This window comes from Photinus pyralis, unplaced genomic scaffold, assembly GCF_008802855.1.
Source record: "Photinus pyralis isolate 1611_PpyrPB1 unplaced genomic scaffold, Ppyr1.3 Ppyr1.4_LG5, whole genome shotgun sequence".
Classification (NCBI taxonomy): Eukaryota; Metazoa; Arthropoda; class Insecta; order Coleoptera; family Lampyridae; genus Photinus; species Photinus pyralis.
The window spans coordinates 20,851,926-20,973,821 of NW_022170596.1; the positions used below are offsets into that span (position 1 = coordinate 20,851,926).

Genomic DNA, 121,896 nt, shown 5'->3' on the forward strand with positions numbered 1-121,896 from the left:
GACACAATATGAAAGCAATTTAGCAGTCGATAAATCATATAAAATGGCAAAATAAGCTATAATAAATCGTTTTTAAGTTACGGGTTTCAAGAGAAAAATTACGGTTTCGACAAACTTTGAGCCTGAATAATATGATCGAGGCCCGATTAAGCATTTCGCTCTTTGCCCATTTTCATAATGCGGGTTTCATACAAATTTAAAGTCTTCTGAATGGAAGTGTAAATAAAGGACGTAATGCGGTTTAGCGCCAGAGATGTGTAGTGCATATTTTTAAAAAGAAGAGAATCTTTTGGCAACGCATCTTGTCTATTCTTTTGCATTTTTGCCAATAACTATTTGCTTCAACTGAACCAGAATTTTAAAAATGTAGGACATACTTAACGGGCGTCGTGCCAAGTCGTACAAATACTAATAAATTATTAAGATATTATGGAAATATCCTCCATGCTTCGTATATGCGGAAGAACAAAATCTGTTCAAAAAGGATAATACTAAAGTGCGGAAAAATTGAAAATCTACCCTATAAGAAAATCGCGTGTGCTTAAGAGCTTTCGTGGCATAAGAAAGATATAAAAACACGTAGGGGTATATACGTCATAAAAGGTAAACATGTCAATAAACGTTTGGGAAAGTAGAAATATAAGGGGCGCTGCGAACAGATTTAGAACGAGTATATGCAAATAGAAGAACGCAATATTTTATACTCATCGTCAGCGCGTCGATATAAAAACTTTGGATTACCTTTTCGACAAATGTTGCGAAACATAGCTCCCTTTAATAAGATCGTAGAACCTCACGTTTGAAAGAGATAGCGGTACGGTATGTAAACTTTCGGTAGAAGGGTAATGAAAGAGTCTATCTTAAATAAAACGCTTCCAAAACTTTTACAGTTCAAGGCAGACTTTTGTACACATTTTATTAATGAACTTATAAACCACAATAATACTAAACAATTTAATAATAATAAACAATTAATACTAAAGAATTGCTATAGGTAACTCATGCACATTTGTGGAAATGATCTTGTAACTTTTTGAAATGAGTTGAAACCGCTATGTGTGGCGCAGAAATATTGGAAGCCATTAATAATATTTACATGGGGATCCTAAGTGAAATCATTGAGAAATGCCTGATGTTTTTTCTGTGGGATAAGTTTAGATCAGTAGACTCAAATGTGCCTTTCACAAACACTCAGAAGAAAAATTCGAAACCTAAGACAGAACTAGAGCACAATTTAGGAATGTAATTTGCATTGACGATTTGGGGCTTTATTTGCCTTAAAACTCACTGTTCAGAAATTTCCACTCTTTTATTCTAATTGATAAACGATATGCCCAATCTCTTGGATTACATCAAGACATCTTGTAATATTGTTTACTTTTTAGCCACGATTTATATTCGAATATTCTTCAGAAATTGAACAAACCCGCGAACAGCAGAAACAGGTCCTGAAATCTAAAATATTTTGGAAACTTGTGTAACTGTAATTTTGCGATACCAAAAGCTACGTATTTTTTGAAAGTCCTTAAAATACTCTAAATCTTGCAGAAGCTCATATACGCGGCTGTCTGAAATGGCTTGAAACTTTCGGACATTTTCTGCATCCTCTAGGTTTTTCTGAACAGTAAAACTCTTTCCGAAACGTTTTGATCCTTTTCCGAAACCTATTGAAATCATGCTCTATAGAGTTCTCCGAAACTCTGCGAAACTGTTTAATGATTTCTGAAACTCTAAATTTTACAAAATTCGCTAGTAGCTTCATACTTTCCGACATGCCATAAAGGTTTCTAAAACCATCAAAAATTGTTTGAAACATTTTGAACAACATTATGTATTTTTGGGGAAAAAGAATGACGATTTTTAATCTTAATTTGACAGTTTTCAGTGTGAAAATGTTACCCTCCTTTAGCTCCTCTAAATTATAAGCATCCTCTCGAAAATTTATTAAAATGAGGGTTGTGTGGCACCTTGTCCGAAAGGGATCATAATTGAGAAAATTAATTTAAAAGATTTTGATAGTCTCTATTACAAAAGTCTCTTTTCATGAGCCACACGAGCCCCTCCTTGTAAACCCCCACCCGCACGTTAGTAAGGGAGGTATTGTATTGGAGTAAAAAATGACCCCCCACTTTTTTTACGGAAATACAGGTTTTGAGGCACCGGGAATCCGATTGAAATCAAATTTGGTACACTTATTCTTAAATATAAAAACGTAGAATCGCGCATGCGCAAATGTGCGAGTGGTATCTGTGCTAGCCACAGCAAATTGTTTACCGAAGTACGCACGTTTTGAAGCACCAGGAATTTAGTAATTCAGTAGTAATTTATTTCCTATAACTTCCTGTTTCCGTAATAAAGATGTTTGAGTTTTCGGAATAGAAAGACTTGTTAGCTTATGAGGTGTTTGCTGAGATGTTTCTGTACAAAAAGTGTTTTTTCTGATAATTCCGAGATTTTCTCTTGGAATTCCGAGATGTTCTTTCAGTGCAAATATCTGCAGAACATAATGTCGGAGGAAGGTACTCTCAAAAGACGATTGGAACGTCTAGACGAGACATATCTACTGCCGATGTAGAGACTTTAATGTGAATATCTCGAAAATGGAATGTCAGAGTGTCGGCTTAATTTTTCTGGCATTATAGCGTAAATTTTGAATGTGTACCAGGCGGTCTTTAAATGTTTATGTGTAAGGAGCCTTCTCCCCATTAATCCCAAGAAGCTAAACATCGATAAGTATAGCACTTTATAACTCTTTGAACAATACTCAGCAAATTAATCAAGACCGAAGCATTATATGAAGTTTTTATAACATGAAAACCTGCCAAATTCATTTTAAAACGCTCAATTGGTAAATTGAAAGAGATAAATGAAGACCTGAAAGGATAGGCCCAATAAATTAGTTAAATCACTAAAAATTGGCGAAGTTTCAATCTTTTTTTTACGTCTGTACGGGGAATTCCAACAATGATCACCAGAATAATGAGTTCCGTCAAGTTTAACGGAAAAAAAAGAGTATTTTCGGACGATTACAAAAATCTAATTTCGGTACTGCGTCCTCAATTTCTCCTTCCGTCGAAAGAATGCTTAGAAGTAACAGCTTGATAAGAACAAAATTGAAAACAATATTAGAATTTCCGTCAGGTATACCTAGCAATAAATACACGAGACATAATAAATAAATTCCCGAGTCTCCACAGAATGCAATTTAGGAAAACAAAGCTACAACCCCCGCCCTTCGCGTAATCGTCGCTGAAAATAATTACAATTCCGACGTCATTAATTTACGTGAATGGAAAACTATAAATCTGTGATTCCCGAAACTGAATAAGAATTTTAATGAGATTACTTGCATTGTAAGTTTGCCTTAAGAGGAATTTGACGTTAATTTTAACGATCCCGTGTGTGCACATTGCTCTAGCGCCCGTATCCGGGATAATAGAGTTCGGCGGGGCTTTCATCAAATATGCTATTTTCGGAATCAATGGTGCGTAACCAAATAAGGTGGTGCGTTTTCAATTACTAGGTACACCGGATGACCTGGTTTAAGTTTTGAAAAGTGGAGGAGTTAATTATTAACAATTATTGATTTTGTCTGCAGGTTCAGTATTGGTATTAAGGATTATACGCTCAGACACTTCCATTACTTAACAATGAAGAAGACGCTGCGGGATGACGGCTAAATCCGAATTCAAATTAAACTGGTATTATGTCTAGAGAATAGTGTGACTCGTAAGAAAGCTGGCAAAATGAAGGCTAAAATTTCGTCTCTTTCAAAGTGTACCAATGACTTTTCTTAACGAATTAGTTCATAATCTTTTGTACCATGTCAATCTAAAATATTCAATCTTGATAAATAACCCTTGTCATGGATGTAGGTGTCCATTAAAATTTTAATCGATTTGAAACCAAGCTAAATAAACAGAGGATGAAACGGGTGGAAACTGATACGGTTTCGGTTTCATTATAACTCCGCGAACTGGATAAATTGCTTTCACTTTCTTGTAAAAATTCAGGAATTCGATCTATAACAAATCCTTTTGTGCCTGCTTGGTAAAACATTTAGGTTAATCGTCGTCTGATTTTCCTACCAAAGAGTTTACTAGCGGAAGCCGTCACATTTTACGTTTAATCAACGACACTGCTTCAAATCGCAGGAGCAGTTCATACACTACCGTGTGACACCATACTAGAAATTGCCACATTAAAATTTCCCTTGAATTTCCCCACAGTTTACACTTGTCCCGAAATTCTGTTAAAATTTTCATAGAACCATTTTCGAAATAATCGCCTGAAAATTCTTATTAAAGTTCTGGTGATAGTCTCCTTAAAGTTTTCAGAAAAGTGTCTCAAAAATCTAATGAATTACTGCAACTATATTCTCTTGAAGCTCTCCTGTTTCAAAATTTCAAAATTCTTCTAAAAGCCCCCTTGAAATGCTCCCGACATGTTATTAAATTATTCTGAAAATTCCCATAAAGTATTCCAAAAGTGTCTCAAAACCACTTTGAAGATTCCTTGAAGCGTTTCTAAGATTGTTTGAAAATTCCTTAAATTCAAATTGTACCGAAACTTTACCAGTATTTCAACATTCTGTAACTATTCCGAAATTCTACTGACAGTCCCCTGATATTCCTTATTTAAACACGTTATATGTATTATATATTAGACCTAAATATGAACGAAATATTAATTAAGATGAATAATTACTAAATATGTCATTGTGCAGTTACCGAAGAATTGAAGGGTTAAATGACAGATGCTGGAAAATTAGAATTTTATTTAAATTAAGGGTGCACGATCTTTATTCAAATATGCAAATGAAGATGTGTAGATAACGATCAAATTAGACGTAATCCAAATTCCGTTACCTAATTTATTGTGGTAAAAGTAATTATATAAAGGCTACATTATTCTTACAATGTACGGCCCTTTCAAATGAGGTGTCACTCGACTAGTATTCTCTTTTGAAATTTTTCAGATGTGTCCCTCTGAAAACTAAAGTTGACGTCTCAATATTAAATGACTCATGCCTCATTTTAACTATAATATATATTTATATTCCATTCAAAGTTGTATAATTAAGCTTCGCTACTAAGAAAAAACTAAGTTAAGTAGTGAATTTATCAGTTTTACAACCGTTCCGTTAGGAATATTTAAATTGCTTTACAGCTGTCGATAGTTCTCTTGCCTGAGAAAATGAAGCGAATTAATATTTTAAGATTTCAGAGCCGTTAATTAATTATTAACCACTTTAGTTTCCAATAATAAGTGAAAACCAGGATATTAAACCAATTCCAAATCGAGGTTTTTACACGTTATCAGTCTGGCAGCGTGCATGTGGATAGATAATGACAACAGTCGTTGTGCCGGGAAAATTCCAATTAGGCCTAGGTGTTAAATGGATTAATGAATATGAAGTTTAGACGCGTAAGGTATTCAGATCATTTTTGCATTTTTGCCTATTACTTTTTGGTAAATACAGTAATAATCTCTAGCAATGACATAAATTCACTTTGCATCCGTACTTGTATAGTGGGAGTAAGATATTCGAATTCCTGCAGAGCCATTATTCTTCCAGAAGATAACTGTTTTTAAGTCTACAAGAACCTCCAAAAGTCCCATCATCGAGATACCGAAGGTTCAGTTTTGATAATAGGGTGGATTGCCAAATTACATACCGTATAAAAATGGTATCATAACCCTTCCAGACAGCACGAAATTACATGAATTAGTTATTAGGGATAGTAATTGCTGTTCAGTTTTCGCAACAGAATATGTGTTGGGGTCTTACACCACCAATTCCAGCAGCTGAACTATTTGGGAAAGACGTGAACAGTGAGCCAATGTAGTCGGACGCAATAAACATTGTTGTGTAAATTACGCCATGCGGACGTTATATTTGGTATCGGCGTCTAAAATAACGATGGGTCTCCCTGTATGTTGAATTTCAATACACGTAAATGCGGTTGTTAATTTGAGATTGAACACAATTTCGATCGTATCATTTGAATTTGAAATTATTGTTGATTTTATTCAGAATTATTTATTTAATGATGCGTAATTTTGTTGTTTTATTATTCAGATGAATTTGCGCGTAATGTTTGGAAAAGTTTATCTCTTGGTATTCCCGGTCGTTGCAATAAGAAGTTTAGTTATCGCCGCGTAAAAGTCAATTAAGTGTAGATTAGCAGATGTGTTCGCCGTAAGTTAACACATGTGTGCAGTTTATCGTGCGACGATACTTTACTTTGTTAAGGAAGGAAGAAGGAAAGAAAAAAAAAGAAATGGTTTTAAATAGTAAAGGAAGATGTTCATCGTGAATTTTTTTGTGTTCGCAGGCAGCGGTATTTGAGCATATTTTGTTACGAGACAGCGGTTTTGTCAGTTGTACATTTTTTTTAGAAGAAAGTTACTTGAGTTCTCTTAGAGATTTTTATTACGCCGTTTAAAGTGAATGTCGAATTAAAGAAGTAAAGTTTACGAAGAAATCAGTCGGAATGTTGTCGGTCGAGCGGTTTACGCTTATGTGAAGCATTTCTTTAAGGTTAAGGTTCTTTAAGAGAGTTATTTCACCACCAAAGATCCAATATTACATCTGTAATTCAAACGAACCCAGTGTCACCTAAATCGAGATTCAAGTGCAAGTAAAGAACTGAAGTTTGGTTGAGACTGCAGTGTATCTCAGCTGTTTTTAAAGATAGACTTGCGGTTCTCGTGACCCTGTGCCACTCTTTTGTGAAACTTTTGATACCACAGTCCACAAACAGAATTTAGCCACGTTTGTTTCTGAGATACAGGGCGAATACGAAAAGTTTGACTTTTTGGGATGTTATCATAATCTTACTGCCCATGTAGAGGTAAAGGTAAAAACTGTTTATTTTAGATATTTTTACGTAGAATTCAGTGGCGTGTTAAAAAAATTTGCCCACCGTTTCTGAGATTTGATCCAAAGTTGGCAATTTTTAAATGCAACACCCTATATATCTTAACGTAAATGTTTGCATTATTTTTCCAGAGTACATACATTGATAGAGTACAACCTAATTTTTTTTATTTCTAGCCATGAACCAAAACTAAAAACCTTATTTTTACGGTTTTTAAATAGTAGGTCATAGATTTATTTTTTTATTGTATCTATAGTAGCCGATATCTATCAATCAAAAAGGCTGACGGTAGAAATATGCAATTTCAAAATTTTGAAAAATATGATATAATGTAGGTATAATTATGTATACAAAAAAATGTAGCTTGTGATACATAAATGTAATCAGGAAAACGAATGCCAATAATTGGCAATTGGTATTGCATTTAAAAAATAACAATATTGGGCCAAATCTCAGAAATGGTTTCCCAACATTTTTTTTAAGTACGCCTACATAAAAATATCTAAAATAAACAGTTTCTACCTTTTTTGTATCTTTCATGAATAGTAAGATATGTTTATCTTTAAAAACAACTGAGATACACTGCAGTCTCAACCAGAGGTTTTGCTTTAAAGCGATATTTATTGTTTGTTAAGATTTAATGTGTGCAAATTTGTATAACATGTTCTATACAGAGTGTTCCACTGGAACTTGAATTATTGCTAACCTTCTTGTTATAGTAGTCAGTTAATTTGGCAAATGAGAAAAATTTTTCCTCGGAATTACTGATTACTTGTTATGTTGAAATTGGAAAAAACAATTGGGTGTCATCTTATCGAGATATTTAACAAAATAAAATTTTGTATTGAGTTTTTAAGATTAAAAAAAAGGGAAATTTCATTCCTTTTATACAGGTTTAACATATTTTACCTAGATTGGACAGATTTGAACCAGATTTTAGAAATTTTTGTCGATGTGTGGCGAAAGAAAAATGAAAACCAAACCTTTAGGTATCAATTTTGACCTACAACGAATTTATAAATAACGAACCTACCGGATCGAATCTTCTGTAAAGCGTTATCTTAAAAGTTAAAGGGATTTTCTTTTACCATTTGTACAGAATATAATGTCCTATAGCTATGATTTAATGGACACTTGACGCAAGCAAAACCAAAAATATGGGGGTGTTTGTGAGTATGCCGCCCATAAAGCGCGTTAATACGAACACTATTTTTAATTGTCTGCAATCTTAGAAAGAGAAATAGTGCCACCGAGTTAATGTAGAGCAAGCCAAGGTAAATTTTTAGATATTCACGTTAAAAATAGAATGCAACGTACAGTAGGTTATATGTTTACCTAATAATAAACTATGCTGTCAGCATTAAAAATAGGGCCACCTGAATATTTTGGGGTTACGAGTTTAATTAAACAGAAACGCCCATCTGTGTTTACGAAGAAAAATTCCACCCTTGAATTAAAACCAAGGATTACATTAAATAACGGCAACTGAGACGGGCGAATATTTTTACATCTCCCTTTAAATGCAATTTTAAAGTCGCAAAGGGAAATATCGCTCTCTATGTGAACTTAATTGCCTTTTTAGTCCTTTGAAAATGCTACCTGAATATAAAGCCGCTCCACTACGTAAAATACGCACTAAAAATTTCTAATGAAAAAATTCTTTCTTACCAAATAACAGGGTAGAAATCGAGCGTTACCCACCCTCATCTATGAAGCTTATTTAAAACGTCAATTGTCAGCTTTGTCGTCGAGCACAACTGGTTAAAAACACGCGCACGCTCATTTAAAAGTTAAGAATTATGCACACAGAAGTTGTACAAAAACAAACAACCGAAGTAAAATAAAAAGCGCGACAATCACAAACGTAGCGTACGATAACTAAAATACGATATCAGTCAGACAGATGAGTAAGCTGGCGAGCTTTCGTTTGATATCAGAATCCACCCACGGTTTAAAAAACTGATCGAAGCATGCTTTGGAGCGCATGAAAAGCGGCAGTAGGTCTTAGATTAAATCCCGACGCGACGCGCACGCGATCTACATTCGATGAATAAGTTAAAGGGGGTCCTTCAAAGTATTTTACCCCTTATGTTTATCTCTAAGATAAACAGTAGATACGACAAATATAAAGTAAAAAGTTGGGGTCATACCTTGCAATAAATATTTGATCATAACCATTCAAGTATGAAGGGTTGGTTTTCTTTGCCCTTAAAGGATTTTCAGCGAAACGACTTTCGAAGAATTTCCATATTTTATTTCATTCTGTGTAGAAAACTCCGAAAAGTTTGACGGAATCAATACTTTCTGCGGTTATAATTAACGCACAATTTGTGAAAATTTGGTTAGGGAGAACGATCTCCATGGAAAACACTAACTGCAAAAGAAATAGTTCTCCTAGTCTCAAAGCCACAGTAATCGATAACTCATCGGGGGTTTGCTATTTTTGCGTTCACGTTTGCAATTGTTTTCGTTTTAAAAAAGAAAATAGTCGTTAATCAAAATCCTTTTTATTCCAAAGCTATTCAGTTCTGAAACTTTACGGAGAGATAAGAATATGTATATGATGAATCCCCTAAATTTCTCAACCAATCAGTTACACATCACGTGAATGCGCTTTGTAATTCTCTAGAGGGCAACAATGCGGGCCAACTTCTGGGACCATAAAAAATGGTATCGGAACCAATTCAAACAGGCAGAAGTAATCCGCGAAGGCATCCGCAGGAAGATACTGTCATCATCTCATACCAACTATCAACTAAGTATATTCAATATTATGCCGAGTGTAGGTACACAATAACATTTGGAAGGTTTTTGCATTAAACTTGGAATAACAAGCAGCGATTATATCAAGCAGGACTCACCCTCCAAGTCAACCTATATTATATACTTGTAGTTCATTTCATTGTAACCAACATAATGAAATGAGAAATGAAAGTTTTAATACAAGAACGAGATAGGGGACAATTAACACTGCGTAAATATAAACGAAAATCGTCCACCACGCGTGGTGGTCTCTTTGAAACATCCATAACCCGCTATTCATGGCACTTATTAAATAGCCAGAATGCGTCGTGTCCAATATACGCTTTGTAGTTGTTAAGACATACTTTTATGTTCCTCGACCACCAGACATGTGCAAATTTGGGTTGTTATTCGATGTCATTGGTCAGATAGCTCCCCAGTAGAGTGTCTTGTTGAATTAGGTCATTGATTTTCATGAAATTAATTTATTTGGTTAGAAAAAGATTTTTTGTCAGGGGCAGATTTACCCATTTAAGTTGCAACTCTAATAGAATAATTGGAAATACAAAAGCTATTTTTCTACTAATCCCTGTTCCCTTTACAATAATTAAAAACAAAGTTTTTTTTTTTTTTTTTTTTTTTTTTTATTTAGGCTTTTGCCTGCTCAACAATTTACTTACACTGTTATACAAGGCATTGTTAACAAGGATGTGTTTAGTATATAACTAACATGAGCGGTATGTATGACCGCAAGAATGTTTAAATGTTACGTTACGTTCACTTGTGAGCACTGGATTTGTTGGAACTGGTCACTGGTCGCTGTCGTCGCTAAGGAATATATCTTGGGGTAGTTTACGCTTGAGTCGTACATGGATACCTCGTCGTCCCAGTGTGTAGTGGGCTGCACCACTGCAGTTGTTGAGGTTGGCGTGAAATTTTTTAGTAAGTTTCGCTATATGCTGCTCAACTGTATCGATGTCTAGTTCGTAATGCAGTTGTTGGTTTGTGATGAACCAGGGGGCGTTGAATGCAATTCTGAGGATTTTGTTCTGGAGTATCTGAAGTCTTTGAAGATTTGTTTTGGCTGTGTTTCCCCATACCACACACCCATAGAGGATTAATGGACGTATCAGTGCTTTGTACAGGATAATAGTGCATTGAGGAAGTAAGGCGGACTTTCGGTTTAGAAGTGGATACAGCTGGATTAGTCTCGTGTGTCCTTCGTTTAGTTTTTTGAGTATATGGTATTTCCACGTGAATTTACTGTCAAGGTATATACCTAAGTATTTAACGGGCTCCTCATTGGCGTTCCATTGAATGATGTGACCGTTAATGTTGATGTTTGGTGGGTTATTAATACGTCGTAGTGTGAATATTTTTGTAACGCATTTATCATAATTAATGGATAGGTTCCATTTCTTGAACCATCTACTGAGAATAGTGCTGGCGTCTTGCAGTTTGGAGATGGCCATTTCCAAGCATTCATCTTTGGTTATTATGACTGTGTCGTCTGCGTACATTGCAAGGTCTGCATTGATAGTAGGGAAGTCCCGCATGAAGATATTGAAAAGGATTGGGCCTAGGATACTCCCCTGCGGGACCCCTGATTGTATGGTTTTGGTGGGGGAAAGGGATGCGCGAATTTTAACGGCGAAGCTGCGATTTTCTAGAAAGGAGAATAGAATGGTTTTGATGTAATTGGGTATTTGGAGAAGTGAGATTTTGTATTTCAGACCATTGGTCCATACCCGATCAAAGGCTTGGGCAATGTCATTGAACAGGGTTGTTGTAAATTGTTTGGATTCGTATCCTCTTTCAATGGTCTCGACGACGCGTTGCAATTGATGATTGGTGGAGTGACCTTTTCTGAATCCGAATTGAAAGGGTGGTATAATGTTCAGTCTTTGCACTTCTTCATTTAGTCGAGAATAAATTACCCTTTCGAGGAGTTTCGAAATAGTTGATAGTAAGCTGATAGGTCTATAGCTGTTGATATCTTTCTTTTCCTTTCCCGGTTTATGGATCATAAGTATTGTTGCGTGTTTCCATATATTTGGGAAGTACCCTAATCTTAGGCATGCGTGGAAAGTTGTTGCCAAATACGCGCGTGCTTTTTTGGTAAGTTTTTTTAGTACGATATTGGGTATTGTGTCGTTGCCTGGAGATTTCTTAAGTGATAGGGTTTTGATAATTAGGTCGAGTTCTTTGGGTGTGGTTGGTTTAACGTTTAATTCTGGGATTGGTTGGTGTGTTTCAACAAAGTTGTTTACTAGGTTATTAAAAACCCGATCGGTGTGGTTGTGAGGATTGAAGATTTTCTCGAAATGGTCTGCGAAGGCTTCACTTTTTTCTTCGTCCGAGTTAAGTATTTGAGCATCCGTGATGATTTGTGGAATTTCGTAGGGCTGACGTAGTATCCGCTTAGTGGTTCTCCACAGTCCTGGATCGCCAGGTTCAAGATTACTGATATGTTTTTGGTAGGAGTAGATTCGGTACGCGTCAAGCTGGTGTTTGATACGGTGGGATAAATTATTTACAGCGTTTTTTGTTGCGGGACTTCTAGTTCTCTGCCATTCTCTTCTCAGTGCATTCTTTTGCTTAATTAAGTCGAGTATATATTTAGGTGATGCATTATCATTTGTGCGTTTTCTGTTTACCGTCTCTTTGGTAGCTTTGCGAACGCTATCGGTGACGCATTTTGTTACATGTATAATTGTTTCGTCTATATGAGTTGGGGTTTGAAGTTTGTTGGGATACTTAAGTTGTTTGTCGAGATATTCGCCATAAAGTTCCCAGTTTACTATTCCATTGATTAGTCTGGGCTCGGGGGTGTATTTTGCGGGCGTTATTAGGAATGTAATGATGACTGGTAGGTGGTCCGAGTCCAGCTCGGGGTGCACCTGTTGTAGAGCTTGCTTATTAAAATTCTTGCGAACAAGAATATTCAGTTTGTCGGGTTGATGATCATATCTGTAGGGTTGGTAAGTTGGTTCGTCCGGGGCTTCAATTTGAAAAGCATAAGTTGATGATAAGTCGTAGAGTTTGCTGCCGGCTGGGTTTGTTGCTCTGCATCCCCAAATGGTGTTTTTGGAGTTTAGGTCTCCAATGAGTAGTGTGGGTTCACTTTTGGTGAAGATTGCTGAGATGTCTTGTTCTAGAAGCCTTTTGTTGGGTTGCTTATATGCACATATGATGTTTACGGAAGTGCCGTCTTGTGCTTTGATTCGAATTCCAACAGTTTCAAGATTAATAGTGTTGGGTGGTTGACATTCGTGGTGTATGATTTTGTGCTTAATAATGATGGCTACCCCTCCTGATGCAATGTTCGCATTTCTATCGGTGCGGTAGATCCGGTATCCAGATATTTTGAGTTTTTCGGAGTGGCCCAAGTGCGTTTCAGAGATGCATGCTATGTCGATCGAATGCCTTGTGAGGAAGCACTTGAGTAAGTTTAGTTGCTTTTTGATGCCATTTGCATTCCAGTTTAGGATTTTTATTTGAGAGATTGTGTTAATTTTATGGTCCATTGAGAAGGGAGGGCAAGAGATTGGATAATATGAATTGTTTGATTTGTTCCATATAGGGTTGGATTAGATTTATGAGGGATGATAGTAACGTATTAAGTAAGGAGGATGTTTCAGGTGCAGGGGTGTTTGTTTTGGGTTGCCACGGGTGGTTGGTTTGCGAAGTAGTGCGTGGGAGTTGGGGGAAGTTTATTGTGTTATTGGCGGGTACCTGTGTGTTTTGGGTTCTTGTTGTTTTATATAATTCGTTGCGGGGACGCCTGTCTCGGTTGTTTATTGATTCAGCGAAATATCTGCATCCTCTGAAGTTTGCTGGGTGATTTTCTCCGCAATTGATACATGTCGGGGGCTCTTGTGGAGGTTTGTCGCAATTGGTGTATAAGTGGTGTCCTTGACATTTGACGCATCGTGGTTCTAGTTTGCAGTAGTTTTTAGTATGTCCAATGCGTTGGCATCTGTGGCATTGAGGGGTTTTGTTGTTGTTTCTTCTTGGTTCTATGATGACTGTTGTGTAAAATATGCTGCTGATGTTAAATATTTCGTTTGCTTTTTCGTTGGCTGTTAGTAGCACTGCACACACTGGCATAGGTGTTTTGTCTTTATTCAGTAGTCTAGTGATCCGTATAATCGGCAGGTTGTATTGTGCAAGTTCTTCTTCAATATCTTTCTCGGTTAAGGAAGGTGGGACGTTTTTTTATAATTACTGAGAGGGGTGTGCTGTTTGGGTCTTGGAATGTGTGGTACTGTATTTTATTATCGGTGTAATGTTTAGCTATAGTTCTGTAATCTTCCGAGGTTGTTACAGTAATTTTTAACGTAGTAGAGTTTAGGGATGTTGAAAATTCAGCCTTGGCGAGTTTTTTTATGTCATTGATTACTTCTTTGTGATTTACTGGGCCGTGCAGGAAGATAGGTGGTATTTTAATTTTGGGAGACGTTGCGTTAACATCATCGATTGAGACGGATGCGTTATCACCATCGTCTGAAGCAGAGGGTTCTAGGTGACTGGGTAGGTAATATTTGTTTTTCTCGATTAGAGATTCGGGATTCCAGTGATATTTCTTTTGTAGGTCGGTAATCGGTGGAGATAAGTGATCAGAGTTTCTTTTTAATTTGAGCGTGGCCATTGAGACACGAAAATTCACCCCCTTGAGGGGGTGATGATTTGTTTATAGATATTAATTATTAATAGTTAAATAATTCTTGTTTACCAGAAATGCAATGTGAATTGAAGTTGTTTTGTTGATTGCGATGTGGTTATCGCCGTCTACACACTTTGCACTTTCAAACCGCGATAGCAGGCACGTCTTTGCTGTTCGAAGGAAAAGCCAATAAAGTTGGATTTTGGACCAGATATTCAGTAGGTAGATTCGCCCCTTTATTTTTCGGATCTAATAAATTAAGATTATACAAATTATTCCTGATTTTTTACCGATTACTCATCCTGTTGCAACAATTAAAATTAGACTTTCATTTTTTGCCATACCTACAGGGTGTAGATTTACCCATTGATGTTCCAAATCTAATGGAATAATTAGAAATCACTACATTACGAAATTTAATACACCTAAATTAGGAATATCTGAAATTCAGAAGATTGTAGTACCGTTTAAGCATGATGAATGAAAAAGCAGTACGAACGAGGCACATCAGATTACAGCGGGCACAGATAAAATACTGAAATCAAAACTCAATTAGAACTTTACAAGGAAGAAGGAATTAGCTTAATTCAAAACCGAATCCCAATTGAAAGCGCAGAACTTTTATAACGAAATTTTGGAATGGATAAAGTCTATCGATTTAAACACCATACTTGACATTTTTGTTCAAAATGTGCATGGATATTTGATTTAGCTGTGTGTATCGTTTCCTCGTCTATCATCTTCTTTTTTATAAAGCGATTGTCTCAAAAATAAGAGTAACAAATCAAATTTGTATCTAGCAATTTACACCGACAGAAATCTCGACATTCGAAAGTTGGTAGAAAAATAAAAGTCTTGTAAAGCACAAACATTTCCTGTTGGAGTAGTCTACTGTGTAAATTATCTTAATTTTCGTTCCTCCGCTTCTTCCACGCAACGCAGAAAATGTTCCGCTTGACATTGACAGGCGATGACAAATATGGATGATTTCAAATGGATTTGATCGTCCAGCTTAATGGAAATTCCATTAGAGAATAGAGCTCCTTTGTCAAACTAGGCTAAGCCGGTATTTCATGCGAGGAGCTTTGTGCGTCTAGATTTTAGCTTGGGTGAATTTAGCGTGATACTCGGGCCAAACTAAATTGTATTAGTAACTTGCCCCTTTAATTTTGAATCGTATACTTGGATAATTACCTTTAAAGTAATATAATAGTAGAAGTAGATATAGCGCATTTGCTTACTATCGATACTAATGTCTCACGTTCCTCACTTTGGTAGGTAAACCAGATTATTTAAAAAAGTGCTTTTAACAAAATGCCACTTCCGCAATGTTAACGTGTATAAAACAAATCATTTAATATTGTAACGTAAATTTAATCACGTGATTTATTTATTTACAATTAATTAACAGGCAATTTATAACAGTCCTTCAATATTATAGCACATAATTATTATTTATCACTCTCTTGTACTCAAATTAATAACGTGTAGATTTATAACCAAGTGCGAAACCACTACTTATCAATTCAGTGTCGATGTTAGAACTTACATTTTTGATTTTTCAAAAAAATATCACAAGAACAGGTTTTCAGTAAAATTTTCGGTTTATTTTCCAGTAATCAAAATTGTGCCACAGCCATTTTCGATTTATTACGATAAAGTTAAATGGAGTAACCAAATCTTACCTGGCAATACAAAACGCCCGAGTGTATTGTACAAAGCGTTCTACCGTCCAATGTTCCAAATTTCTGCTACCCTTTCAAATGAGAAGATCAACTGTCGAATTGAGAAGATCAACTGTCGAATGGAGAAGATTTTTTGCATTGTCTAACCATAGGAGTGGATTTCTTTGGGGATTTTGTATAAAAGATGTATGTTTAAAGTTATTCTAACATTCCTGGAGAGATTGACCCAAGGGAGTTTATTCCGGGTTAAATTTGTGTATTCTTTATCAATGATAAAGATGTTGGTAATTTTTTTCTCATTAATTGTGAAGTTTTAAGTTCCTTTGTGTGGGTTAAATTTGAGTTAGCATCCAGAAGCGTGTATACTTATTTTGAATAGAATTTTGTACTACACTGCATTCATTATAAGAAGGTAGTAGATGGCGCTGTGCTTGAAGATAGACACACACAGGAAAAATATAAAACTGCACCAAATTATTATTAAGTAGAAATATCGAATACTGCAAACAGAAATAAATCTTTGGCATTTACAGCTAATGACACTTCAACAGTTTAGTTGGCAATAGAAACTACCAGCTGGCAAAATTCGCCACTTGTTTTATGTTTCAGCGTAAAACTGACTCGTGTTTTAACCAATCACACTGAAGGTCAAAGCTTCCCTATGCTTTTTATCGCTACCTTTTTAAAATCTGTGGTATAGGTGTCTGGTTTATTACGAATAAGGTAATTTTACCAGTGTCGTAGGGAAACATTAATTTTCTACAAAGGGGATGTCCAACCGCCGTAAATCTAAATAAGCCGATACAATAGTCTTTCTGTATAGCCAAAAGTGTCGACATGTTTGATTCGACTTGCAAAAAAGCACTCTTTGCTTATGGGGTATTTTTTGGATCATGGAAACTGAAATGTAAAATTAGTTAGCGTTAGACTAAAGGGGTGAATTATATTTTTTGTTCCACCCCCCTCGGCGGCTCAACCTTTTGGATTTTATACTGCCAACCCTACTGCAAAATGCACTTTTCCGACATTCATAATCACGATTGTCTACCACCCTTCTCTGATAAACTTTCTTCTTCAGTATCTCACCTTGCCCGGGTATTGCTGTAAATTAGCTTAGGGGAGATCGTGATTCGCGAGAAAGTAGTAGACAATTTAGATTAGGCTAAAGTTTTTGAGCAGTAGTATTTCATTTTCCTGCGAATTACGAAATGTAGGTATATGAATATTTCAAAACGTATGATTTACGCTATACTCCTTAATATTGGATAAATAAACGGGGTCGCGTAATTAAAGGAGAAATAAATAAAATAATCCCTTCCAAATTAAATTGTGAATATTTCATTTAGTTCCGTCTCACGTGCCTAATTTGAAATCGATCCAAAAATTTGTACAGGAAATTCCGTAATATAACTTTCATTTTTTTGCTCGACTCGAAACGGCTATGTAACTGCCCTCTGTACGCACACTGCGTACGAGGGTCGCATTTATTGATTGACGTCTTGAGCAATGTCCGTAGTGTATAAAAGTAGCCACCCTACAATACGGAAATAGCGGGCGACATCGTATTTTATGTACCTACTTTGCAGTAAATAACGAAACTATCTCTTTTCTATCCTTACTCGCCGTTACGGTTGTTTTTCTCCATTAAGGAATAAGAAAAAAGGAAAAAAAGTGTGGATTTTAGACGGTACGAGTATATTTCTTACAGAATATGATGGAAGCGCAAAGTGACTAATTCGAAATCTTAATTTAGCCAAAGCTGCGAGGGTGGAGAGAGAAGTTCACCGTCCACATGCACGTGTGTGCAATTTTTCAGTACTTTATTTGCTATGTCCCATTTTACGTTTTGATATTTAAATGCACGTTACTAGCTAAAACAAGTCAAGCCAATAGGCGTGTTCGACTTGGTGGCACCGCTATATTGCACTGCGCTGTTGTATCTCACGATAATTCAATAATCCTGAGCCAGTTTCCTCTAGTGCACCTCCCACTCACAAAGAAGAAACACCATTTTTTCTTGGTTTTTATTGTCCATGTTCCAATTTCAGTTTCTAGCTTGCAATTCAAAACCTTTAGCGTTTCAAATGTTGAGTTCCTATTCCTAAGCTGAAGTTTTTTCACATTTAAAGTCTCCATCTTTCAGTCTTTAAGTTAAGCTCCTGGTTTGCAGTTTCAAATTACAGTTGCGGATTTCAATTCTCTTTCAACCTCAAACCTTCCAACTTTATATTTTTATTCCTGTTTTATATTTACTAATTTCGCCTTACAATCTGGTCCTTCGCTTGAAACATAGGGAGAAAATTAATTGTTTTGTCGGCATGAAAAAAATACAAATTGAAAACATTCCCTTGGACGCGTAAAAATGACGGACGTGTTCACTGCACGAACTGATCGATCTCGATGAATAATTGGAGATACTTTTAGTTCCGTGTCGATGATTTCAAGGGTGCCTTTCAAATATTTCACGAGTGAACGTTTATAGAGATGAATTACGGTAGACCTATCTGACAGAGTGGAGATTACAACTCGACAGCGACACTTGCATCCACGTTGCTCAGCTGTTGGATGCATTAGAACATTAACGATCTCGTAACGATTTAATTTCGGTTGCAAGGTTTTACAGGCTTATGTAAACTGAACGAGGATTGGTTTTAATAATTAATCGTTAAGAAATACGCACAACCGACCCACTTTTCCAGGCATCTCGTAATATCGAAGTTGAAAGGCAGTTCAATTTGATTCTTAAATATTTCAAAAGCTTGCGCCAACAAAATTGATCGACCCCATTACACCGCACTACCCGGAAATTACTTAAACTTCCGATTTGAATACCATTCCGAAGATACTCCAATTCGAAAATATACAAAACTTCTTTATTCCCAATTACAGCGGTTACGTCGATCTCTTGAAATATATGTGCGGAATTTACATTCGGTTTTCTACATGAAGGGGTTCGGAAACTTTGGGAAATAATAGTCGGCAGAATTGGGATACACTTAAAGTTTTCCAATTTTCATAGTTTGAAACGTACGATATTTGCCAAATTGCAGTTACCTTTCCAATATGATCTTAAATTTCACATCTCTAATATATTTTCTAATACATTCATCAATTAGATCCATCTTGTAGTTTTTGGGTAGGTAAATGTACAAACTCAATGTCTCAAATTTCTTTTTGGTTTATTTCATTGCGAGTCGCCAATAATATTTGAACTTTGCAACATACAAGATGCAATAGAATTTGGAGATATTTCAATTTTCGGGAGAGTCTCTGAGTCTCATCATGGCTACAGTTCATATTAGTCATTAATAAACTCCGGTCGTAATCCCTTCTTGTCACAAATTTACGTGCTATAAATGTGAGTACCAGGAAGTGATTAATACAATGGAACTGTTGTTATAAATCAATCTACATTTCAAGGACTGTTATAAATTCATCAATAATTAATTTTACGTTACATAAATTCGTACAATATGTAACAACATTCAACGATCGACAAGGCTCATTTTTCCAGTTTCCCTTACATACTCGAGGTACAATTTCAATTCAATATCATTCTCCAGTAAAAGGTAGCTTGCAAAGCAAATAAACAGAGATAGCTAATTTTCAGTAAAAATGTAAAATTACGTTGGAATTATGTGTTCATCTTAGGCTGACCAATGTATTTCACAAAATATAGGTTCTTGAGGCAGAGTTGTGCGTTGTTTAAAAAATAAAACCAAAACCTTTAGTGAAAATGGTACTCTCAGGTTACCTGTCATTCGAAATTGTGGTAGTGAACGTTTACATTGCAACACGTCAAATTTGACAACTGTTTGCTACCGTTTTCATAATTTTATCGCGTTTTGCTACATTAGCCGATAAAAAATCCGTTAGTTTCATAACAACAATTATAGAAGCATAACTTCCGTCTCGCTCACTCGCTGCGATATTCTACGTCAAAAGTTCTATAACCCAAAAATGCCATCGGGTTTACCAAGAAAAAGTAAGCATTGATTTTTTAAATTTTCCTTTATGTCCAAATAGCAATGTCCACTTTGTTATTAAAAGATCGCGACATAGACAACTTGTTACAAATAACTACCGAAACATTTTTTTAATAATCTGTCAATAGAAGTCGTTATTTCAAAACCACCGTCTGTTAAAATTTCGGAAAAAACCGCCTGTAACGAAGAAAGTGCACATACACGATCCATTATTTGACGTGTGATTTCAATTCGACATTGAAGGAACACCTTCAGCTAACATTTCAGAAAAAGTAGTCCGCAAATAAGAAAGCTATTACTGCACGTGTGCAGTGTTAGGTGGCTAGGAAAAGGAGAGCTTGATTCAGAAGATAGCTAATACTTGACCCTGGCGTTACATTTCTTTTCATTCCAAGTGCATAATGTATCAAATTTCATTCAAACACCTTCATAAATAAAAAAGTTTGCAATTCAGTCCATAAATGGTAGAGATGCGAAAAAGGCGCTCTGAATGCTGAATCGATTAGAGGTTGGAATTGCATATTATATGGCTAGAGCTATGCCCATATTGAAATTCCGTTCATAACGAAAAGAGATATCAAAAGGGCCTATATTCACGAACTGATCTACAAATTTGATAAAAAATCCACATAGAAAATTTCATCGTAATCGATCCTTTCGTTATTGAAATATCGTGCTAACGGACGGGCGGACAGGCACCGAAAAATTATAAACTCGCTTTACATTTTCACTAAAAGCTTTCTGTTATAGTGTAGATGTGCAGGTTCTACTGTATTTTGAGTTAAATTACTCGTGAGATCGATAATTTTAAACTTTGCTAATAAAATACTGATCTGCATTACCAAAAATGCGCTTTCATTATATGCATATGCTGATTTACAACTTGTTTTTTATAAGAATAGATAGGTATATTATCTTACAATGCATCATACAATTTCTTATGGCATCTAAATCTTTTTCGAGTGGTGCAATTATGGTGAGTTTAGTATATTTTCAATGAAAAATACGGTCGAGTCGAGAGAAGAGACAGTTAATCTTTTATCTATATAAAGTTTTTTTAAATTTGGTGTGTCCTTTTCTCGATCGGTCCTGAACCGAATCTCGACCTCTGGAACATATTTCACCCAATGTTTCACTTGAAAATAAATGGGCCGCTAAAGCCGTAAATATGCATGTTATTTATGTTTATTTAGTTATGAGGGGCTTGCATGTTTCAATGGGAGCTTGAATTGTCTTATCTGTACGCAAGGACCAAAAAAAAGCAAGACGGCTTCTTGTCCACACATAGGAGAAGACACAGCAACGAATTACATTCACGTCCTTACCCAAACCTAGTATTAAGGGTGTAAATTTGTCTGTTTTGATGCATTGCAGACTGCAGAGCGGGATACACCAATTTACCCTTTACCGTACGTCTCCCAAGATTAATTCATAGGTCACATTTGCAAATTCGAATGGAGAACAGAAAATTAGATCATTCAAAGAAATTAAGCTTTAAGTCGTTTCGGGGGTTTATTTTAAATAAAATTAATCGCCTCCACATTAAATGGGTAACATGGAGAGTGACATTAACTGAGGCATAATATCCTAAAGCCCTCTTTTTCCATATCAGTTCAGTACATTTAATTGCATTCTGTTTTTCCGCCGTCGCTGGTCGCCTTCCGGCCTCCTAAAATGTACACCGAAGTATTAGCAGTCACTTGTTTCAGACTTTCTTTTATTATTGGATATATAGCCATTGAGCACGTTCCAGAAGCGGTGGAACTTTTATCGTTGAATATGCGGTTTTTAACAATCGTCTTGTGAAAATGCTTCACTTTGACGAGGGTAATATTCTACAAAAAAGCAAGTATCGGAAAAGAAATTATTCATTTGTATTATTTAAATGGGTGTTTTCCACATAGAACTGAATCAATACCGTTGGATAATAAAACTAGCATGACTAACCTGAAAATCATTTTAAATGCAATTTCCGAATAGAGAACTGCGGTACTTACCTTAGTTACCATACTTTCGTTATCTAAGGTGTTTGTGCACTGATTTCTACAGCCTTGTTAGGTAAAACTGTTTTTGTGAAAACGAACCTCCGTCGTCTCTCGTTTCGTCTAAATTTCATATTAGATTAACAGCATTTCATCCCTCGTCTTGAACTGAAAGGTTTTCTGCATTCGAAAAATACGTGCGAGTATTATTTGCAACAAAATGTTTCCTTCGCTCAAAATGCATTCTCATATATACCCTGTACTTTTTTTACGGGCCTTATAAAAAATAAAATTCATGATGATTTCTCCGAAACGAAACGATGAATTGAAAATCTTTCTTGAAGAGCTTAAAAAGTGTCAATGAGAAAGCATGATAAAGTCTTTAATTACGCATCTTTTGTCTAGCTTAACCATTGTCGTATCTTCTAGGGTTTCGGAGAGTCCCATGATAGACATCTTTTTCTTGGACACACTGTATATATTTTTTTAAAAACCATACCACAAATTATATATTGCTTTTGTTACTTGTTGGTACAATTGTTTTCGGGGAGAAGAAATTGTGATATTGTAATAATAGATTTTTGTAAAATAAAATTCAAGAAATACGAACTGTTAGCATGTGTCTTTAAGGAACTATTTCCAAGATCGTTTTAGGATTAGCTACCTGCTCCTAGAATAAATGTAACTATTTAATTACTAAATTGCAAGATTTTGAATTATTATTTTTAGTTGTCGATTAACTGCATGTTGTGTAATTCTGGAAGTAATTTTCAATTGGGTTAAACACTTCTCTCTCATTTTAGAAATTTAATTGAATTTTGGTGAATTGGGTAAGTAGCGGCTATTTTCGGTTAATTTTGCGTTTCATGATTTTCTATTCGTTTTATATGGAATTTGAACCAATTTATTTCTAAACCGTGGTCAAACTTTTATTTTTCAATGTTTTTTTAAGAATTTGACACGGAATTTCTTTATGGTTCCACTGTAACGAAGCACCCGTTTCCAGCCTTTAAGTTTACCCGCATTGTGATCAACAACCGGCATCAAGAAGAGTTTTAAGTTGTGCTGCAATTAATCCGCTCGCCGTTTGCAACCGTTCTCGGTAAGATATTTCAGTGGATTTTGTTATGTGTGAAATGTTTTGTCATATAGAAGAAGAGGGTAAATTAATATTTTAGAATTTCAACCACTATCAGCCATTAGTAGCAGGTTTTATTTTCTAGGTAAATTAAAACGAGCATTGGAACTGCAAGGCCATGCAGGTTTATGCCGATATCAGCTTGATGGATCTGACCCCGCCAATTGATCTCAACATTGCAATTAACAATGGGTACCCATGCTGATTTTGGAGATTTCAATTCGGTCAATTGAGTAAGTGAAATTAAAGTCAAAACATAATCAAACAAACGAAACCATAATAGATCACGAATTAAATAGAAATGTCAATTTCGTAACAAGCTGACTGGTTGAAATTTTGGGAATCTCATTATTTTTAAATACATCACTGGGTTGTTGCGGGGAATTGTATCTATTGTATTTTATCGCTTTCCTTGAATACTTCCCAGTTTCATATGAGGAAGTTTTTTAAAGAAACTGAGTAGCGCTCAACTTTATGGGGAATTACGAGGAAGCTTACGGAGATTTTATATATCGCTTGCCCAACTAATGTCCTGTTATACATTATTATTGGCTGTTTCTGCGGCGGGTTCGAGAAAAAGCAGAGTCATCTTAACTCACATAAAATGACAGAAATATTTCCTCCAACTAGCCGTTCATAAAGATGGCTCATTGCAAATTCCGTTGAACCTATTTAAACGAGAGATTTTCTTGTTAAAAGTTGCGGAACAAAACGAAAAGTACGAGAATGAGGAAACCAAAGCAATATTTTCGCTCTCTTCGCGAGATGATGCCTTTAGCTGATTTTTGTTATGACCTCTTACATTTCGTTAATTCAACTCCACGGAAAATAATAAAAACGATATTACATTCGACCAAATGTGCGATGGCTCAACAATAAACAATGACCTATTTTGCAAAGCACAATAAAATTCGCTATTTTCCACAATGCGCTCATTATCTAACTATGATTATAATAACACTACACTTTTACGCCATCCCCAAAGTGCCATGTGTGTAAAAGTCCTCGCTGTAAAAGGGTAGAAATGTGGCCGGAGTTCTGACACTAAACCTGAATTACCCCAATTCAATTGACGGTCGAGATCCTCTTTCTTTCTCTGAACGATTTTACTTTACATTAGAATTTATGCACATTTCTAACAACACGGGCAGCCGTTGTTTCTAATTTAGCTTACGCGCCCTTGTGTAATCGAGCTGGTATTGTCTACAATTCAAGCAGAAACCTTTTATTGGCTCTAAACTAAAGTAACCCCTTCACTCGCAATTGTTATCATGTGTCTGGATTGTAAAATGGTGTTTGATTCGCCGAAGGGTTGGTTAAATGTTACGGAATTGAAACTAATTTTATAATTGTGAATTTACTCTAAAGTTCAAAAGTTAAGTCCCCTTATAAAACATTAAAGTTCTCGCGAGTGCCTCTGAAAGATTATGTAACTAATAGGGTTTGGCGTCACTTTCATAATTTAAAATCAATATTCACAAATTTTAGAAACTTTACTAACAGAGTTACCTAAATTACAGTACCACTCACAGTTGTTTCGATGCGTGGCTTCTCTCATTTTCTCAAATTCTAAACATAAGCCAGTTGTCATTTGATTAATACATATATTGTGTTTGGTTATATAGGTAATTGTAACGTAAATTTAATTACGTGATTTTATTCATTACAACTCATTAACAATACACCTATAAGTCTTGAAATAAATGGATTTGTAACAATCGAATATTGTTTATCACTCACGAATACACAATGTATAACTGCGCGAACCATCTATTACTTCGTCGTCAAAATTAGTACTGTCGCAAACCGATTTGCTTATATGTAAAGTCGAGTGTTCTCGAAATTACGTCACATCCGCCTTCGTTCTTTATCGCGGATGACCTTTTATGGTGCCCCGATGTCCATCGGGACTTCTGGAATATGCGTTACTTAATGCTCTATTATTTGTCGGCATGCTTACATTAAAAAAAGTAAGAACATTATTGTAATTTATTCGTTTTTTGTTTGACTTAAACAGCCACAGTGTTTCTAGATACATTTTAACTTTTTGGTTTTGCGGAAAGGGTTTCTCATTTAAAATCATTTTTCTGGAATGTATAAATAAGTATTAAAAAACCTTTCTGGTTCAGTTTTCTTCCCGACTGTTGTTCGTCTCTTATTCATTCCGTTGAAAACTTTTTAATTCAATAGTCGTCCTTTCATCCACTCAGTTTTATATTTCATTGTCTTTATAGTACGATTTTTGTGTAATGTTGATGGATTCGTTTGCCTTTTTATGGATATATTTGCCTATTTTACTACAGGAAGGCCGTAAAATAACGTCGCTACGTTGTGCGTCTTCGGATGTCGTATTCGATTTATATTTCTCTTTGGTAACAGAAAATGAGAAATTGTATATTCCTCCTGTCAGCATGGTTTTCATCCATGTCCTACATTTGAAATTAAATTCCTTATCAATTTTGCACATGTCCGTAGACTTTAATGTCTAAATAAAAAAAGAATTGATAAGACAGTTTGGAGATTTGTTTAACTTATTGTATTCGGCGTATGGACATAAATATTACAAAAAAAAAAAATGTAAAAGAAATACATATTTTGTAAAGCTGGAGGAGGTAATCAATATGAGCAGCAGACAGTACGGGGTGAGATCGGTGTGAGGAGGCATAAGACACGGCGAAAATTCGGTAGACGAGCGTTAAGGGAGCTAATAGCGAATGTCGTTTTTGGACGAAATTTTGGACAAGTTTGCATGTCGTTCGGCGCGGCGCGAGTGCGGCGAGGGCCACCTTACGCCTACAATCATTTTTCGCCGACAGCCCTTGGCATGAGGAAGCAGCATTTTGAATGCTCACAGTCTCCAAATATTACCATACAGTATGTTGTTACTTTTTCACAGAAAGCGCTAACATTTGAAAATGCAGTCGAGACTCCAAGTCCGGTTGATGTTTGGCTTAGTATAACAATAACTGTTTAATTGTGCAACTTTTCCCTAACTTGACCATCGTCGTATCTTCTATGGTTTCGGAGATCCCGATGAAAGACATCTTTATCTTGGACACAGTGTATATCAGATACAGTAGATCAATGCCCAATGTACCAAAAGTAAATTTTTAGCGTATTTTTGGAAAAAATACGCTATTATATTCGTTATGGATAGCTGGCTGTCCGACTAAGATCTCAGGAATTACAATATAGCTAGAGGCTTCAAATTTTCACTAAAAGCTTTCTAATGTAGTGTAGATAGATGTGCAGGCTCTAGTCTATTTTGAATTAGATTACTTGTGAGATCGATAATTGAAGAAAATAATTTCGATATGGTTTTCGGAGGTGCGATAATTTTACCGTTAGATAGCGCTACCAGTATAACAACTTAATTATTAGCGCATTTTTGAAAAAGAAATACGCGATTATATTCGTTATGGCTGACTGACTGGCTGTCCGGATGAGATCTCAGCAATTACAATTGCTAGAGACTTTAAATTTTCACTAAAAGCTTTCTGTTATAGTGTAGATATGCAGGCTCTAGTCTATTTTGAGTTGGCCCAACGTGTAAACACTGTTGGCATTGACCCAAATTATTTGGACCAACTAGTTGGCCGAACGTGTACAAGGGCCTTTAAATTTAAAAAAAAAACATAGACCAGTACTGAGATCTCAAATCGCCACACGTAACCAATTTATTTTTATTTTCGGATTTAATTATAATAATAATAAAGATGTTTATTCCCTTTTCATTTTACAAAAAAAGTCAATACTTAGGATGCAAGGAGAAAAATGTTCCAAAACCCACGTGGGTATTGCCGCGTAACACAAAGTATTGAAACGATGCGTTGCCATCGAAAGCACACAAAATGTCGAATCTGCATATTGAAGCACGTCCACGTCCAGAGAAAGAGAGGAGTTAAATAAGTAAAATAAAGTTTCAAAGAAATATCTCCACAAATAAGAAAGATGGCATGCCTCCACATAATTTTTACTATGTGCGAAATGTTTGCCTTTACTAGAAGCATCTGTGGTTCAAATTTCAAAGAAATATCTCCATAAATGAGAAAGTTGGCATTGCGCAGTCACTGCGCATGCCCACATAATTTTTACTATGCGCGAAATGTTTATCTTTACTAGAAGGATCTGTGGTTAAAATTTCAAAGAAATATCCCCATAAATATGAAAGTTGGCATTGCGCAGTCTGCGCAAAATATGGAGTTAAATGAAACTGATTGAAATGGGCAAATATAGACCATAACAGCTATCAATTAGCGAAAACGCGAAGTCTCTAGGTGGCCCAGGGGCCGAGATCTCGATGGAACGGACGGACCGACGAACGGACGGACGGACGGAAACACGAGCACATAAGCTTTACCTCAACTTCGTTGTGTTACGCTAAAAAATCAATTTTAATTTCATTTGCATTTCTATTATCTAACGGGAAAAAATTATGTTGACACGCAACATTACTTTGAGGCTATAAACTGATAATGGGGGAGGGTTTTCAACAACCTTATCATTTCCTCCCTAATTCTCATCCTTTTTCCTTCCCCGTTTAATAAAAGCACTAACAATTTGTCAGTTATTTATTATATTAAATTACTCTGTGCTATCAATCGGCTCATAGCAGAATTAAGACCATCGCCTTCCTTTTATTTTGTGCTTGTCTTATTCTGCCTTTTAGTCTTAGATTCCTCGACGACCAGAGGGCAGTTCTCTAATACTTGGTCCCCAGTTCCAATAGAGCAGCCCTTGGCTGAGACCCCGTCCACTCAAAAATAAAGGCAAAAATAAAAAATTAACAACAAAATAAATGAAAACCCAATGCAAATTTTGATTCTCTAAATGGGGTAGTAAGAAAATGGTCATTTCATTTAAAAAAACTGAGTTTTTAGTTTTTGAAATGTTGAATTTGGATTTGCATAGGTGCGATCATACGCATCTTTTTTTAAGTGCACTAAAGGAGAGCGTTGTTCTTTCTCTATGTACTGGTAAAAATGGGTTGCCATAACTACCACCACAACCGTTTTCAAGTAATCAATTTTGAAGGTACGGTCTGCATCCGCCATTTTTCTGTTAAAGTCAAAATAACTTAAAAAACCATAAATTGTAGATTTCGGCATGTGGGTATCAAAAGAACCGAATTTTCGCGTAGAATAGAAAACTGAAAAATAGAGGTTGCCATTTAACATAACGAAGTTACTATCTACTTCCGGTATTTCCGCAAGTGCCACCAGTTTGAAAATATTTTACATCGATTCGGCCTTCAGAGTAAGTACAAATTTTCCAAAAACCTACCTATTTAGCTTTCCCAGAAACGTTTAACTAAAGCTCCCTATCCATCCTATCCATAGTTGTAAAGCTAATCAAATTAAAATTCCTTGCTCCTTCCTTTTAGAGTAAAACTCAACCCTAGATTGCACCCAAGTCGAGCAGAATTTGTATCTACTTGTAGTAAATTATAGGATTCAGTATAGTAGATTAAAATCAATTTCTCCGATTTTTCCTTCGTTTTGTTTCATCAGGAAAATATGAGACAAATAATTAAGTAGCACCAGTTTATTTACCTGACCTTTTCATGATATCCTTTATTTCTTTTAATAAATTTATTTTTGATACGCACAAAGAAAAGGAAAAAAGGAAAAGGTCAACGTGTTTCAGTCCTCCGACACCCCGAGGGGTACCGGTTGCTCAGGGTTTTCTGACCCTCGTCAGTCAGAGAACGGGAATGTAATGATGGGTAAAATTAAGGATCGGAACGGAAGGAACAGAGTTAGGGCGATGAGCAGGAAGAGTACTGCTCCAGATTGCAACATAATGCCTAGCGAAGCTAGGTACGTCTGAGGAAAGCCCTCTGACAAAACTCCAGACAGAGTAGTCGGCAGCGAGATTCGAACTCACAACCTCCCGAATAGTAGCCTGCAACGCAACCACTGCGCCACCAACTTCGGTACGCGCAAAGAGGGAGGGGGCGGGGAGCAATGTGTCCCAGAGCATAAACCGCTTTATATATTGAAATAACCCGTTGCTAAAATTGATGACGACAAGGGGGTGTATTCCAGAAGCATTATGAAGATCGCTTTTTGCAAACGGAAATCTCCCTACTATTGTAAGTAATACCTTCCCTCGTACCTTGCAATCCGAGCCCTGAGATTTATTCAAATCAATTTAGTCGAGACTTAAATCTTGTCAGAAAGAGGACATATTGTTTACAAATAAACCGAATGTCAATTTTTTTTTATTGGAAGATCATTTCCTCAGGTCATGACTTTTTCCAATATATGTATATGTAGATATAGGATGCTAATTTTCGGATGGAAAAAAAGCTCCCTTTATTGAGCAGAAAAAATTTTTTTACCATAGAAGTTCCAGATGGGGTCCGTGGACCTCAAAATGCGATTTAAAAAAATGTCTGCGTGGTTATGTGTACCGTCTTAGCCTTCTCAGAGATTTGGAACTTTATTTACTTTTGTGAAAATCGAGATTTTGCGCGCAAATGTTCCAAAGTGCCAAATGACGTAAATTAAACCTGGTAGGCGCATACGGCTTACGGTTTTAGCATAGGTCTGGTTTAGGTATAGCTCCTGACAATGAAAATAGTAGAACATTTTAATTTTTCAGCGCAGTATATTATAAAATCAGCATATTTGATCACCTGATGTGTGGTAAGTTGCTCAATCTTTCAGCTGCCTTATCCGAATTTTTAAATCCAACAGCTTATGGTAACCATAGCTGTCCAAAATGCAGTAGACCAAAACATGATGGTATATAAGATTTCTATTTTTGCGACATCCACTTCTCAAGCTTCAAGACTCGTTCCACGAACTTGTAGCACAAAATTAGCACGAAAGAATTTCGATTGTTACCATGAAGTTGAGAAGTGTGAATTTGGATTATATTAGTTAGTCATATGCCCGGTTTCACAAACGATGATTAAGGTTAATCATTGATTAAAAATATTAAAATGTTAGCCACCTTTGATTATAAGCTTAGATACTTTTCATTCTAATATTGTTAATCGTTGATTAACCTTAATCATCGTTTGTGAAACCAGGCATTATTTTCCCAAAAAAGCAGGTTTACATTTTTAATTTAATGGTCATAAGCGAAAACGAAACGTAATTATTGTGTGTTTTTGAAACAATTCGTGTGGAAAGATTTTGAACATTTGGGATCTAAATGATTGAGGATCGTTTGAAAATATGTGCTGTTTTAGACACTAATATAACACCATAAATTTTGATTTTCGCCGTAAAAATAGAAAGCCAATTCGTATCATGGGCGAAACTTTCCTCGTCGTTCATGCTGAATATGAATACATATTTACAGCACGTTTGTGTATAATATTCAAATGAAACGTATTTTCGAAAATTGTTTCTTGTTTAATAGTCAACCGTTGTCCCGGATAAAATGAAAAGTTTAAAAGCCCTCACAAGAACTTCCGCAATAGAATGAACATTTAGAAACAAATTCGCGCAGAATTTATACCATTTAATTTGAAGTTAAAGTTAAAATCTTGGTTTTAATTTTGCTCAATTAAGAAAGTCAAATTCAATAATTAAGAGATTCCCACCCGTTTTCTTCTTATTTAACTCAATTAAATTAATCATCAGCTCATTATTTGCTGATGGATGTTCAACTTGCGTTTAGTATAATTGGCTTTACCTCGTGCTGTGCCGACTTGCAGAAAATAACCCTGTTTCTCTGTTGGACGCCGAATGAAAATATTAGCGTAATCTACAAGAATTAGTTAAAAAAGAATTAGCGAACAACAATGGACAAGAACGCATTTTTCTCTGATATATTTTTTAATAAGAGGCTTAAATTAAACATTAATCTTAATAAGAAATTATGAGAAACTTACCGGACTCATTACCGGAAGCGCGACCTGATTTTCCATCCGAGTTCCACTCTTCCTCTGAAACAAGGAAATAACTCGATGTGATTACAAAATTTCCAGAACACAATGTAATTAGTTTATTATTAACTTTTCTCAAAACGAGCGAGGCTGTTTAAACAGAAAAGTTGGGCATAAATTAGAGCAATAAACCTACTTTGAATATTTAAACTCTAATAATTTATACCTGAACATGTTTCAGAATCTGGCAGTTTATCGTCATCTTCGTCGTTATGGCAGCATTGACTACATCTCGAACACATACCACACCACAAAATTTTGACTATGTTGAAACTTTAATAAGGCTTAGAATTGTGGACCGCGTACAGTTACTAAATCTATAACGTGGAATATTAAAGTACTTGCTGTTATTTACGCAAATTAACTTCATAGCGAGGCACCATAATGGATGCTACCCTACTTTGGCATTCCTAATTGCTTGCCTAACTTTCATCATATACTACACGTGCTGTCAAAGGCTCTAAAAAATTTCAATATACCACTACCACACCATTATTACTGTTCGCCACTCTTAAGTTTATATCTCGAAATTAAATTACAAATTCATCTGGCAATGTAAAGGGTGGAATATCTTTCGTTTTTATATCGTACATTATTCTGAACTGTAATAAAATGGTTGACGAATTGTGTACTCAAATGCGTTACAACGAACACGTAGGCGCAGATATTAAACCAGAAACATGGATTAGAAGTGCGTGATTAACTTATAAATGTTGAAGTTGGCAAACAGAAACTACTTAGGGTTGGAGGAAAGGAAAGTTGCGGATTTATATACACTTTCTGCTTCCGTCAGTATTTAATAAAACGTGAAATTTAAGCTGCTGATGCGATAACCCCAAAATGATTCTGGAAAAGAGGTACTGAAAGCTCAACATACATAGATCAGAAGCTTATATTTTACTATTGATCTAGGCTCTTGGAGCTTTTCCATTAAATTCTACTTACAAAACCCACAACACTGTCGAATAAACGACTATTTCGCAGAGATGATCCCAAGTTTCATGTTAGATGCTGCCAAATTACTTCATAGCAGCATGGCGCAAGTACGGAACCACAAAGGTAGGTACCAAAACATGTGAAAAAATTCCTTCGAGCCGGATTTGAACCAGCGACCTATGGATTTCAATTTTGATTTAATCAACTACAGTCCACCGCTCTACCAACTGAGCTATCGAAGGTACAATTTACTTCAAAACAGCCTTTCACTAAAAGCGAAAAACTAGGTCATTAGGTAAACCAGTTCCATTACCAAATGCAAAACGATACACCGAAACTCGTTTCTATACGAGTGAATTAGCACAATTAACATTCTTAAACAAATTGAAACTGATAAAACGTTAACTTATTTTATATCCAATTTCGTTTTTTTACGACGATAATTAAATTCAATAACCAAGGTCTTGTGAAGCATAGTCAATTTGTCTAAAATGTCATATTTAACTCAAACCGCCCAAATACGTATTGAACGTACTGAAACGAAAAAGGAGCTTGCGAGTATAACCTACACCTAATTTACCCCATTGGGAAGGACCATGGTGTCCCAGGTGCGAATCGTTTTGATCCCATAATTTATCAATCTCCTCTCACACACCAGAATCCAATTAGGACGACTATATTATCGAAATGACAAGACTAAAACGTCATGGACCCTTCTCAGTGGAGAGAATCGACGGGACCAAGCTCCTTCATACGTTTGGGTACATTCTAAACGTATTAGGGAGGTTGTTAGTTAATGATTCACCATGTCCAAGGGCCAATTAACAACAACAATTAACAAATTGGATTTAAAATTAACTTATCAGTTTTAGCTGACCTTTCCAAATTCCAACGATCGTAGATCACAGGAAATTTGTATAATCTCGTGTTTACATTATTAAGGCTACAAAAAAATGTAATAAATTAATTCAATCGTATAAAAAAGTTGTTGTTTATCATTTTGCATTAATTACTGAGTTACCTAATGAACTAGTTCTTCGATTTTACAATAGTGAAAGGCTGTTTTTTTAACAAAATGTATACCTTCGATAGCTCAGTTGGTAGAGCGGTGGACTGTAGTTGATTCAATCAAAATTGAAATCCATAGGTCGCTGGTTCAAATCCGGCTCGAAGGAATTTTTTCCATTTTTTGGGCCATTGAGATATCAATTTTATACACTATCGCACTCACTGGTGCAGGCGTAAACCATGAAAGGAGCAGTATTTGCACTTCAGGCTTTAGGCTAAAGGAAGCCATTGACAGAAAAATTGGTGAGGCTGCTGAAGGCTTCGCCATGGATGGATCAATCATAAGATGGATCCGCGTTATGCAGAACAGAGTCATTATATCCCCAATCGGGATGACGGAGATAAGCTCATCGGTTACTAGAGGATGTCCACAGAGTGAAGTGTTGTCTCCACTGATGTTGTGTCTGGTGCTACTCTAGACGGACTCCTCGACACCCTGAACGACGACGGAGCGTAAACTCGCGATGGCTAGAAAGTTTCCAAACACCGTGAAAAAGCTCATGCAGGGGGTTCTTGAACAGACGAAGAGGTGGTGCAGTAGCCATAGCATCTCCGTTAACACGGGAAAAACCCAGTTGCTTTCATTTACGAATAGACGGAGAGCCGACATTGATTGACTCACTATTCGAGGACGTCAAGTGAGTCTGACCAGGTCAGTGAAATATTTGGGAGTCATCATATACTCCCACCTGACCTAGAAAGGGAACAGCTAATAAGAAAAAAGGTCACTGCATGTCTATGGGCATGTAGAAGGGCTTTTAACTGTACATGGGACTTTAATCCTCGACGGGTATTGGCGATAAAGCCAATAATACTGTACGGTGCACTTGAAACTATGAAAACAACGCCAACCTTGGCCATGGAGGCACTTCTGAGACTAAAGCCTCTACATTTAGCCGCGGAGTCAGAGGCTTGGAAGGTTTCCATACGGCTAAACGATTGGGGGAGTGGAAGGATCGAGCCTGCCTTGGCACGGCGGATCTGGGAGGAAACTCTTTCTCGCAAGAAGGGATGTGATCCGGGCTGTCTTACTAAGTCCGAAGAGTTATAAGGTCACTGTCCCCAACAGGGTGCAGTGCGGAAGGTTTCCATACGGCTAAACGATTGGGGGAGTGGAAGGATCGAGTCTGCCTTGGCACGGCGGATGTGGGAAGAAACTCTTTCTCGCAAGAAGGGATGTGATCCGGGCTGTCTTACTAAGTCCGAAGAGTTATAAGGTCACTGTCCCCAACAGGGTGCAGTGGGTGAACTCAACTAAAGGAAAGGGGAACGGGCTTGGGTATACCCTGAATTTATATTTATATGCAATAGTCCGATTTGCGGAGAATTTGCCTCTAATGCCCAGCTCTTATGCATATTATTAAAGGAGAAAAACGCATTCTACACCACTGGAAATGTTTTCGCGGAAAAAATGTACAAGGACGAAGGTTCGTAAAATCCGCGTCATGCATACTCTTTTATTCACTTTATTAATTGATGATACTTTTGGTTGAAATGTAGCGTGATTGGACAAAATAAAAGAGAAAAACCCTCTGACCTTCCTGGTGTGAGTATTACTGATGCTATTCAGGAAAAAGGACAGGATATATGAATGAAAATCATTCCCCCTGAGCTGTAGAAGCGACTTAGTAAGTTTCTTGAATGGTGTTTCTGACACCTGATCCTCTTGTTCGAAAATGTTGGCTAGCCGAAAGAAAGCCGCGCAAGGGGTCATCATTAAGGTCCATAGAATTAACCCTTTGTTCTTGTTTAGTTTAGAGACCATGTTTATGATTCTATTTTAATTGTAAATCATTTGTACCATGCTATGGTACTCAGTCCTAATACTGCCTTCGCTTGGTCCGGAATAAAATTGAATGTTATATTTCCACTCCTTTCCCCCTTTTTTATGCTCGAGTACAAATTATGTTAATATTTTACCTTCGTATAAAGTTTTTATGACTGTACAAGACAATGGTATCGATATATCGTCTAACTAACATTACATTACTTGCTGACGAAACAAAGTCGCTACAAAATACTTTTAAATAAAGCCTTTAAACTAAAAATCCTCAAATTACCATAAAAAACCTATGTTTTACGTTTTAATAAACCCAACACGCTCCAGTATAAATTACATAATAAACGTACCTATCTATAGTTCTATACTCTCGAAAATGGCTCATTGTGTTTAAACGAGCTGGGTTCTAGTAAAAGCTTGAATATATTCTAAATGGAAATAATATAAGTAACGTAACGTTAAATTTGCTTGGGGCACCTTGAAATTTACGCACTACACTTCTAGCTCCAGGGTTTCAATTACATCATTCCCTTAAAATTTAACATCGATCTTGAGGCGAATCCACTATCTAAGTGGTTTTAAGTGTAATTTTTCACTTTAAAATCCAGCTAAATGCGAAGCTTTTACTACTCAAATTAGTGAATTAGCGTTTTCCATTAATTAATTAATTCTAATCTTCGATCTGTGTGCGAAATTAATAATTTTGGTATTTATTGTTCCAGATACACCTAATTATTCGCATGGGTTTTTTTGTATATAAAGCAAAGCGCTTTTAATGAATTTCAACCCTTAATCCGCCCGAATACCGACGCAGATATAATACAATTCTCATGAAAATTAAATATAAGCGCCTTTAAATGAAAAATATTATCGTGTAATTTTCAAGCATCGGTAAGTGGTAGGATGGAAAAGATAAGGGGCAAGCACGAACTGTCTTTTTGAAATTTCCAATGTGACAAATCTGAAAAGTAAAAGACGGTCTATGAATTTCCCTGTAATAAAATAACAAGGACAAGTGGTCCTTTACCAGAATCTGAAATTGATATGGATTTATACCGTAACAATAACAACAATAGAGGATCTTTGGCGATCTTTTTCCTTGAAATATACGGAAGGATAATTTCTGGGTTTAAAAAAAGTCAAGCTTTCAGTAACATTCAACCAAAGAAATATTTATTATGTCAGGTTCAAGTTTCTATTTTGTTTTAAACTGTATTGGGCGCCCCATTGTCAAAAATGGACGAAACTACAGAAGTAGAAGACAAATTGAAGAGCATGAAGAATGCGATAATCAAAGTGGCTGAGAGGAGGTGAAGTATAGGAGAGGAAAAAGAGTAACGAAGCCACGGATAACATTTGAAATGATTAAAAAGATGCAAGAAAGGGAGAGTATAAGCGGCAAAATAACGGCAGAGGAAACAAAAAAATACCGACGACTGGAAAGGAGTGGAAATATAACATTCAATTTTATTCCGGACCAAGCGAAGGCAATAAATTAAGAAGAGAAACTAAAAGAGCGAGGGAGAAATGGCTGTTAAATCAATGCAAGGAGACAGAAAGAAGAGCTCGATCGAATAGGAAGACGCCACATCGTGTTCAACAAAGTAAGAAGCGTGGTGTGAGGTAAAGGAAAAACTCAAAACAAGATAGCTATTGGGATTGATGTCAGAAATTAAGGCGGCTATAAGAGGTATCAACAATGGTATAAGGCTACTGGGATAAACGGGATACCTGTAGAGGATTCAGAGGAAGAAAGAATAAGGATCCTAAGAGAAATTTAGGTGAGTGCTGCGACGTCGGAAGTACGGGTCAGAGGGGGCGAGCCGCCCCCTCAGTTTTTACACAAGGGGGGCCGCGCCCCCTCTAAGAATGAGTAGATAAATCATTCAAAAGCGACTAACACATCTTCTACCTACGGCATGTGCGTGTAGAAATTACAAAGAGTGTAGAAGTATACGTTGAAAGAATTTGCCAGCAAAACTGTGGAGAGGCGGAAAATTTTTGGATATATTTAATTTTTTATACTTGCTTTCTTTACAATGCTCAATAGTGCAATAAATAGGAACAAAATTTTTGAAACTTGTATGTTCTAGTTCTGCATTATTTTTTAAATAAATATTGATGATCTATGGGTATGGTCTTCTCAATCGAGTCAAGTATCTCTGAGTTGCTCAATTGCATATAACTAGACATCCTCCGACACTTTTTTTAATTTTTTTCAAAACTTTTCTTTCAAAAATACATTATTTGATTGATTAAATAAACAGGTTTCAGGGCCACTTACAAAACCCACTGCTTTGCATTAATTCGTACACAATTTAGCATGGGAGGGACCTTCCAGACTCCATGGTCGCTGATTTTTGCCCCCCCCCCCAATCGTTATTCACTTCCGACGTCGCTGGGTGAGTGGGGTGTGGCTAAAAGACTTTCTTAGAACCGTTATGATACCGCCTCAGAAAAAGAACGGAACAAAAAAATGCGAGAAACACAGAACCATCAATGTTATATGCTGCTAAGGTGTTGTTCCGGGTATTGGATAGGAGGATAATGGATGTGATAGTGGAAGAAGATTAATTTTGATTCCGAAGGGGTTTGTGGACCAGGGAGGTGGAGGTGGGTGATAACATGACTGCATGGTTAGGAATAGGAAGAGGAGTTAGGCAGCGATGGATTCGTAATCTGTAGAAGGAAACCGGTTATGTGGAGATGCAGAAGAAGGCAATGGATCGGGACTAGAAAAGGGAATCTTTCAAAATGTGTCGTTACTATGGACCACATGACTTGGTTGCTTATTTGTACAAATAGCATAGGTTGGTTTAAATAACCATATTACGAAATGTCGAACTCGTATACAATTAAGGACTTAAATTCTCAAAACAGAAATTTATTACCCCTACTAAAACCCAAATAAAACTTAGGAGTTTAAAGAAGAAGGGTGTGGATTGTTTCCAAACTACATGTCCTACAATATCGATCTCTTGAGAGGTGCTAAAAACAATAGTTGATTCATAGGGACGTATTCAGCTCCAAAATGATCCGATAACAGAAATAGTGAATTGCGATATTACAAGTCGAACTGTTTGAAAAATAAGTGTACGTGTTTTTACGCTGCAGAAGTTTTTGAGATAAAGATAAACCGTGCTAGTGCTATCAAATTCCATTCTTATTCTACGTGTAACCTTTAAAGTGATAAGGTATCAAAAAGGGGAAAAAACTCCTTCGAGCCGGATTTGAACCAGCGACCTATGGATTTCAATTTTGATTGAATCAACTACAGTCCACCGCTCTACCAACTGAGCTATCGAAGGTATATTTATGTCGAAAACAACTTTCACTAAACTCGTAAGCTAAAACTAGTTCATTAAATAAAACTAGTTCTGCAATAAATGCAAAATGATAAACACCGCCACTTTTTTATATGATTAAAGTAACATGTCCTTCTTCAAGAAACTGGGTGCTAAAATAATTCATTTTGAAAGCTTTTGAGATATTGTAGTAGGGGGAATAAAAAATTTGATTGTGTTCTATTTTTGCCTTCGATATGGTATGGTTGGGAAGGTCTGCTGAAGCTGCTAAAGCGTTGTTAATTCTAGATCCAATGGGTAACCAAGCTGAAATTGAGTATAGTCTTTGCCTAAAAGGTAATTATCCATGTTTGTTCACTGTTTTTCACTCTAGTCGCTAATTGGAGCCATTTTATTGTTAGGCAAATACTCCAAATTGAGTGAATCAGATTTATGTGAAGGTTTAACGGACCACCTATCTAACACGTGTCAGAAAACGTATAGAGGAGCCTGAGAGTTTAGCCTCCACCTTATTCACCCGATTGGGAAGGACCCATGATGTTCTGCTCTCGCATCTTCAAAACCATCGCTTCGGGTCCACCGTTACGGTCCCATAATTTTTGAAACCGTCACGAACTAAACCAACTATTTCCTCTTCTCAACTGGGGGATCAAAATTTCATTTCTCCCATCTCCCACTAACCTAGGAGCAAATTACTTCGCGAAACTTACGACTATTATGTTAGAAAATGAGGAGAAAGTTCTTGTGTGCCGGCTTTAACAAAAAATAAATTGCGGGCGCGACTCAAGTTCTCCTTTTACTCCTACTACTTTGGGAAATATATGTTCAATGGATATGTACACGTCTACGTTCCACTAACAATTAAATTCTGCCTAGAATACATGTGATATTTCAATAAACCCAACACGCTCCAGTAATAACATAGTAAAGGTATCTATACTCTTGAGAATGGCTCATTGTGTTTAGGGTTTTAGTATACCTCAGCTCGAATGTATTGGAAATGAAAATACATATCATAAGTATAACGTAACGTCAAATGTTTTTCATACTACTCTAAAAGTCTCAATTATATCACATCCTTTTAAAATTTAACAGGATTTTACGAAGCCCTGATATCTTTGTTTAGGCCGTTTAGGCGAATCCACTATTTAAGTGGGCTTAGTGGCCTTTTGCCTTATTATACAGTCGTTCGTGTTATTTAAAATTCAATTTAAATACGCAGCTTTTACGTCTCTCAATAGTGGAAGTGCCTGGAGATCAGCGTTTTCGATCCGTGCGAAATAAATGAATAATTTTGGATGGGAGTTGATATTTATCTGTTCCAGTTCAGTTTCACCTAATTATTCGCTTGGGGTTTTACGTACAACGTATATACAGTAAAGCACTTTACCGAAATTCAACATTCAACCCTCCAGAAAACCGAGGTGGATATAATACAATTCTCATAAAAATTAAATATAAGCGCCTTTAAATGAAAAATGTTATCGTGTAATTTCTATGCATCGTCAAAAGCGGCAGAATTTAATGGAAAAGCACGAACTGTGATTTTGCCAATTTCCAATGAGGCAAACCTGAAAGGCGGATAGAGGTCTGTGTGGTTTTTGATAATGAAATGAAAACGATAAGTAGCGATGCAGAAAATTTAAAATAGACAGATCCGTTTGTGATCTAAAGCTTAGGTTTCTTTCACTTTTGATGAAAAGCATGTCGATTTTAAATAATTATTTAACAGTAGACGTCAAATATTTAAAAAATATAAACCTTCCAAGTGATTGATCTTCACTACATCGAATTAATCAATTTATGAACGATTCAAACTGGAGAGGCTGCGGATACAACCTCTTCTGTAGGTGTCTGCACATTACCTCTCCACCTTGGATTTTTTCATGCAATTGCCTTTAGGGAACAAATAGAATAATTACCTATGAGAATACAACCAAAATCCGAACAAGTGCTTTCTTTTCAATTTAAAAGAATCAAATTAAAGATTGGGTTATAGTAACGAGAATTTTAACAAAAAAATGTTCTGGAAAATTCTAGAACATGGGAGCCAGATGTCTTAAACCTTTAGTGCCTGTGAAATTATACCATAGTAACATCTAAAGAGTTAATTACATTTTTGTTACATGAATTAAATGCAGTTACGTGCCAAGAATTGTTGACATCTGTCTATAATCACTAAAACCACCCACGTCCAGTTTTCCTTGTCAACCTTGTCAAATGTGGCAGACATAATATGAGAATAATCCCGTAGCATTAGATTTATTTGCAAGTTCACACATTTTAGACGCCCAACCAAAAGTCAATGTTGTTTTATTAAAGATGATGTAAAATCATAACATTTAAGTAATTTTCTATGTGCATGAAAAGTCCAAAAGATTAACGCCACACATTTATGAAAGTGCGTCAAGGGGGTCGTTGTCATAACACTCTTGATTTCCACTGGGGAAGTATCGCAAAGCAACGAGTTCCGTATTTTACCAATCAAGTGCTGCAGACCAGAAAATTTCAGTTGTCTGCTCAACTACGATTATTTAACCGCGCAACCGTCGCATGTTCGCATCCACCCTTATGCCGTACGGAGACGGTCCTTAACACTCAAATAATTTGCAGTCTGTCGTCCGTAAATACTCATAGCTGGGCTGGGGGTAATACGGAGCAAAAATTGCGTATTTCTACGTTCCAATTTCGGGCGTGTTCAAAACTATTCGAAGGACTAGGATCGCCTTTTCCATTCCAAGCGTAGTAACGGAAAAACGATGATACAGATAATACGAACGTGCTTGATTTATGGCCTGCATTACTTTTTCCAACGTTTTTGGGAAATTAATGGAATTGTAAATCGGGTTAATGCTCCAATTTTAGTTGACGTGACGTGATGTAATTTTATTTTTTAGTATTATGAAATTTAAACGTGTATATCGCTCTTGGGATTAAATGAAGGCTCATATTTAATTATTTCATCTCTCCAATACACCTTTCAACTTCGTTATTCCATGTCATACTGAAATGACTGTGTAAGGAGTTGACTTATTCCTCTATCTATAGCAGCTCTTCTCAAAAGTTTCAGAGCCAGGTGATAGGTTCTAAAAATGGGACGCGGAACACGAAATAAAATACAGTTCAGAAAATTCGAGAATTATGGGATTCCGTATCTCCAAGTCTAGAAATCTAGTCTTTTCGAAATTTTACCAACTCGAAATGCTGCAGAATAACAAGCTAAAGCAGGCGACCAATTGAAATCGCCCACCCCTAGTGATACAATTGCAAAGAAGAAACATTTTTTATGTGACATCTCTGACGAGATCCTTGGTTAGAAAATAAAGCTTCAATATTACATTTCAAAACGTAAACGATGAACGTTAGAATACGTTCGATTAGAATGGTCCAAACGTCGATGACATTACCGGCAATTTTGTTGTGTCATTTGTAATAAGTCGGACAAATCGCTCAATACCAGATTTTTGCTTTGTTTAGGTAGGGAATATCATTTTCTGTTTCAATTGAAGGATTGTATACCTTTTGCTACTCTCCTTCTTCTCTTTCAATCCCGCGTTTCAGTAAATTTATGTGATAAATACAAATCGCGGTCGCTTTTCCAGTTTGTTTACGGTTCCATGCGAGAATCGTGTACTCATGTTGTACTGAATAGAAAGATGGGCTTTTGTTCAAGAGAAAACAATAAATATATATCCCCTTTCTCGTGACTGTTCCAGTTAGTATCCGAATTGTTAAAATGTAGGGTGTCTTTTGATTTTATAACTTCAATACTTGAAAAAGATGAGAACACTTACTATTCTCATTCGAAAATGCCATATTTCAGAAGACTATGAATATTTTGACTTGTAACGAAGCAAATATGGTTTTACTACGGGTCAGAATTCAAAAAACATGTAGTAGTGGGCCATTGATTTTTGCACATTTGATGATAAAGCTGTCGCCTTCGAAAAAATAGCTTCCTAAAGTAATTAATAATAATGAAAGATGAAAGTATGATGTAATAGAAGATAATAAAATTCTCAATTTAATTAATTAATGTAATTTTCTCCCATCATGGTTAGTTTATGAGTTTCCCTCTGAATCTTATAAGTAACACCAGGAGCATTCTACAAAAACGTGGCATTCGACCATACAGTTCCATTTGACTTTTAACCAAATACTCACTGAATGTATACTGTATAGCAACGTTTCTTGTGACCAATTGCCTAATAAACACGTTCGTGTTTTAGTTTCTAATTATTTCACGAACAAATTACTTATAGTAGGGGAGCTAGCACGAAATCCACTGAACGAGAATGATCAAAATTTTAACCGATGGAGTTCCATTTTGCCCTATCAGAGTATGCTAAAATCGATCGTCTGCCGCCTAAGGTCATACGACTTAAGGCGCTGCGGGTACTTCTTGTGGTACCAATTCTGAAAGGTTGTTTTTCGAGAAAATAAGTTATACACCAAATGAAAACGTTGATAATAGCTCTTAAAAAAATATTTTAAAAAATCGCGCACATTTGATAACTCCGTAAAAAAACAATTCTTAGTCGGTTTTTCACGAACTTTCTACGGTTATAACTAGGTTACTGTCGGATAAATGAAGCTGATTTTTTTTACAGACTATAATGATGGGCACAGCCAATGGATATGAGTGTTTCTTTTTTAAATTTTTTCTCTAATTAGAAGATATCTTATAATGTTAAGATGATAAGATAATCTTATAATTAGAGAACAAATTTAAAAACGAACCACCGTTAAGTCATTAGTAGTACCTATCATCAGTCTGTAGAAAAAATCAGCTTCATTCGTCTAACCGTAACCTAGTTATATCCGTAGAAAGTTCGTGAAAAACCGACTAAGAATTGTTTTTTTACGGAGTTATCAAATGCGCGCGATTTTTTAAAATATTTTTTTAAGAGCTATTATCAACGTTTTCATTTGGTGTATAACTTATTTTCTCGAAAAACAACCTTTCAGAATTGGTACCGCAAGAAGTACCCGCAGCGCCTTAAGTCATATGACCTGAGGCGGCAGACGATCGATTTTAGCATACTCTGATAGGGCAAAATGGAACTCCATCGGTTAAAATTTTGATCATTCTCGTTCAGTGGATTTCGTGCTAGCTCCCCTACTATTAGCTTAATTTAAAGCCATTTATTCATAAATCGCTACCTATACAAATTAAAGTTCTTGGCAATATAGTACAAAGATATCTACCGCTGTTTTATTGAAAATAATTATTATAATACGAGTACAAACGTTACGCTTTTTTGTTATAGATATAAATTAGAGTGTTTCACCATTAGCTCAGTCAATCTACTACCAAAATCGCCAAATAAAAATATAAAAACTTATATTTTTGAAATTTGACCTAAAATGTTCTTTAGACCTTTCTCTTGAACATACCAAAACCCTTTGATTATATACTACAAAAACCCCATACCCTAACAGGCCGCAATTTTGGATTGCATGTAACTTTTTTCAGTTTTTCCTTAAAATCTCGAAATCTATCAACCTTTTCGTAACCACCCATATTTACAAAATAAAAGCTCATTAAATTTCCTACAGAAAACAGTTTTTTTCTATCTTTAACCGTTTGGGGGGTCTATAGATGTATAAGCAGAATTGCATTTGATTGGGTATTAGCGGTCCCCCCCTCTACCATATTTCTGACTGACGTTTAACCTGTAATCAGAATTGTGTGAGTCCATTATTTTGTTTTCTGATTTATTTTAAGTATTAGTGAAAATGGAAGAGATAAGTTGTGTGAAGTGTTTTGTTTGTGATGGGGAAGTTTAGAGGGGTGGAGGAAATAAAGTAAATGTTGGTGTTAAGGCGGGGAAAGGTTTATAAAAGAGGCTAGTTTGCGTAGAAAAGATGGAAAAGCAAACAAGAGAAAGGGGTGGGGTGATCCAGCTCTCCCACTGCGAAGGTTATTATAAGTCTAAGTCAGTTTTCGAAAAATGTGTTAAAGCTTCCGACGTTTCTGAATTTTTCAAACATTTAGAAGATTCTGGACATTATGAAAACCTTCAATATTTTAAGTACCACTAGATTTGGTTTCTGCAAATACTAAAGACATCTAAGACTGAATATTCTGGGGATTGTAGATTCCAAAGATTCGCACGATTTTGAATATTCTAATTAAGGGTCTGTAGGTTCTGAAGATCATGTAAATTGTGAAGAATTTCAATTTTTATACATGGCTTCAATGATAAACAATCTAAACATTCTGAAGATCCATATTTAAATTAATCTTCACGAACTTTGTCCTTTGTAATTTTGTTGGAAGTACTTATTTCATCTGTCCGGTATTTTCCAAGCGGTCAATTAGTTGTTTGGTGGAAGTATGCATCTCCAAACTTTATTAGTTACGTTCGGTTTAAGCTGACAATGCAGCTGGCCCATAACAAAATCTCCACTTTTTCAAAGCTCGTGGCAAATTCAAATTATTCCTCAAGTTTACACCACCCACTTTGATGTTTATCTCAAATAGTAATGTTCCAATAGGAAGGGGTGTAACTTCGTTGAAATACGGTACAACAACAATACACTTTTAATTTCTTGGCAAATAAACTTAGTAAGCATATACCATCTCACACTCGAAGATAAACAATAAAAACTGTAATGTAAATCACTCGTGGCCTCCCTTTATTAATGGCAAAAATTTTTTTTCGTCGCAGAAGTTCGGATTGGGCTCTTTGGACCTCAAAAATGTAATTTTTGACACGTTTGTGTGTATGCGTGTGTTATTCCGAAAAAATATTTAATATACCTACTGTGTATATAACCTGGTAAGCGCCTGTCTTTCCTTATACGGTCTGAACGTGGGTCATATTAACCCAGCATCAAGTTCATAAGATGGTTTTAACCCAGTCTACTGAGTAAATCAGTAGAGCATGTATGTTTTCAAGAATAATTCAATTCAGTATGTATAGGAATAAATGTCATTCTTAATTAATTGAGTCAAATTCGCAAAGATAGTAGCCTCGATAATAGCCAGGTTGCGGACAGCATTTTCCGTTATGTTAGACGGCCATTTTTCCTTATAATATAAGTTTATAAGTATAAAACATTTTTATAGCAAAGTTAAGTTGCGGTGTGTGCTGGGCGTGTTCAATTTTGCTTATAAGTTTGAAGGAGTCTTAACCTCACTTTTATTTTACATTGTGTTAAAATGTCCAAAGTTCACTACTATGCTCTTAGACAAAATGAAAAGAACTACCGCCAACATAAACACTGCACAATTGTAGGTTAGCAGGAAAATGTTATTTATGAGTGATTACGTACTGCGCAGTGACACATTATAAGAACTTCATTTTCATTGGTTCCGCTATTTATAAATATATCGTACAAAAAGCCTCATACCGTAAATTATTTCTACAAAAATTTATATTTCTTATGTTATAAGAAAAAATGGCCGTCTAACATAACGGAAAATGCTGTCCGCAACCTGGCTAATAGGTTAACCAAAATATAGTTACATTAGGTCACTCACATAGAGGGGGACCCCAAAGCCGCGTACATTGCCAGAGTTAACGAACTCTATAATTTGTATAACAACAAAAGTTGTCCGCTAACCGAAAAATGATTACACAAAGTTGAAGTTTGGATCGCAAATTTGAAATTTGGGTTATTGTCGAGATTGCAATCTCCGGGGTTGGATTTTTAACAATACCGATTTTAATCTAATTCAATTCGAATACTGGAGGAAACGGCATTATTGCAAATATTTGTTAGACGTTGGAACTGCTGGATACAAACTTTATAAAGGGGGACGCCCAAACAATTGTTAAACTAGTAATATTGCTATTAAACTTTAATATTAGTCGGCTACCTACAAAGCTCTTTTGAACGGCTCAACTTTTAATTGAATTGTACATTGAAAAATGAGCATCAGAATGTGTTTCTGGCGCGATATTATTTAAACTTTGCGATCCCAAACCAACATCAGTGGTCTACATGAATTATTTTCTTTATGAAAATTAGAAAAACGAGATTTCTAACAAAACAAAAGGTGCACATATTTTTCTGTGCTAATAATTCCATGCATATAAAGCGGCAACAGACATGAAAGTTTTATATTTCATAAACCTGCCAAGAGAAACTTGAAAACAAAAAAGAACTCCATCATACTTTTCCAAAGTATATACTTTACGAAAGGAACTCCTACAACTACACGCTACTGAAACGCAATACAGAAGGAAGATGATACTATTTCTGCTCAAAATATTAGGGTGGAAATAGTAAACACGAGAAAGAAAGCAGGGTAAATATTCAAATAAAGTATTATTCAGATCAAAATTCTTTTGTGCCACACGTGTATTGCGAGAAATTTGGTCATAACAAATTAACTACAGCGCGCGGTCTTTCGAAATTATTTGCTATTGATTTTTCTAATCAAAATATTTAGGTCGCACGCTTATGAAATCAGGTTAAGTAAACGGGAGTGGCTTTATTACTGCTGCTCCAAGATGTAAGATGATAATTACCCCATTCCCTCCCTCAAGCGACTAGAGGAAAAGAGTGTATCTTAGTGAACATAATTTAATTATGAAAACAAGAACATCTAAAGTGTATGTCAACGATGAATGTTTGAAAAGTTAATTTTTATGTAAATTAAACAGCAAGTAGGAATGTGCATATTTTCGTAGTAAACACGCGAAATTTTTAATTTAGATTAGGGTAGCTTTGTAATCAAAGGTCTACACGGTAAATCACACTCACTTAAAGATGTCTTTGTAAATCACAGCAAATTAACCGCACGGCGCATTGGGATTAATTAAAGATTTAGTGCAATGTTTTGGGGAAAAAAGCTCTAACTGATTTCGGCAGTGCGAAGTAAACAGCGTGTGGTACCACCACGGGTAGGTCCGCAAAGCTCGACGGATGGCGCGTGACTATGCGCTTCACCCTATACGCTACACCCCGTAAGAAGTCGATAATGGACGGCATAAGCGAAAAGATACCCTTACAGTCGAAATAGTTAATTACCAAAATAGACTCCTAAGCGGGCATTGTTCTACAATACAGTATTCACTGAACCTACAAATTATCTAAAGACAAGGAGTGAATAAGGGCGGAAGAGTGTGGGAAAGGAATTGCAATTTACTTTGTCACACGTACTTGCAATAAATTAGAGCACTTCAAAGTGCAAGAGGCTTCAAAGGCGCATAAAGCATTTTTTTGGGTACAAATAAATCAATCGATTACCCGCCACATGCCAGCACCCCAAAGATTCTGGTAGCAGAAAAAAGGGCATATTACGAAACGGAATTGTCGACGTATACTACACGAAATTATATTACACGAACACGGATGATGACAACACAACGCAATTTAACGTTATATCCGGCTTTGATTACGCCAAGCCGTCTGTTGCATTACACAATTTGTGTAGTTCTATTATTCGGCTTTGTGATTTTCTCTGGCAATTGTAATTAACGACCCGTAACGCTATCAGACATAAGAAGAGCCATTAAAAAAAGGGGGAGGGCTAGTATCACATAATTTAAATATTTAATTTGGGGACGCAATTTGCATTTATAAAGTTGTACGAAAACAAACGACTTTATTCCATCTGTCCTGATTTTAGTTGGCATAAATGAGAAACTGCCGCAATAGCCTCCCCTTGATATTGTATCGTACAATTTCCCTATTTTAATCGGATTTCATTAAATGGAATGGACGTAACGCAGAGAATTTGGTCTATACAAAAGTGCGATGCCGATTCAAAAGATGCCCAGCCTTAAATTTTACCAGCAGAATTTTCTCATTTTCCCTAAATCTGTTGCTTATTATACTTATATCTACTCCGTACTAAATCGATAAATGAAGCGTTCGGCCGGATTTTTGGATTATGGAAATTTGGCTTCCTCTCGGTTCGAAAACGAATCATAAGTAATATCCCCAATTTTAGATATATAACAAAACAGTTTTCATAGAAAAGAATTACCAAGCCAAAACCCGGAGGGCCCTGTGACCTGGGAGCCCCGATGTACCTTTTCTTATATTACAATCGACCCTTCATCAATTGAAAGGAAATTATTTCTGCACGTACCTACCTACTTAAAAATAATTAAAATGTATCCTTTACTACCTACTCTACAGGGATTTTGTTTAATATATACATATGGGCTATGTATGCCTACTTAAAAAAAAAATCATGTCAATGTTTTTTGTAATGACGTCACCACGAACTTTGCCGAACGCGTATTTAATTTTGATCTCACAAATGCGTAAAAAATTCGTGAAGAGTTTTAAATCGAGTTTTGGGACCGGTAGGGACTTAATTTTTTAATTATTAAATTCTTGAATGGAAAAAGAATGTTAAAAACAACTCTCGTTTGTCGCATATAATGTTGGTTGCCTATAGCATAAGTTTTTATATACATTTAAGAAAAATTCTATTCCCTGTATAGTGTATATTAAATTAAAAACGTATAAATAATAAGGATGAAAAAATAATGTTACAAGAAATGAGTGCCACGTCATCGTTAAATCTCAAATGTAATTACATTTAGATCCCCATTGGAAGGAATTGTTCACGATGTACCTAGGTATTTCAATTAGTTGTAAACGTTGCATGTGAAACATGTAGTATATTAGTATATACCAGTAGTGTTTGAAATTGTACTTTTTGTTGATATTTATTATAAATTATAATATGACAAGAGTTAGCACTTTCCAGTGTTTACTCAATTGTCATATTTATTATCGATTCCTGAACAAACACTGCCGTAAGTTCTATAATACTTATAAAGTTATAACTTTCCATTTATAAGGGCACATTAAAGTCGAACCTTTGTCAGAAATTTGTTACTTTTTTCAATGCGAACATGCACATTTTATAAACGTTTCTAAAAATCCCAATAAAAATTATATTTTGAATAAATTAAGTTCGCAAAAGAGTCGTATAGAATTACATAAGATAAAATTATGATATTTAATACCCTTGTTATAAACTACCTGTCCTAAAATAGGTAGACAGCAGGAATTGCACTAATTATTTAAGGTGTGCACTAGACCCACCCTTTGCCACAAGCCTAACAGATTGATTTATTGGCTGTAGCATTGCAACATCCTTTAAATTACAACGTCAGTAAAATTTGTTTATTGTAGGCCAAAATTGGATCATGCTATTTTTGTTGTGCCCTTACTGAATATCAATGAAAACACAATTTGTCAATTTCATGTAAACATTACTCTAGTTTTCAAGAAATAATCGGGCGCTTATTATTACTATTATTAAGCTTTGAATCGTAACCTCCCTTCGAATACCTAATCGCCGAGAGTTTTGAGTATTGGAAAATAAAAAGCTTCTCGCCCAATAAAGTAAAAAAAATAATAAAGGCACACTCCTGCACCTGAATAGTTTCTTAACACGCCAAAGCTACAAGTTTAAAGATATTGTTAAACAATGGAATACGATATACGAAACCATTCACATGTTCGAAATTATTTTTTCTTAAGACACTAACGGTTTTTCAGAAAATTTGATTCAGTATGCACTCCTCCTCAAAGTATAGTAATTGTGGCGGGAAAAGGGAAGATAGGGCCCTGAAATGGAATTAAAAGTCGAAAAATCGAAGTTGATGAGATTTGGGAAGTGGAGAAGGTAGGAAAAAGGTGACTAAATGAAAGTGGAACCGAATGGGTAAAGGACGTAGTAGAATTTAAATATTTAGGATACCAAATGCAACTGTAATGGGACAAACTCACAAATAAGGAAATGAAAGAGAAAAAGAGAGAAGTGGCGATGAGACAGGTGTGGGGAATAGGAGGGAGGAATTTGAAAAACAATTTCAGATTAAGAAAACACTTTTTCGACTTTGGAAGAGTGGTGATGTAGAAGATGGAGAAGATAAGGACAGAGCTGGGACGCCGGGCAGTAAGAGTCGAGGGAAGGAGAGAAAGAGAATGTGAAATGGTGAAAGAAGGGTTAGCAAGGAGGATGTATACAATAGGGGTTTGTTTGGTAGGAACGAAGGGGAAACTATTACGAAAGAAACGGATACGGATGGGCAGAAATCGAAAGGAGGGGAGAAATAGAGGAAAGTATGGAAGGAAAACTTGTAAAAAGGGACAAAGACGTACACGTTCAGCTAGGGTGACGGGGGAAGAACAGAGTGAAGGGTAGGACCTGCTAACCGAAATGGAGCCGGAAGAAGAAGCAATATAATTGGTCTATTCAATAAAGAATGTTTTCAGCATCACAAAATCTGATTCAGTGCTGCCTTTGTGAACCAGTTGGGGATAGACAACGCTGCGACCAAATCCGTGTAATTGATTGATTGATAATCTGAGATTAATGAAATGTTTTAATCGGCGGTATTTTTACACGAAAGTTTTGTTGCAACGTAAAAAACTAGAGATCAAAAGTGTGATAAAATCGTATCAATTTGGAGCATGAACTTTCGGAAAATCCAAATGCCATACTGTAGCAAATCGCCAAAAATTATTAACAAAAAATGACATCTTTGCGGCGGCGGCGGTTTGGGTGGCTATGCGGGTCGGAGCGGTATGGCAGGATGATTTTCGTGAATGACTGACTGAGGACTGATGCTCATAAAAAAATTAGCTTGCAGCAAATCACCCCAAGAAAAACAAACAATCGACACGTTCAAATATTAGTATGGCGGGCTATAAGGCCCACCGGAAAAGTATGACATTTAGTTTCCGCCATTTGTTTTGTCACCGACTACCAGAAAATCCAAAGAATTTTTTGTAGCATTATTTAATGGGCCCTTATCCTCTTGGTACTTCATCCTCATACAAAATTTCGTTCTCTATACTAAAAATTGCATCCGCTACGAAATTGATTTCCAAAACATTAACAATAAATCCCCTAGTGGATTTTAACTATTTCGCATTTTCAAAAAAAATGCCTCCTATTTATTTCGAATCGAATACGAAACTGGTGTTTCTACCTGTAAACAAACAGATCCAAGTTTGTTACACATTTACGAAAATTGACTGAGACGGAATGATAATTTTGTATTAAACATTTGGGCGATATCACTGCAGGTGTAGATAAGCGCGTTCGCACTCGGCAGGTTTTTACGTTTTGCCTTCCATGTTCCATCCAAAATTGTATTGTTGATTCATTTGCTCGTGTAGCGTAGAGCAGTGTGCGTGTTAATGTGATTGCCTCCATAATTTTAGGGAGTAACAAAGCTAAGGGTGAGTTTTTTTTTAATTACAAAATTAACTAATTTTTAGTATAACATAAGAATAGTTCTAATCACACAAATACTAAAGTTTCTTTTACACAAATGAATGGTCTGCCTTCAATCACTCAAACAAAATTGAGATGCTGTTGTATGTTGATACTTTGATAGGAATTATGATTTATGAGTCACCAATACCTTTAAAAAATTTGTTGCGTTACAAACCAGAAGAATCGCCTTATCAATATGTGTTAGAGAGCCGGTTCTGAATCTCATTTTTCAAATTGATGCATTTCTTTCTTTAACTAGGTGAATATTCTGTACTTAATAATAATTTTCTGGTTAGTCATCATACACAGGAAGTGTGACCAATGACGATCTGGATGATTACTGATAACATTGGAGACTAATTATTTTATAATTATTGCTCTGTTTCACAAACGCTTACGTTAATCAATGATTAAAAATGTTAGAATCTCACTTGATCATAAGATAAATTATTTCCCATCCTAATATTTTAATCGATGAGGCCTTTCTGGTTTCTGCTACAAAATTTTCACTTTTATACGACTTCCGGTTTTATAGGAGGTTGAACCGCACTTTTGTCACTTTTTAAATTTACGCTAAACGGATTTTGAATTATTCAGAAATATTTTGCGGAACTCCTTTTGCAATGCAAGCAAATTGGTTTGTTTAGCAAAAAACAATGTACCTAAGAACTAGGGACTCAGGAATACATGTTAAAATTTTCTGTTTGGAAAATGCGAAAACTTATTTTAAATGGAAATTCTCTTTTCCGAGAAAGGGAAAAATACTAGACCCACTATTTTACTTAATAGTTATAATGCCCGTTAGTGAATGCTCCTTCGTACATTTATCACCCCTATCCGTTGAATTAAAAATTTCCACGAGATACAAGAATAGCTGTTTTCATTAATATCGTGCGCCAATGTATGGAATAAATTCATTTTGACCGTGTTATCTATTGGAAAAACACTCCATTGTAATTCTTCGACTTTTATTATTTTATTCTTAGAGCTTTTTTTAGTTTTAATAATATTTATAGTAGAGGTCAGGATTAGTATAGTTTTAGGTTATTTTTCCTAAAGCGAAAAAATTTAATCTCAGGGTTGGGGTCATGGAATTTTTAATTAGGGTTTTGAAAGGGAAAAGAAGTCATTTTTAAAGCAGATTTTGAAAGCGTGGAAGTTGTGCTAGGTATAATTCTAAAGGCATTTCCCATTTTCGGAAATCAAGCATAAGTATTGGATCTTGAAAATATACCAAAGGTAGTGCCCATTTTGGTCGTTTTGATTGCGGGCTATGTCACTCTTCTGTCGAAGGATTGAAGCAATTTCTTGCTTTCCAACTTACCTGATAACCCGAAAACACCTACCGATGAGTTTGGGCACTAATTCGATAGGCTCTACAATGGGGGTATTATAATACTTTCAGGGTTTTAAGTAAAGACTATAAAACTGATCTTGTTATCATCGTAAGGGAATGGGGTTAAATCCAGACCCAGTGACGGATAAAGATTAAGTCGAAAGGGGTTACGGCACATCATCCCAATAACGTCTTCTCGTTCTCGACTTTGTTTGCGCCAACATTCCGACATCGCACGGGAAGAGTTTGGTTCGCTACATATTGAGGAAAAAGGTCAGTCAATTAACGTTTTGGATTTGGAACAATTTTGTACAAAGTTGTAAAACGGACTTGTATGTGTGTAGATAATTTTGACTGGGGAAGTTGGTTGACAGATTTGAGGTTTGGTTTTTATGTAATTAATGAGAGAACAATTTAATTGGACCCACTTTAATCGTTGGTCTTCAGTTGAGTAGTTATTTGGAAGTTACCACAAATTGGTTTTGTATTTGTCTATAGGCCCATTCAGGTATAAACGAACAACATTTTTTACTTATAATTGCTGCAAGTGCAAATAATGAAGCTTTAGAGGACAAATTTCATACAGGGAATAGGGGGTTTGTATTTATAATTTGCCATTTTTTTATACAAGTGTATAGTGTGTACTTATACACGCGTGTTACATATAAGTATGTAAAAAAATTGGATGGTAGAGAGAGTCAAAACAAGCACTTTTTCCAAATAAACGGAGGGTTCAACGTGTTTCGTTTGAGAGCCACCCCCAAAAAAGTGGTGGCTTCTTTAATTATTTTCTCAGCAATAACTGATACCACATCTTTGAATAGGTTTTCAGGTATGCCCTTTCCGATTTTGCAAAAAAAATTTCAAAGTTCCTACCACGAAAGGGAGCGAAAGGTGCGAAAAAGATTCTGATTCGACGAAATTTGGGATCTGAGGATTTTTGAAAATGAAAATCACGAAACTGAAATTACGTTTTTGAAAATTGGAAAAAAAAATTCCGCTGCAATTCTTGGCCGGACAAGTAAAATGGAGAAAATTCCACGAAATTCGTTGTGTATATTCTTGATGAGTTAAGGAACAAAATTTTCGAACAGTTTTTTATTAATTTTCATGTCCAAAAACCCCCAGATACCAAATTTTGTCGAAATCAGAATTTTTTTCGCACCCCCATTTAGGGCTGTGTAGGAATTTTAAAACCTGCAAAATCGGAAAGGGTATACCCGAAAACCATCTTTCTAATTCTTATGGTTGCTGCGGTTGATTTTTTGGGAGTGCCACCCAAACGAAACACGTCGGACCCCCAATTTATTGGGGAAAAATGCTTGTTTTGTCCCCCCCTTCCACACCATTTTTTTTACATACTTATATGTAACACCATGTATGTTTGTGAACTGCGTCACAGCAATTGGATGTTTTTATCTGTTGCGGGGCATGAAAATCAATAAAATAAATTATCCCATTGTCCCATATTACACAAATTTTTACGTTCAGAACCCCGGTAAAGTTCGTAATTTTGTTCGTTCCAATTTGCGGGGCATGATACCCTAGCACATACTTAATTATAATTATAGTTTTGTCGTACTAGGTGTCATTTGTCAATTTTTGTATAGAAATACATAATGTCCCAAAGGAAAGCGAACGAGCAATAACTGGAGATACAAGTTCAAAGACTGCGGGCGAAAGTTTAAAGGTTAAGTGAATCTCTCAATACGTAATAAATTGGGGAAAAATTAACTGTGTCGATTTGCTGCGATGTTGTCGAAGAAGTCAAAATGGCAAAACGCAATATGTAAAGTACACTTTTAACGTAAATTTTACATATAGGTAATCTCTTTTTTTATGGTTTCCATTATTTAATGAGCCATAGTTTCCAGGGAAAACAATGGTGCATATGCACACAAATGATGCAAACTCTGTATCCTCAAAAAAATGTCTAGTAAAAATTGCACCCGCTACGAAATTATTTCAATAAATGTCCAAGTGGATTTCAACAACGATCTCATTTCCAAAAAAGACTCCTTATATAGGTACTATACTTTTAAAAGAAATACGAATCTGGATCACTTTAATGTTTCTACCTGCAAATGAACAGAAATGCAAGTTTTATCACATTTAGGAAAATTTACTGAAGACAGATGTGCTGATTTTGTATTAAACTTTTGAGCGATATCGCTGCACGTGTAGATAAGCGCGTATACCTCGACAGGTTTTTACGTTATTGCTCTCCATCAAAAATTAAAATTTGGTTAACTCATCTGCTCGTGTGACGTAGAGCAGTGTGCGTGTTGTACGATGGTCTTCCTAATAGGGAGTAACAAAGCTAGGGGTGAGTTTTGATTTTAAGATTACAAACTAGTGAATATATAATGAACCAATTTCTATTTTGTTGATCGTTGTAAATTGATCTAGGTAGAATTTTCTATTTGTATATAACATACCACACAAATACTAAAGTTTCTTTTACAAAAAAGATGATCTGCTCTACAACTCAAACAGAATTGGGATGCTCCTGTATGTTGGGTGGAATTATGAGGGCACGAATACCTTTAATAATTATGTTATAAAGTTAGAATTATAGATCAGAAGAATCGTCTTATCTTCTAGATTATAAAAATGGGAACATGTGTTAGAAATCTCGTTTTTCAAATTGAAGCATTACTTTCTTAACCCAAATGAAGATTCTGTACTTAATAATTCGGTTCCTAATCATGACTCAACGATGAGTAACGTTCACCAATGATTAAAAATGTTAGAATGTTAACCACCTTTGTTTTTAAGATAAGATAATACCATTCTAATATTTTTGATTAACCTTAACCATCGTTGGTATGAAACCAAGTACATTCGAATAGATTTCTAAAAATTTTAAGCAATGAGACCTTTCTGCTACAACATTCTCACTTCCATACGACTTCCATTTTTATAGGAAATTGAGCCGCACTTTTGCCACTTAATTTACGCTAAACCTTAGTGTAACTATTCTTACACTATGGCTAAACTTAAGAATAAATTTAATAATTAAGCCAACGGATTTTGAATTATTTTGGTTAAACAAAAACCAGTAAAGACAGTTCAAAGTTTTCGGTTTGGAAAATGTGAAAACTGTTTAATGGCAATTAATTCTCTCCGTGAAAACGAAAAATACTAGGATCCTCTCTTTTATTTAATAGTTATAATGCCCGTCAGTGAATAGTTGGTACTCTTCACCTCTTATCATTTAATTTCCACGAAATTCAAGTAAAACTGTTTGCATTAGAGTGGTCCAATGGAATAACTTCATTTTGAGCGTTGTTATCTGTTGGCAAATCATCTGAAACAGTTCGATTGTAGGAGAATTTTTCAGATGACAATTCAACTCATGTATAAAAAATCGCATAAGCCGCAGTGAAATTGTCACTTTGACAGCGGCAAAAGTTACCTGCAGCTTTTCCAGCGACAAATGCACTAGTGGTTTTTTCACTTATTCATTTTCGAACCAATTATCGCATTACCCTTTCCCATATGACTAGTTTGACGTCTGTCAATAATTGATTAATTTGGTGAATTTCTTGTTCGTTAAATTGTCCTGCCGAATTACACTCGAGGTTTGTATTTAAACCGAGTAAATTTGGGTTGTGGCAATTCAAATCTGTTTCCTTTTAGCAATTGGACTCGAAAAACTGTCAACCTAAAAATGCTCCACCTGCGGTGTCGCATTTTTATTAGTTGACAGTTTTTCTCGTCTAATTACTAGGCAACAGATTTTTATTACCTAAACAACCCAAATTTACTCGGTAAAATACAAACCTCTTGTGCAATTATAAGTGAAAAAAAATTCCCCTTATGTGATGGCTTTGTCCGTTTGTCTGTCCCTCTGTTCCTGGTCTAACTCGAGAAAAATTCCCTATGCGAGCCTTCGTATCTTGTTATTCTTAATTTGACAGTTTATAGTTTGAAAATTTAACACTCTTTAAATTAAAAGCACCCCTTCAAAAATACCTATTAAATTGAAAAACGCGTAGCAATTTTTCAGAGAGGGATTTTAATTCTCTGATTAGCAATAGGTATACCTACAGTTTTTGAATTTGAACTAATTATAGTTAAGCAAATTGATTTTCAAGAAGTAAATACTTTAATAAAAACTAAAACGGTGCAATATATCGTTCGCTTTCAGAAATTGCCTGTCCTATTGAATGGTTTTCAAAGTTTTTGTGCCCACAGTAGGTACAAAGCTCGTTTTTATGTTGACTGGTATGCAGTAAAAAGGAAATAGCACCATATCGAAGAGAGGACCAAATATATCATTTAAAAATTGAGAAAAAAATATTAAAAACAAGGGTTACTTTGTTCTGATTCAATTTAAAATTTCTTCTTCTTTTGGAGCGTCTGCTAACGATAGAAATCTCAATAGGATAAATTATAACATTAATCATTTTCCTATTGTAAATATAAATGTTAATGAAAGTATAATATTTGAATTGGAAACTATTTAATAATAATTGTTAAAATTGAAACATTTACCACTCAAAATTAAATAAAAATTGGCAGGAAACGTAGTCTGCTCTACCCTCGGCTCTACCTCAGACCTCAGTCATGGAAACTAAAATTTCTTGACAGACAGTAGGCATGAAAGTGAAGGTTTCAGGACGATTTTGGTAAAATAATGTTCACAAAGTGTACTTTCTTACGAAAAATAATTTTGGAATAGTAGAAGGCAAGAAAAATTATTTACAAAATACTGCTATAGTTGTTCTTTGCATTTTCTGGGTTACGCTGTATGATACGCTGTAAGCAACTAAAGCCTTTTACTATGGCCTATATATACGAAGATACAACTTTTACCCAAAATCGTCCTCAAACCTTCATTTTCATGCCTACACTTTCTGTCAGAAAATTTTAGTTTCCATAACAGAGGCAGAGCAGACCACGTTTCCTGCGGCTTATCACTTTAATGCAGAGCATATTTTAAGGAATTTCCACTGGGCGACAGTGGCACACCCATGATTTTAATTGGGGGAGGGGGGGGGGGTCGAAACTACCGAATCCGGAAAATTTTTGCATAAATTGAAGTAAAAATCTCAAATTGCTACCTACGTATTTTTTAACGAATGTATTAGCTTGTATAGTCAGAATACAGATCAAACAAAAAAGTGTCTCAGTGTCTCTGACTTTTTCAAGGTTAGAAATCAGTTTCATTGCTAATCACGTGTTTACTTAACGCAACTCTAAAAGATTTACATGAGGTTATTTTTTAAAGCAGTTTTTAAATTACGATACATTTAAAATGTTAATCATTAAAAAATTATCAAAGTCCTCGTGTGAGATCGAAGGGACTTCAGCGCATTTTTGTGTGGCAGATCAATATTCTATTAGCCACTTTTGACTCAACCATGAATAAAAGATCTTGTCGAAGGATACCACATTCCCTTTGACGGTACCCACTTCCGATGTCCCGTTCATCCGCAATTCGCGTTTGAAGATTTAAATCCACCATCAGTAAGATCGTGTTGGGGGCTACCACATTCCCTTTGACGGTACCCACTTCCGACGTCCCGTTCACCCGCAATTCGCGTTTGAAGATTTGATTCCACCATCAGTAAGATCATGTCGGAGGCTACCACATTCCCTTTGACGGTACCCACTTCCGACGTCCCGGTCACCCGCAATTCGCGTTTGAAGATTTTTCTCCACCATCAGTTAGATCTTGTCGGATGCTACCACATTTCCTTTTTCGGTGCATACTTATATTACACCCACATTTTGGTGGATCTCGCTAAAAACCTTCCACAAGATAGTACTTAATTTTTGGGGGGCACTTCTCATTGCTCGAGCTTCTATTGGCGACACGAGAAAGAGAGACAGCCATTCGAGATTTACGAAACGTTAAAACGCGTGACAGAATTCGCAACGGAAGGTAAAAGGTGCCAGAAGTTGACTACCTCTCGAAGACGCGCGCGCGCGCCATGCAAAAGGTCGTTAATTTCGCCCCTAGGCCAAAAAACAAAATTCCGCCACGCAGGAGTTGTGCGCGTTTACAACATCTTTCCGACGACACTAATTTGAAAAGAATCGGACCAAAACTGTAGTAGAAGATAGGAAAAAACTGAAAAACCTTCACGTTAGTATACTACGCTCGAGGACGACGCCCAGATGTCGCCAACCCCACATCATGTAGCCCTGTCCCCAAGGTTTACAAATTACACGGCCTTGTAGATACACGTACACCAGTTGCCTTTCTATAAGAGTTCTTCTACGCGCCCACATTTGCTGCCAGCCAGCCGACCAGCCAGCCAGCCAGCCATCCGTCCAGCCAGCCAGCCAAAGTGAGATTAAAAGCTACTTTCTACAAATAAATTTGCAAAAATGCGCTAAAAAAATATGTCGGCACTACCCATAGTCACTGGGCGACAAAATCCCAGAAGAGTCGCCCAGTTAACATGTTATTTTATGCCCTGCTTTAATGGCCTCACGCACCTGTCACTTTACCGGCCGAATCTGTGACATTGCTAAACGTTTAAAATGACTCTTATCATCATCTGAAAGTTTGGCATTAATCAAAAGTTCTATATAAAAATTGAAATTATATATTAAAATACGATTTCGGGTAAAATTTAACGAGTGGTGTGTGTCATTCAAAGTTTCGAAAATGGTGCCGAGATTTGAGTGCAGGAACTACCGAGTACCGTAAAACCATTTTCAAAAATTTTAACGGCACAATCTAATATGCAATGAGCACAATATGATTCCCATTATTGCTTATTCCATATTGGTAAAAAACGTGGGGATTGATAGTCAAGTTGGCCCTCGAGATTTGAGTACGGGAATTACGGTGTACCGTAATTTTAGAATATTTGACCGATGCAATCCAATATGCTATGCCTCGCTGCATAGCATGTACACATAGCATAGACACTTTGTTTTTATGGCCTTTGGTTGAAATTATAATTTGTACGGGCGCTATCCGGAGGTGCGGGGGATTATTTCCCCCGACATTTGATGGCAGGTTACCTTTACTACGTAACCTGCCATCAAATGTCGTTTTTGTCTTATACTTATTTTTCCATATAAGGTATAATACAAATTACGAATGGTGTAAGAAGATTCATTTTATAATGAAAATCTTGGAATTAAATATAAAGCAACCACCAAGAAGAGTAAAAGCCTTCTGTAATACAGTCACTAGTCATTGTTTTTGATTATGCCTCAATATAATATATTTAAAGATAAGGGAAATAATACTATTTTTCTACTGCAAGGCTGTTGAGATTCGTCTATTGCGCACCACCACCTTACCTTTTGAACACTTTTAAAAATAGATCCTCATTGTTATTTAGAATAATAATCATAAATTCCCCGAGACATTTTGTAGAAGGATTACGTCTCCCCTTAAATAAACCAAAAGGGACAGTTGTAGATAGGCAATAAAAAAGAATTGCTAAGTCGCACATTTGCTGCTTTATGTATCTTCAACCTTGTCAGTTGTCTTCTGGCCAAAGTGTGCAGTACTTCACGGGCTTCGGCGCTATTTTTGTTGTAAATCTTTGCAGCTTACATCATGAATTTGATGTGTCCTTTGCAAATACATAATACAGATTCTATTGATAGTCGCGGTAGTGGTGTGATTTTATATTATGAACTGATAATAACATGAGTCATGAGATGGGAATCAACGAAAAAGGATTCTTTGACATGTGGTTTAACGAAGATTTAAGAGATCGGTGTGAAAGGGCTTGCATCAGTTCGTAATTCCCAATGATTTCAACTTTCTATGATAGAAAATCCAGTTTTGTTTAATGCGAAGTGTATACTGCTTAGTGCATGCTTCCACCGGGCTTGTAATTGCCGATTATCACAAAGCTAAGGGTAAGTTTCATTTAGGCATTAGTTAAATACGATGTCGACAATGCGCAATAGAAAAAACCTGAAGTTGATCATTTCCATTCACTTTTCACCATTGATCACACGATCTTGATGGATTTTGAATTTCAAATTATAATTGAATTTCTTTTATATGAAACTTTTGAGATCCACTTGGATTGAATAATTGCTCGAATAATTGTGAGATAAAATGTAACCGCAAAAAGAGTTACTTCATTCGGAAATCTTAATTCGCATTTCGTTCTTAATCCTTAGGCCCCAAAAGTTTGAAACAAAACTTTATACAGGGTGACCAAGAATTAATGTGAAAGTTCGCAGTTTTGAAAATAAAAAACGTCATTATTTTACACACAAATAAGATCGATTTTTAATTTCAATTTTATAACCTAACATCATCGCGTTCTCCAAACCATGTACAGGGTGGTTCAATTTCGTTGCTCACCATGCGTAACGGTGAGAGATACAGAGTAGGTCAAATGGGGGCAAAGTTTCCCCTTTTTATGACTAAACAAACCTATTTGAAATTTGGGAAAAAACTTTGAAAATAACTGAGATATCACCGAGGGGTAAACCACTGAGCAAAAATGTGTACACTAGAATTTAAAAATTGTGAAAGAATTCCAGAAGTCCAAAAAATGGCATCAGATTTTCAAAACTGTAAATAATTCCAGTGACTTCCAAAAAGAACTCAATAGTTCTAACAGTAATATTTGATGAATGTTATGTACCTCGGTTTGTACATTGTACTATTGACAATATTTTAGTTCCCTTCACACTTTACTCTATACATGATTAGCACTGTCCTGGCGTGTTTAGATCTTTTGTTTGTTTTTTTTTGTTTTGATTATGTGGTCTTTTTTTTGTGTTTTTCTTATGAGACAATTTCCTTAATAACAAATTATGTGCTACTCCTATATATAAAGCTAAATTGTTCTCCTTGTCGTCGCTAGATTTATCGAACAAATCATTTTCGATTAACTGATTTCGAACAGTCTACCTGCATCGAAAAAGAATTGATATTTAAGAAAAAGTCGAGAGCTCAAAACCGAGGGGAGTTGATTTAATCATGCACGTTTATATGACTAATTGCTAATGTTCAATAAAAACTGGTTCATACAGAAATACATATTACTGTTAGTATTTATAATAGTATATTAAAATAATTCTTTGTTGCAGATCCGATGAGCAGCTTTGTTGGGTAAGTGAATTTTTTCTTATGCATGTGTAAAATTTGCGCCCATCCCCTTTATAGGGATAGTTCTTTTGCGCCATTTTATAAAAGTAGCAGGAATCAGATGTCAGTACTATCTATTAAGAAGTAGACAGGGATTTACGTATATTGTTTTTCCCTATGTCTACTTTTAAATGACATAATCTTTTCTGAATATGACGAAGTTATTTTGGTTGCATAATTTTATGCGCCCTTCAGAAGGGTTTTGTCATTTAAAAGTAGACATAGGGAAAAATAATACACGTACTTCTTAATTAATAGCATTGTATGTTTGAAAAATGAACGGTACCTATACATTTTAGTGTACATGAATGGCAAACGAGGTAGCAGGACACTTTGTTTCCAATATTTGAACCAATTTTGAGTTGATAGTCTTATTACTGTCCAAAAGTTGGCAATTGAAATATGAAAATTGCAAAATAAGGTTTCATTACGACGGACTTTTGAATCTACCCATACTACCATGAATTGAAGTCATAGTGACGATTTTATACGAATTTTTATGCGTCAATCTCGTAATTATTTTGCTCCCTGATTGTATGGTTTTTTGGGGACTTGCTTATGAATTTTTGTTACACGAATTGACTTTGGTACTGGTACCATGCATTAGACCATAAACGTATTTATTTAGTTGCTACGGGAATGTGCATATTTTCAACTGCATGATTTAGCAACAGTACTTATTCTTTCTTTCAGTGAATATCGAATGATTATGATATAATGTCAATATTTCTTTTGAAATAATCGACAATAAATATTTCGATTTTGAATTTGAATTTTTAGTTTCGTTTTTTAATATGTTTTGCGTTCATTCTAAGCAATTGGAATGTCAAATCATCGCAAATATTTGAAAACCTTCAACTCAGGAATGTGAAATTTATCCAAAACTCAATCGTTGTACTAATTGAATAATTGTTTTTTTAAGTTTTTAGCGTAAAGTTATTTTACACTTTCTGTGGGTATCGAAGTTTCTGCCCAATATTGTTGGCTTAGACGGTTGCACTTCCATAACTGAATTTTTGATTAATGATCTCCGAAGAGAATACAGTGGAATACACGAGTTCATTTGGCGACCCCTAAAGAACGGATAATTTTTAATATTTAATGTTTGTTGTTTTTTGCAGAATAGGTTTTTGTTTCTCCTCTGTTTTTTTAGCGTTTTAGTAATTATGCACCTTCATACTTACTCGAACCATCGTCTTTACGCAATAATTGCTGGTGCAGTATAGATGAATTTTTGAAACATTCTCATCGTAGAAGAAAATGCGGTAGAACGCGAATTTGACTTCCACCGCAGATGAGATGTGCAGATGTATAGATGCATTGGGAAAAAAGATCAGGCATATTTTTTCACTGACCAACAAGGCAAAATTTGTTACCTTAATCAGTAACGATGAAAATCGCTCTTTAGATAGAACAAAACTGCGATCCTATGGTTTCTATGGTAAAGAAGAAAGAAAAAGAATCTCTTTATTGTATCAATTTAATGAAAAATAAACGTGTCAAGTAAATACAATTTTCATTTCTCCTCGGAGAGCAATTTTTTAGTTTTCAGAATTTACGTTTTATTACAATAGGTTTAATCTCGTAGGGCTTATCCATTTCATCGAAAAAGTGTGGTTGCCCAAAAGCTTTAGGCTTTTAAATAAAGTAAAAAACATCCCTAGATTTATGTAATTTTTTTTATTTATTCCTCCTCCCCTCTCTTGCTCCCAATTACAGAGTGGCCCACATAATGCTTTTTAGATACATCAAATGGTGGTAATCCTGATAAGCAATTCGCGAACAAAAAATAGATGATGTTCACACGAAACGGCTGCAAAAATTTGATGTAAGTAATTCCATTATTTCTATTAACTCCATTGCATAGCATACATCCAGTAATATGCTATTTTATATGTTGCAGTAACCAGAAATCTTACAACATCGCCGATGATAAATCTCAAGCTGGCCACAGTGTTGCCAAGGTTCACATGAAGCTCACTTTTAGAAAATGAATTATTTTTCGAAGTAAGTGATTGTATTTATTGTACCACACATTTCGTTCATTTTGTATAAATCCACAGCAAACAAGATAAGGCAGTACACACGAAATGGTTGGAGCGTCCGAGAAAACATAAGCACTTATAATCAACAACGAGAACGGTCTCATCAAAGAATATCTTGCGCAGACATTGCCAAGTAAGTGGTTTCAGAGAATCTCTAACCTTAAAATTTTTGTTGTTGCCTTTTGAAAGTTTAAATTTTGCATTAAAATACAACACACTTTATCAGCAGTAGCCGGTAGTACCCTGGTTACTTTTTGAACATATATTTTTTTATAAAAAAAACTTCGATAATGAATTTCGCAACTCAACAACACTCAATTTTTTACTAAAAAGTGGTTTTCCTGCCACAACGCCATTTTAAAGTTATGTGAATGAAATAACACCACCCTACTCACCACCACCTCATAATATGTAAGACATTTTTAACTTCCGCCTCCACTTATTTACCAAATTATTGCGTCCCTGAACGATAAACTGCACCTGTGTTTTCTTATATTGAAATTAATTAGCGTATCCCGTGATAACAAAACTTCTTATCCGTAACCGGAGATAAACGCAATTATTTCCAGATGTTTAAATCTATTCTTTTAAGACGTAATAAAAATGAACAAAGAAATAATACAAGGTCATTTAAACATTATACATATCTTGTAATCACGGTGTAAAATTTAGTTTAACTTATTGACTCTATGGTTCCAACATTTTAGCTGAACAGATCTCTGTAGATTTCTTACATGATTGATAGGGAGGAAACATCCAACTACCAATAAATCGAGAATGCTTTGACATCTCATCTTCATATTTGACGTAGGTGCAGGTAAATCGATTCATATGAAGTCTGTATAAAAGTGAAAATTCTTATATAGTTGTGAATGACAACGTTTCCACATTTTTCAGAGAAACGTGTAGATGTTACGGGAAAGTCGAGAAACTTACTTGCAAACGAATGTGGATTTCTTATAGAGCCCAACAAATTAAGATAAGCTAAAACAAACACCAAAAAACTTTGATAAAAAGAACACGCTTCGGCAGCAAAACTATCATCAGCCAACAACTTGTTATCGAATCGTCTTGTTCTTGGACTGGCAGCTAATGGCTAAAAAGCAATAGACGTATTTCAGTCCTTTTTAAATGTGAATCCTAACACGAAATATACAACTTGTTCATGATACAATTAATGTATTTCTATATTATGTTTTAATATCCTTTCCGTAAAAGACAGAAACGATCGAAATATGCGTTAACATTTCTATTGGAGACATTTTGGATCGTTTTACGGATTTAAATATTGGGTGTGTACAACAAGTTTTTTAATTATTTAAACTCTAAACGAAAATTATTAATATAAAATGTGCAGAAAAATCACTTTTTAGTCGCTGCTCTAATAACATTACAATCCGTAAACATAATTTTGATATAAATATGGAAAAAAAGATATAAATATGTAGTGAATACAATCATACAGGGCGTAAATTTTAACTGGGAACATACAAAGTCAATACATTGATATGCCTGATAGTTATGCAACACAGCTTACACGAACTTGAAAGCGTAGTCGTAGTTATTTTAACTACATATTAGCAAAGAATACTTAATTACTCTTTGATATTAGATACATACTCGGCTGATTTGTTTAGCAAACTCGACTTATTAACTGTGAAACTGTTTAAAGTGGTCTCATAGTGTTTTTTTCAGTTACTGGAATTTTACTAATTTACTGTGAATTGTCGAATTTCAAATTCTCTAGCTAAATTGCGAACACTGATGTAATTGGATTTTTTTCTACGTGCGCTAAAATATTTTAACATCGTTACTACAATTAAAACACGCAAAGTTCTTTTTATGGTGTACCTAATGTTCATTAACAATTCAAACATTGAATGCTGTTGTAAATAGTGCCAATTGACGGAATTTGCTTATCGGGAGCAAATAAATCCTGTGATTATTGAAATACTCTGTAACATTTGCATTTTTTCTTCTTTTGTATAGATTTAATTAAACATATAATTAACAATTTTAATTTAAAAAATAATTTTGACGTTTATTTTGAAAAACGTGAAAAATATGATATATTTAAGACATGTTCAGAGTTAAAATTTACGCATTGTATCTGAATTTTGACAATTCAGTGAAGATTTGATGGCTTGCATTTTTTTTCTTTAGACGTAAAAGAAAAATACTTGGAATTTTATTTACCACTTACTAACGCAATAATATCGTCGAGGTTCGTTACTTGTTCACTCGATTTTATCACAGTGAAAATGGCACGAAAACTAATTACAACCCGTCAATTACTTTTTCCCGATGTTTCCGATGTGATTGTACGAAAATAGGCTGATTGAATGTTTTTCGAACGCTAGCGAATTTGAAATCAAAAAATAACAAACGCATCACAATTTCAAGCAATAAAGTTTACAGTGGCTCTCGTTCCGAAGTCTAAGCTTTTTCGTGATTACCGAAGATAATCCGGTTAGCTGAAATGAGAAACTCATTCTAAACCATTATTGTTTGGAAGCACGTCTGATTTCGCATTGGCGTGTAATAATGTGATTACTTAAATACTGTAGGAAACTCTACTCTGATTTACTATAATGTCAATTTAACCCAAACTGGAATATTTAGTTATTCTAAACAAAATGCGAAGTTTTTAATTGGAATATCCAGGTAACTTTGCAGAGTTTTAGTTTGGTTGATTCGAAATACAAAACTAGTTTAGTATTTGTATAAAAGTATTTGAAATTATAATTATTATAAATGTTTGTTATTTTTAACGAATGCTAATTAATTTCGGTTTGCTGAATATGACAGCATAACGTATCTATCTCAACTTCGTTATTTGGATATTTGTTGCAAAGTATTATAGCCCAAAACAGCAGGAAACAGCTGTTTTTTTCGAATTTAACACTTGGGTTGGAACGAAAAGAAATCTTGTTTAAGAACTCCGTCGGTCACGCGTATCCAAATGTTCTTGTTCAGTAATACATTTCAAAACCTTTTTAACTACATGTACATAATACAGGGTGTTAGTACTAAGTCGTTACCCCAGAAAACGGCAGTTAGAACTCATTAACACTTTTCTTAGTTCCGATTTTTCCCTTATTTTAAGGACTATTGAAAAAAAATGTCAAAACTATCTTTCAGCTCTTTTTTATTTTTTTTAAATAATAAAATAGCGATCGATCATAAATTTAAGAAAAACATTTTTTAATGACCACCCCATCGATTTCTGAATGTAAAACATTTATAAAATCCCTACACTATCTACTACAACATTTGTCCTAAACATTTTTTGCTCTTATCCTGCAAATGGGGGGAGGGGGGGGGGCATTTTGGCATTTTTACAAAAATAATTGAAATACTCGAAAAGTTCCAGCAAGTGTAATTAAACATAAACATTCAAAGTTGTATGTACTGAGGGGAAGAGCAAAAAATAATTCCAGTAAGTGCTAATACAAGTTGTATACATGGAGGGGAAAACAAATTTAAAATTGCAGTTCAGAGAAATTCAAAGGCTTTCACAGAAAGTTGGCATTTGTAAAAATTTGCTTCATTTGCTCTTTAAATTTGGTGTACCTACTATAGTAGTGTCTCATTGAAAATTATATCATTCTAATAAAAGTCAGTTAATGTGGAAAATATCTAGCCTACTTTCGTTTGATTTTTATCTGATTGTTAGGGAATACTTGCAAGAAATTTTCAATTGCATAAATTCAAAAATCTGTAAAAAAAAGGAATATTGAGAATCTTTAAAAAATTCAGCAAGTAATAGGTCATTGAAAATTCTTCGAATTTATTAAAATTTTTAAAAAAATATTGTACTTAGTTGATTTTAACAGCAAGGATCGCATCATATTAATGTCTTCATTTTTATTCAATTTGGAATAATCAGTGATGAATAAATATCGATTCTGACGTGTTTTTAGGTAAACATAATACCAAAACAAAATGTTTGTTTTTTTTGCAGGATTATTTTTTAGTGTCTTTTGAACAAGCCCATGAAACACAAAGTTCACATTTTGGCACCTCTTTCCGCGTAAGTAAATAATGTAACGTAAATTTAAGCTCGAACTTCACTATTAATCACTTCCGCATCGCTGTTGGAACTATCGCCAGTGACTTATCTTTTATAGAGTTGATGGCGCTTGACGAGGCGCGTGGCTCCGATGCCTTAATTAAAAACGATTTTGATCTTTACTTACTCTATACATTTGACGACGTGGCCTGCTTTTTTACTTTGCTATTCATAATGGAATTCGTATTAATGATTAGCACTCCTATAGCATGTGCTTTTTACCTCCATAGGTTTAGGTGTAAAACTGTAAAGAATGTGGTAATAATAACTTTGAAATTGTAAAGATTCAGAAATTTGTAGGAATGTCAATAAATTAAATTGTCCTTGTAGCAGTAATTGTCATGTTATTTAATGGATTACGTTGGCATTTCTATGATACAACTTTTATTACTATAATTTTGCATATCATAGGTAATTAGGTAGGTACTTTATGCGTTTGCACTTAAAATAATGTTCTTTTATGATTTGTATGGAAAAGAAAAGTGTAGCCAAATAGCAATTCACGCCCACTTTGGGTTAATTTTGTATAAAATTTGTCTCTTTACAACAATGCAATACTTTACCATCTATTTATGAGAACTTGTGATAAAAACGCTTCTAATCTTATACTTTTGATACACTGCTCGGTAATAAGGTAGGTGTGGCACAGTGGCACTAATAATTGTATCGAATTCATTTTCCTCAAAAAATAACGATTCATGCCGCAAGTAGTAACCCGGTCATGCCTCACGACGTATGGTCGTATGTAGTTGCCGCAAGAAGAAATAGTTCAATATTATGACGAAAATACAAATTGCAAGAGTCGAATATTCACACGTCAAATTCACAAAATCGCAGATCAACTAAAACATCGGACGCATTTGACCGAGTTTTATTCCAATATTGTGTAACTACACAAACTAATCTTAGTTTAGTCAAAGTTTGGCATCGCATCAAGTTCAAATGGGTAGTTGGCTGGCAGTTTCTCATCACTGGCCAGAGCAGGCATTGTCTGAAGCTTAATGACTATCTTTACATTATAATGAATGATGTAGAGTAAGGCGTACAAGTAATTAATAATACACGCGTGCATGTAACATAAGAGTTGATTATAGTCTTTGAATTTTTTGTTTAATATCTCCAGATAGGCAGCACATAAAAGTACCCAGGCTCTTTTGTAAATATTTCATAAAATTATGCGCATTCCAAATTTCCACTTCTGTGGTGAAAGGTTTCCAAACAGAAGTAGCTGAAACGTCGGTTGAATGCGATCTAATCCTCACTGATTTAAATAAGGTAACTTTTTACTAAACTCTAAGATTTTATTTTGGCTTTTCCGCAGTTTTAGTTTTCCTTTCATTCATGGAAACTAGACACAAAAACGCTTGAGGGTGTTCAAATAAAGTTGAAAAGAAGTATTCAATGGTGTGATTGAAGTGAAAGATTTAGTGACCAAACAAGCGCGTAAAGCCTTTCTCTCTCCTATTTCTAACGTAACTATCCTAAAATGCCGTATCTTTTTTTTGTAAAGTTCCTCATAGTCAAACGGAAGCATTTTGTGCTTCCCAAACTAATTCGTTAATAAAATAAACTCTCTTGAAGTTCAATAATTAGGTTAGAGCTGGCGTATACACATAGATATATCATACGTTTGTTGAGCAGTCCGTTCTATTTTTATTTAATTTTTCAAATTTTTTTTTATTGACAATTTATTTGGAGGTACATCAACCTTTGTTTTTAGCACCTTAAAACTACATTATTATTTTAATTATTTACAGTTTATTGATCAGGTTGGTCACTTTAAGGTACTGGACTGTGGCAGTAAGTGTAGCGGAGTCATTTGATAGCACAACAAACAAAAATTTATTAATAAACGTCTGCCATAAATTTTAAAATAATATTGTAGAGTAAAACAAGTAAAAATGTGTTCGCCCTAAGGGGAATAGCTTCAGCGCATTTTCCATTAATTGATCAGTACTTCCTAAAAGGGATTGGCCATGTGCGCTGTTTTTCTTTACTAGAGACATAGGTACCTGTATATGGTTAAAATTTCGAAGAAGTATCCCCATAATTAAGAAATGCATGCGCACATCTGATTTTTACTGAATATCTTGAAAACTGTAGGAGTAGTTAAGGCCTCGGACAGACGGACGGACAGAGAAAGTGGCTGCAATAATAATAATGTTGTTTGTTGTGTTGTCAAAATTTGAAAAATTATATAAAAATAGACTAGACTGGTATGACACGCGAGTTCTAACCAATGTAAAGAGCAAATTGCGGTGACAGACGTTTACCAATTATTGCACAAAATCTGTCGTTATCTCTCGGTCTATAACTACATATATTTATGATATTTATGATTACAACCTCCTCTATTCTATTCATGTCCTAACCGTTGTGTGTGTGTTTTTTTTTGTTTCCTTTTATCCTTTTATAAGTAATTTTGTTTCAATATTTTGCTATTCATTGTACAATGTAGTTGTTAGCAAGACTAAGAATTGAATTTCTATGGAACAGCTTCGAAAATTTTCTTCATTTCTTGCTGTATAAGGGGGTATTTTTATAGTTTCCTACCCTGCTTAGTTTTTAAGATACAGCACCAAAGATTGTTTTTTCAAATGGAATGTATAATATTTTTTGCATTAATAAATTCCTTATTTTTTTCTAATTAGTTATCAGTATGTTTCAAGAAAATAAAATTGAAATAAATAGGGAAAACCGTTATTCAGTCTTCAAAATGTGGATTTCAATTTTCTTCTCATTAAACATACTGATAACCATGTATTTTTCTAATTAGAAAAAAATAAGGAAGTGATTGGCGCAAAAAAATATTATACATTTCATTTGAAAACACAAACTTTGGTGCTGTATCTAAAAAACTAAGCAGGCTATAGAAAATATATAAATACCACTTTACTAAGAGACTATTTTTACATAACTTATTCTATCTACTTTTTTTTATACTCCCACAAATAACTAAGTATAGATTACTGAAAAACTGAAAATGCCATATTTCGTTTTTATTTATTCTTCCTAGCTTCAACGGTCGAAAATGGACGGTTCCCGTTAGCACTCTCCAGGGGCGGTTTTTTCGGAGAAACTGCAGAATCTGTTATCAGTCGTAGTTTCTCTATAGTACCATTGAGTAATTAAATATGATAGTACGCTAGATGTAGAAGCTACAGGGTACTATACTTTTTAGCGCGTTTTAAAAAAAAGCGCTTAGAAGGTGGTCCATTTCCGACCGCTGAAAATGGGAAAGTAGGGAAAGTCAAAACGAAATTTGACATTTTATTTTTTCGGTGATATCTCAGCTATTTTTAAAAATTCCATTTCAAATGCGTTTAAGCGTTTTTAGTCACACAAAAAGCATTGAACCTACACTGTAACTCTCATCGTTACAGTGATCCCAATAGTGAACCACGAATTTGAAGCACCCTATTGCTTAAACAACGACGATACAATTGATTAATTAAGTTACCTTTTTTTGTTTTTGTTCCTCTGAAGTTGTGATAACCATTAATTAAATCGCAGAGTAAGTTTCCCAAACCGCAGAGACTGCAGTATTTGAGAGAAAATCAAAGGAATTTATGTTAACAGTGTCTTAACATTGCAACTTTGTTTTCGAGTTTTTTCGAATTTATTGGACAAGATGCTTTAGAAAGGAGTGCAAATAAGCTCTGTCCAGTATACATTTATAGTTGCCGTGATACGTCCAAGATAACTGTTGCTGAGCTGGAAGTTTTCATCGTTAAAGTTTTTTATTTCACCAAACTTTTCTCTTAGCTCTTATCAAAATGATGTATATCTAACATAACGAGTTCGTATGTATCGTTGTGTTAACATATTTGTTATTATTAAATCAATATTGGCACAAATTCAACATTCGGAAACATTCGATACCTTCTGGCGCGAAAAGAATCCCTTTTGCTGATTGTTACACACATGGATTTTCTTTCAATTATTAGGACTGAAAGCTGTCAATGTAAGGCAAATAGTATTTTTCCAATGTTTTCCAAAGCAACTAATCAAAAAATTACGTTTTAAGTGACTAATAAAAAGAACAGTACAGTACTAAAACTAATTTGATTTGTTTCTACACGTTATTTCAAGAAATGTTGAAAAGTAACTTTGGATTTGTGTTTCTATGACTTTTCTTGATTAGAAAAGTTTGGAAACCTCTAATAATACGAAGTCATCGAGATCGTTTATAATTTCGTATTGCCGTCGTCTGTTTGTCAGTGGGCACGATAACTTTGTTTAGAAACGTCCAATCGCTTTGAAAAGTGGTACACATATTCTTAAGGATATAAGAAAGGTAGCTGTTGTTTTTCAGCTACGTAGTTGTAGAAATGATGAATGCGTGACAGAGTGGAAATCTCGAGGATCGTTCGGTATTCAGCTGTTCGGATTTTTACGCTCAAATTTATGCACCTATGAATACGTTTACATAATGCTTTAATATTTACAGTAGACGATCTCTGGCATTCTGTAACAGGTGATCGCTTTAGGCTTTAAAGATTTTTTCTTAAATTGTACAAAATTATTATTATTATTAAATTGTAAAATGTACAGCGTCATAGCAAATGTGAACGGAACTAAAATGCAATAGAATGGAGCGCGTTAAGATAATAAACGAGTGTTCAAGCAGATAAAAGTCGAAACGTTACAATGTTGCCGGTTCTAACAACCGTTTGAACGGAGCACGAGAGGAATATTTTCTACTATACCTTTACGTACATAAAAAAACGCTTTGATTGCGGTGCATCCGTTTCGTATTTGGGATTCAGCGAGTACTTAAGTACAAATCGGGTGGGGGATCGAGATTCTTACTAAAACTTTCGAAGAGAACCTATGCAGGTCGAGCGCCCCACTTTTAGATCGCGTATCACGAAATTTTTCGCCAACAAAACCAATAATAAGAATCGTTTTTATGTAATAAGGGAAGGGAAGAATAAGTTGATTTTTTAATACGTACGCGAACATTTGCGGGTCATTGCACGATCGGAGTAAGGTGCTCGTATTGAAATAAGTTGTTACCACGAAAGCGTTCGAGTCCAAGGTGCAAACATTTCGTTGCGCTATTTTTGGACTAGCAAGTTACATTAAAAAGGCCAGTTCGGTTTTCAAAGTTGTGGACCTGATTTGTTTATACGAGGTGCTAATAAAATTATAAATAAAACGGCAACGGATAAAAAGTTAAAGACCGTTAATTTGTACTTTCTTTTGCTGCAAACCCTAAGATAAAGAGGCAATTTTGAACATCCCCAAAGTGCGGAACATTGGTAATTTTTCCCATATATAAAGTAAATTGGAACTAATAAATAGTGAGGAACCTGAAGCACGGCGGTGCCGATTTCAAATTAGCCAACCATCTTTCGAGATTCACCTTCAACGAGTATCCAAATAAACGCGTTCCACCATCCAATTTTCCAAATTCCTAAACTAATACTTACGTGCGAAAATTAGAAAGAAAGACAACAAAGCCTTCCCAGAAACAGAAACCTCCTACTTTCCCATTCTATTTCAAAACCGGACCAAGAATTTCACCTTTATATTTGCATGATGACCACCTTCCATTTCGTCGTGTACACGCAAGAAAACTAGCAAGAAAAGGTTAGACCTTAATCGCACTTAATAAATCATTTTTCCTTTTTATGTACAAAAAATCCCCAAAGTACGTGGTTTAATAGTATGCGTAAAGATTTGAAACCGTTTAATTTTATCCGGCAAGATCAATTCAAAGTGAAAGATTATTGCTTTCTAAAGTAAACGAGAAAATGCAATGAATTTAGGGCTCGAATCTCGAAATGAAAACGTCGACTATCAACATTGAAAGTTTGCTTTACAAGAGAGGGGGATCATTACATTCAAAAGCTTTTAGAAAACTGCGTGTCACCGCATACATACTACGTTTAAAATCATCGTTTATTCTATCAAGATAATGTGGTGTTTTGCCATTGATTGTGAAAATTTTAAAAACAATTCGTAACTGCCACCAACAGATTTTATGCGTGATTGAAAGTGATACCTCCAATTTATTTTTTCTCGACACAATAGGCAGATTTTAATTGTTTTCGCGTCGCACTTGCGATTAGACCGTGGTTTGTATTGTACTAATTGCTCCAGTTTTTCATACGCCATCATGTGAAATTCGAAATGTGTGTAGTTTTCAAGTTGCTGACGTGATCAGTAAAATAAAAAACTGGGTTTTGCGCAAATAATTCGCGAAAGTTAATTCAGTTTTTAGGTCATTTGATGTTAATACAATGCGACATAAAACTTCACAACGTAAATTTCAGGTTAATAATAATTCACCTATTAGCCGTTTCATTTATTTGTATCTGTTACGGTGAATGTAATTAATGCGGCGGCGATTATTTATAATCACCGATCAAGGTGATCAATTTGGGGCGCGTTAGGGGAAGGGAAAGTACTGCCATTTATAAACTAACATATTGAATTTGAAAAAAATCATTCAAAAAATTGTACTTCCCTCAATTATTCACATTGGCCCATTATTACAAATAATCCCCGCATTAAATGCACTGAGAACTACATCGGCACCCAAACCCATTAGCAACCTTTTGTTAGATGAGGAGCCCAACAAACGAAGACTACAGATAAACCATGTGTTAGATAATGTGTAAAAATTTTAAAATTGTTAGGGAGTAGCTCCAGTGGGAGCAACCCCATTCAAGTCAGAATCTTTCACAACTTTTGCTTGTTGGCCTAAAAGGCTAGTTCTAAATTAATTGCTACAATAAAAAAAAGAAAAAATTAATTACTGTAACCGTAGCATGTTCATCCCAAATTAATTCTCAATGGAATGCCTTTGTAAGGTAACATTTGGTGGTAGTTTATATGAAACCGATATCCGCTAATAATCGTAACATTAAATACTTGTAATATTGTTTTATTATTTAATTAAAATTGCAACACATACGATAATTGTAACATTTTTTTCATCCAGGGCGCCACCATCTACATATAGGCAAATAAACGGTTCATAATTATACTTTTTCCACTAGTTTCAAGGGGTTTTATCGAAAACAATTGCAAACTGCAATAAAAATTTTGCAAATTTTAACAAGCTTTCAGGCACCGAAATCCAATATAGGTTAATCAGATCAATGAAACGCACCCTAACACACCATTAATCAAACCTGTGCTTGGTATGTAATTGAGTCAACAATTATAAGCTCTGTTTAAAGATAAAAATCACAGGTCAATCTTAAAAATTTGAAAAACTCGTTCTTGGGCAATTGAGAAAGTAAAATGAATTACTTAGAAAAATTAAAAGAAAAGGAAGAATTAGTTCCCACAGGTCAATCGTTTAAAAAATAAAATCAAATGCCAAAATAAGTTTCTTTTATAATCAATTCCTGTTTTGCATTTTTAATTTCAAAGTTAAAAAGTTGCATATACATAATGTTTTTTTTTTGTAGGCACAATGAAAATAACTAGTAGACAAGACGATAAAGGGATGTTTTAACCATCGAGTAAATTAACTTTTACGGGATGGTTAATATTTCTGTATCGTCGTGTATAATAGACAACTTGCTTTTATAGCAGAATATAATAAATTATTATAGAATTATATAATTGTAAATTATTTAGACCTAAAAATAGCTTAGGTTCTCCCATCGTTTCCATGGAAACAATATTATTTTCTGTTCATTTTATTTCGTACTCCGCGTCCCACTTTTTGCCATCAAAAAACGAATAACAGTAACACCCTTCATAAACAGCGGTGGGAGCAAATGGAGTTTCCATACTTGCTGTAACTTGACAGCTCACTCGAGCGACGCGCACACACATAGGAATTTTACAGTGCTGCCACTACACACCCAGACGCAAATTCCCCGTGACTTTAAGACTTTTCCCCCCTTCCACCCGGATTTAAGAAACACTGTGCGTAATAACTACACACTAATGAACTGAAACTGTCCTAGTATGAAATGTAAACGAATCTCATATAAATATAGGTCAATTACTCGAATGACTCCCCTCCACGGTTTCATGTGTTGCCCCGGTCGTTGTCCGACTTTCCGGGTAGGGACGTTTCATACCCGGACAACTCATACCCGGACGACTCATACCCGGACACCACATACCCAGGACAACTCATACCAAGGACAACTCATACCCAGGACAACTCATACCCAGGACAACTCATACCCAGGACAACTCATACCCAGGACAACTCATGCCCAGGACAACTCATACCCAGTACGACTCATACCCAGTACAATTGGTACCCAGGACTATTCATACCCCATGATAACTCATACCCAGCACTATTCTTACCGACGATCATTCTTACATAGGGTGCGCCATACCCGGGAAATTTTACACATGTGGGCATCATCTCGGGACACGTTTGTCCGCACCCGAGGGAATCTCTACCGCAATATATACTCCATAATATACCCCTTTGGACCCTTTAACTGTTGATCCAAATTTTCATTATAAAATAATAAGGGGAGGAAACTGAACAGTTCTTACACATGTTAAATAAACCTTGAGGATCCGAAGGGGTATATTATGGAGTATATAATGCGGTAGCTATTCCCTCGGGTGCTGACAAACGTGTCCCGAGATGATGCCCACATGTGTAAAATTTCCCGGGTATGGCGCACCCTATGTAAGAATTATCGTCGGTAAGAATAGTGCTGGGTATGAGTTATCATGCGGTATGAATAGTCCTGGGTACCAATTGTACTGGGTATGAGTTGTCCTGGGCATGAGTTGTCCTGGGTATGAGTTGTCCTGGGTATGAGTTGTCCTGGGTATGTGGTGTCCGGGTATGAGTTGTCTGGGTATGAAACGTCCCCGACCCCCGACTTTCATCGTGCGGGTATGAATAGTGGGGGAACCCATGCTCTCTCCACTCATTCCCCTCCGAGCGTTTCACTATTTTCGTGACCGTAGCATTCGACTTACCCTACCTGGCCTACAATCTGGCCTAAAGAGGTTTCCCTTCAAAAACGGGGTGCAACTTACTTATGAGACGATCCTCGTAATAATCGTTCTGCTTATTGTCGCCAAATCGGCAATTGGGAACTATCCCTGCCGACAGCCTCTCCAGACTGATTTCTGGTGTAATAATTTCCCACGGGTTAAACTATAGTAAGTTATTAAACACCGCTGCATATACGAGGGGGTACTAAAAAAACCGGAATTTATTTATTTTACATTCTTATTGAACTCTACCATCACAAGACTTTAGTTCCCTCCCCTTGTCCCAAAGTTTCTACCCGGAACTTCCGAGGCGGGATGCTGTTTAAAGCCCTAATTTACATTTTGCAAGTTTACTGCGGAAAATACTGTCGGCCAGTAAACTTGCCACGTGTAAATGCGCGGAAAGTGCCAGTTAAATAGAAATAGGTTAGCAAGTTCAATGGCAGAAAGTACTTTCCGCCAGTAAACTTGCCAAATGTAAATTAGGCTTTAGCGTGTTTTCTTTGACTTCATCCACATCACGAATCCTTTCCTTTCAGACTTTTCTTCTTCCGCGGCTGAAGTTTTCCTTAACAGAAAACAAAATTTCGCACACTCTTTGTTCCTGGTTGTCGGCCATCTTATCTCCTCCAAAAAATAGTAAGTACTCAATTTTTGGGTCACTTCTGATAGTCCGAGTGGCGACACGAGAAAGAGAGACCGCGATACGAGTTCTAAGAACTTTTTGGCGGCCAAAGTCCACTACCCTACTAATCGTTGGTGACCTTGATTATGGCTTCAAGCTCATCAACTTCAGGCTGATCTTACAGTCGGACGAAGTTTCTCAGGGGCATGAGGAGTGCATAATATGGTTTATATGTGGGCTGTCCTTATGCACTCGTAAGCAACACGACAAGCCGCGGTTCTGATCGATCATGCATCTTGAGTTTAAATTTTCATGAGCAGAGACGGCTTCAGGACACTTATAAAGCGCACAATCCAATTCAACAAAATCCAGTATGTTTAACTGTAGATGAGTGGAACGTTGTGGGTTTGTTTATTAACGCACATATTTAAAATTCATTATCGGGGCATGTTGATAACCTAACAATATTTTCACCGAATTTCCAATTGTTATACAGTTTGATTTATATCAAAAGTTGCACTTTTTAAATTGCATTCGCTGTTAATACATATATCAATTCCTTGGTCAATTTTAATATTATACATGATATCTAAAATTAGTCGTTTACCCGCAATTCGTCATTTTTAGCGCATTTTTGCAAAAATTTTTTTGTGTAAAAAGTAGCTTTTAATCTCACTTTGGCTGGCTGGCTGGCTGGCTGGCTGGCAGTAAATGCGCGCCCGTAGAAAAACGCTTGTAAAAAGACAAGGAGTGTACATGTAACTATCGGGGCCGTGTAATTAAGAACGTTAGGGATGGGGCTACAAGATTTGGAGTCGACGACATCTGGACGCCATCCCCGAGCGTATTATACTAACCTGGAGATTTTTCAGTTTTTATCTATCTTCTTCTACAGTTTTTCTCCGATTGTTTTCAAATTGGTGTCGTCGGGAAGATCTTGTCAACGCGCACAACTCCTGCGTGGCGGAATTTTGTTTTTTTTCCTAGGGGCGAAATAAACCACCTTTTGCGCGGCGCGCTTCGAGGGGTAGTCGACTTTGGGCGCCCAAAAGTTTCTTACAGCGCGAATCGCGGTCTCTCTTTCTCGTGTCACTAATAGAAGGTCGAGCTATGTGAAGTACCCAAAAGTTGAATACGATTTTATGCCGGGATTTTAACGAAATCTACCAAAATGGGAATTACGAATGAACGGGACGTCGGAACTGTGTATCGACAAAGGGAATGTGGTAACCCCCGACGAGATCTTACTGATGGTGGAGTAGAAACTTCAAACGCGAATTGCGAGTGCACGGTAAGTGAGAAAATGGTACCGACAAAGTGAACGTGGTAGCTTTCGGCAAGATCTTATTGATGGTGGAGTCGATATTGGCTAATAAAACACTGATCTGCCACACAAAAATGCGCTGAAGTCCCTTCGATCTCAGACGAGGACTTTGATAATTTTTTTAAAAGTAGATGTCCAGTAAAAATTGAATGGTTATCACAATTATCATAAAACTCTTAAGTCCGTGACTTTGCAGTGTTAGTAATCATGAAATGTACTAATGCTCAAAGTTACACTTTTTAGCGCATTTTTGGTAACAAAAAGGAGCTTATCATTTCACTTTGTCCGGCTGGCTGGCTGGCTGGCTGGCTGGCTGGGCGGATTGAAAAACTTTTGATCTAGACATCGTAGAGAGGTCCGGTTTTTTGCATTATCTCCGTCTTGTCGAGTTATTGGCGCAATGGACATTCATTAAGCCCGTAGTGGTTGCGTTTAATTAGAATTTGCGAAATAACTAACGCCGCTTGAAAACTGGTTTGTCCTAGGGGCGAAATTAACGACCTTTTTCAAGGCGCGCGCGCGCGTCTTCGAGAGGTAGTAAACTTCGGGCGCCTTTTACCTTCCGTTGCGAATTTTGTCACGCGGTTTAACGTTTCGTAAATCTCGAATCGCTGTCTCTCTTTCTCGTGTCGCCAATAGAAGCTCGAGTAATAAGAAGTGCCCCAAAAATTAAGTACTATCTTGTGGAAGGTTTTTAGCGAAATTCACCAAAATGTGGGTGTAATATAAGTATGCACCGAAAGAGGTAATGTGATAGCCTCCGACAAAATCTAACTGATGGTGGAGTGAAAACTTCAAACGCGAATTTGGGGTGAACGGGGCGTCGGATGTGGGTACCGTCAAAGGGAATGTGGTAGCCCCGGACACGATCTTCCTGATAGTGGAGTCAAATCTTCAAACGCGAATTGCGGGTGAACGGGACGTCGGAAGTGGGTACCGTCAAAGGGAATATGGTAGCCCCCGACAAGATTTTACTGATGGTGGAGTCAAAACTTGAAACGCTAATTGCGGGTGCACGCGGAAAGTGGGAAGCGGGTACCGACAAAGTGAATGTAGTAGCCTTGGACAAGATCTTTTATTGATGGTTGAGTCAAAAGTGGCTAATTGAATACTGATCTGCCACACAAAAATGCGCTGAAGTCCCTTCGTCACACGAGGACTTTGATAATTTTTTGTGTTAAAAATCACTTTTCCAAATCTGAATCACAAGCTAACTTGATTTTGTTAAATAGAACTACCAAGTTTTTTTTCATTGCATCAAATGTAGGATTTGATTTGTCAATTTGGTTCATTAGCATTGTTGATTAGTTAAGTTTATTAGAAAAATGGAATTTGAAAAAAGTGATTTAAACGGTGCTTTTTACTTGTTTACTATAAATATTTAAGTATTTTTTGATGGTCTTCAAAATGTTTCGGTGCACATAATAAAAGAAATGTGGTTTCACCACGATGGTGATTCAACTCATTTTCCCTCAACGTTAAAGAATGACTAAATCAATAATATTCTGCTAGGTGGATACTTCGAGGGAGTTGAAGTGGTTTCTGAGTCTCTTTTGTTTTATTTTGTTTGCAGGGAAATGTTTTATAATTTGAATTGGTGGTTACTGTTCATAATTTTTAACGGCCCACTAATTACTAAGAGCTTTTGAAAATCGAAAAACACAGGGAAAAACACTATGAATTATATTAGAAATTGTTGAATTACAAAAAAATATGTAAAAGGTAGGTAAATACCGACATGCTTATCGTTGGAAAGGTAATCAAATCCTACAATTGATGCAATAAAAAAAATAGTAGTTCTATTAATAAAAATCAAGTTAACTGTGATTGAAATGTTGAACATTGACGCAGTGGTTTTATTTAACACAAAAAAATTTAACATTGACCGTATTCGGCGAATGGTAGTACATTTCATGCAGTCCCGGCCTTTTAATCGCATTGTTACTTCACATGTACTTTTTAAAAAAATCACCATTGCGGCTAAACGATGGATTTTAGATGTCATGCATAATACATACAAATTGACCAAGGAATCAAAATCTGCAATAACTATTTAAAAAAAATGCAACTTTGATATAAATCAAAGTGTATAACAACAGCAAATTCGGCGAGCATATTTTTAGGTTGTAGCCGCGTTGATAAACCCACAATCTTCCACCTACGCACTAATAGCCCACCCTGCATGCAAATTTCAAGCAACTTTTGTTTAAAATATGTAAAACACACGAGTTCCCAATAACCATTTATTGTTCACAATAATTAATACCTACGTATAATACTCTGAAAGTAATAATTAACACAACAGAGATGCGAGGGGTGCCACCGCAAGTCGGATATTGCCGATCACCGCGCCGTTAGAGGGCCCGTCGAGATTCCCCCGCTCTCCTTAAATCGCGCAGCGCTTACAACTAATATACAAGATCGTTGATATGTTTAAACGTCTTTGGATATTACCGAGGATATTACCTTGCAAACCTTTTCTCATGTTATCTTTCCGAATAAATTGACGAACATGTCTATTTCATCTCAAAATATTATACTGAAATTAATGCGCACCAACATCAATAACTTGATATCTACATGAAGCGAGATTAGATAAGACTAGATAAAGAGCCTTCGGGAGTACTGCATTAGCTTCGTACTATCGAGTTATTCCTGCATGGCTTAGTTTGAAAACTAAAGGTCATGCCGAAGTTGATAATTCATCAATTTTATTTAAACGCCGGCTTTTATATATCTATCAAAAGTACCTATTTGAATACTTTAAAAAGTGTTTCATTACTTTGACAAGTGCTCAAATATAGTCAAAAGTATTCAAATACTTCACTCAAATAATTCAAAAATTAAAAAGATTATCCATCATCATCCTGATCACTTGATGTTATTTTGGGTGATTACATTTAGTAGCCTATTAGGTGTTTAAACAGTATGTATGCATCTATAAAAATACTAGTTTTATCATATCGTGGTGCAGTGGCTTGAAACAATATCGTTATCATCACATCTCGAAATTCGATACAGTCGAATACCGAATGATCCTCGAGATGTTCACGCATCCATTATTTTTAGAACTTCGTAACTGAAACAATAGCGACCTTTCTTATACCCTTAAGAACATGAGTACCAATTTTTAAATCGATCTGACGTTTCTAAACAAAGTTATTATGCACACGGACAGATAGACACAGTAATACGAAATTATAAACTCGTGGCGATCGTTAAACAACATATGAAGTATCGCGTACGATTCTTAGTAGGGGAATTTTTTGACACTCGGCTCGCATTTGGAAATAAGACTTTTAATTCAGCTCATATTCAATAGCATTGATCTTTAAAGTCATAGAAATAGATTGGTGAAGGTTTGACATCCCTGTCTCTTTCCATTCTCCAATTAGACGAGGAACAGACAGACAGACGGGCGGACAAAACCATCACATAAGGGGAATTTCTGTCGAATAATATTTAAATCCTTCTGACAGTATTTAAATACTTTCCATTTAATATATATACATATTTAAATAGTTCTCAAAGTATTTCACTAACTTGAAAAGTATTTGAATTGTTGGTGAAGTATTAGAAACTTTGCGAAATATGCCCACTGCCCAGCTCTGATTGTATGTTACAATTTTATAATTTATAATTTTATTTATTTTACATTTAATACACTGCACTAACTGCTAATTAATTTTATTTTTAATTCAATTTTATGAGTACTATCTAGACTATCCTTGGCTGGAGTGAAGTCTCTCTCGATTTGCACTTCAATCATTAAATGAACTAAAATTGTTAATCCTTTTGCAAGTAGTCTCTGATTTAGAATTGACAAATGAACCGAAGAGATCGGTGTATCATTTAGCACTAAGTGATTGAAACTAAAGTCTGGGGAATTTTTCTATGAAACCTCTGCAAACGCTCATAAATGAACTGTGTGAGATCCCCCTTAAAGATCAAATTCAGAATTTTGAACGGAAGCCTCTAATCTTACTACCGAATACGACCTTAGCGTCAACTAGAGGCCTCCTCTTCCAAAAGCATTCGTGGTAAACATGAGATCTTCGCCAGCCCCAGAATGTTGTTACGCAATCACAACTGCTCTTGAATAATGCGAATAGGTTTTAACCATAGTTGCCAAAAGTTCTCCCTAATTAACTAATTAAGTCATTGAGATCCTCTTGAGCTAGAAATTGCCGCTTCTTTCCTTTTTCTGATTCTGACCCAGTTCGGTGTGGTTCCCAGTTAAAACTGTGGGCTGTAGCCTGAAAACTTCCCTCGTCAACACGAGGTTGTGGAACAGTCTGAGTGAAAGTGAAACAATGGACGAAGTCTTGGGGGTACGAAGAACAAGGATATTTTTATCACTTAACAGAGACGAAGTCAAAATTAGCAGTCAAACAAGTACATGTGAGAGTATAGCCATATTATTGTTCCATTTTGTCTGTTGAACTAACCAATAGGTAAATCTTTGTATAACATCTTCACAAGAGAAATGAGAAACTAAAGTTTTATCGTGGTTCCTAATAGGCAGAAACCTCAAGCTTAACGGACAGGTTGTCTGCAAAAAATCGTTATTTTGCGTTATTTAGCATGGGCAAAATAACGTTTTCTACATTTAACCCGCGCGTTAGTGACACCATACAGATTGGCAAAACATTTGTTTTTTTTTCTAAAATGGTCACAAGCTCAATTTTAGTGACGAAAATTGTTTAGAAATTTAGTATTTTTAAGTGAGGGATAAATCGGAAAAGCCCATTTTCAATGTCTTAGCAGTGCGTAATTATTACCATTAATTTTGACTAAAAATCCTCCCCACTAGTATCCGTAAATTGAATACAAAAATCAAACAAGTATAGCAAACGAGCTTTTGGGTATGGCTATAGCTTGGCATTGCGTATTATATGACTAAAGCTTGGCTAATTTTCAATTATGCAACTCGGTTGCTAATGGATAAGGGAGATGTCAAAAGGGCCTATTTCACATTTCGTTGTAGTCGCGATTTGCTAGGTACATTCATCATCCAAAAACAGTACTCAGATCGTGGAGAATATCCCCAAAATAAATTCATTGCGTAGTTGTTTATGTAGGAATATTGCCTTAGAGTAAATAATGATCACGCATCTAAGCTTTTTAAAATGTATGGCCTTTCGGATATAATAAACGTCTCCGACGTCATCTTTTATCTCTCCTTGTGCGCTATATTGAAGACTGAAGTGTATTTCATCACACGCCCGCCTTAAATTATTCACAAAAGTTAAAAGACGTATCCATTTTGAAAAACAATTTCAGATATGAACAATTCCAATTATCCAATTTTTTCGAGCAATCTCAGGTCTTGATTGCGATATTTTTAACCTGCCAGAATATTTCATTTAGCAACCCCTCAGAACGAAACAGTATATCAGGTGTGTGATACAAAGCTTTATTAGCGCATGAATTCGATTTGTTTACCTACTTATATAAGGTAGGCTCACATTACCAATAATATAATGGATCCAGTTTCAATTCTCTCATTATAACAAACTGCGAATCGACTTAATTACAAGGCACCTATCTAATTAGGAACTTCACAAGCGCTTAAATAAGCGATGCGAAGAACTAACTTTGTGTGAAAAGCCAGCGTACCGAAACGTCCATCATCACACAGTATATGTTTTGAAATCTTATTTCAAAGACTGTTGAGTATGTATTTATAATAAGGCCAATTAGGCATAGGCAGGGCGGCAAATTTACAGGGGCGGCAAAGTTGTGTATATTATAATGATTTGAATGTTGCATTCTATAAATGTCCAAAACAAGCATTAGCGGGTGTAAATGCAAAGCTGTAATTCTGTTTCGGGTGTTTCTGCCGTTTCTACAACCGACCGATTTATAATGAATTTTTGAAAAAAATCCGTTTAAAAGCACTTTCTGACGTTTCGTAAATCATATTTGTATTACCGAGACCCTAGGCAACAGTGTTTGCATTAAATTCATGTGAGTGTGGAAGTGAAGACATTAGTCAGCCTCGAAATAGTAATCCCAATGATCTCATTGATCCACCACCCAATTCCATCCGAACCTGGATGTATGTTTACAAGTTTATTACTCCCAGTGTGTTAACGGCTTAGAGCTCATTACCAAATTTTAAGTAGGACGATGGTCTTACGACCACAAGTCAACTACACCCTATAATCTCGACTTAGGAAATTCAATTTTCGTTAAGCAGCTTTTAGCACGTTTGAAGTTACAGATAGGTACACAATTCAATGAAACCAGAATAGCAACATTGAAATCTGAAATCTTGTACAGAATTAGACTGTATACAATGCGCTTAATTAAATGATGTACAGAAAACGGCCCCCTTTGTTGACAATTCTTAATCCGTTCGACGCAATTTTATTTAAAGGTCGGTGACAACGTAAACTTTGCGTTTCCATCTTAGGGAAGGGGCTGCTGGATTCAATATTGAGAATACAAATGTATACCTAACTGCAATTTTAGTTTAATTAAGAACCGCATTATCCACAACATTTTTAAGTATAATTTTTAAATATCACATACTATTTTTCCTATTACTAAACCAATAATTTGGTATTCAGCAGCTGTCGTAATATTGAAATTGGCTCAAGGAATAATTTTCAGTATTGAATGGTTTAACCACGAATTTTTTCGTGGTTATAAAGTATTTCAAAGAGCCTATTGTTTTAAGCATGTTGGAGTTAAATAGTTAATAGTAAAACTAGAGGTACAAACGCACTTAAGGGGAACACATGTAGTAAATTTTTTTTTTTAATTATTGAAATTATCTAAATTTGATTATAAAAAACTGACGGTTAACATGACTAATGGTGAGACATAATTTAAATTTGCCCTCTAATTGGGAAAAACGGCACAAATAGTTTTTCTTCTCATAAATTTCGCCCTAGAATCCTTAATCTAAGCAACCATAAATTTAAACCTGCAGAGCTAGATTTACTGAAAATGGGTCCTAGGTATACATTGCCGCCCTCCTGTGCCATGACTCATAAAATAGCGACGCAATATGACGTCATAATCCAATCTATTAACTTAGAGACAAAACTTATCTTAAAGCTAAAATTCACCATGCTCTTAAAACTTACAAGTCAGGTTTTCAACCCCCTAAATCCCCCTCAGACAATCACATCCTTAAACAATTGCGAAACCTGACCTTGTTGATGTTTTCTTGGGGGAATTGAATATTTCATTTATTATGGAGTCGGAGTCTGAGAACTCTATCCATTTTTAGCGCATTTTTGCAAATTTATTTGTAAAAAGTAGCTTTTAATCTCACTTTGGCTGGCTGGCTGGCTGGCTGGCTGGCTGGATGGCAGCAAATGTGGGCGCGTAGAATAACTTGTAGAAAGGCAACGGGTGTATCTACAAGGCCGTGTAATTTGTCAACCTTAGGGGCAGGGCTACATGATGTGGAGTTGGTGACATCTGGGCGTTATCCTCGAGCGTAGTTTACTGACGTGAAGGTTTTTCAGTTTTTTCCTATCTTCTACTACAGTGTTGGTCCGATTTTTTTCAAATTGGTGTCGTCGGAAAGATGTTGTTAACGCGCACAACTCCTGCGTGGCGAAATTTTGTTTTTTGTCTTTGGAATTTGGGGTGAACGGGGGCGGGGGCGTCGGAAGTGGGTACCAACAAAGGGAATGTGGTAGCCCGCAACACGATCTTACTGATGGTGGAGTCAAAACTTCAAACGCGAATTGCGGGTACACGCGGACAGTGGGAAGCGGGTATCGACAAAGTGAATGTAGTAGCCTTCGACAAGATCTTTTATTGATGGTTGTGTCAAAAGTGGCTAATAGAATACTGATCTGCCACACAAAAATGCGCTGAAGTCCCTTCGATCTCACACGAGGACTTTGATAAGTTTTTAGATATCCTGTTGCATAACAATCCTTTTAATATTTCATTCAGTATCGATAGGAAACCCACCACAACTGATAACCTCATTCCGTTTGATCCTCTCACCCTTGGTCCCATAAACTTCTTTTTCAACAGACTTTTCAAGATCCCTTAATCCTATAAATTTTTTAATCAAGAACTTAATATTATTAAACAATTGGCGGTCAATATTGGTTACCCCATTATTGCTGTCGAAAAAATTTTTCAAAATCATTTTTCTAAAATTAATAAACCCCTTTTGACTCGTTTTAACTCTCCAGTTTAGCACCAACGAGGTCTTGAAAAGTTACAGGCCTGTCCTTTTTTCCCTAACATTTCCTATATTATTAAATACATTTTTGATAAAGTAAATATCACTGTTTCCTTTTCCAACATCAACTCCTTTCAATCTCTGTTAGTGAAGAACAAAGACCGTGAATCTATACTCAACTGTTCCGGTACTTATAAACTTAATTGTAATTCTTGTTTTTTACAGTGGCATTACAAAGCTATCCAAATCTAACAATATTAATCGCAATAAGTCCTCCTTTGCGGAACATTTGCTTACTACAGATCACAATTTTCTTATAGACTCTGACTTTGAAATCCGTTATCTTGCCTCTAAAGGGTCCTTCCTTAATATCCCTGAAATATTTGAGATTCATAAACGTAAATCTAATCCTGGTTTGCTCAATGAGGTTGTTGAATTGATTTAATACCAATTGAATTTGCACAAAACTTCCCTAGTTTTTTTAATTTTAGTTAGCACCACTCTGGTGGTTCCTTTCTGTGCTCATTTTGACAGACTGTTTAATCCCTTACCACTTGAGGTTGTTCACTTTCTTTCTTGCTTTTCTGCGATAATTTGCGGTTTTTACTCAATTAAAGGGAGAATTTTATGCAAATTTAAATTGTCTCACCATTAATCATGTTAACCGTCAGTTTTTTTTTTAATCAAATTTAGATAATTTCCAAAAAAAAAAATTTTACTACGATAAGTGCGTTTGTACCCCTAGGTTAACCAATTTAGTGTTAGTTTCTCTTAAGCTTTGAGAATGGACACAGTGGATGTCCGAAACTAGTCGTGCCCATTATGTATGGAATATCTCGGTAAATAGCGAATGTATACAAAATTTGTCTATATGAAAGTTGGTTAACATTTGATTTTCCATAATAAAGCAGCATTCGGTTGTTTTTATTTCAGAAAACAAATGAGTAACGAAAAACAATTCATTTTTTTTAAACGGTAGTGCACCTTTTCATTAGCCTCATTTGATAGTGATTTTTTTTTCTCTTTTCGATAATATAGCATGTTAGTACCTTTATTCAAAAAAATTTTCAAAAAAATTTATTATAATTTGATCAATAACATTAATCCAAATATCTTACGTCAAAATAAAACAATTGAACGCGTACGTTTCTTATTAAACTTTGAAGATAAAACAAAATTAGCAGTAAAATGGCTTTCATCGCAATGAATGTTCAAAATGTTAACCATTAACTGCAAGGCAGTGGCATAACCTAAATCTCTATTAAATGAGCCTATGAATGAGCGTTGCTATTTAAGAAAATTCAATTGTTTTTCGATATTCATTTGTTACCTGAAATAAAAAATGGAATGCTACCTTATTATGGGAAATAAGATGCTAAACAACTTTCATATAAAAAAATTTTGTATACAGTTAGTATTGACCGAGATATATACTATATTCCATATATAATGGACACCCTGTATACAATTTCTCCAAGATAAGAATGAACAGTATGGGGAAATGGAAAACCATAAGAAATGCACAGTAGGTTATATTAGAAAAAAGTTGAGTCCTTAGTCAAGATATGAACATTCGGAAATCCCGACCAATTCCGAAGGTATTCGAAAAAAACCGAAATTAACCGTATTCGTTTATATTTTGTTTGGCCCTGGCATCATATTGTGCCATACATCGTTCTATTCGTAATAAAAAAAATGCTACTCAATACAATACGTACCTTTTCCCGGTTCATATAAAAATATGAGTTGATGATAGTTTCTCTAAGACGAAACGTGGCAATTAAAATCTGTAGGCGCCATCTTGTTGAGCGTAAAACGTGCGCATGAGGAAGTGTTATTTGTGTTTTGATATCTTTTCAAACAGGGTCATAAAATAAAAACGAAAATGGTTAATTTGGTTTTTTCTCAAATAGCTTCGGAAATGATCGGAATTTCCCAATTTTAAACCACACCATTTTACTAATCCTACTACTAATTTTACTGTGTATCTTATGGTTTCCCATTTCCCCATGCTGTTCACTGTGTATATAATTCTATTTTTGTGTTTGTATGTGGGCCTTCAAAACGTTTGTCATAATGGTGGCATCACTATTGTTAAAGAAGAGGAAGGTGAGATGTGCCATCCAATCTTTTACTTAATATATAAAATCCTAATCCTAAATTGTCAACCACAGAAACTAATATGAAATAGGTAGAAACATTTTAGGGGAGTTCAGGAGATTTCAAGCTCAAAGAATTGTCGATTTTCTCAAAGATTTCCAAAAAAATCTAAAGATTCCTTTTGTAACGAGAGTATGATCCTTAGTTCTCAATTTACTCCTGGAAAGTTTTTGTCTTAGAAGGTAAAGGCGTACAAAAGACGTTCCAAAATAATAGCGAATCTGATGAATGAGAATACATTTTCCCTGGACAATCAGCATTATTCAGCTTTTCCGGGTTTCAAAAGTATCATTTTGCCCATACTGACTCTCCCATATATCAAAAAGTATTACCGTTTATTCCATGTCACGTTGTAGAAATTGCATTAAAGAAACTATACGGCAACTTCTTGTTTGCTTTATTCTTGGCAAAACGTATATGCATTAGCACCATCTGTACAAGTGCGCTTTTGCTTCCAAGTTCTGTTTTCATATCATTAACTTAAAATGCACGGTAAGTGCAATCAGAACAGAAAGACTGCACGTTGGGCTCCATTAATTTAATTAAATAGCAATATCTGCACACGATACACGTGGAGAAAATGTATACCTACGCAAGTTAGTTAAAACTAACCTGCCCGAAACTTACATCCCTATTAGCAGGGCTCAAATCATTTCACATAAACACCGTTAATTCCTAACTTCGGTATAAATCAAAAATTAAAGGGACCGTCCCTAATTACTCTAAAAGGGAAAATAATTACATTAACTGTCCCTTAATTCAGTAGTTGCCCTACGTGCACCTATTTAGATTAATGACCGCAAAATTTTTATTTCCCCAAATTAAGCAACAACAAAAATTATTTACCTTCTCTTTTGTTGACGTAAGAAACGCACTTCTTTTAATGGACTGACTATTGTTACCTCAACCACAATGTTACACGTGAAATACAATATTCTTACCTTCCAATGAAACGCATTGCTTCCAGACAAACATAACTAGTTTTTAAGAACTATTGAAGCGTTTTAAAGCGTGAGTCTTACCGAAGACACTCGATGCTGTTATTAGAACCAAAAAATTCAAAAACAGGAAGGAAGAAGAAGTGCATGCCGATTTACTCAGTGTGCCACATTTGCAAGTTCTGATATAGAAAATAATTATTAATGGAATACCAATAAAAACAAACATATTTTGTGGTTTGGGGTAAGTGTGGGGAAGGAATGAGCAATAAACGTAAATATAAAATTCCCACCGGTAAACTGTAACGCTGTTTAATATTTTAAACTTTGCAAAAAAAATCAATGGAAAAGGAAACGGAAAACTCGACCTACATTATATAATTAAACTTTATGGTTAAGTGAGTACAATTTACATAAAAACGCAGCGACGTATAAGTTACAAAGGTTTAGATCATTACTTCTTGTAAATCACTTTGACTTAATGATTAATATGCACCAGTTGATCTGCTAGCTGGCGTTGACCACTCATCACTTTATAATTAACTGATTAAGGGTGGCTTTGTATCGCACATAGGGTTGAAAGGAGAACCTGTTGTAAACTGTGGGTAGCCCTCAGCTTCCAGAAGCAGGAGGGTGTATTCATGCGCATGCCGATAAAACTACATATCGTGTTGTATACTGAACTATAAAACAGAAATATGACGTTCTTTGGGAACAAAATAAATTTTATGTTTGTATTACGTAGGATTCGGGTACTTTGTCACTGTTGCATAAGACTTTTTGGGTGGGGTGCGTATGGATCATGCATTACTCGCATTCAACAATGTCGGTGTCACACAAATTAATCTGCTAAGCACATGGCATTGAAATTGGGGACACCTGACACATTTTCATGCGAATTCTACTTGCCACTGTAACATTTTGAATCGATATTCATTTTGCGAACATTATTGTCCTTTAAATGCTACAAATGTATCTTCGAAAACAATGCCTAATCATCGATTTTATTCCATTTTCACGCCCTTCTTTTGTGCAAAGGTATAGGCCATTTAATTTTGCGGTTTACTGCCTACAGATCAGTGAAGGTTGTAGGGAAAATTGTACCAATTAGGCAATAACGCCAATATACAGGAACCTGCAACAGTGCGTAGGTCTTTCCTAACTCATTCATACCTCGAAAAAATATATTTAAAAAAGCCGCGTGTGCAAATGTTAAGTATAGATCTATATAAATTATTTTTGAATGTACAGGGTGTCTCATTGTGACGGTGTCAATAAATAACTTTTTTTAAATAGACCCTATTAATTTTTACATGTATCGATGTTCAATTTTTTTCACATTTTCACAAAAGCCTGCCCATAAATTAATTACGTGTTTATTCGATCCTACTATGGCAAATATAAAAAAATGTCCGCTATCCATTTTTTTTAATTTTTAGACAATAACTTATTCATTTATTTATGTATTTACCCAAAAATAATAATAATTGTAGGTCTAAAATTAAGATAGTTGCACCTTTTAGAAGGTGAAATATATTTTCAATTTAACCCTCGATTTAACCTGAGTTTTGTAATATTTTCATAAACAAATTTAGGTACCTACTCTACATTTTTTCATAAAGATACATATTAACAAAAAATCTCGCAAAAAATGGAAACATTCAAGATGACTGCCATTTTTTCTTACTTGCCATAAGTTTACCAAATGGTACTTAATAAGTAAATATGACGTATCGATATTAGGCTACCGCCTTATAAGCTGCCATGTTTGCTGTACTCGACTATTAGAAAAATTAATCATTCTTACAATTTAATTAACTAAGCCGAGTTATTTTTTAATTATTCTTTATCATAGAAATCACCACTAGCAGGTTAGTGTGGCAAATCCGAATTTGATTTTTGAGTATTTCTTTTTCCTAAACTTTCACAAAGAAAAATAGGTGTTATGTGCCACACGTTTCAGATAAAAATTTTCATTGTTTTACGACCAGCTATATCGGAACCTGGTTACATTTCGATATTTTAAAATGGATTTCTTACTTTTTAGTTCATTTTTATAAAGCCAGACAAAATTTGGAATTAAGCCCAAATTTGAATAATGTTTGAATTATTTCAGTGTTTTTGCTCTTTCACAAAATAAATTTCTCTTTATAACGTATACGAGATGGACCTATTATTTCCACGATAGCCCGAGTGGGTTGAACCTACAGCACTCACGTTTTAGTTCCGTACGTTTTATTATTATTTGGTCAATCCTTAAGCATCCAATTTATTGTGATTTGAAATTTATTCGCATTGGTTCCCCCCACAATAATCGACTCAGCTTGTCGTTGGATACTCTGTATAATATAACGCCCCCGGTCGCATTTTAAATCCTGGCGGGATCCATGTCTTAACAAGTAGGTACTTATTAGATGTTAAGGTGTGCTTTAAGAGTGGATTTATGTTTTCTGACGAAAGCACATTGGGCACTTTCAATTCTTGGTGATCTTGAATGTTACTAAATGTTTTTTATAATTAGATGTATCATTCTTTGCATAGTCACACTGGATATATTATAAATTCTTGATAGCCTTGAGTGTTAAAATGCTATTGGGCATCCGGCATGTGTTTTTTTACATGGGATTACGTTTCCGATTATCATTAAGCCTGTAAGATGTCGTTGCAGTGCGTTTGTATTATGATCACAAACGACAATTCGTCTTTTTGTACTCGAATAAATTGTAAAGCAGCTGTCATCAACAAATGCCAACATTTTTGGATTAGATAGTACATTTGCATTCGTGCCAAAATTGGTTTCTGCGCTATCACCCTTTAATTTTGGAACGATCATGTGAAATGAAGATTGGGGGGATGAAAACTTTGTTACCAAAAGTAACAATACGTAAATATTTGCATTCTTAACTGTACAACTGAGGTTTAGTCACTGACTAGCTTGTGTTCTCCTTAGTTCGAGAAGTGCTGGTACGATTGTTGCTCTCTTAACTAGAAACACCCAACAGTTTTATCTACGAAGGTAAATTAGAAGAGCACGGGTTTTGTTCCATCACACAAATAAGTATAGGTACACGAAACAAAGGTGGCTATATTTTAAGAAAAAAACGCAAATATACACTGAAAAATGCAGAGAAAATGGAGCTGCTTCATAATTTCAGGCGCGCGTAGTGACTAAGGGTGATAGCTAACATAGGGGATATTTTCACTTTTCGCCATTATCCCTACTTTCTCTTGATTTAAAGTCTATTGTAGTACACCTGATGCCCGAGCTATGGAATATGGATATTCGACTTAAAATAAACATTCCTTCACGTTTATAACATTAGCGAGATTACGCGCGAAGGAAATAAAGCAAGCGGTGTATTTTAGTTAAAATGCGAAAATTTAAATACGGAATTCATAAACCTTTTTTACTCCCCGTTTAATATTAAAAACGGGCAGGAAAGGGAGATATGGCGAAAAACGAAGTTTAGTAATTCCGTTCGTTATGCGTAGACGTAACAATAACAGTTTTGATGATCTAAACTTCTTTACAGATAAATGGTGATTTCGTTTTAAATCCGGCCCGTAATACTGCCGCTATGAGCGTTTAGGTACCTTATTTCCAACTGCCGCGCGTGCTATGGAATTTTTAATGCAATATTTTACTTTCTACAGCATGAAATTTAAAAATTATTCCACAGGTGATATTTATATCATTTAAATCGACTTGAATTCACTAACCGTTTATGGAAACGAAATTACTTACTACCTCTTTCATAATTTTCCACAATTTTTTTTAAATTGTTTTATCGGCAGTAGGCGATCATCTTCAAACACACACTTATGCAAGTTTCTCTCATTGGTATATGGCCGCTATATTGTTGGAAAACGGTCGAAATACGCGGTGACATGCTCCTTTAGGCACTTTGGTATTTGGGGATTTATTTAGACCGTCTACTCACTAGGTCACCTAACAAAACGCTAATTAATTTTCTCTATGGACCTTACTCTAAACTTGGTTACTTCAAACGCGAATCTCTTTACCAAACTCACAGTCACTATTCGAATGCCTTAATTTAGTGCAAAAAATCCCTTCTCTAAATAGTATTTTTTTACGCCTACTCAATAGTGAAATAGTTATGGCGGCAGTATTAATTGTCACTGGTTCAACCGAGTTGCAGGGCTGAATCTGAAATTCGAATGCCGCAATGTCAGCTTATTTATCAAGCTTTATTTAATTTGTAATTGCAGAAGTAACATAACACGACCAATTTCCAGCGTGCAATTCCAAACCAAAGGCAGACAACGAGGCGACAAATAGGATTTAGAACAATCGACAAAATAAAAACCTGAACATGACATAATGATTGTTTGGTTGAATATGAATGAAACCTTGACCGTTTATAAACTTGAAAACTCTCCCTTCCGCATATTTTAATGGAAGAAAATAAAAAAAAATGACCTAAAAATTCCCTCTCGTTACAAAGTTCTTCGCCTTTGGGCAATAGGATTTATTAGCAACTAACATTTGGAGATGCTTTCAATAAAAATAAATAGTGCTTCAAGTTACGGCACTGGCGCAACGCAAATTTAATCAATATTCCGGAAATAAAAAATAATGTCTAAATACTTCCAGAATATAAATAAAAACAGTCCTAAAAGGGAGACAAAAACATAAGCAAACAAAGAGAGTCGGCAAACGCACTTACAGGGTGGAGGAGGCCTTGAAGTAGATGCGGTAAAGGTGGATCGGGGCCATTAAATTTCTAGAAATTACAGTATCCTCAGAGATACATAAATCAAATCCCCAAAATACAGTTATCTCAGAGATCTCAAATTATGTTATCAGCATAATGCCAATTTTCGAAGAGTAGGTACAGTGAATCCTCTTATTTCGAAAAGCACAACTTTTAGTTTTATCTATCCACTAATATATCGACTAGGTATAGAAATGCAGTCAAAATTAATCTTCTACAGCTACTTTATGAAAAATTCTGTTTATTTCGATCTAAAGTAACGTATCTATATTAGGATTAACTTCCATCGCCTTAAACACTTTGAGAAAACATTTACATAACATAATATACGATGTTTATCTTCCAGAGAGCCATTACATTATTTCAATTGCTTGTTTGCCGAACTAGATGTCTAGTGGATGCTAACATAAGATATCATTTACGATGAAATTTCCGCTTCATTAACTATTGTATTTGAAACTTAACTGGAATCTAAGACGAGTACGCCCGTTATTGTTCTCGTGCTTCGAGCAATTGCGTGAAAGATTCGTTTCCGCGTTAATATCGTAGTGTAATCGGTCATTTATTTCATTTTGCACATTCATTGAATTTAACTACCTACATTTTGTAATGGTAATGGTGGACATTCTTGAAAATGGATGTTGGTAGAACCTCAATTGTACTAACTCAATATCCAAAAGAAAAACGCCAAAGTTTACGTAGATTAAATTTGGTAATCGATGCCATCCTTAAAAATTTTGGGGCTGAACTGACAGTAAGCGAATTAAAACGCTACCCTTAGGGAGAAACTTCAGATTTCTTTAGAATATTTCGCCAATGTTTGACTCAAGCTTGGAACATCATTCTTTAGCGCAAAGGTTGTATGAAAATTACCTGCCGCCGGGTTTCCCTAATTATCGCATTGTATTACATAACAAAAGGTCATTTTTTGACGTTCAAAAAGCCTATATGGAGTCTTGACAGTGAAAATTATCTTGATGAAAATAACTACGAGAAAACTTAAATTACTGCAAAAAACTCCCATTTTGTACATTCAAAAGACTCTTTTGAACATTATCGACGTACACAATACGTAGGTACTTTTAGCAGTATCGCTCTCCGTTAATGGAAGCTGCTACATTCAAAATGCCCTTTAACATTTTCAAAGACTACTAAATGCGGACCGCTACTCGCACATGTTCTCAATGAAATTGCATCCGTAAATTGCTTCCTTTCAGAAATTCAACAGTAACGACATGCGAATCCTGAGACAGGTGCTATAAATTGAAGCTTGTTGAGCAAGATTCGCACATTAGAAACAGTAATTCGTTTACACGTATACATAAAACTTAATTTCTAGCAGAGGATTATAATATGAAATTTGCAACTGGGGCAATAACATTTTACTTTTAGCTTCTGCATGAGATAATAATGGCAAATGCATGAACAGCCTACAGGAGCTATTTCAGTAGATTTACGATTATATGGCATGGTATGGAGCAATGTAAAAATGCAATTGCCATAAAACTTTCGTTTTGTAGTGCATAAAACTAAGTGTCTTGTGTTTTTTATAACGGCTCTAGTGTAATTTTTGTGAGCCAATGAACTTTTAAGTTGGCGGCCAAGCGTGAAGTAAAACAAGCAGGAAACATACAAATTAGGTCATTATCGAATTTTCCTATGAATGAGGGCTATGTTTCTAGAGCAAGTATCCGAAACTATACAGGGTGGCTTTCTTCTTTGTATTAACTGTAATTAAACCGTTTCACATGGAACAATTTAATCCGCTCAGATGTTTTCTTTAGAGAGGTTACCCAAAATTGTACTTCTTTCTTAATTTTCTTTTCGGCAACCATAAGTTTGTCACGTCTTTGGATAGAATATTGGGTATGCCCTGCCTGATTTTATAAAGTGTGATTTCGACGAAATTTTGTATTTGGTGATCTCTTAAAGTGACAATGCCGAATCTGCAATTAGTTCTTAAACATTCGAAAAAGAATACCAATTACAATTCTTTACTGTGCAATGAAAGTGATCTCAATTTCAAAAATTCAAATTCAAATTAGTTCACGTTAATTCGAGTTAATTCACGTAAATTCCAATTAATTCACGCTAATGTAGATTAATTCAGATTAATTCATATTAATTCACGTTAACTCAAATTAATTCACGTAAACTCAAATTAATTGACGCCAATTCAAATTTATTCACTTTAACTCACATTAACTCACTTTAATTCAAAATGAATCACGTAATATCAATTTAATTCGCGTTAATTACTACATATGCTTTTTCGTTCTGCGCTTACTTGTGATTTTAAACATTTTTATGCGCGTAGACGCTGCGCGAGTTTTATTTAGGAACACGGGACATCAAATGTACAGACATAAAGATAAACTTCTGTAATGTTTCCTTATTCTGTGGCTCTGCTATCGATCTGTGCGAGCTGGGCCACTCGATCTGATAAAGTTGCAGGCAAACTGTCATGGTCTGGAAATCCAGTTGTGATAATGATACCTGCCAAATTTCTAGTCGATCAATCAAAATCTGTGGGCGTAATCATGCCAAAAAAGGTCGAAATAGGTTCTAATAGTGTCAAAACCTAGGTCAAAATCCCGTTTGGCTAGACCAATCAGGTGTAGGTAGATTACTTTAACCACCCTACCCACTAAAACCCCTCCTCCATCTCGGTAACCGCCGTTACGCATTCTTTCAGGGTGACCTAACCTAAGCGAACCTCGTACGCATGTCTACGACTTCTAAGGTCTCCTAGACGTGCGGTATCGACGCTATTCGATAATCCTTAACGAGACGAATCCAACGACATCCGTGTACGTTTCGCTAAGCTAAGTAGCATTCGGGGTCTCCTAGACGGTGTCATTCGATAGCACTCGACGTATCGAATCGAATGATACCCTGTGCGCATGTCTCGGATTTCCGAAACTCTAAGTAGACTCCCGCGCGGCCGCGCATCCTAGCCATGCGTACTGCATGTTATTCGATAGGAAACCCCCTACCCCTCGCCCCCTTCAACACCTCCCCTCGCGCTATACCGTTTAGTCATAATCGGTTAAAATTAGGACAAGTTACAGCCTTTTAACATATAAAAGCGACCGCCATTTTGTTCCAAAATGTGATATATAAATGCAAACAAATTTAAATTAATGCACGTCAATTCAGAATAATTCACGTTAATACAAATTATTTCACATTAAATTAATTATTTCACGTCATCAAATTAATTCACATTCAAAATTGTCTGTCTTATTAACATCCCAAATAAAGATGGACCCACCAGTGCAATAATTCACATTAATTCACGTGAATTCACATTATTTCACGTTAATTCAAATTAATTGAAATTCATTCACAGTAATTCAAATTATTCCACATTAGTTCAATTTATTTCACGTTAATTCACATTAATACTCGTTAATTCAAATTAATTTGCGTTAATTCGAGTGAATTCAGAGGGGTGTACACCAAAAATTCAAAATTGTTTCCCCCTAGGACTGTCCTATTCAAAAGTCTGCCATTTAACTTTTTTTGGAATACCTTCCAAACAACACGTATACTCATTTTAATATTACACTCCCTGTGGGTTCGGGGGTAGAATAGGCAAACTCCCGCCTTAGAGATCGTAAAAGACCCGACTCTGGTGCGGCCCCTGCCCCCCCCCCCCCATATTCATCTCATGCAAAATCATGTTCACAATAAAATTCACTTTCTGAACATTCTCCCCCGAAATGACCCACCTCGAAACATTCGACCCAAAGGAAACTAACCTTGGAAAATTCTTTAACGAGATATCACATTAGGAAAGTCTCCTAAAGGAAAATTCATGTTCAACAAAACTCCTGTTCCTGATGCGAGTTATCTTGAAAGTGAATTTTCCAGACCATAATTTTTCAGAGAAGAATGTTATACAGGGCGGTCCATATGTATGGAATAATTTCATTTTTTGCTTTTGTATGGACTATTGTGAAAAAACTTGAAACATTAAAGTATGAAAATAGCACCACCTCGAAAATTTTGTATTAAAAAGGGAGTCGTGTTGTACCTTGTTTGAAAAGGATTTTAATTCTCTGCTCAGTCAGATACCTACAGTACTTTAATGTAGTGTAAGGGATGTGACAAGAAAAAAGGTTTGGAATACGAGCATGTACTAGTCCTTTTTTTAGAGACAACTGCTCTATTATACACGCACTGACAGTAAAGGACAGCTTTGGCGTAACTTAACTCGTACAAAATTTTGGGGATTGGTAAACAACAAAAAAAGGGAAGTAATTTATTACTATCCCGTAATTGCGGCTGTCTACCATTAAGCATTATACCGGTGAGCTAAATCACTCCCCATTTCAATTTACGTCTTCATTAATTTCTGTTTGTTTTTATAAGGGCTTATGTATATTTACTGTGTTCTCGATTGGCTTTTTGTTTAGTGGTGCGATCTGCGTAAGTGGTTTACAGCTTGTTAACTAAGCAGAAGCAATAATAATGTCAAAAGGATTACCAATTACTTGTTGTCTGTCCCAATTTACTTAATTCTTTAATACAAGCTATTTCAAAGCAAGCAGTTTGTTAGATACATTGAGCCGGAAACTTCAAAAATTTACGCAACCCATTTGTAATTCAATTTCCAAGCGCAGCGAAACCGAAGCTTGGGGGCGTAAAAAGATTACCTAATTATTTTAAGAGTCCGAACGGGAAACGCACCAGTTTTTTGGTAAACTTACTGCAACTCAAAATGTATAATTTGTTTATACCTACTCCGTGGGTTAGTGGGTTAGTTTTTTCTGTGACGAACTATAGTCTCTTTTGTTCCCGAACGATTAAAAGAAACAGTATAAACAAGGGAGTATCTGAATTTAAATGGCCATGGCAATATACATTTATGAGCCATTATACTCACTTAAGTGTTTCGCAACTTCTTCAGGGCCTTAAGTTCAAGGTTAAAGCTCAAAAGTTTACTTAAGTCTACGAACTTTTAGACTTAAAATGTCAAATATTGAGTCGAATTTCTCATTTGAAACTCTCAATTCGGCCTGAAAGTGTTAACTTTCGATTTAATTTAATTACTCAATACTCATTAATTTAAGATACATTAAGTTTATGGCGATCATAAGTTTTAAGCTCAAAATTAGAATTCAGTGTCGGAACTTCAGTTTAAATCTCAAATGCTGACTTTATTTTTCAATTTGACTCTCATTTCCAACTTAATATAAGATTCGAGCACCCAATTTGAACTGTTAACATTAACTTTTAACATTTATCGTGCGCCTAGATAAATTGACGAAAACAGTCTAGAAACTTACAGAGCCTTCAAAACTAATTCCAACCAAACTTAATACTTTAAACTCTTCCCCTATTAGTGTCCTTTGAGCATTCCTGCTCAAAAGTGAGTACCAATACTGAAACGCTCCTCATGCACTTGTAAGAGAAACAACCTACCTCCATCTCTGCCAAATTTTCTTTTTTTCTTCGATCCACTCGCCACCATCGCTTTCTGGCTTGCGGATTTATCACATTTGTCTTTGTCTTTATCTTTGTTCTTCCAACGTATCAGCATGTCGACACTTTAACTCGCACTCTTGTTTTGATTAACTTTTTTCGCGAAGTTAAGGTTCATCGGGAATGCGTCGTCGTCTGCTTCTTTCCTTCAGAAATCTAGTGACAACGTAATAAAACGTGTATAGCAAAGTGTTGTATAATGCGAAGCTAAATGCATGCTTTGTGTTTTAATTAAAACTAGAAGCCAGGCACTGAAAGTGAGACAAATTTATTTTCCAACAACCGCTTATTCTAGGACATTCTTCTGCATGAACTCTCTGTAAATTGAACAATAATTAAATACAAGTTCAAACTTATAATTTCCTTAAACGATAAAGCGACAAAGGGCTTAACTTCTCCAGAGTTCCAGCCACAAAGTCTCGAGAGAAAATAGCATCTTGCCTTCGGCAATGGAACTTTTAGCTAAGTGGTGTGGGTGACCCCTAGGTTTACTTATTAAAAAATTCCTTTTGGGATGTTTTACACACTTCGGATGCGGAACTTGACTGAAAACTTCGTAGGAGTTTCTTGTTATCAAAGTAATGGGTTGTATGTTACTGTTACACGTGTGTAGGAAATAAAATTGCGATGTGTAAAACAATCTAAAATTTAGCTACTTACAGTACTACAACGAGAGGTATTGCGGGAGTTGTGCATGCAGATTAAATGGTTCATATGCAGCACATACTACATCGGTTTAATGTTTGATGCATGCGGCATATGTGAACCAAAATGTTCCGATAAATTCCTTGGCAAATTTACAAATGCAGGATTTAATCATCAAATTAACATAACATTACATACGGTGGGTAGAACATAGTCCAGTTAGACCTACGAAATGTCGTATAACAAATTTAGCAATTAAGCAATTGGTCCGAAAAATGAGAGTGAATTTTTCCGCTCTACTAAGTCAATGTTGATATGCTTGATTTTTAAATTTGTTATGTGAACTGTATCTGGTCCAACCACAATCTTTCCTCCACGTAATTATGAGTACTTGTAGTAAATTGGTAACTTGGAAATAATCTAATAGATATCTAACAATGAAGATTGAAATTGCGGGATTTCAAACAGTTACCTACATTTGTGTATTCTGGTATTTGACTGAAAAGCTTTCTACAATATTTTCTAGTTTTCCCTATTGTCGAAAACGTTTTTGAGAAAACAATATCCTTAGCATCAAATACATTCATAGATTGAATGATGTCAGTACAATAAAAAAATTCATTTAACATTCAGAAGTGGGATTGGGCACTTACGAGTTTTGGAGATAGGAAAACCGGAAGGAAAATCAAACCTGCACTTCAAAGTTCGCCCGTTTGAGAGCATTAATGCACCATCAAATCGCTTCTATTGTTCTAATAGATTAGAAGTACTAAAAGATTACGAACAAAATTGAATTGGTCAATTGGGAGTACGACGAGATGTTGACTTGAAGAAAAACGACTATTATTTGTAATAAAATGAATAACCATTAAAGAAACAAACCCGTAAGAACGATAAGATAGCATTGTTTATACAAACTTTAAGGTCTGATTAGGGTTTCGTACAACCCCTTAATTTTTTTAAGTTCTGTAATGTAAACTTAATTATTTACATGATTTATTTGTTCACAATTAATTATGAATGAATTTACAACATTAAATTAATTTATAACAGTTGATTATTATTTATCACACACATAACAGCATGTAAATGTATAACTAGAGCGAACTTCACTAATAATCACTTTGTCATCGATGTTGGAACTGTATTAAAACACACTTCAATTTGTTTACATTGCAAACGGGAAGTTTCTAACATTCTCGAGAATTCCCGAATAAGCAGATTACATTTGCCGAAACAAAAACCCCTCACATTCGCCTTCGTTCCTTATCGCCGGTGACTAATCTCGACAGACTTCATGGTACCAGTGGCGATCCGATGTTTCTAGAATATTCGCTACAATACATTTCTTACAGGTTTAAAAGTTTCTTTAATGGTATTTTCAGGTTGGAATTCCATCTACCTATAACGGATTTTGGGGATGTATTTAGTAGTTAGAATTTTAAAGTTTTGTAGTGTCTGATGACCCTTTAAAGGCACTAAAACTTTTATAATGCACTTTTGCATTTGGCGCTAAATTATAAAAAAGGGTTATAAGATTTCGCGCGTTTTCTTAATACGTATCCGTACGAAATGTAGTTTAGAACATTTTTTTATGGAATTTTGGAGTATTCGAGCATATACAAGGAGATTGAACATGGAGTTGACATAGAAACTTGAATTGTTCGGTTCACAGCCGAAATCGACCATTGCGAATTGAAATAAAATAATCTCTAGATGGCACCGCTTGCGTAAAGATCGGAAGTTGGCGCCATCTTGTTTTTTTAAACAGAAGACCCTTGCATCTCTACATTTTTAGAGAAAAATTGACATATGTCAAAAACTATGACAGATAGGTACGCAAATCTTAAATGCATGGAATTAAAAAAAAATAGAAAAAGGATGTTTCTATTTTAAAAAAAACAAGATGGTGCCAACTCCAGCGCGATCTCGACATTATTTTTTTTTCAATTTGCAATGGTCGATGCTGTGAACCAAATTTTAAGTTTCTATCGATTTCTTTCTATAAATAGGCAAGACTGAACTTTATTTCTTTACATCGCTCCAGAACAATCTAAATGCGGTCGATAAACTGAAGCGTGTCGGCTAGTTCATTAGAGTAAGATTTCGCTGTAAAATGTATACAGGGTGGCACAACGAAAACGAAATGGACAAAATAACTTGTAAGGAAAACACAAAAACTGGTCGATTTTGGTTGGACGGGGACATCTTTTACTTAAACATTTACTACCCTGGCGGCTACCCCCTAAGCAGGTTTGGCACCCCTTCAATAATTTTAAATTGAACGATGGGTCGAGTGATGGTTTAGTTTTCAAATTCGAGCGACTCTTTTGGAAGATTCATTTGAGTGTAGGGCTCAAGTAAATACAACAACCGATGTAACATAAGTAGGTCTGGTTCACTGAAATAACATCGTATCGGTGTTTTACCTTCAGCACCTAAAAACCATCATCATGCATCAGAGATATCAGATACCTAATTCATCAGTTGCTCATAATAGGGATAGCTTTAGCAGGTTTTACGAGTCTAAATTTTTGAGTATTACTAGGAGGTTTTATTATGTTGATTTCTCATAGTTTATGTTCTTCAGGATTGTTTTGTATGGGCGATATTTCTTATGAACGTGTTCATTTACGTAAAGGTTGAATATCCATTTGATTTATTTGTCATTTGACACCCTGTATTCTTCAAAGAACTCGCTCAAATTTGAAAACTAAAGCCTTGCAGGAGATCAAGAGTCCTTTCCAATAATCTGTCACTCGACCAATCGTTCAATTTAAAATTGTTGAGGGTGCTTACAGGGCTGACGACAGGTCTGTAAATTTTTAAGTAAAAGATGTCCCCCAAAATCGATCTGTTTTTGCGCTTTTCCAAAAACTATTTCCTTACGTTTTCATTGTGCTACCCTGTATTCAGTATGGGCTATTTCAAAGCATTTGACGGAGTCTTTTGCATTAGGTAATGATTCCCTGAACAATTTTAATGATTTCAAGGTAGAACTATTAATGATGTCTTCAAGATTTTAAAAAGGGCTTTCTTTTGAGGGAATGTCAGCTTCATGAAGTTTGTCACTCTTAGTTTCAAAATTGATTTTTTATAACTTAATTGTCGAGACTCTTTCTGATCAAGAACTCTAGAACTTTATGAGAGCCCTCCAGAACTAATTACAATATTGCCCACTTTATTTTGGAAGGGTGAACCACTTGTTTCATCCCCCATGGGCATTGAATTTAAAACTAATATCTATGAAGTTTAGGTAGAGATTTACCTCACTTTTTCAATAAATAATTAATGAAAACTTCATTTACAAGAATTTCTAATTAATTTTGAACTCACTCCAAAAGGAGATGTTATTGATTAACAGTTTCAACCTTTGAGTTTGAGCCGAGGTTTGAGCATTAACAACAAATTTCAAAACTATATGAGGGTTTTGAAATAAAGTAACGACGTTATCATTTGGTACGAGTACCAGAATTTCTGTTGCTAATTATGATCTAAGGTAGTTTTACCGGTGCAAACAACAATTAAGAACAGATGTACCTTGTAACGGTAGCTGTATTTGGTTTCATAATTTCATTTTTGCGGTCTTTTAGCAGAAATAGACAAAGTTGGAGTTTTTGAAGTTTTGTGAATTTGAGTAATTTTTCAACATTGAACATCAACGAAATTTAAAGGTTATCATTTGGAGATTTCCGAATGAATAGTGGTCTTGTTGAGTTTGAAAGAATTCAAACTGCAAATTTAACATTTCATTTCTTTCGTCGTTTTGTTGCATTCATCAGGGACGTGTACTTAGTTTTTTTGCTTCATGTCCAAATGTAATTTAATCTTCGTAGTCTTTAAGAAATGTTAAGTAGGTCATGAGTAGGGAGGATAGTTATATTTTGTGTGCCAAGTGAAAAAAAAACAGTTAGAGTCCACGCGTTTCTTCAGTCAGTTCAGTCTGCTAACTATGAAATCCCACTCCCTCTAAAGTAATGATATCTTAATGAAAACAAACTACCACTACCCCCTTGTACTGAAGGTTGTAAATTCGGAAAACGAGCCGCAACACAGTTTGACTGATTTTCTCAAAACATTTGGGGAGAAGCTGGTGGGTAGGGTACCGCTTCTATTATTACTTTCACTTCAAAGTGTCACTATGAACGTCTAACTCATTTTTATGACACATAACAGTCAGCCGAAAAGAGTGTGTTTCAGACGTGACCTTTGGAGAAGTTGTAACCCAGTAGCCACAAATTAAAACTTTGTGTCGTAGCAAATTAATCGCAAAGGGCGTTTAGGTCCTTGGCGAATAGGGGTCAGTACTGATACCTGGAACAGAACAACTGAGACAAAATAGTCAATTTACAGAGCTATCAAAACCCACAATATCAGCAAAAATATTGAGGGGAAAACTTAATTTATTAATTTAGCACGCCCGCGAAATCCTGATCAAATCAAAAAGTTAGAAATCTTTCAGTTCCGTTCTTACGTGACTATTGTACTTGTAGAGAATTTAATTCATTCATATCTGGATGATCTCGTATGATTGTGTAAGACCGCAAACAATGCTACACTATCAAGCAGTTGCCAGAAAATACAAACAACTATAGGCCCAATTAGCAGCTGTAAATGTGCACTAATTTCCTTCCGGCTAAATTACAGAGAGAAATGAGACAATCAAATCGTCTCCACATGAGATTAACCTATCTTCACCCGTGTACTACCTATTTAAAATGTGCCTGGAAATTCAAATGCGCATTTTCTCCAAAGCATATATTATACAATCATTATTGAGAACATAATGTGCTTAGACTAATCACGATAATTAGGCTTGGGTAATTATTCGACTGTCCTTCAATTGATAACTCTATAAATCCTTTAATTATGCACAATTTAGTGTGTTTGTGTACTCCAAAAACGGGAAAACTTTTATTACTTACTTCATGTTAATAAAACTTTTTGGGTGAATGAATCTACAAGATTAGTCGCTTTGAACTGAGAAGTCTAGCAATAAAACACGATTTCAATTATAAACACCTTGCGCCGTATTTATTACGATGGATGGATAATCAATTTTCAACAACCAAAGTGGAAGTGTCTAATAGCTTCCGTTGAAGGTTTTAGGTTTTATCTTCATCAATTCTCTTTTTGAAACGCTTTCAAAGTTTGTAGATGATTGATAGGCACCATTTAACATTCTCATCAAACACCTAATAAAAATTAAACATCTTCGTTCACTTCGGTTCAATCGGATCATTCATCATTATTAACGGGAATGGTCTACAACATGCTTTCCACATTGATCTTTCCAACCGACTCCCAAATGCAAAGAGATTGTTTGGTGTCAGTTGGATGCACTCCCAAATCTAACTGCATTCGCCTATTAGCGTGCGTTTGTTTCTATTGCAATGCGAAATAATGTAAATCAAGCAAAGTTCGTGCAGATAACAGCGTCGCATGGCACAATGAAAATTATGAAGGCAGTTGGTTGCAACAGTGCAGGGAAATAAAAAATACTTACAGCATTGTACTTTCACAAAAATGATAACTTGAAAATGGTATGGAGAGTTAAAAGCAGGGGTATATTAAACACGAATGAAAAATAATACGAAGAGACACTAGGTTTTTAGCTACTTCCATGCATGAGTAATTAGAATATAGGCCGGTAGTTTATAGTAGCCACATTTTAGGCCGAGATAGCATGAAAAGCGAACCACGTATATACTAGACGTCCTACTGGATTACAGCATCCGTGACGTAGTTACAAGGATAATCGATACCAGCGCTGCTGGCGACTAACGGTGGAAAACGTAACCAGAAGGGTGAACGCCCTGCACACCCCCTTGCAATCACGCCCTTTTACCCGGGATGGGCGAAAAAGAAAACAAAAATCCTTTCCTTTCAAAGTACATAAAACTTTGCGAGCTGTTATGTAAAAGTGCAATTAGTGCCTGTCTACCCAAGTGTATATCACTTCGAAAAGTGGACCGCATTTTTTCCAATGTCAATAGTAAGCTTCACAAATTCCCTTACAAAAAAGAACGAATTTTCTCTTGTTAGGACCGAAATGTATTACTCCTTGGCGATTTGAGCCTTTCATCCCCAATAAATTTATCAGTATAATGCAAGGCTTTTAATACTGACAGCATTACACAATTCAGGTGCGCAGCGGAATTAATAACAATTAACTTCAAAATTACGATGTTATTAATCGATCCAGTTACGCCGCAGTAAGGAAACTATGGCGCATAATTTAAAAAAAAACTTTTCCTTCCCCAATTTATTAATGTGAAAAATTAGCGTTCGATTTTACACCGGACTGGCGGCATATAAAAATGGTTTAATCGGATAATAAAAACAGTCCCTTAAAAATGTAATAACGAAAGTCCCCCTTTTTTAATTTGCTGAAGGATCGAATGACGTCTCTAATTTATGGGAAGTAATGAAGGTATCGGCCGACCGAGTCGGAAATATGTAGCACTTTGGACTGCTCTGTGGAAGTGTAGATATGCACTACTAACCCATGAAAACAATAGTTCTTGTTTGCGTGATCGATTGTATAAATGTGGAACCGTTTTGGCAAAACGTTATGGGCATTACACAAAGAGGGAGAGAATTAAGAAAGGAAGTTCATGTATTAAAGTTTTTATATAAAAATTAAACGAAAGCATTACTGGAATCAGCCAATAACAATCAGAATTAAAGAAATTAAAAGCATCTACGAAAGCGTATAAGACACAGTTTTGTGTTTACGAGGGTAGCGCCAGAAATTCCTGGCCTGATCGTAGGCAGCCAAAACTTTCACTACATTTCAGGTCCCATTAGCCTTGGAAAAACAAAACAAGAACTTTATTTCAATTAGTTTTCATACAATTGTCACATGTCGAAAATCAAACATGTATAAATTGTGCACAACTCGTGTGCAGATAAAGCGCATTTTTTTAACCGAAATAGCTTTTGTTTTGACATCACCAATGGATATATTTCTTGCAGACGTCTCAATCGCCCTTTGTGAGTACCCTCCTCCGACAATGCGTTCTTGAGGTTTAAGGGAATATATCCGCTCACGATAAGATGGCGAGGAGAAGGGCTATGGTTGGTAGAAATTAATTCCATTAGTTAAGACCTTTCATTAGAGTACCATGAAGGTTAAAACTAGTTCCACCTCCCCTCCCCCTCCACTCTGTACTTAAGAGAACAGAAAGAAGGGCAGTAGTTGGTAGAAAACGGTTCCTTTCGGTGGTTTGTACAAACCAATTTATTTCGATGAGACCTTTCATTAGAATACCATGAATGGTATCCTGGGTTGCTTTGTGCATTTTATGCGGTGTGGTCAATATGAGAAAGTTCAACTCCATCGCCCATAAAAACAACACGTTAAAAAAATTGTTATGCCCCCTAAAATTCAATTTTTCTCGTAGTTTTTGCGGTGGGTTAAAAAACCGAACCGATTCACTGGAGTGGAGGCACGACTGCGGTACTAAGGGTCCCTCGTTCGAATCCGGGTTCGGGAATGGCAGTTTGTATATGTTGGGTTGGTGGGTGACACCCCGCCCACTTAACAATAACGGCCAAAAATAAAATAAATAAATCAAATTTAAGGATTTTACCTAAGTAAATAGTCGAGTAAATAATAATAAGCAAACGCTATGTTTATTGATCTACTAGCTGCAAAAAAAAGAACTTGAACATTGGCATTGGTATAATTATGGTGTTTATTAAATATCCTCCTTTTTCTTTTATGATTATCTTCTTCAAAAAAATGTTTCTCCCAATTTCATCCATAACCAGCTTTTTCATCACCTGTTAAACATAATTTTGTATCTTGTTGCTCGTATGAAATTGCATTGCAAACAATCTTCACTAGGGTATAGGTATCCATGAATGGAATAAGGTACGTAAGTCGGTAAAACAAATACGTGCGTACAGACGTTTCGTATTTCGTTCAAGCAAATTTACCTACAGATAATACACTTAGTGGAAATTCACGATAAAAAGCAGCCGTTACGTCGTATCAGGAAGATTCCATGTAGAATGTGGTGATAAGATAAGGATTATACTGTCATACATTTTTTTACGGATTCTTTTGACAATTGCGGTGATCAAATAAAGGAAACTGTTTAGATCAGTTGGCACCTTATCCATTTAACCTTTAAATTACAGTCTCAGTAATCATTTTCTATTTCTATGTTTTAAATAAAAAACCCTCTTATCAGGATAAATGCAAAATATGTACTTTAAGGTTCATTTCCAGAGACGGATTTATGCAAAAAGCGCGATAAATTCTTTAAAAACTGTTTCCAACCAAAGGGTTTAAGGCCAATTTGCACATACGGCACGTGACAGTGACGCACGTCGATTTTGTTCTAGCTCAAAAACTTCCACAACCTCCAAAAAAGGGTTTCTTTTATAATTCTTGTTACAAAGAACATATGAATGTCCGGTTTTGTGTGTTAGTAAATATTTTAAAAAAATTGCACATGCGCAACCCAACTTTTGTATTTGCGCAATCCCAATTTTTTTTTGTTAAGATATTTAAATGAAATTTTCTTAAAGTGTAATATTTTTCCCTCAATTTAACGAATAATCTTACAATTGAAAAAATATCATTTATTAATAATGAAATATAAAAGCGTTAGCAGTTGTGGTAGGTATTTATTATAAAATAATGTGTTTCCAATCAAAAAATTAAATGATTTAATTAAAATCTCTTTATGGGATGACTTACGATGAGTCATGTTTAATGTAATTTGGATTTAACTATAAAATGCGCTGTTGGGTACTGCACATTTTTCCTGTCAATTAATAGTGATTATTGTAATACAATTATAGCCGTGAGGCCGAGGCTTCTATCATTTATGTAATAATGTAAACCGCCTGCCGCTGACAAAATTAAAGTTCGTGTTACCGTTACCGCGCTTGTTGAAATATTGTTGACCTCAGCTTATTAAGAGAAAGTAATTTCGTACCAGTGAATCATTCTCAGTGTCTGCTTACCGTTGAAGAATGAAGCGGGAAAGAACTGCAGTTACTCAGGAGTTTTTTGTAAAACGCTACGGGGCAATGGCCAATAAGTCTTGATCGAAAATAGTACTGCCAGTGCATTAAAACGCAAAGCTTTTAGAAAAGGAGAATCTGACAGATGAATGATGGAGTATTTTAAACAAATATGAGAGAAGATTTTGTTAGGGACACAATTTTTTAAAACATTTTACAATTATTATTTTTTTAAATAAATAAAATAAAATGCTGTTTCTTCATTTTCAGACCGTTTCTACGTGCAATTTGGACGGAGTTTGGAACTCGAGTGTTTCTTCTTCAAGCCAAGTACGACCATCCTTAAGTTTGTCTTGAATATCTCATCAGTCATCAGTGCCCATCCAGTCACTGTGATTCATATAGGTAACTATATGTTAACAAAAAATTGTTTTAAAATGTAAAGATTAAACTTTGCGATCATTGCACGTGTTGTTATGAAATAAATATAATTCATTATCCTATTTTCATGTATGCCGCAATCCTATAATTTATCGGATGTCATTAGATGCACCTGCACCAGGTGGGTTTAATAATAACAAGGATTGAAAAGGGGTTAAAAATGTGCACCTTTCCTGATTCTTGTTAAGTTAATTCTGTTTATTAGAATCCACAAACGATCCAACAAGTGAACCCCATCGGTCTGAAATTGTAGAACTTCGCCCTGGCATAGCAATCAATTGCGAGAGTCGAAACTTTCGTTATAAATACAAAATTCTTGTTTCGATAATTGATTTTACTTGCAGGATCCACACGCAATCCTGAAGGTGCAATAACAATGCAGAAAATCGTCGTTCTAATTTCTAATTTTTTTAAGACATATGATAGTAATAAAAAAATCTGGTTTCATTAATGATTTTGCTTACAGGACCTACAAACAATCATCGTGAACTCCTGAAACCAAAAAATTTTGTAAAATTTGCTACTTTTATGGTAAGCATTTGTTGCATGTGACGGTTGCAACATACAAATACAGCTCCTGCATTTATGCAATTTTTTTTTAAATTCGATCTCGCATGGTAACAATTTATTGCTTGAGAGGATTGCCCCTTTCGCACTACCCTCGGCACTACCTAAATATTTTTATTTCGCTAATTGATTTTAATTGCAGGTTCCACAAACAATGCAGCAAATGCACATACAAATACAAACCACTGTGCTCCTGAGGCTATACAATTTTTAGACAATTCTATCTCGCATGGTAACAATTTATTGCTTGAGAGGATTTCCCCTTTCGCACTACCCTCGGCACTACCTAAATATTTTTATTTCGCTAATTGATTTTAATTGCAGGTTCCACAAACAATCCAGCAAATGCACATAGAAATGCAAACCACTGTGCTCCTGAGGCTATACAATTTTTAGACAATTCTATCTCGCATGGTAACCATTTATTGCTTGAGAGGATAAGCCCCTTTCGCACTACCCTCGGCACTACCTAAATATTTTTATTTCGCTAATTGATTTTAATTGCAGGTTCCACAAACAATCCAGCAAATGGACATACAAATACAAACCTGCGTGCTCCTGAATTTATGCAATTTTTTTAAAATTCGATCTCGCATGGTAACAATTTATTGCTTGAGAGGATTTCCCCTTTCGCACTACCCTCGGCACTACCTAAATATTTTTATTTCGCTAATTGATTTTAATTGCAGGTTCCACAAACAATCCAGCAAATGGACATACAAATACAAACCTGCGTGCTCCTGAATTTATGCAATTTTTTTAAAATTCGATCTCGCATGGTAACAATTTATTGCTTGAGAGGATTTCCCCTTTCGCACTACCCTCGGCACTACCTAAATATTTTTATTTCGCTAATTGATTTTAATTGCAGGTTCCACAAACAATCCAGCAAATGGACATACAAATACAAACCTGCGTGCTCCTGAATTTATGCAATTTTTTTTAAATTCGATCTCGCATGGTAACAATTTATTGCTTGAGAGGATTTCCCCTTTCGCACTACCCTCGGCACTACCTAAATATTTTTATTTCGCTAATTCATTTTAATTGCAGGTTCCACAAACAGTCCAGCAAATGGACATACAAATACAAACCTGCGTGCTCCTGAATTTATGCAATTTTTTTTAAATTCGATCTCGCATGGTAACAATTTATTGCTTTAGAGGATTTCCCCTTTCACACTACCCTCGGCACTACCTAAATATTTTTATTTCGCTAATTGATTTTAATTGCAGGTTCCACAAACAATGCAGCAAATGCACATACAAATTCAAACCTCCGTGCTCCTGAATTTATGCAATTTTTGAAAATTCGATCTCGCAGGGTAACTATTTATTACTTGAGAGGATTCCCCCTTTCGCAATACTTTAAATATTCTTATTTAGCTAATTGATTTTAATTACAGGATCCACAAGCAATCTTTTATCCTGTGTCGGCTGCAAAATCGTCGTTCACTCCATGGCATAGCCGAATTGTATAAAAGATAAAGCCGTTGTTAGGAGGGCGCCGTTGTGCGTTTGAGTGTTGTAACGAAAGGTTATCATCTTTTTTACCTTTTGCATCAAGTTACGTGTGTAAGCACCGTAATTTTTGAGCTTTTTCGTAAATTTACTCTGAGAACCGTACCGTATTTAAATAATTGATATTTTCTACCTTTTGCACTTTCGCAATCTTCGTTTTGTAAGTACCGTAATTTTGAGCTTTTCTGTAAATTTATTTTACATTCATACCGTTTCATTTTTGCTTTCCAGATACCACCGTATCTACAGCTTTTGTTTTTTTTTCTTGCACAGTAATTTGTACCGCTCCGATTTATTGCTAGGTATGGTTTTTGTTACTCCCTGTTCCATTAATTATAAGGGGGGGGGGATGGATGTTTCGCTTTCCTGCAGTTGGTTTCCCGTAGATACCGCTAATTTGTGTTTTGTTGCGTTCGTTCCCGCTTAAGGACATTGCTGTGCGCTTTACTTTTGTTTTAGCATTGACCAGTAGCCGATCGCCGCTCGCCCTTGACAATTCCTGGAGCTGCCGTTTGAGTTCGCCAGAGGCTTCCGAGAGCGATCCGCCACACCATTCCTACCTTGACCAGGGCGCAATGTTGCAAAATCCCTTGGTAGCGCCCGAGCTGACGGTTCCGCCGTTGTAACCACTGCCGTAGAGTTTATCGAGTTTTCTTTCAGTTCTTAATAAAATTTTATTTTTTAATTTTGCGTTTAATTTTAAAGCTCGCAAATTGCGTGCGAACCACCGAAATTCGTCGCACACGCAAAAATGCAACGAATCGTCGGGCGAAAATTGGAGAGTTTTTAAGCACGTTCACCGTCGCATGGCTAATTTACTGCGTACAAAGTTTACCACTTTATATCATTTCTTGCTCCATTTATTACATGGGAGAGTTCTAACTTTATTTTAAATATTTCGTAAATTTGGTTTTATTTACAGGATCCACAAACAGCAAGTGCCCGCCGTCCTGAGATTACAGAATTTTTAAGGAAATATTGTCTCGGACGGTGAGCATACATTTCGAGGGTTGCAACTTTCGCACTACTACTTCAAATATTCTTAATTCGCTGATTTTTATTTACAGGATCTACAATGCGAATACTATCATATAAAATTGTAAAATTTTGAAGATTTGGGTATGAACAATTCAGGAAGTGCACGTTATGGCAACAATTTATTGTCTGGGAGAGTCGAAACTTCCGTAATATATCTAAATCTTGCAGGAATCCTACACTACTGCACGTAGAAATTTATTACTGTGTCGTAATGAAAATGAGGGTTTTTGAGAAAATTGGGTCTCGCATGGCAATCATTTATTGCTTACGAGGGTGTATCAAATATTTGTGTTTCTTTGACTGATTTTGTTTAAACGATTCGCAATCCATCCTACAACGTCAAAATGTAGGACACCATTTTTTAAGAAAATCTCGAAGAAAATTAAGTTTCGCTCTGTAGGTACATAAAAATAGCGTCGAGTTGAAATTGGAGAGTTATGAAGAAAAATCACCTTTGGCGCGGTAATTATGTATTGCTTGCGCGGATTAAAAAAGTGTATGAATTATTTTTGTTTCCTTGATTAATTATTTTTTCAGGATCCACAAGCAACCTACATCACACAAAATGTATGGCCCCATTGTGACATTTTTTACCTACTAGGATTTCAACTTGTATAGTACCTGAAATATATTGTTGTTTCTGTGATTACAGGATCCACAAGCAATCCTACAACTGCTCATTAAAATATATGCTACTTTGTGGTGACACTCATTTATGGCCTTCAATTCTTATAACTTTTCTAATTATGTTTTAGACTGAAAAAGCAGTTCTAAAACGGCACATAAAAGTCGCGTCCACGATGTCCCTTACAACACAATATTTCTTACCTGCGAGGGATTAACTCTTGTTGTATATATCGTTTAGTACATTAATTTAGTACATTTGTAAACTGCACGTATGTAGGCAACTTCATGACGAAATCTTTAAGAAAATTAAAAGTTGTGTAAATTGAAAATGATCTGGGTATAAATTCTACTTTCTGTTGTTTTAGTAATAGTTCAATTTACTTATTAAAATAAAATAAAAAACAAAGTTGCCGTTATTTTGCAACCCCTGGTAAGGAAGTAAAAAATTTGTTCTAACGTTTTTTCTAACCTCTAATTATTATTGTTTCTATTTGCAGATTCAGAATGACCTTGTGGATCAACCAATAGCATGCCAAAGAATGTCCAATAATTCTTTGCCAAAGACGTTAAAAGAGATCAGAGTTCTCCTCGGAGTTATTTATAAAAAATGGGGTAAGGAAATAACAAAATTATTATTAAAAATACCTTCCGTATGCCCCATATTGAATTTTTCCAGTCCCATCACAACTGTTTCATAAACTACAATATTTTAGAAATTGCGACCTAACAACGCTTTTTAAATTTTCTATCCTACCCTTAACGAGCTATTACAGTGATAATACTTTAATGCTTTAAACTATAAACAATTCTAAAAATATACTACAATTTATAGTCGCTTTGAAAATGTAATGCTTTTACCAGGAAGAGACAAATTAGGTACAGCGAGCAGTAAAATATAAACAAATAAAACAAAAAATGTAGAAAATTACTAGGAGATTTTGTCAAACCGTCGCTCAGACCTAATTTCTTAATTTACAAACTGTATAAGATGCGAAATCGCATGTCCACGTCCTACTCAATGAACGTAATAACCCAGTGAATTAAAATAATTGCCAATATAACACTAATTATAGGAAACTAGAACGGAATTTACGTAGTGAATGCTACATCCATAAATTGAGAGTATTTATCGCTCCATCAATATAAATGTGTCAATCTCATCGAACTCATTCATATCCGTTGATGTAATTTGCGTGACTATTACTGCACTTTCAAAATTTATGTTTTTAGACCTTGTATAGCCGGACGTGCAAAATTACTTACCTTTCGGCGATTCTCTTCAATATGAGAATGCATGCATAACGTTAAAAAAAAGTTAAAAAAGCAATGAAGATGCTATTAGGATTAGTAAATAAAACGCATCATTTTATTTGAAAAAGTTTTATTAACAATACGTTCGTTCGGAATAGTACAATAAGCTTACAAGTCATATATAAAAAGTAATTTAGGTATAATAAAAGTAAAAAATTATAAATAATATTTGTAGATGTGAAAATACTGCTCAAAATGAATAAAGCTACAGATGGTACAACAGAACTAAGCCTAATAGCGACTTCAACAAGGAACATTTTAAGAAAGAACTTTTATATGGCAAAATAGCACCTCGACTGTTCAGACTTATTAACAAAAACTTTAAAAACAAAACAAAAAATGGTGGCAAAGTTCTTCCTCAAAACTAGCACCCTTAGTACGTTTATTCACTTACCGATTACATTATAGCTTCTTTGCTGGGAACCGGATCGAAGTATTCGTTGCACTTCTCCAGCTTCGGAACCACTTTCGTTATCAGACACAGGAACATAACCGCGAATTAACTTTCTAACCGAAATTGCACGGGAATCGTGTCTTTCTGGTACGGGAGGCAAGGGTCGTTGAGGTCCCTGCTCGTGGAAGTACCGCACTCCACCACCTTTGGGACGCGACTCTACATATTGAACATTTTCTGCCGGATAGCGTCTGTACATATCGTTAACACTGGCAGTAAGCCTGCTACCGCGTACAAAATTCTGTTGAGGGTTTGGACGTACCGAATTGTAACCATTGGGAGCTTGTAACTGACCGTACACTAATCCACTATTTCGAATTTGACCGTACGACGGCGCTTCGTCCTGGTTCCAACCGTAATCGCGCGGAGATTCCGCGGGTCTCTGTCTAGAATCGTGAATCTGTCCGTAAATGTCGCACACTTTATTCGAAACCGTGATTTTTTTCGACCCGTTACCGTACACTGGTTCATTTTGCCTCACTCCCCTTCCGTCAGTATAGTCTGGATGGTACTGTGGCGATCGCTGCACGTACTCCACGCGCGCGACTGGCGAGCTTGGTAAAAAGACGTCATCCTCAAGAGGCATCTCTCTATCGAGTCTTCTGGTCGGTGGACTCTTCGTGAACCCGTTCTTGGTCGGCCAGCTTGTAGCATTTTGATTACTGGAGAAACTCACCTTCTTCCCCATTTGGTATGGACTCTCCGGTGGAGGGGCGGTTAAGCTACCCCTCTTAAAGATAGGCGTAGTTTGCCTATGGCGTTGGAAGTCATCGGGCCTGTTCAGTCCGATAGGACCGATGGTACTTCTCTCGAACGTGTTCCGAATGAAGTTGGGATTACGCTGAACCGGTCTGGCATCTGTAGGTAAAGGAATCGGTCTCTTGGCAATCACCGGCCTGCCTTCTGGGATTGGTTCGTGATTGTGAACGGGAGGTCTGGGTGGTTGTTGAGTGGGGCGTCCATCTCTCGGCAGGCTAAGACTGCGCCTGCCTCTCTGAATGCCCGGTGATACGCTGCGAGATCTTCTGCTGAGCACCGGATCTTCTACGTAGCCGTACACTTGCATTTGTCGGTGGCGGTAATTGAACAGATCTTGCTCTTCTTTATCTTTTAACTTGCGCAACTCGCGCCAGTAGAAAGCTTCGACGTTTTGTAGAATCTCTTGTTTTGCAGTTGGCGATGGAGAGTTGCGCTGAATTTGTAGCATGAGAGGGGAAGTGGTGTTGTTTGGGGAAGGAGTGTATTTTGTGGGCGATGATCCATGCAAGGGGTTCTTTGGCCGTACAGCGGGAGAGGGGGGTGTGGAGTACCTCTGAGACTCTAGCGGGTTTGTGTGTACCATGACATCAGTAGTCACTGTTTGGGGTGCCTCAATCGCGGGCGATTTGTCCAATTCCCTCTGCGTTTTATGCCATTCAGCAGCTTGTAGATAATTTTGTGGGGGTTTCGGCGGCTCTTCGTAATTTAATTGCATGTACTCGGCCTTGTTACGTACCGGGGTGGAAATGCGCGAAGGGAATTGGAACGAATTTTCGTATACCGTCGGTCCCTGATAACTGGAAGGTCGTGTGGGAGAATTGTACCGTTCGGAGAGTTCCCTGACAGGTGTAGGCGACCGTTTACTTCGAAGTAATTCAGTAGCAATAATCTTATCAGTGCTAACTTTAGCCTGCGGTATTGGCGATCGAAGTCTCGGTTGTAGTTCAACCTTTTCTCGATTCGGTGGTAGCTTCAGTTTCGAAGGTGATAATGAACTTTTCTCGTTCACGCTTCTTGGAGAAATGCTGTCAAAAACCGTCCCGTAAACCTCGTCCACTACCACTTGGCCACCCGTATCCTTATTGTACAAGTTAGATTTGTCAGGGCATGGCTTTGAGGCGCCCAAATTTAAATTTCGGTTTAACGTTTGGGAGAGTTCCAAATTTTCGTAATTTTCGGTATTGTGAATTTTCTCAAAATGATATGGATTCGGCAGAGGTCTGTCCGTATTTATGGGTATTACAGCTTTCGGTTTCACCAACTGCATGTTCTTCGATGTGTGCAGAGGACTCTCCCGGAACCGCTCGGGGGAATCTGAACTTTTACCCGATGTGTCGCTACCATTATCGGAAACGTTTTTCTTGGAAATATTGTGTTGCAACCTGCTTTGGTTTTCACGAATTTGTCGCATTTCCGCTTGTGCAATCAAAGCGTTCTGGTACGTACAGTTTCTGTTGTCAAAGTCGATCGTGTTCGAAGACGAGCTGCTTGTGTCTAAATATCGATTGACACCATTGTAGGATAGCGGCTTGTCGGTACTCCCGTTGTTCATTGGAAGGTAGTGTTCGGGTGAATATTTCGGTGGTCTATTCGACATGAACGATCCCGAACTGCTCATATCAGTGTAGGCGTCCCTTTCCTCGCTTCTTCGATATGACTTTGACGACGGATAGTAATACAAAGGTCCAGATGGGGGCTTCTCCTCCAACCTCTGCGGAGGCTCGCGTCTCGTTCCCGAACTGTCCATTGTGTTACGATGCGTGGCATTTCTGTCGAACACCTGCGACTCATTTTGGGCGTTGTCGGAAAAAACCGCGTTGTCCTTTTTCTGGTTTTTCGGCCGATTGTCCTCCGACTTCTTTTTATCTTTCCCAAAAAGTCCACCCGTTAGCAGTCGACGAAAACTATTGCTCCGTTTACGCTCCTTCGTCTTCTTATCCATGACGAAATCGGAAAGAAACGATTCCAATTTCTCGATGCTATCTTCTGACGAACAGCGCCTCACTATAAAATGCTTATCTTCCGGTTCAGCAAATTTGATGTTATCATATTGCACTTCAAGCTCAACCCCTGGAATTTCGACAAACTCTTCGGGTGGCACCGGCTTAGTTTCTACAGGAACTGTTTGTGCTCCAACAACATTGGAATTTTCATCTTTCACATTCGCGAACTCTTGTTTCGATTCGACGGGGGAAATTGAGACTTCTTTCACAATAACAGAGTGGATGATTTCCTTACCACTTGTTTTCGGGGGCGCCTGCTCCTTCGAAAGGATCGAAACTCGCGGTGTTGGTAGTGGAATCTTGGACAGGTTCTCGGAAAACTGAACTTTCTTCGGGGTATTCGTTCTTAGGCTGCTTTTTGGGTAACCGAAGCTCGCCGGGGAGTACTTGTTGCGTAAATGCTGTATCGTATTATTACTCAATTTCGATGCTAAACTCTTTTGTAGTTTCTCGATGTTCGACTTTGTCTTTGAAAGTGCTTGCTCTGGAGAAGGCCCTTCTAATTCCGCAGGAGTAATCCGAGGTTCTTCAACTGTGGCGGAAGGTTGCACAGAATTCCTCGACGGTTCCTCTACTTTTGCTAAAATCTGGGAAGTGTTTACGTTTTCAGTTGTGATTGTTCTATTTGCTGTGTAATCAGTGACCAAGTTTGCCTTTGCGTTATCAGTTGCTTCATACCTGCCTTTTAATTTATCGACAGTTGACGTGCACGGATGTGAAGCCTGGCGGTGCAATTGTAAATACAGAGACTTGTTAATTCTACTTTTTGCGGAATTGTTTCGCTTCAAATTAGAGGAATTCTGCACATTTGCTGCGAAGTTGTTTGTGTAACCGTCGCTGGATTTAATAAAGCTCGTATTGTTTTTAATTACATTTTCTTGGTTGGTATTTGCCGTGGCTTTTTCAATTAAGCCCGGGGAGCTTTGCTTCTGTTCCACATCCATTGATTCCATTGTTAAAGAGCGGCGGTTTCCTTTTCGCCTTCGACTCCTGTAAAAATAGCCGATATTAATTTATGACAGAAGATGAAGGGGGTTAAAAATTAACAGCAGTTAGTCTATTTATAATGTTGCAACACGAGGTATTCTTGGTGGCGCTTTTACTTCCACAAGAGGTGACTAAAATAGAAATAGTGCAATAATTAACAAACGGTTGTCAAAGTTTATCAACCACGTGCTTAATTAGCTTAATGGAAAACAAAATCGCTAAAAACAAACAAGAAGTGTAACTAAAGCGAAATACCTTAACTGGTTATTGGGGAGTTTGTGTATCCCCTAAAATCAAATACGGAATTCTCACGCTTTGTAGTAATTGCCGTTCACCCATGACGTTTACGAGCGCACATTCACATTACGCGCAATTACGAACGCGTCAACTACACAAGGTACAAAAGGTGTGAACTTTATAATGAGATTAAAAACACGGTTTAAGAAAAGTCACAGTCAGCATCATCACGCACTAAGTACTTGCTTACAGCGCGAGTCACGACTTACTGGAGCCCTGCGAGAGCCCCCGCAATGATAACCGATCCAGGTGTATTACATACTGCAATTGCTTATCATTTATCACATTTCTCAAACTAAGTACATTACGTTACCGAGAGGTACGTAACAATGAAACTAGTGCGACTTCCAGCAATAAACGTAATTGTATAACTGAATATATTTCTACGCTAATTATCCCTACCTGTCCGTATGTATACCGGTGAAATTAACTTAGATTACAACAACTCCAGTCGACAAAATAATGTAAATATATAACGTTAGATTATAGCGTTATTTTTACACAACCTTGACTTTTTTTATGAAACCCAATCAATATTGACTTCGAAATTAATCTTGCAAAAATATGCGCTCATGGACATATCGATACGTTTCATAATCGTATTTAGGGGGATCGCAAAAAAGGTTAATATCATTAAAAAAATTACTGCTCGTTAGGAAATTAACCGAAGCCAAACTATATCAGAAGCGGCACTAATGACGTATATGTGCTTGCCATATAATTTTATAACGACGACAAAGGTACGTACTAGAAAAAATTTGTGTATCACTAAGAAAATAAATTGTTTTTCTTATGTAAGTAATTACTCAATGTCGGCGTTACTAGAGGAGAGGTGGAACATGAACATCTATCCCTTATAAGCACTACATAATGAGTCTGGTATAAAAAAATCGCCCCAGAAGATATGCTAAGCCTCCACAGATCCAAGAAACTTAGAAATTCGTATTTGCAAAGTATTCCTCATTTTCGAATCGCTAGTGGCATTTGCAGATTTCAATTTCTATTATTTTAACAGATTGCTTTCGAAATCCTCAATAGTTTTTTTTGCATACGTAGTTCTACAGTTTCTCCATGCATTACAGACTTGTTTGTCCTTTAAGGACTATGCGACAATTCCAACAGCCCTTAATTTCCAACAATCATTAATTACTGATTCTATTTGAACAAAGAATTAATATAAATACAAGACTGCCCTCAACAATCGAGCACGCATAGAGTTGCCCGAAATTAAAATTTCCAAAAATTTAGATTTAGTACTCCCACGTGAAGTTGGCCACGAAAAAGGGCCGGCTATCGGAACTGAATTAACATACCGGGTTCTGATTTTCTGAATTGTACCTCCGTGTACCAAAATTCTTCTTCATTGTACTCCTGCCATTTTTTCGAAATTCTAGGCCAAGACAAATTTTGAATAAATCGCCAAATGATTAATGCATGGTGAACCTACCATCAATATATACTCAAGATGGAACACTTCATAGAAAAATCCAAGATTGGATATAGACTGGTTCACTTTTATAAAAAGCAGCCAAATAAGCGTTTTTTACTAATTTGGACCTGCTGAACACGAATATCGATGTTGGCATCTCGAAATCTGAACAGGAAGTTCAGAATTCAAGATGGCGGCCAATTTCCGAAAATGTTGATCTTTTCACTCATGCGACCGATTTTTTCGATCTAAAAACGAATTATAATGTTATTCCGGACGGAGGTACGGCACGATAATAATAGTGAACAAATGTTTAAACAATGATTCCATAGTTTTTCTTTTCTAACGTCAAAGTGTGTAAAAGTGGAAACCTTTTTTTCATAATACTATGGCTACTGTTTAAATTTCTTCACATCATGTAATTATTAAATTATTTCTGTTTTGGCAAGCATTTTGGTTCCTGTGCGTCGTGTGATAGATATCCGCGATGTTCAGTTACCTCACATTTGGAAGAATTTCCTTTCATTAGAGGAAAACAAAAGAAATCTGATCGAGTTCTTGTCGCATCACCTTGAAGAGGCCTCATTTGACGGCGTACTGGTGATTACTGGAGGCTTCAGTGATGAAAGA

General features: G+C 35.9%; 1 protein-coding gene and 3 non-coding genes across 4 annotated transcripts; 1 reads left to right on the plus strand and 3 right to left on the minus strand.

The window, feature by feature from the left end:
- Window positions 1–30,677: 30,677 nt before the first annotated feature.
- LOC116170615 lies at window positions 30,678–120,318 on the minus strand. The gene is made up of 4 exons (XM_031487119.1): window positions 120,240–120,318; window positions 115,732–119,543; window positions 30,933–30,986; window positions 30,678–30,805 (listed from the first exon to the last, which is right to left on the minus strand). The coding sequence occupies exons 2-4, from the start codon at window positions 119,504–119,506 to the stop codon at window positions 30,678–30,680; spliced, it is 3,957 nt and encodes a 1,318-aa protein (XP_031342979.1). The 5' UTR covers window positions 119,507–119,543; window positions 120,240–120,318.
- On the minus strand, window positions 32,072–32,164 carry Trnay-gua. Its single transcript has 2 exons — window positions 32,128–32,164; window positions 32,072–32,107 (listed from the first exon to the last, which is right to left on the minus strand). It is a non-coding gene; the product is annotated as a tRNA-Tyr (tRNA).
- Trnay-gua lies at window positions 33,005–33,097 on the plus strand. The gene is made up of 2 exons: window positions 33,005–33,041; window positions 33,062–33,097. It is a non-coding gene; the product is annotated as a tRNA-Tyr (tRNA).
- Trnay-gua lies at window positions 37,986–38,078 on the minus strand. Its single transcript has 2 exons — window positions 38,042–38,078; window positions 37,986–38,021 (listed from the first exon to the last, which is right to left on the minus strand). It is a non-coding gene; the product is annotated as a tRNA-Tyr (tRNA).
- Window positions 120,319–121,896: the final 1,578 nt, after the last annotated feature.

Bases quoted from the DNA above. Each gene is read 5' to 3' on its own strand.
- LOC116170615 (XM_031487119.1), bottom strand. From the start codon at position 119,506: ATGGAATCAATGGATGTGGAACAGAAGCAAAGCTCCCCGGGCTTAATT. The intron at 30,987-115,731 runs GTAAGTGAATAA...TCCTTGTTTCAG, and splicing joins AAGAAGCTATAATGTAATCG to AGGAAGAGTGGAACTCGGAT. The intron at 30,806-30,932 runs GTAAGTTTCTCA...TAATTCTTGTAG, and splicing joins CGCTTCCGGTAATGAGTCCG to ATTACGCTAATATTTTCATT.